Raw genomic sequence first — 144,179 nt, forward strand, 5'->3', positions numbered from 1 at the left:
TTCTGCTCTTCAGGCAGATCTTTAGCAAAGACAATTTTTGAGGCAAAGGACACAAGAGGGGTACAGCATTTTCTCTGAGTGGGTGAAAGGTTTGGAAACCTCTTATCACCGAGAAAAGTAGACATTGTGCAAGCCCAATCGGGCGGCTAAGTGCTTGCCCCCGAGACACGCACTGACACCGAACTTGACATGGACCTGTCCTGAGATACCTGGTATGATATTGTGAAGTTTCAGCTCATTCCACTCAGCGGTATGGCCTATAGAAGGTTCCCAATGTCTGGAGAAAAATCAGGCACGAAAGTGAGCTTGGCTCGCGCGCAACTGATCACATGCATTATAATTTACACCATCGTTGTCAGCTCGTTGTTCAGCGTCTTTGATGTATGGCACGTCGAAATCCGAAGGATCAAACGTGTACAGACACACAGACAACGCTTATTCGCATTATATTTTTGATATTGAATTACTTTCATAAGACAGAAAGTGAACATTGCACATAGCAGCTAAATGCGCAAATTAGCAACTGTCAATTTTCATATATAATTAAATAGTTACCTTTAATTACAAACTCATAGCCATTCACTGTGTATGTATAAAACTATTGTGCGAGCGTATACACACACACACACACACACACACACACACACACACACACACACACACACACACACACACACACACACACACACACACACACACACACACACACACACACACACTTCAGTGTTACCATATCATGATTGATATGTACTGGATTTTCTTCCCATGTTCACTTCTGTCTTGAATGTACTCATTTATTTTGACTGAGCACTTTTTTGCAAGTGCTTCATAGTTCATTGCAAGTCATTAATTGTGCCTTGATGATGTCTAAAAACAAACGAATATGTGTTTTAAACGTGCTTCTATAATTTTTATTAACATTTGTATGTTGCTCATGCACATAACTATATCGAACTACATTTTGTTGACAGTTGGGCTCAGTGGTAATTGGTGTAAATATCGGGGGCGGCGGCGGCTTCTGCTGCCAGTTTGTTGTAGGTCCTGAAGAAGTCATCCTTGGCGTCCGCGACCTCAGGGGCGTCAGTCACAGGAATGTTGGAGGCAACTGGTGCACTATATGAGAAGGCAAGAGAACTGTAGGAGACTGCTGGGGCACCGTAGGAGACTGCAGGGGTACCATGAGAAACGACAGGGGCACCGTAAGAGTTGTGGACAGGGGCAGCAGGGGCGGGGGCGGGGGCATAATAGTCGTCAGGGGCAGCGGCGGCTTCCGCTGCCTGCCTCTCGTAGGTCCTGAAAAAGTCGGCTTTAGCAGCTGCCACCTCAGGGGTGTCACTCACAGGAACATTAGGGGCAGCTGGTGCAGCGTAGGAGGCATAGGTAGGGGCAGGTGCCGGTACAGGAACATGGACAGAGGCGGCAGGAGCGTGGGCAGGTCCGCTAGAGCCGTAGGGGCGGCCGTAGTTACGGGTGCCGTAGCTGAGGGAGTTGATTTTGGACAGCTGGTCTTGATAAGCCCTGAAGAAGTTACTGCGAGCCGCCGCCACTTCCTGGGTGTCGGACACTTGGATGATCTTGCCTCCGACACCGGCGGGGATGGTAGCCGCCAAAGGACCGGTCCATCTGGGCTGGACGTAGTTATAAGAACCGGTGCGACCGTAGCTGCTGGCCTGATAGGAGGCCGAGCACACTCCTATCACTGCCAAAACAACCTGCAGGAAGAAAATGTAGTAAAAATTATTTAGATACTTTTAAGTTACCTGTATAAGAGAAATTATTTAACTGCTTTTTAATCATCAGGTTCAGTGGTCATGTTCCGTTTAGTTCTAGGAGGATTCATGTTTAATGATTATGGTGGCTTCTTTTTGCTCGATTCTTAATCACATCTGATGGTTAGGAATTCTGGATGGAGTGGCACAGTACTTTGGTCTCCTGATACATTATTAAGGAAGATGAACTACAGTTGTCAACCTCTGCTTGCTGTGGTAAAAATATAATACGCGCGAAGTATAACGTTGTAGATGTTTTGTTAGTATGCCTTGAGCATAAGACGATGATTTTCTGATGACTAGTTTCTTTCAAGCGTGGCAAAACATATTAGACCTCTCCCTTAAAGATCTACTGAGCATATTGTTATCGATTATATATTCTTCATCCCTTTGTTATCACCGTGTCTTTATCTTCCAAAAGGAATCAGAATGGGCGTTTATTTACCAGTGTCCTCATGATGGTGGAGTGTATGTGAGTGAGACAAGGCCCGAGCTGTGGTTACTGAGACTCTCCCTCGCTATATATACCCCATCACAACCCTGGATTCCCACCTCCTTAACTTCTCCCTTCTAGTTATGTCTTTACTTTCACCATTACCACTTCGTCATGCAGCTAAGCAGTCATGAAGAAAAAGTGGGTAATTATCGAGATTATACCTATGGAACATACTGAAATTTCCTTGACTCGTCTTTGGTATCTAATATGCACTGACATTCTGAAATATTGGTATTTTTGAGGTCAGCCACAGAGATCCTCACAGTGATCGGCCTTTTTAGTCTTGCAGTAGAAATGACGCGGGAAGAACTTGTAAGAAATATTTTGTACCGGATGAGTATGTGTGAGGCATTTTATTTTTCACTTAAGTGCTCACGTATTTGCGATACAGCATTAACCCCATCTACATTGCCGGTACTAACTGCCTTTTTGCACTGTATATAAACTGGGATTAGTCAGGGCCATATCCAACATTTGTGTCCGGGGAGGATACTGGTTTAAGATTACCCACACCATCGGACTGAGAAGGGGAGATGGAGATAAGAGACACTTAATTAATTCCTTGCTGTCCTTCTCTCTCCAAACTCTCCAAACTGTGTATGAAAGTATACGATTCTAGAATGGGAGAGTTGTTCCACCTGCAGTTCTTTAGAAAATAGGATCTTGATAAATTATGGACTACCATTATGGTTTCTTGTCTAAATTACATCTTGCAACACTTCCTGGGGGAAGGGTCGTCCCCATGATCTCCACTTACATAGAACTCCGGGGATGGTCTTGCCTTTTTAACGACATTTATAAATACTGTAATGGTGCTCAGGACAACAATATTTCTAGCTGTGGCTCTTTTAGAAGAAGGTAGTAAATGACTTACGGATAAATTTATAATAGATGTTTACTTGACTTCGAAACTTAATTAAAATTCCAACACAGAAATGGAAACCATGAAACCCAGCGGGAAGTTCAGCGGGGAAATGGAAACTATAATGACTGGATAGGTCACTGCTGTGGTCACTCATCACGTACAGAAGGCCACATACCGTCTGCTGCTGGTGAGACGTTGCAAGAATGGCAAAAAATGAAATATGTGACAAGTATCCTGACTTTCTTGTGAGGATCTTAGCACAACTTACTCCTCGTTTATTGAAGGAAGTTTGGGTAAATTTTCTTGGCTGTGATATATAATTCACAGATAAAAAAACACTAGGAGTATTGTTAAGGTAAACCACAACACCCATGAGGTCCATAATACTCGTAATCGCTTAACTTGCCGCAGTACTCAAGGCTCTCAGTACCTCCTTGTTCTCTGACTGATATAAAGTGTCTTGTAAGAAATTTAAGGTTTCAGTGAGAGATCTTTCACAACTTCCTTACCTTAATTAATTACGCTGTTAACACCAGTCCAATACCTTGTTTTTTTTATTTATTTATTTATTTATTCTTGTTACATTCAGACGATTTTGTTAATTTTAAGGAGAGAAATCGGGTTGCGAAGAGGTTGATCGAGACCGTGTTTAACCCTGTCTCTGCAAATGGTTTCTCCAATCTTAGCAGAATTATCAATTTGGAGGTAACAAAAAACGAAACAGTAAACACGTTATTGGATTGAAATGTTAACGATCCACTGTGAGTTCTTTTAGCTCTTCCTTACGTCAGCCACAGAGCATCATACGTATTGTGTTCCAGTGGCTCGAGAAGGATTAGATTTTCTCACTCTGGGTCAGTTTAGCGGTTAATCTATTCACTGCTCTGATATTTTCTCAAGTTGTTTCTTTTATCTTACTCTCTTCACTATAATGACACTTTAATTCATTCTTATTCTTTTTTCTATGTAAGGAAGAAGGAACCAAAGGTCAGAAGCCGGTAAAATTGTTCCCTCCCAGAAAACAAAAAACAAAAAGATGAGAGAGAGCCAAATTCAAGATCTGTTCATTTCGAGATGCCTGGACACACTTCGTTTTAAATATTGAAAGTCGTAGGCAGTGGGAAATACAGACAGGGGAAGACAGTTCCAGACTTGGCCTATACACGATAATGACGATTTCCATAATAATGTATTATTTTAACATTCACGCCCTGTTTTTCATTCCCGGAGAGACTTCTTGAATGGAGGGAGTAGATATAGCCTTCATTGCTGCGGTGTCCCCTTTTAGTTCGGTTGGAGTGCGAACCTGGGGATAAGCCATTATATTAACTTCTTGAGCCCGAGAACGCCTTTTTCAATTTACTTTTACTATAGTTCATTCCATGTTACTTCTATAGCCAAGTTCATTCACTATAACTTGGAGGACACTTTCGTTCTCTTACAACCCACTTCCCGTAGCTCAGTTTTAGAATACGACAGTACTATGGCTCGTCTTTCTTGCCATAACACCTTGACAACCAACACATTCTTGAGCTTATCTGTTGTTATAACTCACAGTACAAGATCAGCAATTTTATGCCTGGTTAAAGTGAGCTAACTATATTTCCAGACAAATTTATAAATCTACGAAGGATGGTATTAATCCCTGGACCCTAAAGACGTTCTTCTCAATTTCCACTTACTAAACCCAAATGATTTCTAGTTGAGAAGGAAAAAGTGAAGGAAATATCGAAGCCCTTCAGTCTCCCCTCAGGTGAATGAAATCGTGCATCCTAGGATGGGAGGGATCAGATCCAAGACAAGAGCTTTGCCAGTATACCTAACGCATTAACAGTTATGTATATGTAAGGCCTAATATACCTGGAAGTCTGCATTAAGAAAAACGAGAAATCAAAAAGCCCCTTGAGATTTTAATGTAAATAGTCACCTTGGAAATCCGCAGGCAACTTTAGCAGAGAGAGAGAGAGAGAGAGAGAGAGAGAGAGAGAGAGAGAGAGAGAGAGAGAGAGAGAGAGAGAGAGACCTTTCTTTCATTAGCTTAACAAACAACTATCTCTTTATACCAGTTTCCGCGCTGATCGCAACTCAAAATATTATCGCCAAGTTTTATCACATGGGTAAGATCTTCGGTGTGCCTCATAACTATAATTTGCAGTCCAGTTGTGGATACACCGGGCCATCTGCCTTGGTTCGTTTATAATTTTTTATCGTGAATCTCCGTCATCTTTGTGCTTGTAGCGATCTGGCAATTTTCTCTCAACATAAATCAGGCAGTGTTTATTCATGTGAAATTCTTTCTTCAGTTATCCCTATACTCGTACGTATATCTAACACTACGTAAATTATTTGACGTACGTTCAGCGTGTCAGTTATTTATCTTAGTTATGTAAATGTAAACAAACTTCTCACTCATGTTACAGTAATTTTACCATGAACAGTTTCAGTCTACACTCTACAGCCTTGAGCAAAAATTCCCCAACACTTCTCTGCCGGCTGTTGCAATGGAAGGGGTTATACTGAAGATTTTTATGTGGCGGCAATACGAAGCACAAAACAAAAGAGTAAATAAAAGAAAGATGCTCAGTCGTTTGGCGAGGAATGAGAAATATCGAAGGCGGGAGACAATGCTGGCTGAGAAATGTAGGAGAAACTAATGCTGGTGACTGTTTCTATGATGCAGTTGAGTATGGATCTTCGAGTCTGCTTCTTGATCTGAATTTGTGTAGCAGTCGATTTACGTAAAGAGGTCTGTAATTTACACCGAACACTAACCTTCCGTCAAACTTGCACAGAGGCTCGTGTCCTCCAGAGCATAGGCATACTGACTTGGATGTTTCTGGTCACGTAAAAATGTCATTGGGTGAGTATTTTGATGATAAAAGTTCATATTTTGCATTACTGGCGCTAAAATATGAATGAAACTTTAATTAAGACATGAGGGAGGGAGAAATGTGGCTTCATCTTCCCTCCACCCTCGCGCGCTCACACACACACACACACACACACACACACACACACACACACACACACACACACACACACACACACACACACACACACACACACACACACACACACAAACACACAAACACACACACACATTTGCACAACGTCATGAAATTGTCAGTGGATGTTCTGGAGCATATTAAGTAGGTAAGGCTGTTTGTTTACGTGTAGCGAGTGTGAGAGATTGTTAAGCAGACGTTATAGAATGGATAAGAACGAGGTTACTTAGGGGACATGACCGGTTCCTGATGTGGGAAACCATGACAGTCCGAACAGTTGGTGTTACAGGGCTGTGGTGTGCCAAAGGATGTGGTGTGGTAAGTGTTGTGGTGTGGCATGTGTTGTGATGTGGCAAGTGATGTGGTGTGGCAAGTGTTGTGGTGTGGCAAGTGTTGTGGTGCAGCAGGAGTTGCTGTGTGGCATGGACAATGGATTAGACTGAATTGTGAAGTAACAGTGATTGTGATCTAGCATTGCTTGTTAAGTGGCATGGATTATTGAGTGACAGGGATTGCAGAGTGGAGGGATTGTGATGTAGCAGGGGGTATGATGTGGCAGGGGTTGTGGTGTGGGTAGGTTATGTATTTAAATTTATTTTTACCCTTCTGGGTAAGTGTACTTTCCCGTAACGTTTTTCCTTATACGTATGCAATTTTTAGAAACATATTTTCCCTGTGTCAGTTTGGTCCTTGTTAGTTTATTGCCTCCCCTCACCCTCAAAGGTCTTCGATTGGGTGTGAATCTTTCGTTTCTTTCGTTTACTGTCTTGCAAAATGCCAGATGTCTAAGTTTGCCTTAATGTAACAGTTTTTCAACATTCTTTTCTCGTTTGCAGAAGTGTTCCTTTTCTACAAAATGTTTTTAATATTTCTAACACTTAAATAACCGGATATGAGAGATTCGCTGTATACTTCTCACCACCCACATGGCAGTGCTTTGAATGCGGTTGGAGTTTTAGTAGTTCAGATACCCAGTTTACTACACTTGTTCCACATAAGTGTAATACATAAATATACTGTATAAATAAATAAATAAATAAAGAAATATATATATATATATATATATATATATATATAATCATCATCAGGCGTTTGAGTATCCACTGCAGGAGCGGCCTATCCCGACCGAAGTCGGGACGATACAGCCAATGTATCTCTACCAAGTGGCTTAGGCTGACTAGCTAGATTGTATGTAGGGTGAGAAGTGCTTGTAAATGTAATTGTAATGGCTTTGGATGTGTGTGTAGTCTGTGAACCAGGTGTAATCGGCCCGCGCAAGCCGACTGGGTGCAAGCATACTCTATAGTAAGCGACACTTGTTCAACCACAGCACCCCTTGTGTCCGCCAATGTAGTACGTGGCCGGGTGAACACTCCCAAAGTTTATTACCCTGGCGGGGCGCGAACCCTGGTTCACCCGTGTACGAAACGCACACTCTACCACTGTACCACAGAAGCTCCATATATAGATAGATAGATAGATAGATATAGATATAAATTTATATAGGCTATTCGTATACGAACAGTTGTCAGTATATAAGAATGATTGTGTTGGCTTCATATTTTTATAATTGCAGTTCCAGTATTAATCCTGTTCTTTGACAAACCTAAGACTACTAAAGCAGCAGTTAGCAATAAGTTAGTTGAGTTTTGAGTTCACAGACACTGACAACTGGTGTCTTAAAGTGATTACTAGGCCATATGTCAAAGAATATCAGGATTACAGAAAAGCTACACCATGAAGTTTTGGAATACATCATAATTTAGTTACTCATATTTACGTACCAAATGTTATCTTTGTCCTGGTCATTCGTGAGAATCAATGGAAACAACAGAACCTAGAGAACAGGATCGATCTGACCTTCAAAAAGGAGGAGATGAAGAGACTGAGCTAAAGAGAAGGTCAGAAGAGGGGAGGGTGAGAGAAAGGAGGGGAGGGGATATGGGAAGTGTGGTGAGGAAGCAGCAGTAGGTTCAATGCAAAATGGTGGGTTAGTTACTCGAAGTGTGTGTGTGTGTGTGTGTGTGTGTGTGTGTGTGTGTGTGTGTGTGTGTGTGTGTGTGTGTGTGTGTGTGTGTGTGTGTGTGTGTGTGTGTGTGTGTGTGTACGTTGAAAAATACTCTTGATGCAGTATGGCAAAATCGTATGTGGAACGAGTTGTAGTACATTGATACTGTAAAAGCCTAATACTTGACAAACTGAAGCTTGACAGGTTAGCAAATGTTATGCAAAACTGTATTTATGCATTTTTTAACTGTACTTGATAATGAGTGGTTTCGACAAGTCATAGATCATGGTTTACAGAAGTTTTTTAGTCAGTATTTGATACTATACAATTCGTTTTGCTTACAGTAGGTAGCAGTTGCAATGAAGTAAGAACAAAGGGACAGTTTTACGGTCTGGACGACTGTGCCAATATCCCAGTTGAAACTTAAGTCTTACACGAAATTCTACCAAAGGCTTAGTGTAAAGGAGTTACTGACCCCAACAGCACTACATGTACAACAAAAGTCCAATCGCCTTCCCTGCTTCTAGGTGACAGGAATTTTGCTGTCGATGGTACAGCCTCCTTCACCTGACGCACTAACCTCATTTCATCAAACCAGGGACTGTAACTATAAAAATTTATGTCTTAGCCCACTCAGTAAAGGGATGCATATTTCACTGTATTCTTGCAGTCTCCTGACGATTTTATTCAACTTAGGATAGACATTTCGAAATGAAGGGGTTCGATGTGGACTCAATAAACGTTTTGGATGGAGAGGCCTTTCTCAAGTTTATTTAGGTGTGATAGCAGCAGTAGTAAACCTAAAAAGGACGTCACACGGATCCAAATGGGTTAAGTTGTGTATAAGGCTATTTGTTACACCCGTGTCTGGGAGGCGATAGCGAGTGTTATAATTTTGCGAGTGCTCGTGCTTTTGTATGTCTACATAGGTGTGCGCGCGCGTGCGTGTGTGTGTGTGTGTGTGTGTGTGTGTGTGTGTGTGTGTGGGTGGGTGGGTGTGTGTGTGTGTGAATAAAACAGCTCAAACAATTTTTATCCGATTTTGACTAAAATTCATTGAATGAAATGTTCAACATCAACCAAAGGGTTAACCTTTTGTTTTTAAGACCAATAGTTTAAAGGTCAATTTCGCAGGGCCATATCTATACATGACCTAGTAAGGTCGACGTAAACAGTAGTTTTTCCGATTAGACTGAACTTGGTAGAAGAGTTGGGGGTGCAGCAAGAACGTGGGGATCGATCTTGAGAATAATCATTCAAAGGTTAAGGTCACATGCAATGGTCAAAATTCGTCCCGTGTGTCTGCGAGTGAGCAAAATAACTAAAACAATTTTGATCTGATCTGAACCAGACTTGATGGAATGTTAGAGATCAGTGAAGAGGCTGACATTGTTGCTGAGAAGACCAGGTCAAAGGTCAGAGTTACATGGCAAGGCCAACTTAAAAAATGAATTCGATTTATACCAAACTTACAGTATGGGTTCAGGATAAGGCAAAGATAAAGGGATTTGATTTTGAGTACAATCAGAGGTCAAGATCTCAGGGAAAGATCAGAGGTCAGGTCACAGGCAAGGTCAGCTCTAAGAATTTTGATCCGATTTAAACCAAACTTGGCGGAAGGGTTAAGGGTTAGTCATGAACGCAGAATTCAATTTTAATAGCAATCAGTCCAAGGTAAAGGTCCCAGATGAAGGTCTAACGTAATTGGATCCATTGGTTGGTGTGGGTGTTGCATTCTATGAGTGCTCCATCTTGTAGTTATTTTGCTCACATTCAGACAAACGGGTCGAACTCTGACCTTGCCCTTTGATCATGACCTACAGCTGATCGTTCTCAAAATTAAACTCTTTCATCATTGCATTACCTTGAACCCTTCCACCTAGTTTGGTCTAAATCGGATAAAAACTGCTAAAGCTGACCTCGTAAGGTTAAACATTGACTCAGCCATGTGGCCTTGACCTTTGACCTGTTGTTCTTAAAAACAATAGGTCAACCCTTGACCGTCTGTCCATTCCTCCACCCATTGTGCTCTGAATCGGATGAACGCCTTGGCTGTACCTCTGCTCCTCCACCAAGTTTGGCAAAAATAGAATGAAACTATTTGAGTTAATTTGTTCACACATAAACAGACAGACAGACAGACACATACACACACATACTGTACACACATAGAGCAAAACATTACACCCACTATCGCTTCGCGAGTGTGGGTGTAATCGAGCGTGTTAGAATCTGGCTACATAGTTTGAAGCCCAGTTAGGATAAAGGAATCACTGTCCGTGACTGTATAATTACGGTCAGTAACACTCATACACATCCGGGGTTTTGAACTTAGAAGACGAGATTCCTGCTCTACCAGCCCACTTGAATATTAATGTTACATTGGCAAGATCTTAGGTTCCGAGATAACTTGAAAACGGTGTAAAATGCTATTAACTCCACTGTGTGGCCTGTGAGGTTGAATCAGGATGCCGAGGACTTAAATTTTGTGCACGAGAAAATGAGTGTTTGACTCCACAGGGCCTGCTGTTGATTCCTCTTTTTTTTTTTTTTTTTTTTTTTCGGACATTACCCTACTCCATCCTCTGGTGGGAAAAGTCATGATGATGAGAATGATGCAAAGGAATTTTTGATCACACCTTTACATGCCGCTGGGTGGTAACCATATAACCAAACCATACGTGCTCCCTACGTGTCAACAAGTGGGTTGGTGGAGGATTAATGCCCCTTCCCATAAAACAAATAACTCAAAGTCAAATGGCCACCCCTTACGGGATTGTGGCGTCTGGCAAGAGATAGATAGATAGATAGACCTTTACATGCATGGCCTGGGAGTGGCTATAGTCGTTGTAATCTTCAACGCTAGTAATTCGTATGTTAACCTTTTCACTCCGAGGATGTCATGTTTAATATGTTCTCGCTGCTGCCAGATGATTTTATCCAGCTTATCGGAGACATAGTGTAGTAAAGGGGTCAATGGAGGCTTTATCTAACTAAAAAGACCGAAAAATCTATCCTAAGCCGAATTTAATTACACATAGTAAGAATAAAATATAGAATGAGTCATCGGATTGAAGGAATTAACTATAATCCCTAGACCTCGAGGATATCTGTTTAAAATTTTATTTTTGGTGTCCACTGATGATTTTATTCATTTTAAGACAGACTCCTTGAAATGAAGAAGTTAAATGCAGCCTTCGTTACCCCTCTAACTACTAACGTGCTCCCTTAAGCTGAATATATTTGAAAAATTAAATACAGATGACGTCCTCAGGCTGAATGGGTTGTGGATAAATCGGTGATTCATATTGCCCAATCATTAATTAGATGAGGTTGATTTAGAAGGTATTTGAGGAAAAACATGAAAAAGAGTAACATTACTTCCATCTGAGAAGCAAGTATATGAAAAAATAATGCATGTGAGAGTAACTAGTGGTGAACTTAGCTAACCCTTTAACTACGATGACGTCTTGTATTTTGTTTTTTGCAGACATGTAATTCAGGTTACAAAAGACCTCTCATCGTGAAGGGCTTAATGTAGATTGTATTAAAGCTCTGCGCTACGACGGACCTCTCTAAAGCTAAGTAAAATCATCTGTCTTTTATAGCCTATGTCTGTGGGCCGTTGGGGTTAATGTCTGAATGTTTTGATTAATCACGAGCTGGAGACAACTCACCTACTGGACGAAATTAATTAAAGGTTGCATCGAAGACAAGGGTAAATCACGTGCACTTTGTCCATGCTTCAGATGTACACGTTTTTACTCAGTTAATTTACGCGTGGGATTACAAATTACTGACGGCTGAACAAATCTCACCTGATGGTACTTAGTGTTGGAGGTAAGCTCACACTGTCACGAGCCATTCCTAATATTCTGTATACGGCATCCTTCAGCACCTGGGAACCATTAGGCTGAACATTGAGTTGAAACATCATGAACACTCCAGCTACCAGCATCAGCAAATTTTAAATGTGGATGTTGATACAGCATTATTTATTTGAACATACTTACTGGGGAAACTGCTCGAGCGTGTGTATGATGTCAGTAATTATAGGCTTAATAGGTGAAATGTTAATCTCGGGCGCAAGACCTGCTCGTCAATAGCAGTAACGTTATAAATAGGCCAATGTGAGAAAGGAGTGGGAGTGGAACAGGGAAGAGAAAGGAGTCTGGGAAAAGAATACAGACTCTCTACACAATAATGCAGGATTTTTTTAGTTATTTAATACAGCACTTTGTAAAAGAAGAGATGAACTGAAACAAGAAAATTATGTTCATTTATATTATCAATCCTTTACAGTATTTGGTACAGTTCCTTTTTTTTTTTAATGAACAGTCTATATATACAATCGTTTCCATGGCTGGTGTTCAGGAGGGGTTGCGTTCAGTTGTAACCGGATTTGTCAGGGGCTGCGGCTGCTGCTGCTGCTGCCTTCTGATAGGCAGCGAAGAATGCACCTTTGGCGGATGCAACCTCGGGGGTGTCACGCACAGGCGCAGGGGCCCGAGGGGCGAAAGCTGGGGCAAAAGGGAAGCCAGAGCCTCCACCACCATAGCCAGTGAAAGAGGCACCAGCATTACCATAGACAGAGACGCCACCTCCGTAGCCGCGCTGACGGATGGCATTGATCTTAGCCACCTGCTCGTCGTAGGCCCTGAAGAAGGCATTACGAGCAGCTGCCACTTCGGGGGTGTCAGACACTTGGACGGGGAGGATGGAAACACCACCGCCATAGCCACCACCACCACCACCACCGTAACCGCCACCAGCACCACCACCGCCGCCGTAACCGCCACCAGCACCACCACCGCCGCCGTAACCGCCACCAGCACCACCACCGCCACCGTAACCGCCACCAGCACCACCACCGATACCGTAACCGCCACCGCCACCACCACCGCCGCCGTAACCGCCACCAGCACCACCACCGATGCCGTAACCGCCACCGCCACCGCCACCACCACCGCCGCTACCATAATCGCTGGCACCATCAAGGTAAATACTGTTATCCCCAACACCACCACCACCACTGCCAACGTCATATCCACCGCCGCCGCCGCCGCCTCCGCCGCTGCCATAACCACCGCCGCCACCACCTCCGCCTCCACCGTGGATGACAATACTGTTGCCACCTCCATACCCACCGCCACCGCCTCCGCCGCTGCCATAACCACCGCCGCCACCACCTCCGCCTCCACCGTGGATGACAATACTGTTGCCACCTCCATACCCACCGTCACCGCCTCCTCCTCCACCACCGTGGATGACGGCACTGTTACCGCCACCGTACCCACCACCTCCACCGTATCCACCGCCTCCACCGCCTCCACCACCGCCACTATGGATGACGACGCTGCTACTGCCGCCATACCCACCACCACCACCACCACCACCACCACCTCCACCACCATGGATGACAATTTCACCACCGTATCCACCACCGCCGCCACCGCCACCGCCATCGCCACCGCCGCCATACCCACCACCAACTGAGCCATGGGACACTATGCGGGTGACAGTGTGGCCATATCCACCAGGGCCACCCAAGCCATGGATGTTGGTCTGATGGGAGGCGGAAAACACTCCAATCACAGCCAACACAACCTGTAAAGAAAGAAAAGTGTTTGGGCTGTTATACTCTTACCAGTGTCAGTACAACCTACAGAAAGAAAGTGTATGGGTTATTACTTTACCTATCACTGCCTATACAACCTGCAAAAAGAAGAGTGTTTGGGCTATTACACGCCCACCACTGTCAAACACAGCCTGAAAAAGGGGAAGTGTTTGGGCTATTTCATGCTCATCACTACCAATACTACCTGCAAAAAAATAGTGTTTAGTATGTTATACGCCCATAACTGCCAACACAACCTGCAAAAAGAAAAGTGCTTGGAATACTACACGCCCATCACTGCCAAGACAACCCGTTAAAAAACAAAAAACAAAAAAAAAACAATGTTTGGGTTGATGCATGTCCATCACTGAGAACACAACGTGCAAAAAGGAAAACAAGGAAAAGAAAACCATTTGGGTTGTTACATGCCCATCACCTGCAAAGAAGGAAAATCACCTGCATTTGTAAAGCCATGGCTGCGTGTCGTAGTGTGGAGGAATGTTTGCTGTTTGTTTACTTGTCGGTCACGCATGTCATACAGAGGTGCGTAGATCTTAGGACCGTATTCTCGTGGGCCTGGGAGGTTCTCTAGCAACTCTTATTCTTGCCAGTTTTTCTATGTATGGTACTGCGATACTCCCTCGAGGGATGTTTTGGCAGACTGTTAGGTATTACGAGGTATGAACTCTGTTTGAGGGATAAAAGTTTAAGGTACAAAATTGATTGCTAGGGAAGAATTATTAGAGAGGCTCCTAAGCTGACGAGAATACGCATCTTATTATTTCTTTAAAGATGTAAGACAACACTGATTTCATTTTTATATAGTACATGATTTTTCAGACGAACTTGGCTTTCTCCCCATTGTAACTGGAATTTCTCTTGTTTGACTGTTTGCTGGCTGAAAGATATATGAAGGAAAAATGTGCATAACTTAATTATAAATGTATATTCGGGTACGGGTATTATCCTAAAATTTCATCCTACTTTTCACTTCCACCTGCTGGCTAAGATTCATAAGCTGAAGGAAGTCTGGCGTGTTTCGCTGTCCATGGATGATTCGCCTTGATATGATACATGAGGGTGGAATGTGATCGTTGTGTCCTAAGTATGACTGTACATAAGAAGCCTAAAGTGAGAACAGAATGAAGAGTAATTTTGCAAGTGCTTCTGGAGCCTGCTCCATCCCATCTCTCAAGAGGGAATAAGAGTTGACAATGATACTGATGATGACGACGATGATGATGTGGAAAAGAAAAAGAAAAAAAAAAGGTGTGAGTGTGACAGTGCTTGAAAAAAAAAGTTGTCTGGAGAACAGTATGGTCCCGATTTTTTTGTTTAAGAAGAAAAAAACAAAGCCTGAAAACAAAAGTTATGCCATGCAGAGAGGGTCAAACAAAAAGAGTCAAAACAAAGATCCATTCATTACAAAGAAAGGGTTTGAAAGACACGAGGTCATAAGCAAAAAAGAAAGGCAGACTGAGAAAGAGTGTTCCAGTGTTCACTTGTGTACTAAAAGAAATCAGGCCTGTCTCTCCGATGATTGACTTTTCGTACCGCTCTTACAACCTTCAGATGATTTTATTCAGTTGAGGAAAGACTTTCGGCACAGAGGAGGTAGTTGCAGCCTTCATAAGCCACTTTAATACGAGAAAACGCCTTTCCTAAGCTAACTAGAAATGTCTAGAACTATTGAAAATGAAACTGTGTCCACGGACTGAAGTGATCGTCTTCCTAAGCTCTGGTTAATATTGCGGAATAGTCGACCCATCTGAGACAAGCATTAGTCAAGTTAACCTCCTTGCTATTTACGGCGTGTAGATGACGAACGGAGAAGGATGTGAAAGGATTGAATAATGAAATTTGTAGAGTATTCAGAGGAAATGTTTACATATATATAAAAAGAGAAAGTGCTGTGAAATGCATGTAATGTTACAGAGCATAGATGAGTGCAAAAGTGGTGTGGAAAAAGAACTGTGATTGTATCCCTGAACAGGTGACCAGAATTCTCGCGTAATATATCCGCTGAGTGTTGTAGGTGAGATTTATGGAAGGATAGTGACTGAAGAGATATAACGGTTATCAAGGAGGTCAAGTGGGTGATAAATCGGGTGGTTTGTGGTGTGACAAATGATGCATGATTCAGCTGTTTGCATAGACGCAGATGGTGGAGACCCCATGTGAGAGATAACTAAAATATTCATGGCAATAACAAATTTGGAAGAACTGGTACTTTTTTTTTTTCTAACTTCTACACCAAACTCATGCCGGGAAGAAATCAACAGGCCTATATTTCGCGCCTGTAATTCTAAGCAATAATCGTTCTATAAATATCCCTCGGAAAGCATTTTGAATTCCCTGAAACTATTCGGGTTTGTTTACACTGGACTTGACGCCGTCCTACTTTCAGGGCGCCATTTCCCCGTGTCGCTGCCAGACAAAGTGGTGTTATGATTAGGTTAAGATTAAGTAAAGTGGGGTTAGATTGATTCAGAGCCCAAACACGGCTCTCCTAACGATTTTTCGTCTGATTAGTTGATTTTTTTATAGCCACCTCCGTTAAATATGGAGGCTGCCATACCGACCCTTTGTAAAGATGCTAGGTAAGCTGATATCTTAGAAATTGTTGATTTCCGATGGATGTTAATAAAAGAAAATGTGCCTAGAATAAGAAGCTCTATAATGCTGGCCTATTGGTTATCCGGTCATGAGTTTGGTATAAAAGTAAAAATTTGCCAAAGTGTGTGATGGGGTAAGCGCGGAGGGACTGTGGAAGGAAGTTGCTTTTAAGGTACATAGAGAAGACGAATGTGTTATGGGAAATAGGGAAATAACAGTTCCAAGAGAAAGATAGAGGGTGCTATGAAAACCTTTTGTAAGAACAGAATATTAGGGAGAGAGACTGCAAAGTAAGAATTAAGAAGGAATATCAATACCACAACATATTTGAGTTGTAAAGTAGGTATGGCTTGAATATGAAAAAGTTAAGAGTGAGAACAGTTATATATATCTATATCTATATATATATATATCTATATCTATCTATCTATCTATATATTTGAAGGTGAATATAAAGGAAGAAAGCAGTTTGGCTGGAAAACCTGAGTCTGGTGCTATAAATGAGTGTGTGAAACTATACCCCTGGCTTAGCTAGACTGTCGACGGGATGTGTCCATTCCATAGGGGTTCAAGGAGACAGAATCGAGGACAATATCTCCTTTACGCTCTTTCCACACGGTTAGAACCGAAAAAAGACTTTAACTTAAGTAACGAGCAAATATCACAAGAGATCGAGTCTTGTCTTCGGAGCCTTAGCAATGTACAAGAACTTTCAAGTGCGAATATATTTGTAGGTGATTTAACGTTTGTGGTGGTGTCAAGAATCTCGATGGCATGGGAGTGGCGTGAATGAATGCTTGCCACATTTCTCTGGACACTACAGACAACTTTTCTAATTTTCAGGGTTCCTTTTCTAGTTTTGGATTCTATCTGTCCCAAATGACTTGGAATGATGATGATGATGACTGTACATAACGTTGTTTTACTTGCATTGCTGACAGTATTTCTAGTTCTTTTGAAGCCACGTTCCAGTATGATGGAATCTTTTGATACACTAAAGAGTAGGATTTTCCAACATACCATCTACAACCAGACAGACGGAGATCTCATTTCGGGCACAGACGTGTAGCGGATCTAGTGAATTTCCTTGACCAGGAAACCATTCTTAAAGTTTCATTTTCTTTCTTACTTTATCTAACTGACATTCTCCAACTATTATGACCAACAGACCAGTCCCAGTTTTTTTCTTTACTTTGACCAGAAGACCGTTCTCAAAGCCTCATTTTTTCTTTGACCAGCAGGCCATTTTCAAAACTTAATATTTTTGACCAGCAAGTTGTATTGACGAAACATCATTTTTTTTTTTTTTACTTTGACCATCAGACCATTCTCAAAACTTCATTTTTTTCCTGCAGTGCAAAAGTGAGACAATATGTAAAGTAGTTACCAGTGTCCTCATGATGGCTGTGAGTGAGTGAGTGAGTGAGGCCGGAACTGAACTGTCATGAATATGTCCCCACGCTCGCTATATATACTCCATCACAACCCTGACTCCCCCACACTCCTTACTGCAGCCATGTGGAATCGCCAGGCTCGCCACTGAAGGCCATTGACTCTGAAAATGATATGTAATAAGGGAGTAAAAACAGAAACTGGCTCCCTCACCCTCCCTGGAACGTTTGGCTCGAAAAGGGAACTGTTCATTTGTCTCCTTCCACCTACTCATAAAGTCATCCCGAAAATTCCGATTCTCATCTCAGTCCGTTTCTCACCTAATCATAGCAAATCTAATCTGTGTTTCTCTTACCACTGCCGATGATTGCCTCATCCCCCCTCCCCTTCCCCCCACAGTAAAGGGGGTTCCAACTAAAGGATCTGCTGGCATATCTGTCAGTACTCAGTTAGGTCTCTGCCCATCACAAGCCAGCCTTTCTCGTCTACTTAAATGTTTACTTCCTGATCATCTAAGGGGTGGGTCCGATAAAAACACCTATAGGTATTCTTACCCCTACTCGATATCGATCAGTCTTCTCCTGACACACCGCCACTTCACACGTTTTGGGGATGTTATGAGAAGGGGGGTCGTCACTGAGTGGGGACAAAGGTACCTATAAATCTTTTTAGGACCACCCATTATAGGTCGCAAAAAAACACATGCATTTCTATTCATACCCATTAACAATCCCCACTCTCACAATACACCTCCCCTCCCCCCATCTGTCTGCTTACTGTCGTCTCATCCTGCAAGGCGTGGTCTCCATAAAAAGACCTCCAGGGGTAAGTGTCTCTACTCATTGACTATCCCATTTCCATATTCTCGAACTTTTTTACTGCATTACTCAGGTTCGGCATTTTTCAGGCGATAAATCCATTCAGCCTGAGGACGCCTTTCCTAGTCCACATGCAATCACTTAACTTTTATAAGAAACTTAAGGTCCTCTGGGTGAAGGGCCTGGCACAACTAAGATCCCATTAGAGGCAATAAAAAGGACTTAGTTCATTAAAATTTGATCTTCGACATCCTATGCACTAAACATTTTCCTAATCACATGCTAATCGCGTATTCATTTATGAGGTTGCAAAACAAGCTTAATAATTCCAGTCAGTGTGATCGACCTCTGTCCATTCCGTTAGGCTACCTCTTCCCATTCCGTCAATCTACCTCTGTCCATTCCGTTGATCTACCTCTGTCCAGTCTGTCAACCTACCTCTGTCCATTCCGTTACCCAGAACAAGGAGCCTTACTGCCTCTTTCCATGACGTTAGCAAAATTTAGGAGCGCGTTAGTGTACGGTATTGCTTCTTTCCGCTTCGTTACCAAATCTGAAGACATTGTTACTCTCCCAAGATATACTGTAAAAACGTTCCTGTATATTATATTTTCGTCACCCAAATGCAGAAGCTTTTTTTTTTTTTTTTTTTGTTACTCAGATCGACCATTATTACCGAGTCTGTTACCCCATCTTTAAGGGCTTTATTTGTCCCCCTCCATCCCATTACTCAAATCTAGGAGCCTTTGTCGTTACTCTTACCTACTACAAACGTTACTGATTCTGTTACCCTTACCTACAAGCGTTACTGATTCCATTACCCTTACCTACAAGCGTTACTGATTCCGTTACCCTACAAGCGTTACTGATTCTGTTACCCATCTCAAGGAGCGTTGTTGTCTCCCTCCCACACATCCCCCCAACATATCCGAACCGCCGTCACCTCAGGGTCGGCCTGTAACACCTCATCCCTGTCCACAGTGAACCAATGGTGTGGTGGCGGCAGTGAGAGTATGTTGTGAAGGTGAGAATATGGTGTCACAGTGGGATGAAAATGTGGCAGTGGGAAGACTGTGTAGCAGTGAGATGAAGCTGTGGGAGGTGAGCTTGGCAGTGATCTTAGAATGTGAGTGAACCCTAGAAACTCTCTTTCTTTCTCTCTCTCTCTCTTTCGATTCCCATTTATTATTATTGTAGTTAATGACAGACGATTTTATCAAATTCAAGCAGGATCTCTGGAACTATAGGGATTTGAAGTAGTCTTTGCCAACCTCTACACTGAAGATTGTCTTTATTCTACCTATTGGTGGACGATTTTCTTAGACTTATTCCCTCGGCCTGAAGACGTGATTTATAGCTACCAGACGATTTCATGCAGCTTAGGAAGGATGTCTATAGTGGTGACGGAAGTTGAATAATTAAATAGATAAATTAATATATAGATACAAACTACATCTAACCCTTCCAGCTCGAAAAGTTTCACATAAAATGGCCTGGAAGTAAAAAGAATAAATTATACTTCCTTGTCGGACAGGGATGAGGGATCTCTCGAGCTGAAGGGGTTGAGGTGTGACCATGAGCACAGTTTGTGACAATAAGGTGTGACGAGCAAATTATAGATGCTGAGAGAGAGAGAGAGAGAGAGAGAGAGAGAGAGAGAGAGAGAGAGAGAGAGAGAGAGAGAGAGAGAGAGAGAGAGAGAGAGAGAGAGAGAGAGATTTTTTCTTCTCATACCTAATTCAGCACTTATCGACCTCAGTTGCATGCTCTAAAACCCTTCAATATCTTCATGTAACAACTATACGAACAATATATTTTTCTCCAGCTAACCTCAAGCAGTTTATTTTTCCAGGCAGAACGGATTGAGAATTAAGAACACACAGTATCTGGTTCCATCTAACGCAAAGCCATTTTACTTAGAGAAACTACATTTGTTCTCACCTGGCCTACTCAGGTGTTCGTCTTATTTGTTTTTATTCGTTTCTTCATGTTAGCTTAATTCATTTTTACTTTCTATTATATGAATTTTAAGGTGATTATTTTCCCCCCTTATCTTCCCATTCTTTCTTTCTTTCTTTTAATTTTCTCTCTTATCTTCCCATTCTTTCATTTTCTTTCTTTCATTTTTGCTTGCTTGGTTTCTTTCCCTACACTTTTTCATTTTCAGTCTTTTCCGTAACTCATTTAATTTTTTTTTTTCTTCACAACACGTTTAATGGAGATGGTTTGCATGAATGTGTACCCTTCTTCCGGGCCTCAGACGATGTTTCTCTCTCTCTCTCTCTCTCTCTCTCTCTCTCTCACACACACACACACACACACACACACACACACACACACACACACACACACACACACACACACACACACACACACACACACACACACACACACCATGCACACTTTACATACCTCTCCCATTCACACTGACACACTTATCACTCACGTTCCTTCTAGAGCACACACACACACACACACACACACACACACACACACACACACACACACACACACACACACACACACACACACACACACACACACACACACAATTGATAGAATTCAGTTGCACACACACACATTTGATAGAATTCAGTTGCACACACTTAACTCTTATTCTCTTCGGAACTCTCACTCCCTCCTAATGCTCCATGTTGACTCTCACATTCTCCCATATTTCTTCTTTTCTTCTATAGCTTTCTTTTATCTGACAATGATTCTTTCACATAACTGTACTTTCTTCCCAAAACTCACACTCACATCACTAGCATCCTAGCCCCATTTCTTCTTGTCTTAAATGAGGTGGGTAGGCTCGAAAAACAGTCAAGAACCCAGTAAAACACAGAAACTAACTTCAGAGTACCGAGAAAAGTGGGCCACGCATGCACCCACAGTTTGTCCTTGAAATATTTGTATCCCATCCACGTACACTTTCCCAGAAGACACTTGCTTGCACAGCGCTGTGTACACCCTCAGATTACTCTTACTCTCATTCTCACTCTCACTTTCTCACCCCCACTCACTCTAACATAACTCTCACCGAAACCTTCACTTGGGTCGCGTATCCTTGCATTACTCTTACCATCACCGGCAACATGTTTCTAAACTTACGTAAGCTCTGTGTTGGGTAATCCAGAACTAGACGGTTTAATATCTTCCGGGACATTAACCACCGGCGTAAGGGTTTTCCAGGTACACTTCCCCCCTCCTCCCACATCCTTTGCTGTGTCGTAAGAACTACTGGGCTACTTGCAAACACGCTCAGGACACAGAGGTTGGCGTTAGAGATTAATCTCCCCTTCCATTCCTTTCACCCCCTATTCTCTCTCACTTCTGTCGCCCACTATGATATGCAGGAAATACGTGAGTAGTTTAACCTCCCCTGATACACACTTAACCTTGAGAGGACGGGAGGCAACTTCTCGGCTGAATAAAATAGCTTGCTGGGGATGAAAATAGGATGTCAGAGTTCTCACGTTCTGGAGGCATCTGAAAATATTAGTAAATACTTCCTTTGATATTTTGACGATAGGAAGCAACTCCAAAGCTGAATATAATCGTCTAGTGGTAGCAAGATTTACACAGATTCTATTCATATTCTACATTCATACTTACTTCACGTACTATTCCACGTACTGTACACCATGGCATAACTGTGACTACTTAATGCTTGCTTCTCCACACCCTGTGATTCACCTTCAGCTTCACATACCGTAACTTATCACTTATGGCCTCATTCTTGTCTACTTGGGAGACCTTCCAGCATCCTTTCATTACCGGTTTATTTTGCATTGTAAACGTAAACTTATTCATTGTAACAGGTCGTTCCAAAGACAAATAAAATCCTGCGGTGGTATATATATATATATATATAAGGTCTCAATGTTCAGAAGCGGTTTACGGAGATAGTTTGGAACTTTACAGTACAAGAGGTTTTCCGTTTTTTCGAGAACGATTGTCTGTTGGGGCCAGTGATAAAAATAAATAAATAAACTAGAATTCTGAAATTGCTAAGGCAATTTTCAAAGAACTCCACATTCCAGATGAAAATACTTTTGTTATCATTGTAGGCCTAATAGTATGGGAATTTTGGTATGAATAAAAATTTTTTACGGATTTTGATCTCCGACCTTGAGCCAAGGTCAAGGTCATTCATACTATGCAAATCATGTTCACTCATGACCCACTGCATTTCCACTGAGTTTAGTCAAACTCTGCTAAATACTTTCCGATTTAGCACTCTCAGGTATGAGGCGGCCATTTTGATTTTCCTCAATATCTCAAAAAATATTTGTTGGATCCAATATCAGTACCCAGGTGTACTTGAGTATGTTGACGACTACATACTGGAACATTCGCAAAGCAATCGATTCAATAGATTTTGCTGTGCAGGAGAGCAAAAATTGAAAAAAATAACATAGATGGCGCTGGTGCGGTGCTAGTACTAAGAAAAACAAAAATTTTATGCCAAAAGAAGCCTGGAACCAAGATACATCAATCCTGAAAATTTCGCCTCTATCTCTAACGGACTTGGAATGCCAGCCTTCTAGATCTCCCCTCCCCCCAAAAAAAAATATTTACAATATCAATAAGAACTCCAAAGAATGTGGAATTCTTAATAAAACAGGCTTATTGCATTGAGGGTCTTAACTTCTTGTATGTTCTGTGTATCAATTTCTACTTAGTTGACATGAAGATAATTAAAGGGAGTATCAATGCGCCATACACTGAGATAAATCGCTGAGGAAGAGGTGCAAGGGAGCCTCCTAAATACGGACCTTAAAAATGAGGCTCGTTTTCTCGTCGGTTAAAGATGCTTCCTAACACCTCTTCCTTAGCGATTTATTTTTGGATGTGGCTGGTAACTGTCCTTTTGTATGTTATTTATGCAGAATATGGCGGTATTGGAAGGATTTATATAACACAGAGGAGGGCAGTAAGGTGTAATAAACAAAATAAATCGCTCAGGAAAAGGTGTTAACTTGCTTCCCAAATTAGTACTGTTGATTGCAGAACACTTACGGCTTTCTAGGGCCCCCTTTTCTCCACGGTTGAGGAGACTCCCTAACACCTCTTCTCAAGCGATTTATTGGCCAGACCCATCCAAAAATAAATCGGTAAGGATGAGGCGTTAGGGAGCTTCTTTGGCTACGAGAGTACTGGCCTAGGACTGATCAGCATGCATCCCACATTTCAGAACCCAGTCAGCAACGACATAGGAAAGCTATATCTAACTTAAACTAACCTATCCTAACCTAAGCTAACATAAACTAATCTAACCAAAACTAATCTAACCTAACCTAACCCAAGCCACATACCTATCTCTCTCACGTGCTTCATGTATTTTTGTTAGGAATTGGAGGCTTGTCTTTCCTTTCCACATTAACCCCTTGATGTGCCAAGAGTTTGTTTTAGCTGAATAAAGCTGTGTGTAGTAAGCTGGAATACAGTACAAATGTTATTTTTTTATTACCACCACCACCACCACCACCACCACTACTACTACTACTACTACTACTACTACTATAATAATAATAATAATAATAATAATAATAATAATAATAATAATTATTATTATTATTATTATTATTATTATTATTATTATTTATTATTATTATTATTGTTGTTATTATCATCATCATCATTATTATTATTACTGTACTAGTAAAGTGCACTTTGTGAACGCGTTACGAGCGAGCGAGAGTTTGTACGTATGCCTATCATCATACTTTCATCTTGGTGTAAACTTTCAACATTTCTGGTGAGGTAGTTGAACAATAACAGAAGAATAACTGAACTAAAATATTTACTTTCTCATGTTTTCTATTTCTCTCACGTTTTCTCTCTGGATGTGCATATTGCAAGGCGCCGTAGCATTTATCACACGGCAATGTTCATTTCTCTGCTCCCGACTTGCCGTGTCAACTAAGTGAGTCGGTAAACGCTTGGCTATTGATCAAATGATAAAACCCCAAAATGGGGCGATTACCCTTGCTGATTTCACCCCGTAAACAAAGAAAAAACGTTTATGTAAAATTATGAGCGTAATATCCGATATTTAATTGTTAGAATTCATGCAAGAAAACATAATGCTACAACAGGAAGTCTTTTTTACTTCGACTTCATAGTGGAGCATCTCATTTGAAGTCCTCGGTACATTCCCTTGGAAGGCTGGGATTTCATTTTTTTTTTTTTTTTTTTGGTCTCATGGGTAAACACATAGCTAAAAACAAAAATTATTGAATGTATCTACTACCTGCTGAAAGAATCTCCTCTCTATCACACATCGTTGAAAAATTATTAGCCTTTGAAAACCATCGCTGTTGGGCCGTGTCCTGTTGGGCCGGGCCGGGTCGTGTCCGGCCGCTCATTTCTCAGCTGAACGTAAACATCACTTCGCTCGCTGCGCTCGCTCGCTCGTAATTATTAATGGAAACGTTGATCGTGATTGTTTTAAATATTTTTTGATGCCATGGGTTTCTCTTAAACACAGCAAAATTTGAATTGGCTAAAAAAAAAAAAAAATGCTAAGTAAGTAATCTGTAGCAAATGTAACGTTTTTTTTTATCATACGACCCTCATTTACTTAGCCTTGACATACGTTATATAAAACTCCCACACTTTTCGCTTCTCTCTCTCTCTCTCTCTCTGGTTTGCATTCAATACTGCCTTTTTATCTTCCATTCTCTTAAACTTTTTTATTTTTCCCACAAAACTCTCCTTTGTATCTCTCTAGTTGTCAAAATTTCCCCCGGTTGGAAATAAATGTCTGGTTTTAGCCTGAACATACTACTTGAGCGCGTGCATAAGGGCGGAAAGGTTATGGCGAATTCCTCTTCTTTAAAACCACACATTAAAAAATAAAAAATCATTCATTTTATATTTCTCTCTTGAACTCTCCATCTCTTCCTCTTATAAGTTTCTTCCGTATATTTATTTGTTCTATTTATTTCTGTCCGTCCAGTTTACTCTCGCTGTGTTAATTTTTTTTTTTTAGTTGTTTCTTGTTGTTACCAAGCGATTTTTTTTTTTCTGCTTAGAAAAGATGGCATAATAGGAAAAGGGCTTGAAATTGCCTCCATTATCCCTTCACAACTATGGATCTCAACAAAGCTGGATAATATTGCCTGTCATTAGAGAAGATTATTTAACCCACTCAGCACGATGACACATTATATATCTCAGTCTTCCTACCTCAAGATAATTTTAAAGACGATTTTATTTAGCGTAGGAAAGAGTATTCGAAGTGGGGGGATAGACATAGCCTTCATTAACCACTACACTTACAGAGGCGTCTATGATATTAAAAAAAAAAAAAAAAAAAAAAAAAACAGACGGAGAAAAGCAAAACACAACACCATCGGGCTGAAGGGGTAAAAAAGACAAACTGGGTCGGACGAGGTCAATTTGTATGATTTGCCTCACTTATCTGTCTTTCGCTCACCTTCCTCCTCCGTTTCTCAATCTTTCTCAATTGCACTGTCTCACATCCGGTTCACAAATCTCTCTGTTGTATTTATTTATTTTTTTTACCTGCCTGCTCATTATCTTTATTCTCTCTTTTTCATTCCCTACTTCACCTTTGTCTTATCGTTCGCATTTCTCTTCCTTGTCTATCTCTTTCAGTTATATGTCAGTTCATTTTCCCCTTCCTCTCATCTTGTTCTCTCTTTCCTTTCTCTCTCTTTCTTTTCCCTTTCTTACTTTTCATTACTTGCTCCCCCTAATTTCCAGGTTCACACAAATTTCTCACCCTCTCTTTCCCTCTCTACCATACTGCTGTCATTGCTACCTGTCAGAGTGTGCTGTTCTTTCTTTCACTTGTTTCCTTGCTACTCATGCTGCAAGCCATCTATAGCTTTACTTCACCCTCCTTACCAATTTCTTACTCTCACCTGGTTTGCCTTTACACCTGTTTCACTCTCTCTCTCTCTCTCTCTCTCTCTCTCGCCAGTTCGTCTTTTTGTTTCTCTTACTTGTTTCTCTACAAATTCTTTCATTCCCTCATAATCTGGTGCTCTCACTTTCTTTCCCCTCCGTATTCTCAGCTGTCTCTTGAGCCTTCCTGACTCACCTTTTCCACTCACCTTGTCTCCCTTTTATCTCTCTCGCTCTCTCTCACCCCTGCCTCGCCCTGACCCTCATTGCTCCCCATAATTTACGTTCATTTTTCCTCCTCATTCTCAGTCACCCTTGTTTTAGCATTGCGCTTCTTAATCTTTTAGAGTGCAAAGCTTCACTTAGCTCTTCCACAGTCACGTCTTTTCTTGGTCCATTTCAGCAAACGCCAGACGATTTTATCCAGCCGAGAGTGGGCCATACTAGCCTGAGTGTTAATTCTGTCACCATCAACCGTCTCAGTCGAAACAACTCTATAGACACTTTTTTTTTTTTTTTTTTTTTTTTTTTTTTTTTAGCGGAGAATGAGTTACAGGAACCACAGTGTTAAGTGCTTGATGCAGGCCACCATCAAAAGATTTTATCAAGGCTGAAAGCCCTTATCCATTACTGAATCAAAGGCAGTCTTAACTCCTTCATTACGAAGACACCTTCAATTTTTCCTACACCAAGGCGAGTTGATTCATCTTAGGAGAGGTGTCTGCTAGGCAAGAGGGGAAAAAAAAAAGACTCAATGAGCTCCTTTCGTGGCGGAGGTGTGGCCGACGCTGTAAAGAAAATCGTCTGAGGGCATCAGGACTAAGTAAATCTTTTGTCATCGTACTAAAGTGATGAATGACTCATTCTCCACTCCCCTTTTAAGGCACCCTCGAAAATATGATAGCAACATTTTTACTTGTACTGTCAGACAGCATGGGCCTCTGTGTTACTTTCATACTTACAACAAAATATTGATGGCATTTGTAAACTAGGGCCTACTCACACGATACTCGAGCACTCGTACAATTACAATATCGGTACTGAAATTTTTGCACCTCCTGGTTACCGATAACTTAAAGAAGCACCCAGTCTGAAGGACAAAGCTCACCTCAGGCTCAGCGTTCGAAGCGCTTGCTTTTCTTGTGTACGCGTCAATTTTTCACATGCCGGCAGGAGAAGAAGAAATTTTAGATATAAGGTCAACTGCATTTCCTTTATGAGCAGCACGTTAAATACGATTAATTATCTGAATTCTCGAACGGCTCTCCACATCTTTCCTTTGTATCCCTTCCTTTTCATTTTGTCCTGGACATTTACTTGAGTATAAGATCTGTCACATTAGTGACCATCATGGGATCATTATTGTCTGTACTAAAGAAAGTTTATGGTATTAGGAAATCGTCAGAATACGAGGCGACTCTGAACATGAATAAATGTTTGGCTATAGCAAGATAGTACATGAACTTTTCAATCACCAGAAAGGGTTCAATTCATCGGAAAGTCAGAGGGGATATCAGCTCAGACAACTAATTCCTAAACTGAAGGACGTTTTCTGTAGGAAGCATTACTGTGGCTTCTTGTAAGTCTACACTGTCATGATATAAGGACACAGCAACAAATACAAACTGCTTGTGCTTGGAAGTCTGGTGGGGGGACAGGAAGTTACGTTTGCCGGAATTACAGATCATCAGAACATCAGTGGCAGTGTGTGGAGTGGCAGTGAAAGGTTTGACAATATTAAAGGCGGAGATATGTGAGATGGCAGTGTGTGACGTGGAAGTGTGAGGTGTGACTTTGTGTTGCGGCACTGTGTGGCGTGAAAGTGCGAGGTGTGACATTGCGGTGTGGCATGGCAGTGTATAGTATGACAGTATATGGTAGTGTAAGGTGTTGGAGCGGGTCATGTGGCAGTGTGAGGCGTGGGGCAACGGTAAGTGCTGCACGGTGAGGTGTTGTAGTTATCCTATTGCACAGTCATTTCTAAAACCCTGCAGTATGACCTCATTTCAAAATTTTCAGGAAGAAGGAAGACATGATTGTATCCATGTCACCAGAAAAGGAAGACAATTGTTGATCCCATACACTGATTGATTGTCGCCTCTCAGACAGAAATAACAGCCCACCAGTGTTTCATGGCTCTTCCCACCATTACCTGGCCTGACGCAAGCAAGTCCCTGTTTCTCTTTCATGTCGCTGCTGTTTATTGTTTCATGCCACCCTACGATCACCACACGTCTCAACAATATTATTCATTGTCACAAATAAGAATTAGTATTTTTCTTAGTAATCGGTGGTAGGTGTCTCTTTTCTCTCCTTTTTTTAAGCCATTCAGTCCGAGGACGTCTTTGAAATATTCTAGCCATCACCAGACAATTTCTATTCAATTTAGAATAGACTCTTCAAACTGGAGGGGTCAGATGTAGCCTTCGTCATCACCTTCACTACCTCAAGGCTTTCCTAAACAAAATTAAATCGTCTGGTATCAGCAAGAATAACTACCTAAAAAAGCCATCGTATTGAAGGGGTTAAGTCGTGACCTCGTAATCAGGATACTGTGAATCACGACCGCTAAAATTCTGCTTGTAATATCATCATCAAACAAAGGTCTAGCTACACAAAGCAGTAAGAGCTAACCCTGTGACTGGCAGGGATTTCCCCATTGATGAATACAAATGTTTGTCTTTATTCACAGTGAAGTAACTAAGCGTGACGGTATCAGTGAGAAGAATAGTTGAAATTGTCACAAAATCGGTGAGAGGGATATCTTCATTAATTACGAGGACTTCATATGTAGTTTGGCCTTGCTAGAAAGAAAAGCTTTAACTTAGGAGGGATTTCAAAAACTGGAGAGGGTAAATGTAGATTACATTAGTCCCATCACAACCAAAGACCTTGCCGTAGCTGAATAGAATCGTGTCATGGTACGAAGAATAAAAGAGAAATTATGTTCTTGTATTGAAGGAGTTAATGGCAGGGAAATCTAGCTACTTTTATAGGCTGTGACTTCTGAATTGTTATTTTCCTTACTTATTTTTATCTTTGTAAGCGTCATGGATTCTCGTGGCTTATTTTTATTTTGTATACTAGTCAGATCTGTTTTAACCCATTTTGTTCTCGTTCAGACTCGCCCGTACTGGGGAGTTAGAGCTACCAAGGTCAACAAACTGTAACATAAAATTGCATTCGGCCTCTTAAACCGCGACCCCTCACACCCACATCAACACACCGACATACATACATACATACATTAATACATATATACAGCATATTCTCCCACACACGACCACACACATCCACCCTACCCCCCCCACACACACATCACCCACCTACACACTCACCCACTTCTCTGCTGAGTGCCTACATTCTCGATTAGTAAGCAAGTAAAATCAACAGTGTCTCTTGCTGATTGTCAAAGTCCATGAAAAAAGAAAGAGAATCAAGGGAGGCAACAGGAGGACTTTTGCTGACGATTGTACAGCTACCGCGAAGAGCAGATTAATGTGCCAGAGGTGGGAGAGCGGCGGGGTGTCGTCAAAGAGGGAAAAAAAAAAAAGTGGAATCCCCCTCACATCATTAGCCTCGCTGGAGTTGCGTACACACTGAGTTTTTCTTGTCTCTTTTTTTTACATGTGTTTTTATATGTAATTACCTCCGCCAGCGAAGATGAGAAGGTTATGTATTCACCTGTGTCTGTTTGTATTTCTGTCTGTGTACAAGAGATCTCTAAAAGCTCTTATCGGATTTTAATGGTATTTGGTGGAGAGGTGGCAGAGGGTCAAGGAAGAGTTGATTAGATTTTCATATAGATACGGATCCAGACGTAGGAAACCATATATATTATTGTTATTGGCGGAGGTATGCACTCTCGTTGCCCCTTCTAGTTTCTGCATGTTTTCATATGTAATTTTTCCGTGTGTTTATATGTAGGCTTTATGTGCCTTTCTTGCAATTTTCTATCTGTTCTTTTATGTCATTTTAGCGTATTTCTTAGTAAGATGTATGTGTGTATACTCTTGAGGGTTCGTATGCCATTACTGAATATGTTTATAAGTTTATACATTATGCGCGTCACACGGAGGTATGTGCTTGTGTGTAGGTGTGGCATGTACATAAAACTGACTGAATTTTGTAAAGTAAACCACAAATACGTCTGTAAAGTGTGTGTGTGTGTGTGTGTGTGTGTGTGTGTGTGTGTGTGTGTGTGTGTGTGTGTGTGTGTGTGTGTGTGTGTGTGTGTGTGTGTGTGTGTGTGTGTGTGTGTGTGTGTGTGTGTGTGTGTGTGTGTGTGTGTGTGTGTGTGTGTGTGTGTGTGTGTGTGTGTGTGTGTGTGTGTGTGTGTGTGTGTGTGTGTGAGAGACAAGAGATTTTTTATTTTCTATTTTGCTTTGTCGAATACCTCAAGCAACATATTTTCTGCATCGCCTTATACAAGAGTGACCAGCATGTGCCGTCTAATATTGCGGCCTTCAGCAGCTGTCAACACGCCTGCCTCACTCGGGATTGGTGTTGTGGCCGGGGTGGAAGTCAGGCAGGGAAGTCGGACTGATAGGAGGTAGATAATTTCTGAGGCAGTTAGGTAGGCAGAGAGATTGGAAGGGAAGCAGGAGATAAAATTGGAGGTAGAGAGATAAGAAGGATAGCAGGCGAACTGTTCACTTTAGAGGAAGAGGGATGGCAGAGAAACCAAGCAAGCAAGTTGGAGGCAGAGAGATGGGAGGGAAAGCAGGCTGGTAGTTTGGAGGCAGAAACATAGGAGGGAAAGCAGGTAAGAAACTTGGAGGTAGATAGGCAGCCAAGCAATCGCGGAAATAGGAGGCAAAACAGACAATGAGTAGATGCATAGAGCGTTAGATAACCAGAGACGTGATGAGAAAGTAGGCATATAGTTTGTAAGCAGAGACAAACAGGGATATCGATATAGGCAGAGATCAGTGGAGTCAAAAGGTCTTTTAACTTAATGGACTTAGGAAACTCCCTACCATTTCTTCCTTACCAGTTTATTTCTACACATGTTACAGATATATTGCCATTTTTTCTATTTATGTTGGCTATGTTGATAATAGAATGATAAATATGCAAGAGAATACTAAGTTGCAGTGTGTAAAATTTATCACTTAGGTAGAGTTGCTGGGAGGTTTCTTAGGCCACAAGAATGGGGCTCACGGATTAGCAGGCTAGGTAGAAAGACAGACGGATGTATATAAACAGGCAGGTACTCAAGGAAGCTGATAGGCAAATGGGCAGGCGTGTAGAAAAGTACAACTTATGGAAACTAGGTAGATTTTGAGCACAGGTAAATCTCCATGCTCCAGTATAATGGTGTTTTCTTTCTTGATTTCTCATTTTTGTCATACAGTTTTATTCAGTTAAGAGGGTACTTCTCAAAAACAAAGGACCTCTGGAAGTCATTCTCAATTGGTCTTTGTTCCTTCCTACGACCTCAAGTTTTTCAAACGCAGTGAATTCTGGTTTCACGAAATGATCCTATCTTGTTTACGATTCTCACCCGTTTTTATTTATTTCTTTATATATTTTTCGGCGAGGACGATCTTTGCCTATTCCTTGCCTTTACGTCCTTCTCTTTGCACATACTGTATGGCTATATCTGATGCTGAACATGGACAGGAGAACTAAAAGTGGAAAAGTGATGCAGGTCGGTGGTTGCCACCAGACAGACAGAAACACAGGAGAACAGAGAAAGAGTCACCTACTTCTGAAGTAAAACGAGAAACTGCAGTAAAATCAAAGAAAGGTCGAATGAGCAGGACATGCAAGCCTATGTTACCATTAGCAGAAGCAAAGTGGGTGAGTCAGAATAAAGCAGACCGGAGAGCAAAAAAAGACATAAAAAAAAGAAAAAAAAGAAAGAAAAAAAAGAATCAACAAATGAGATGAGTAAAATGCATTAATGAAAGTTCGAAGTGCAATCCGAAAGTAAAAGGAAAGCTAAAAATAACGTGAATAATACACAAGGCCAAAAAGACAGACAGTCAAGCAGACGCACAGCGAGAGAAATTCATGGTGATGGTAAAAAAAATCTGATATGATATACTCTGATATATATATATATATATATATATATATATATATATATATATATACACACACACACAGAGGCAATGAATCAGACAAACAGACAGTCACTGATGCTGACAAACAGACGGACAATGATGTTATGCTTTGAGAGAGAAAGAGAGAGAGAGAGAGAGAGAGAGAGAGAGAGAGAGAGAGAGAGAGAGAGAGAGAGAGAGAGAGAGGTGGCAGGAAGGAAGGTAAACAGAGGTGAGGTGGAGGTGGGAGAGCAGCCAAGGGTGAGGCGTCGCGAGCGTGAGATTGGTGGGAGGCAGGAAACACACATCCAGTTTACTGCGTGTGTGTGTGTGTGTGTGTGTGTGTGTGTGTGTGTGTGTGTGTGTGTGTGTGTGTGTATTTTGGGCAGCAGAAACTACACATTCAAATCGCACCAAAATTGGCACAAAAATCGCAGAAAAAATCGCTGATGTGAAAAAACTTGGTTCCATCACGACTGAAAAACTTTTGCTATGTTTAATGAGTGATCACATTTTGACCAAAACACGGAGCTCCCGGCGCCCTGCATAGGATCTCCGAAGAATTTTTTGCCCACAGTTATAACTAAAATATATTATAGCAGCGCGAGAGCCCTCCGCAGGAGCAAGTGCGAGGGGCCCGAAGGGCCCACGAGCACTTGTCGCCTGTATTGTTCTCACATTATCTGTCCTTGAGCTGTTTTCGTATAGCCGTAGCACTTCTTCCTCAGTAATTTATTTTCCACATTACCCCTCAAGATTTTCTTTTATGGCCTTTACAGTTGCTCAGTGTCGAATGAACTTACATCAATATCACTGTGGAAGATATTTTCTTATTTTCAAATGATTTAAGTTTGCCTAGGAATGATCTATGGTACTGAATTTGTTAGGAAATGAAATATCTAACTCCCTGGTTTAAAAGAGTCTTTCCTAAGCTTAATAAAATTGTATATATATTGAATGGAGGAAAATGAAAAAAAAAAAAAATGTCTCCTGATGATTTGGGTTAATATTCACCTGACATTTTTCTCTGTTTGCTTTGAATATCGACTTAGCCTGTATTAGTGACATACTAGAGGATATCAAGGTGTGCTGTACAGGACAGATCGCTAAGGAAGCTGTGTTACGACATCTTTTAAACGTACAAGGATACGACCGCATCTTGAGCAGCAGTAGTGGTAGTAGTAGCAGTAGTAGTAATTGCAACCCCAGGCTCATCTGAATGTGAACCCAGTGAATTGCAGTCTGACTATACCCTCGTGCAATTTACCATCCTGTCGAGGGATAGGGAGAAAAATGTTTGCATAACAGGGCATCAAAACAGCTCAGCCATAACTGTGCCACCAAGTGCAGGCGTCCCTCTCCAGCACCATACGTAGGAGTTATACCCACAGCTTGACATGGACCCTCTTTTGGCCACTGTAAATTCTAGTCGTAAATTCTGAAATTAGACATACATGTTCTCTGTTCGTTTTAACTCGGCGAAATATTACCCTCTCTCTTTCTTTAATGTAGAGCTGTAGCAAGAGATTTATACCAAAATGTAATGCTAATCACGAAGAAGTTTTGTTATATGGTGCAGAGCCGTTGCATTGTCTTATTCTTCCGTTGACCTACTGGAAATAATCTCCAAACATGTAGAGGTGTGCGGTACGTAGGAGGACTACTGGGCCTTGAAAGCAGGCTGTGAAGCCTATGCCCAGAGTCGGACAGATAAAAAAAAAAAAAAAAAAAAAAAAAAAAAAACGAATCTCTGCTAGTTGAATTGATTAAACCATACGAATGATCCAAGTTGGGCTGAAACCGCTGCATCTTCTAAATACACCCAGTTCCCATAAGTCTATCTATCTATCTATAGCCCAACGTCCTAATCCCGCAAAGGGTGGCCGAAGACAAAACGCCTCCAAGTCGCTCTGTCACCCACCATTTGACTACCCTCCCCTCAACTCACCCCCCCCCTCATAATACTCTCAACTCCATCCCTCCACCTCATCCTCGGTCTACCTCTCCCTCTCCCTCCCTCCACCTCACCTACATACACCCTCTTAGTCAGTCTTTCATTCTCCATTCTCTTCACATGTCCAAACCACCTCAGTGTATTTCTCCTAATCTTCTCAACCACATCCACATCCACCCCACAGCGTTCCTTCACTTCTTCATTTGTCAACCTGTCCCTCCACGTCACTCCACATGCTTCCACTGCTCTCACTCTTGACTTGTTCCCCTCTTGCAAGGTCCATGCCTCGCTTCCATACGTCAGGGTAGGGATCACAATACTATCATGCAGTGACTTCTTACCTTCCATACTCACCTCCCTATTTCTCATCACTGCTTTCAGTGTACCAACAACCTTCCTTCCCAGCTGTACCCTTTCACGCACTTCATCCCCCAAAGTTCCATCCTTACTCATCACACTACCCAAGTACTTGAATGCACTCACATTCTCCATATCCTCACCATCCAACCTCACTGCACACTCTGTGACTTCATTCCTCTCAAACACCATAACTTTACTTTTGTTTACATTAACTTTCAGCTTCCTCCTCCTACACACTGTCCCAAATTCATTCACCAAACCTTGCAACTCCCATTCGTCTTCACTCAACAGTACTGTGTCATCAGCAAACAGCAACACCCATAAGTAAGGGTATAAAATTCTATGCAAATAAGGGTATAAGAGTAAGGATAACAAGAACTATATGAAGGACCGGGAAGGAAAAAAAGGAAACTAAACACAAGAATGAATAAAAGCAGCCAAGTGTACAGTAGAACGAGAGAAGAGGGGAAATTTTATGAATGAGCGATATGCACCAGCATGTGTGTATAAAATCAGATATTAGCCTCAGATGCATGTAAGTTTTTTACAGAACGAGAGAACACGGATCTCAGAAGAAAGAGAAATTATGCACGAGTAATCTTACCAGGATGCATGTAAATGTTATAAAAGAAAAAGAGAACACAATAAGCTATAAGCAGGAGCGACTAGACACACGTAAGATTATAATACAACATGAGAAGAGAGAGAAATATAAGGAAATAAAATGCACGAGTATTTATAATGACCAAGATGAAAGTGTGTAGTAGGGTAGAAGAAGAAAAGGAACGATAAGAAAGAAATAATATGTATAAGTGTGTATATATAACAGTGGACAGCTGACCAAGGACACAGGGCAAGCTAGTGCATTCCTTTCATCGACCACCGTCACACTAGGAAAAATATTCATAAATGACCTTAACCAAATTCTACGATAAACAGGACCCTATGAAATGAGGCAAGGATCACAGAGTCACTCCTTGGCAAATCTGTTACTGATAATGGTTATCTGCCTTTTATTAACGCTTGTGAAGCTGATAGGCATAAATCTGTTTAAAATTAACTAACAGATTAACAAGTACAACGTTGCAGTTTAAGCTCATAGGCCATTTTATTTGGTCATATATTTTTTGTTCATTCTAACACTCACTCTGGTTGTGAACTGTTTGGTATATCTAGTAATGAATAGGAAAGTTTAAACAATCTTATACTCAGATTTAACTAAAAAAAAGGAATGCTTGGTTACTGCATGAGTAACAATAGAAGTATAAAAGGACTACCTGTGAACAGCCTTATCTTAGGAAGGAGTGTTTTGGCTGCTGTACGAGTGAACACAAACGTAGGAACAAATAAACAATGCCATACTCAAGATTCAGCTCAAGACCCATTATGAGTCCGACCCGTAGTGTCCAAGCAGCAGCAGGCGACGAGGACGACCTTCCCGCAGCCACTAAAGTCATTTGTGGAAGACGTGACTGAAGCCTCGACCACGCCCGCCTCGAGAACAGTAGCGCCGCGGTGGCCCTGAGTCACCCTGAGTCACCCACTGCTGCTGAGTCACCCCCGTCACCCCTCTATGCTGTCAGTTAGCCAGGGAAACAGCAGGTTCAGTAATAATACCCCCTTAATTCTTTCAGTATTCTAGCTCGCGTGAGAACCTTCTTAACACCTCTTCTTTGGTGATTTATTCTTGACATTACACTTTCTTTTGTTGGGTATTTATGTCGTTTTAATATCCATATAGTTTCCAGCAATACCATACACGAGAATACTGAGATGTAATGTGCAAGATAAATCGCAAATGAAGATGTGTTAGGGAACATCCAGATCCACTTAGAACGATCCTTATGTCATTTACCTGTACATGACTAACCAGGAAACCACTGGTTGATGAGATACTAGGTAAACAGAAACGCCTTGTTTATTTTCTTCGTCTTTTTCCACGACAAGGTTTCAATTAAAACCTTTGCGATGCCCATACTGGCAAACCCACAACGCCTCTCTATGCAGAGTGCACTTGTCCTGCCCTGTCCCATATCAGATTCGCTTTCCATCCCGTCCACTTCTCTCCGTCCACCTCACTTATTTTTGCTTGGATGTATCAAATACCATAACAGGTACTCATGTGGATGCAAGTCAACCAACAACGTACATCTTCATGGCGTATATACACTTTCCCTCTCGTGCTCCGCCAACCATCACCGTTCCACCCCGTCACGTCCGTCCCACAACCACACCATAAAGATCTAATTAGACCCCTCGTGGTCGGGACAACTCAAATGCTCTTCCAGTTAACACCAGACGACTTTATGCATTTTTGAGTGAACACAAGGGCCTCCAGAATGTTAATACTACCAACAGGAATGGACTTTCTAGGAGGGAAAGTAGTAGGCAGAATTATCTCGGAGGGAGAGTGGTGGGCTGAATTAATCCTTTATCATGCTGGCAAAGTACGAATGTAGAAGAGACTGATGCATGTGAAGCCGAAGTGTTGAGATGACTATGTCTGTGCGCGTCAGAGGCAATATATAACTTTAGTATGAACAGACAGGGTGCGAACATGGCAAGTGTGTGAAAGAAAGTACAGTAAAAACAGCACCCACTCTGAATGTCCACCATGGTTTGCGTTTCGAACCCCAGACTCGGGAGTTTGTAATCTACTGCGTGTTGTAACTAAGGTTTGGTTTTGCAGGGAAGACAAGGGAAGGTGACAGCAGAACCACCCAGTGACTCTTGTTCTTCCTGCAACAATTAATCCAAGTAACGAGAGGCAAGTTATAATGTTGCTTAGTGAATCTCGGCCCAAGGTAAATTTTACATCTTCATGATAAGAGAGAGCAGATAAAGTTCATTAATTCAGGTTTGATAATCGCCCTGGGCAGTGTACTGATTGATTCTGAACAGTCTTTTATATGCTCCCTATCTATCGTTCGGGCATAATCTTAAAAGTTACAGAGAATTTTGTTTATTTTGTTAAGTCGGTAACTCGACGGCTGGAATAAGGAGCAGTTTTATGTATGGACTATTGTGCTTGAGCAGTCTGTGAACAGGTCTCTGTTTATGCTGTCCTGTTCCAACGTTGCATCCTTTTCACATAATATAACATCTCGGTGCCGTCAATTGTTCAACGGGAAGAATTTTACCATCACGCAGAAATTATGTTTAATGAAAGGCATTACATTATCGGTCCGATGTGATCCCTCCTCAGTTGATTGGAAACTGTTGTATCTTCTCCCTGAACACAGCTACCATGTGTGGGTCTGACTCTTTCATTTCCTCGTCAGGAGTGTTTTTATGTTCCCATGCATCAGTCGGTCAAGAGACCCACGTTGCCAAGGTCTGGCACGTGGGGCACCGCCTGCCGCAGGTCGTCCACGGTGCAGCAGTAGGTGAAGCCGTGCGCCAGGTCGTTGATGTCGAAGTCGATCCAGGTGAGTTGGTCGCAGAGGTCTGAGCAGAGGGGGGCGGGGGGCGAGGTGATGTGGGGGTTGTTGACTCCTACGATGGCGGCGGCGCGACCAGTGCTCTCCTCGTGTACCACCTGACGGAGAGGCAGAGGAATGAAACACACTCGTATACTTAACCAGAAAGTACCAGTGCACATTCCACACGAACAGTCTGACACCACAGACGATGGGTACTGCATAATGCCCGTTGGTCCTACGCCACTTTAGTAGCCCTGCTTACAAGATAACGCACCATATGACTTGAGAGGGGATATTGTCTACCTCATTCATAGAGAGAATTATTACTATTATTATTATCGTGCACATAAAAATAGATTAATATTATTAGGACATCACGAGCCGTACTGACTATTTAGGACTCCTACTGCGAGATATTTTTCTGATCGTGTGGACATTACACACATGTCACCCTATAACCAAACTTGGACGTCGTGGTGCAGTGGTCAATTGCAGATCCAGTTCAGCCATGATGGGACGGAGACCATGGATTAAGGGCACTCACAAGCTCCCCTCTACCCTTCCCACGAGGTACATTGAACTGATTAATGAACGAAGATGGCCCAGCATTAGAAAAAGAACTGACGCGAAAACTATACCTGCTGACAAATTTATAATCAGTTAAGAATATCTAAGCTTTTTTTTATTTCATAGATTTTGCTTCCCACCACCATATACTAGTGGGAATGATGATGATAATGTTGATGATGACATGTAAGTTGCTCTCACTATATCTACTTTTGTTGCATCCTCAGCCACTGAGAACAAAGATAGCCTACTTGTCGTTTTCCTCTCCCCTCCTGCTGACTTACTGAGACTGAAGCATTGTGTGGGCATCATTGAGACGGCAGTGAGTGGAATGGTTGTAGAAGTCTCTATAATGGTCGTATAGGTCAAGGATGATACTGCCTTGTGAAAATATCTCTATTGTCTGCTGAACTGTCTGTCTGTCTATTCGTTTGTCTGCCTGTAGAGAGATAGATAAATAAATAGACAGACAGTGAGACAGAGAATGGATTGACCTATAAGCAAGACAAGTAGAAAGTGAAATAGAAAATGGAAAGACAGATTAAGAGCACAAATAAAATAAGTAAAAAAGAAAATGGATAGACGGGTAAACAAAATAAACAGAAAGTGAAAAAGAACATGGACAGACAGGTAAACAAGACAAATAGACAGGTAGATAGTGAGCTGAGACGATTAAATTTGTACGTAGTAAAGCGGGCAGTTGCAAAGATAACTAGACAGACACCTGGACACCGGCCCTACATGTGACTGCAGGAGCAAATACGAGTCATGCCTTCATCCAGTCCCCCCAAAATGTCCACTGGGTTGACACTGATAGATAGATAGAGACAGATAGATAGATAAACAAAAAGATAGATAGATTGATAGTTAGATAGATAGATGGGAAAAGACGGTAGATAGACAGCTAGACAGAAAGACAGATATACAGAAAGTGATATGTCTACAAAGAAACAGAAACTTAAATGGACGGGGCAGATAGATAAAGACCTTCAACGTGATTTCAGGGCCTTATCCACCGTCACTGTTGTATAGAAAAACACATACATGGGTAGAGAGATACACGTTAAAATGATGAATAGATACATTGATAGATACATGCAATGGATGGACAAGATCGACTTTCCACGTGATCTCCGGGGCAAGAACAAGCCATGCTCTGTACCAGCTTGAGAAAGATGTCCGTGGAGTTGTTAGTAACAGATAAGTGGCCAGACAGACAGACATTTAAATTGACAGACAGCTAGAGAGGCAGAAATGGATCTTCCACGTGATTTCAGGAGCAGGCCTAGACAGACGTCGACAGGGATTCCACTGAAGTCAGCCACCCACAGTAGATGGACAGACAGACGGACAGACAGGGACAGAGACAGTTAAAATATATATATATATATATATATATATATATATATATATATATATATATATATATATATATATATATATATATATATATATATATATATATATATATATATCTCCCTACGTGTGTGGGGTTGGTGGAGGATTAGTGCCCCTCCCTGTAAAACAATTAACTCTAAGCCCTTGGCCACCTCGTTTGGGATACAGGGCGTCTGGCAATGAATGAATTTATATATATATATATATATATATATATATATATATATATATATATATATATATATATATATATATATATATATATACTGTAGGCATTCAGGTATACAGACACTTAAACAGACGTAGACAGGTCCATAGACACTTAAACAGACATAGACAGGTAGAAAGACACTTAGACAAACAGGTACACAGACACTTAAACAGGACACACACAAACCTTCCACGTGACATCAGGGGCAGGCACGACTTCCTTTCCCTCGGCCAGGCCCAGGTAGATGTCCACAGGGTTGCTGTTGATGTCATCGAGGCTCAGCACACGATACCCACCAGAATACACCCGTAGGTCCCGCCCGTGAGCCTCGGCCAGGTCACGGGTCGCGTATTCCAGGTACTGAAAGAGAGTGTGTTGGTGTATTACAGGTACTGAAGGATGTGTGTGTGTGTGTGTGTGTGTGTGTGTGTGTGTGGAGGTGTATTCCAGGTACTGAAAGAGGTGTAGGTGTAGTCCATGTATCAAAAGTGGGTGTGTGTGTAGGTGTATTCCAGGTACTGAAAGAGGGTGTGTAGGCGTATTCCAAGTGTTGAAAGTGTAGTGTAGGTGTATTTCAGGTATCAAATTAGTGTCTAGGTGTATTCCAGGTACTGAAAGGGTGTGTGTGTAGGTGTATTCCAGGTATTCAAAGAGAGTGTGTAGGTGTACTCCAGGTATACTGATGGGCGGTGTGTAGGTGTTTTCCAGATTTCCAGGTATGAAAAAGAATGGGGTAGGTGTATTGCGGATGCTCAACCTCTTCAATCCGTTGACGTATTTTCTGCTGTTCTTACTATCCCATGAAAACTGTGCTTAGCATGGGAAAGTTTTTCTTTTCTTTTCTCATTTTATTTTAACTGTAAGGGATAGATGCAGCCTTCATTAAGCACATCATCAATACAGACTCTTCCTTAGATTATTAAAACAGCCTGGAGAACGGATGAGATATATTAAAAAACACGTTATCAGATTGGAGGCGTTAATGGGTGGTTTGGGTGGAGTTTATGATCGTAATTTTAACCCTACGTTCTATTGGCGTGTTATGATGCGATACAACCAGACGCTTTTATTCAGCTCAGGGACAGTCTTCTAGTCAGGAATAATCAACACATATTTTAACCCATGACTGCTACGACTTGTTCCAGCTGAGCAAAATCGTCCTGTGGTAGCATAGACAAAATGCCTAAACGAATCCATAGCAGCGACTGGGTTATAGGTGAGAAGGGCGAAGGTATAGGCAGACCCCTATCTTTACATAATCTGTGAAACACCTGATGAGAATAAGGCGTGCTTAATTTGTCTTCAACTGAATGTGCGGTACAACGTGGCATGTTGGATAACTACACCTAATGCTCACAACTGTTTCACCGATGATAGGCAGAAGTTTTGGGCGTATATAACTTTGTCCTCTAAGTCTATAATGAATTTGACTTACTGATCTCCCTTACCACCCACACACACTCGTTTACAATGAGGTGAATTAGCAGATCTTTGACTGAACGACTCTCCTTCCATTTGTAGGCAAAGTATGCGATACAGCAGGAGATATGACTAGAATTCAGTATCCTCAAAATATTCGGTATTCTAAAAAAAAAAAAAAAAAAAAAATCGAGAGGAATCATCTATCATATTTTGTTGTTGTCTCTGGTGGTCGTCTTTGGGTGTTCTGTTCAAGTTCTGCATGGCTTTATAATTCCATGACATTAATAGCCTGTTTTTTTTTTTTTTTTTTAATGTGTCCGACTCTGGGCATAGGCTTCACAGCCTGCTATCAAGGCCCAGCAGTCCTCCTACACACCATACACCTCTACATGTCACCACTTCGGCGCTAACACCCACCGTCCATATTGAATACATGCTAGGGCTGTCTCATACAGGACTGGTGTATTGGTATTAGCGGGGGTATTTTTACGACATGTCGGCGGGTCTTCTGGTAGATCAGTAAGCCTGATTTAATGAAATTCAAATCCTTAAACTGTTCCCTGCCCCAGCCGGGATTCGAACCTGGGTTCGTTAGGACTGCAGGCCACCTCTCTACCGATTGGTGCCGGTAACTTACTGAAGAAAAGCAAATACGAATTTCGGTTCTTTAGGGCAACGGTAATTCTTATCAACAAGTTGGCAGGTGGTAACATCGTCCAAAATACCTGTACTATAGGAACACCTAAGTCAAGAGATAATTATTGTAATTTTTTGATACTATACAATATATCTATGTTTTTTTTTCTCAGGTATGTTGGTTCGTATATCTGCAGATCGAAACGAGAATTTTCTACTTCCGCTGCTGTATTTCATAATGACTTGTTTCATGGTGTGGCCTCCCACCTTCACTTTTCAGATGAAATGCCCTTGGATCTGAAGTCATTGGGCGTAATGTGGGGTTTTCACCATTTATATATTAAAAAAAATCAAAATTCACCTCTCATCCCGTTATAATTGGCAGTAATAGAAAAAAATAATCTAATTGCACTTCACTGTGAACCCGCATCCAATTACTGTAGTTGAGGTCGCGCCCGTGTCGTTTTATACGTGAATATGCAGTTTTAAGACGGCAATTATCTTGGGTTCAGCCTTCATCGTGTGACGCCCTTCCTGCCCCGCCGCCACCCTGTTGTCTCTGTTGAAGGCCTGTCACTGAGGGAAGGCGCTGACGTAGGGTAGGGAAAGATGACGGTAACGGGGAAAGATAACGGTAATAGGAGAAGATGGCGATAGCAGGGAAAGATAACGGTAACAGGGAAAGATAACAGTAAGAGGGAAAGATGATAACGGAAAGATGACGGTAACAGGAAAAGATAACGTAATAGGGAAAGATAACTAACATGGGAAGATAACGGTAACAATGAAAGAAACGATAATAGGGACAAGATAAACGGTAAGAGGGAAGGATGGCGGTGGCAGCCGGTGACAGTAAAATGGTAATAGGTAAAACGGTCCCACAGTTCTTACCCTCATGCTAGGCGTAGGGTCCCGGGGCTAGGCTATCGCAGTGCAGTATATTTAAGGGTAGATGATCAGACTACTCCCCTTAGTGGCAGCCTGTGATCGAAAACTCTCCAGTCACCTCATGAGCAAACCTACGCACGGCCGTCATTCCGACCGGGGCGTCCTAACCCACTAGACCACCAGGCGCAGGTCCCATAACACCCTTTGTGGACTAATAAGGGCTAATCTTTCTTTGGTCTGGATTGGATAGACGGGAAAAGAGGTCTGGATGATAATGATGGTGATGATTGATGATGATGAGTGGGAAAAGAGGTCTGGATGATGATGATAATGATGAGTGAGAAAGAGGCGTGGATGGTGATGAAGATGATGATGATGATGATTGGGAAACGAGGTTTGGATGATGATGACGATGATGAATGGGAAAAGAGGTCTGGATGATGATGAGTAGAAAAATGGGTCTGGATGATGGTGATGATGATGATGATTATGAAGATGATGATGATGATGATGATTACTAAACTGCTGGTGGCAGTTCATAAAACATCTCCAACTATCTCTTGGGGATTCGAACCTGGCCGGGAAATATGACAAGTAGCCTAGCGCAGCTATACGCATTTCACTTAGACTTAACATAAACATGACGTATCTCATCTTGAATCCTGTACTGTAGCAAGAGATTAACGCGGGAATATGATGCTAGTCATGAAGATGTGCTATGGGAAGGATGCAGCGCCGCAAGTTCTCTGTCTGTCTGTCTGTCTCTGTCTCTCTCTCTCTCTCTCGCTGCCACAAAGCTACGTGAAATTAACTGCAAAAGAACGAAAAATCAAGGCCAAGGACAACAGTGCCCTCGACCACATGACCACGAGGCATGTATGGGTAAGGACAGGGACAGATAGCACCAGAGATAAAGATAACACCAGAGATAAAGCTTTATGAGTTCCTTTTAATATACAATAATACAATACTTCCTGATGGGTTGAGAATTAGCTACATGTCAATTACTTTAACTTGGCAAAACTGGACCACGCCCTCTGCTTGAATTCTGGTCCGTGATTGGGCCAACCTTGAAGGGTGATTAGGGCTGAAGTGTATAGCGTTTATTTTGTCGACTCTTATATTTTCTTCAATGACATTTTCAGTAACTCATTATTTTTGTACCCTGGGGTTATTGGATTATTTAAGATGGCGATGTGAAGGTGACAGTGCCGAGAGAGAGAGAGAGAGAGAGAGAGAGAGAGAGAGAGAGAGAGAGAGAGAGAGAGAGAGAGAGAGAGAGAGAGAGAGAGAGAGAGAGAGAGAATTAAATATACCACAATGCCTCTTAATGGCAATAAAGAAGAGCCGTATCATTACCGTTCCCATTAATTAAACAATAACCAGTCAATTGCACTGGGGTCAGGTCATATCGCCAGGGTCGGAAAATGTTCTGTTGATGTAATTCAGTTTGTAATTGCGACAGAGAAATTCGCAGTTTATTTTTGCTAATAACATCAATCTGATTGTACGGGAAGAACGAAAGACATGGGAATATTCTGCACTCTTCTATCCTTATGTACCCTGGAAACTTTAAATTGCGACATAGAATAAGTAGTAAGTGTGTCTGTGAATCAGCGTAAAGAATCTCATGCCAGGAAGGATGCAAATATTCTGCACCCTCCCTCCCTTACTCCCTTTGTATATCTAGAAACTCACGCCATACCTTCCAGTTGCCGTTGTTGAAGGCCTGCCACTGCGGCAGGGCGTTGATGTAGTAGTAGGTGGCGTCCTGCTCGGCCACTGTCACGAAGTCTGCGTCGGGGGACATGTGACCCTTGGCGAAGTACAGCTGGTGGTCGGGGTCAATGATGGTGTGAGCCAGATCCTGAGAGGGGGGAGATCAACATAACGTTTTAGCACATGGTATATCGCCGGCGTCGATATCGGAAAGTGTGATAAGTTGATATGTTGGTGGCTTATGACGCAATGAGGGTACGTTGACTAACAGCTTGAAACAAATATCCCATATGAAGACACGTGTTTTTCAAGTTTTGTTTCCACAGGCTTCCTCAAAAATGCCTCCTCGTGCTATTCAAAAAAGTCCCTGGGAGTCAAAAGGCATAAATGTGGATACCTCCTGTGCAATAGGCATTTCTGCTCCACTACCACTTCCCACACTGTTTCAAGTGCCTTTCTGAGCCTTATCTAATATGCTATAGGAATAGCCGTGTCTGTGTGTGTGTGTGTGTGTGTGTGTGTTTTAGGCAGCCAAAACTTCACATTCAAATTGCACCAACTTTGGCACATAAATCGCAAAAAATTCGCGATGTGAAAAAACTTGGTCTCATCGCGATTGAAAAACATTTACTATATTTAATGAGCGATCATATTTTGACCAAAAAACGCCTCTCCAGGCGCCCGGCATAGGATCTCCGTAGAATATTTTGCCCATAGGTACAACTAAAATAAACTACACCAGCGCGAGAGCCCTCCGCAGGAGCAAGTGCGAAGGGCCCGAAGGGCCCACGAGCACTTGTATCTTACTAGACTTACTGAGTCAGATTATATGAAGTATAGATTAGAAGCATATTTGCTGTCAAATATATACAGTAATTCCCTAATAACTACTGTCGTGAACTGCCGAAGCAAACAAGTCCCATTTCGTGGTGGCGTCGCTGAAGGGGATGTACAAAAAATATAAATTAATTCTATTAGTGTGATGACATTTTCACTTTCACTTTATTCCTGTTACCATCAGACGATTGTAAATGCTTTAATGAAGCTCTTTCATACTGAAGGGGGTAAGTAAAGTCGCACTTTTATTTCAATTATATAACCTTTGCAGCATGATGTCTCCTGTCTTTTTGCTTTTCTTTACCATCCGGCAATTTAATTTAGTATAAGGGACACTGGTCAAAGTATGTCAAAATATTCCCATTGGCTGGTTTGGCCTTGAGGTACCAATCAGTGAAATCAGCACCTGTGAGCGGTGGAATGCAGGGAAACGGACGTAAATCAGAGAGGCGGCCACATCGATACAAGAGGCGCTGACGTGGCAGTTTCTTTTACTTCGCTTCACCTCGTATTACTGGGGACTGATTATTTGTTCTTATTTTTTCTTCATTTAAGCGCTGTCTGTTCAATGTCATGCTTCATTTTTTATGCTCTTGCTTTATTGTCACACTCCACAGTACATTAAACGCAGTAGTAAAATGACTGGCAAGAACCAGATCAATTCTCCCACTCCCCCCAAAAAAAGATCTGGCAGTTACAGAGAAGAAAATAAGAAAAGGAAAAATGAAGGGATAAGTGAAGGAAGAGGGCAAAGAAAGGAGAGAAAGATCTTAGTATGTGTCAGCGGAGGGGATAAATTACTCGAAACGTTATAACCTTCTGTTAACTAGGAGTTTCTCTCAGGAAAACGAAATAATCCTGTGTTAACTTTTATAAGAGATCGAATTATTACTTTAGACACTTATTAATCTTATACCGTCTATAGATCTTTCATTCTAACTTGGTCCGGCTTTTCGTCCTTGACTCATTGCCAGAATAAGACAGTACTACCGCCCTACCTTCTTTCCATGACACTTCTTCGTAACTAACATAATTTCCAGTGCCTACATATTCTTACAACTCAGTATTCAAGATGGAGAGATGGCAATTTTAGGCCAAGTTAGAGTAAAAAGTGTTTGGTAGATTCACTAAAGCAAAATTCGTCTCTTTGTCAGTCTGAATGTAACAGCGAGGCGCATCCACGGTAGGAAAGGTTTGAACATAACAGCTTCACCTTCCATACGCACGAGTGAACAAGAGGAGAATTAGAATGGTAAAAACAGTTAAATATTTATCCTAGCCAGTGAACGCAACCTTAAACATCGCTCTTTTTTTTTTTTTTTTTTACCCTAAGCGGAACTATTAACCCTCAGTCTGAATAATAAAGACGATAATGTTACTACTAATGCCTCATCTAACTACAACAACAACAACAATAACACCATCACCATCACCACCACAACCACCACCACCTCCACCAAGAACAACAACAACAACAATAATAGTAATAATGATAATAATAATAATAATAATAATAATAATAATAATAATAATAATAATAATAATAATGATAATAATTAATAATAATAATAATAACAATACATTGAAATGGTTCCATAGCAACAAAAGAATTACATTCCTTTTCAACTTTATGTCTCCCAAGAATTTCCCTCGCGAGCTCAGATTCATGTATTAGTCTAAACAACGCCCTTTCATCAAGGAAAAAGACCAAACATTACAGACACCCTCCACACACGAGTGAATGCAAGGAGAATCACAACAATAAAAACATTTCAAACATTACAGACACCCTCCACACACGAGTGAATGCAAGGAGAATCACAACAATAAAAACATTTCAGTATTTACCCTCTCCAGTGAGTGGCGCTTCGAAAACATACATTCTTAAGTCCACAAACATACATTCATCACGCACGAACACCACTTCAGAAAACAGAATACGATGTTAAATATATGCTGGGAGATGATCCTGAAAGCGTCATTCTTATTTTCTTCTTGTTTTCCATCTGGCTATTGAGAGACCTGTTCATTTGGCTTGGGAAAGAATGTTTTAAGTGCCAGATGAATGGAGCATGGGTAAGGAGTATTATTTCATGATGTATTTTGTTCTCTCTCTCTCTCTCTCTTGCCCGGTACGAGGGTTTAAGATCGTCATGTTACAAGTCATGGGCGCGTATTCTCGTGGGTGTAGGAGGCTGTCTAAAAACTTTTCCTAAACAATTCATTTTCTGTACTTCTTTATTCTCTCGTATGCTGCCTGTATCTTTTGACTACCGACTTAGTTTGCATTAATAACAAACAAGGGACGTGGCGAGATTTCCTAAGGCATGAAGAGTACGGAGTATAAGAGAGGATATAGAGGTGAAATAAGCAAAATAAATCGCTAAGGAAGATGTGTTACAGCCTTAATCTCTTCCGGTCACTCAGCTCACCTTCCCCCTCCACCAACTCTCAGTTAATCTTCAGTGTTCCTCATGCCAATTACTTTTTTTTTTTTTTAGTATGTTTTCTCACGATTTTTTTCTTTTCATACAAGAGCGGAGCGTCTCAAGGTTAGGCTGAGTGGATCGCGGCTTTTGTTTCGCACCTCTCGCGGTCACCACACCTTCGTCACGGGGCGGGGCGGGACGGAAGGGGAGGGGGAAGGCAAGAGAAGGCAAGGAAGGTGAGAGAAGGAGGGAAGGTGAGAGGGAGACGGAAGGTGAGGCGAAGGGAAGGAAAGGGGAAAAGGAGAGAAGGAGAGAGTGGGTGGGGATTAGATGGAAGGCAAGAAGCGTGGGAAGAGAGGAAGATAGGAGGGAGGTGGATGACTATGAGAGGAGGAAAGAAAAGCGGAGGGAAGTAGACATGAGGAGGAAAAGGAAAGGGGAGGGTATGGAAGGTGGGGAAGAACAGAAGGGGAAGGGAAGGGAAGGAGAGTTGGGGAAGAGAGGGAGCGGGAGGTAGAGGTGGAGGGGAGGAGACATTGAGAGAGGAAGGGGAGATGGAAGACATAAGAGAGGTAAGAGAAGGGAAAGGGGAAGAGAAAGATAGAGAGAGAAAAGGAAGAAAAGCTACGGCGTGGGGACAGCAAAATAATAATAATAATAATAATAATAATAATAATAATAAAATCCATCCATCCATTCATCCATCTATCTATCCATCCATCTATACATAACAGGGTAAGGGAAAGACGGTAAGGATGAAGGTATGTGTGGATACTGGGTGGGGTGGAGAGAAAGAGAGAAAAAAAGGTTTAATTGAAGATTAGGAAAACTAAGGAGGAGAGGAGGGGAAAGGTAAGAGGGTAAGGAGAGAGGAGTGACAGGAGCATGGCGGAGGGTGGAGGAAGGGACGGAGAAAAGGTAGCATAAAACTGAATCGGGAAGAAATAATGGGAGGAAAGAAGGAGGAAACGCTGGTTGATGAGGGAGGGAGGAGCGATTTGGAGGCATGGAGGAGAAACTCGACTGGAAGAAGAAAGGATGGAGAGAAGAAGGAATAGGAGACAGATAAAAAAAACAGAAGAAAAGATAAAGAGGAAAGAATGGGCTGGGAAGAGGATATGAGGTGGGGAGTGTGAGGAATACAAAGGAATACAAAGAAGCTAAATAATAACTGACCTATTAGCTGTATAACATCATAGAGTATGTTATGACTATGATACCTGTTTTGTGAGTCTAGGGAAAGAAAGACAAAGCAAGAAACCTTCCCTATAGCCAGCCAGGATAACACACACACACACACACACACACACACACACACACACACACACACACACACGTATTAGTGACGTTAGTCAGCAGTGTAATTGAGGCTCATTTCGGAAGAGAGATGGACGCTTTGGAAGAAGGAAAGAGTTGGCCTGTAAGAAAGAGTGAAAGGGAAGTGTAGGCAGCAGAGCGAAACAGCCTTCATTATTATAGCGGTGTCTCATCCAGTCAGCCCCACGCTTATCTGTTTTCTCCTCTCAGCTTCCTGCTCTAACATCGCCTTCAACTGGTAGAAATGAATTACAAAGAAGAAACAACTGAAAAAATAGAATGGGAAAAAAATTGGCAGAGACAGATTATAGAGCTCGGTGAAGCAAGCTTAAAAAAAAAGCAAATGATAGAAGTAAAATAAAAATAAAGATACAGTAATAGCATCTGGACTACACAAATTGATAAAAAAAAAAAAAAAGAGCTAAAATGAACAACTGGCAGAGTCAGGCTGGAATAAAGCTGTCAGAAAAATTGCAGAATAAAAAAAACTGACATCAGCAGACTAGGAAGAAAAAACAAAATGCTGACACCCTCCTTGGCCCGTCCACTCACACGGTCTCCCAGCAGGCCCTCCATCATGGCCAGCTGAGAGAGAGAGAGAGAGAGAGAGAGAGAGAGAGAGAGACCGAAACCAGCTAAAGAGCAAGTGGCAGAAGCGGAGAAAAAAAAGGAAAAAAAAACTGGCAGAGCAGGTAAAAAGAATGACATATACAGAATTAAAAGATTGGCAAGAACTGAGCCGGAAAAAAAAAATAATGGGCAGAAGCAGTGTAAATGAAGCAACTGACAGAAGCAAATTAAGAAAAAGATAAAGGTGACAGAACGTTAAACAAAAAAAAAGAAAAAAAAAGAAAATCATCCCCGTCCTCTTTCTTTGCTCACCTAGTCCCCAAGCAAAAAGAAGAAAAATATAAAACAATTGGTCGGAGCACACACACACACACACACACACACTTCTCCCCCTGACACTCACACTATCCCCAAGCAAGTCCTCCATCAACGCCAGCTGGGAGTTCTGGCTGTAGACGGTGCTCATGGACACGCTGAAGAACCCGGTGGAGGTCTTGAAGGAGGGCCGGGACGTCTCGATGTCCTTAGCGGCGATGTTGGCGCCATGGAGGGTGTGCACGGTGTACAGGGTCGTCTCCGCTGTGGGCTCGAAGCACACTCCGATCTGGGAGAAGAAAAAAATAAAAACAAAGCAGAAGCAGGATATGATTGATACCTTTTGACCTCTAGGAAGTCATTAAAGAAGAAGAAGAAGAAGAAGAAGAAAGGGGATGAGGCTTTAAAAAATATCTATTGACTGCACAACTATCATTAGAAGAAGAAGAAGAAAAAAAAAAAAGAATGATGAAGACGAAGGCCTTGATCAATGCCAATTCACTGAGCAATGGTCATTAAGACAGAAAATAAAATTTTGCTAAACCACAACGTTCACCAAGCACACGACTGCGAAAGTTGAGGTTTACAGCCAGGTCCCTAACTGTACTAATACAGTATGTCCAGGAGTCTGTTCCGTCCTAAAACTAAAATTCAGTGGATAATCGAGAATCATGAGTTATTAGTGAGTGGATAAGGTTAGTGTGTAAAGGGATATCTCATGCATGGGTCAGAGGCACTGTCGACTCTGGACTATAAATAAATAAACAGATAAGTAAATAAATAATATGTAAAACCGATGTTAGCAAGTTTCTATTGGTGTGTGGATAAAGTATGTACATTGATGCAAAGTTGTGGTCCGTAGCTATACATTTACGAAGAATATAGTTGTTGTTGAATATTCTTCTTATTATAACATTAATAGGAGTAAGAGGAAAGTTAGGACGCACTGCACCAACGTGCCTAACAGGCTACGACGCAGGTAATAAACGGATAACGAGTTGCATTCTCTTGACATAAGGGACCTCGTAACACCTTTTCCTTAGTGGATTGTTCCGCATATTCCAGCTTGGCGTTTTCATGTATGCTTCTTATATCGTTTTAATATCGATATACTTTGCATCAGTAACATGCAAGGGGATACTGAGGTGTACTGTGCATAATATACCTCTCAGGAAAAAGTGTACCGAAATACTGGCCTAAATCTGCGTATGCGTGATTCCCTGCTGTAGTCGGTTTGCTTTCACCTAACGGAACTGGGCCACTTGGTATGAAGTAGGAACGAGTCTCCTTGGTTATTAGTCAAATCAACTTTTCAGTCTGACTCCACCTGGCCATGAACTGAGCTGAAAGGGGTGTGAGATCTTCGTCAGGTTAGAGCAAACACGCTGTACAGACCAGAGCAGGAAATCGCCTTAAGTATCTGTGGATGATGTAAAGGCTTGTCATGGTACCAGTAAATGGCAAACAGTTGACGGATATGCTTAAGAAACTATGTAAAACTGCTATTCGGTGTATTTGGTGACTTGCATGTAACAGACCACCAGACTCGTATCGTGGAGGGAAACTTAAAGCGAATTTCTGCTCTCGCCTCTCCCTGCTCTGCTTATGTCGTACAGAGAAACTTGAAGCGAATTTCTGCTCTCGTCTGTCTCTGCTTACCAGTTCATAGTAGAAGGTAGCGTCGTAGACCTCGAAGCCGATGCTGTGAAATTCCCCAATATTGTTATCCCCACAGGTGCCTAGAGAGCGGTGGATGGTCTCCTCCACACTGTCGCTGCAGCCTAAGGACATCAGCTCGAAGTCCTTGATAAACAGAACAGGATAAACAGAACGACAATAAAACGGAAGGCGACACAGAAACTGCTTCAGGATTTTAATTTCTGCTACATGGTAATTGAAAGATATAAAACTGTATAACACCAGTGAATTAATGAAGTGACAGAATGAGTCTAACAGTAAGATTTTCACAGTGCTTCGGTTCCCATTCTTTGATACACAGAAAAGGATGGAGTAGACTGTGACAGATTCATAGTTACAAGTGGATAAAATGATGAGAGGGACACTGGAAAGAATCAGTCGAATGCTAATTAACTGGGGAGGTGATGAATTGATTTTTATAGTTTTTTATAGCTCCTGCTCGTGGTTGCACACACAAATATAAAGGAGATTTAGTGATAATCGAAGGCTACAAAACGACTTGGTATTGCGACACTCCAGGATTGTTTTGTTTTTATTGTGCTTTAATAGTTATTCTGTACCCTCCTTAGGTTATTGGAGCTTTATTTTATACCTCTGTTATCCATCAGTGTTTTGTCCTGTTTGTACAAGTAGAATGTCTTTCCCTCTTCTTAGATGGGTTGTCAGATATACTGCGAAGCTCTGTTATAAAATATTGATGATAACGTCACGGAACATAATTTTTCTTCCATAGATGTTCCCTTTTGTACCGATTTTGTACTTTCCCTCTCCTCAGCCCTTTCATAGTCACGACAACTTTAACTCTTTGCTAACGTTAGATTATTTTAGTCAACTGAGAGTGAGTTACAGAAGCCTGAGAGTGTTAAGCCTCACCGTTCCGTCCACTTCAAGGATGCGACCCCCGACACACGTAGCCTCCACCGCTGTCAGACCCAGGTTAACCAGTTCTGTCCCCGAGCACGCCACCGTCAGCCTGCTGTCGGCAGGCACCCTGCAGGAGGCACATACCGATAGCTCCTACACATTGACGTTGCGGAGAATTTCCCATCTTGTTTTGTCAGACAGTCCACAAAACATCGATTGTTCAGACTATCTGCTTGGTTGGAATTATCACAACAGTCTAGGTGTTTTCTAGATGGAAAGATGATATTGCCTACTCATGTCCTACACAACGTCTCATGTAATAATGGGTTTACTGTTTAACTTGGAATTTTGGTCACATCAAGAGCATACTATGACTCTTGCCAGACAATCTTACTTGGTCTGGGAAGTCTTCGTTCTATAATTGGTCATTCATGGATTGCCTCTAGTTAACGCCTCTTGACTAGTGACAGTCGATATTATTCATCATTGCCTCATGCTCAGTGAAGGTCAGTAAACTGACTCCATTGTATGTTCTTAATACTTTGGCAAACTCTGTGTGAACTTACTCATTACAAGATACACGTTTGCCAATACAGGGTCAGAATTGGTCCGTTGGACTACATTTTGCAAGCCATACCTTTCCTCTTCATTTTTTCCAACATACACAGGCAGTGCCGTACACCCACAACTCTCACTTTCACTGACAAGTGAGTGGCAAAAACAAGAGAAAGGAGGGAAGGGATGAGAAAGGGGGAGGGAGGGAAGGAAGAAGCGAGGTTCAAGCTGGGGCGAAACTGTTGTATCTTCCCAGTAGCTATTATGTCCATGTGCGGCTATAATTCCTCCCTCCAAACAACCCGTGGGACTGTATTGTGAGGGCACAGTACCCGACAACCCTCGTGCAGTCGGCAGGCATTAACCTAAGGTATCTTCCTCTCGGCGAACTTTTTTTTTCTTTTTCACTATTTACCTGACAATCCTCTGGTCTCCCTCCATGACTGGCCTGACGAGCTCGAAGGAGGAGTCGAGGAGTAGGGGAGGGTTCTCAGGGAAGTCAGTATCCTTGTTCCATTCGCAGTCCTGACCTTTGTGGGGCGCCAAGGGTCAAACAAAAGCTCATTAGAGGTCAGGTGGGTGGGTGAGATAAGGTCATTAAAAGTCAGGTTGGTGGGTGACTGTAGGTGCTAAAGATAGGTCATTAGAGTTCAGGTGGATGGATGAGTGACGGTGATAAAAGGTAGGTTATTAGAGGTCAGGTAGATGGATGAGTGAAGTGACAATGGTAGGTCATTAGAGGTTAGGTGGATGGATGAATGAAGGTAATAAAAATATGAGTCAATAGAGGTCAGGTGGGTGGGTATAGGTGATAAAGGTAGGTCGTTACAGGTCAGGTGGGTGGGTGAAGGTGATAAAGGTAGGTCGTTTTAGGTCAAGTGGAGTGAGTGAGTTAGTGAAGCCGATAAAAGCAGATCAGCATAGGTCACTAGGATGGCAACTTTTACTTTATTTCCACTGATTCTTTCAACTGAGGGGAAATTCCTTCTAGGAAGAGGGTTAAGGAGTCATCGGACTGAAGTGGTTAAAACATAATGGCACTGAATGCAAAAGGACCAAAATACAAAGCAAAATTAAAAACAAGACTTCATAATACTGACTAGATAAATTTTTGGCACAAACTTTCCTAAATAATTAATACACACGCACACACACACACACACACACACACACACACACACACACACACACACACACACACACACACACACACAAAATCTATCACAAATCTAACACATTCTCTCCTAGCACATCTTTCTCGCTGTGTTGTGCTGTAACGAGCGTAGGGTTGCACTAGTCGCCTTTGAGGACCTCTTTTGTAGCAAGAAAGTTAACCCTTCGAATTCGGTGACTTATCCTGTAATTTATTTCTACTGAATTTCCGGGGATTTTATTCAGCGGAGGGGGAGGTTTTTGAAACTGGAGGGATTAGGTACTGATGTCATGAACCCCTTCGATACGAGAGACCATTCGAAAGCTAATTTGTTTAAAGAGAGAGAGAGAGAGAGAGAGAGAGAGAGAGAGAGAGAGAGAGAGAGAGAGAGAGAGAGAGAGAGAGAGAGAGAGAGAGAGAGAGAGAGAGAGAGAGTCCAAGAAGTAAGGGAATGAGCTTACCAAACGCTGACGAGACCAGTAGGATGGTTAAAACTCCTACACTCCTAATTACTCGACGTCCTTCCATTCTGGCTAAGTCTCTCACACCTTCCCTCGACCTCATAGCAGCGCCACCAGCATCTGTCACATTCCCCTTGGTCTTTATATATGATGTACTCTTATCTTTACCACCTGCTCTACTTCTACCCGCTCCCTTTACGGAGGACTCATCAATCATCATCATCATCATCATCATCATTATCATCATTATCATCGTCTTTAATATTATCATCATCATCATCATCATCTCGATCTTTATCCTTCATCCTCAACTCTGTCTGTCAATATATTCGTCCTTCATTTTAATCCCCATCTGCATATCAGTCTTCATATTCATCCTTTTCATCATCGTCTTACTGATCATCAACATTAATAATAATAATAATAATAATAATAATATAATAATAATAAAGAAAAAAATAACATGTTGCATCTTTATCTCTTTTCTGTCGTTACTTCAATGGTCATTGCTCCTCTGGACTCTCTGTTTGCATCCCTCCACCAGTACGACGGGCGCTTAGCACCCGTCTAGTAGCAAACTCTCATCCCATTTCTGTCCAGCTCTCTAATACAAGAGTTAACCGTTACTCCTAGTCCTTTATTTATGCAACAGGTCAGCTCTGGAACTGTCTCCCTTTGTCTGTATTTCCTGCTTCCTATTATCTCCAGTCTTTCAAACGCAGTGTGTCCAGGCATCTCGAAATGATCGGATCTTTTGTATTGTTTTTTTTTTTCTTGGAAGGAACAGTTTGCGTACTCCTTTCCTTTAGTTCCTTCTTCCTTGCATAAAAATAACAACAACAACAACAACAATAACAACAACAACAATAATGATAGTAATAATAATAATAATAATAATAATAATAATAATAATAACAATACAATAAAACAGCCACTAGGATCACCATTTGCAAGATACAGATTGAAACTTGAGGCGAGAATACCATAATTTATAACATTTACGGGCCTTTGATGGCTTTATGAGCTCATCAAGCCTCAAATCGCCCCTCAGGGATTCAAGCCCGTGCACAGCATTATTTTTCACATTGATTGGTGCTTTTGACCATTAGACCACCTAGATTTCGTAGACCAGAAAGTCGAGAAACTAAAAGCTGGGGTCAAAATTCGATGTACCTTAAATGCATGCAAATGAAGGTAGATGAACTGATATGTGAAGGTATAGCCCATTATATTGGATACTCTACTAACCCCTTCAGTCCGGTAACGTATTTGTGTTTATTCTTGCTACTTTCGGGCAATTCTATCCAACATAAGAAGGGCCTCCACGTAACAGAGGGACCAATGAATTCTGTAACCAGCTCCTTCATTTCGAAAAGTCTTTCATGCTTAAGTCTGAAAGCAGCAAGTATGAAACGCGTCATAGTGGTAAAGGCATAACTACTGTACTTCTCCTTCTTTAATGCTTTTTTTTTTTTCTTCTTCTTCTGAGTACTGCTTTTTTTTTTTTTTTTTTTTTCCCTTGCCGCATCCCATTGTGTGACCCTATCTGTTTCACTCACTCACTCACTTATTCACTAGTAGCTGTACCGTTTTGGAGGACGAAATTTGTCAAGTTGGAACCGTAAAATTTTATAAGGCTCACACTTTCCGGGTGTGTGTTGAGGGATGGGGTTATTGATGATTTATCTTATGTTTGGATGGGGCGTGTCTGGGGTGTGTGTGGTGTGTATCTGGTGTGTATCTGAAGGGTGTATCCAAAGACATATCCAAAGGATATGTTGGATAGGTGAATATGGTTGGAATGGGTGTGGTTATCAAAGAGGTTAGTGTGAAAATGAACTATGACGGTAAATGATGACTATGACGATGATGATGGTAGTGGTAGTGGTGGTGGTGGTGAGGGTGATGATGGTAATTATGATAATGTTGATATGCAGTAAAAGAATCAGCCAATGGAAAGCTTTGCTGAGAAAATATACACATACCAGTACTCCTAATACCGTTATAGCTGACCAAAGCAGCATGAATTACAATACTGTGTGTAGCCTCGAGAACAAGGTCGTTAGATGAATTTTGATTTCACGTAGCCAAGTATCTGAAGGGGAAATTTTTTACCCAAATATGGAAACTGTGTTGTTTGAGGAGGCACAGTAGTTTCGGCCCGAAGTGGAACCAGGTCGGATTGAAGCTTTTGTATATTCTAAATAAGCATAGTTTCGTAGACAAACTTCTTCTAAGGTCGTTAGATACTAGCACATCTTTTCTATCCTTAATGACCTAGAGCAGCTTGTACAGCACCCTACCCGTATCCCTGACCGCCTTGGAGAGAGCTCCAACATACTTGACCTCTTCCTCACAACTAATCCTTCTGCTTACTCTGTTAATCTTTTCTCTCCGTTGGGTTCCTCCGATCACAACCTTATTACCTTAACCTGTCCTATCACTCCGGTACGGCCTGTGGACCCTCCAGAGAAACGTCGTCTGTGGCATTTTGGAGCTGCGGACTGGGAGGCCCTCAGGCAGTACTTCTTTGATTTTCCCTGGAATGATTATTGCTTCCATGGCCGTGAGCCATCTGAGTGTGCCTTGCGCATTACGGAGGTTATTCTCTCGGGCATGGAAGCATACATTCCTTTCTCATATCCTTTGACTAACGCAAGAAAGCCTTGGTTTAATCACGCTTGTTCTAATGCTGTCCGCAACAAGGAGAAGGCCTACAAAAGGTACCGGAGCCAACCCACCCCTGAATCACATCATCTTTATGTTTCTGCCCGGAATCGTGCTAAGTCTGTTCTTCGCTCTACTAAAAATAATTTCATCCATACTAAATGCTCTCAACTCTCCAACTCGAATTCTTCCCGCTCCTTCTGGCACCTTGCCAAAAATCTTTCTAACAACTTTACCTCATCATCCTTCCCTCCTCTTTTCTACTCTGATGGTTCTGTAGCTATTTCTTCTACTGATAAAGCAGATCTCTTCGCACAGACTTTCTCCTCCAATTCCACCTTAGACGATTCTGGTGCTGTTCCTCCATCACTTCCCCCCTCTGACTTCCTCATGGCTGACATTAAAATTTCTTCAGTTGATGTATTTTCTGCCATCACTGGCCTCAGTACTAACAAGGCATATGGGCCTGATGGGGTCCCTCCTGTTGTTCTCAAGAACTGTGCTTCTGTGCTTACACCCTGCCTAGGCAAACTATTTCGCCTTTGTCTGTCAACTTGTACCTTTCCTTCTTGCTGGAAGTTTGCTCTCATTCAGCCAGTCCCAAAGAAGGGTGACCACTCCCAACCCTCCAACTATCGTCCAATTGCTTTAACGTCCTGTATTTCAAAAGTTTTCGAGTCAATTCTTAATAGAAAAATTTTAAGGCATCTTTCTTATCACAACCTTCTTTCCGATCGTCAGTATGGGTTCCGTCAGGGACGCTCCACTGGCGATCTTCTCACCTACCTTTCAGACTCCTGGTCATCCTCCTTTCGGGACTTTGGCGAAAGCTTTGCCATTGCACTTGACATCTCAAAGGCTTTCGATCGAGTCTGGCATAAATCTTTAATTTCCAAACTGCCCTCCTACGGTTTCTATCCTTCTATCTGTGCCTTCATCGCTAGCTTCCTTTCTGGTCGTTCTATAGCCGCTGTTGTAGACGGCCATCGTTCTTCTCCTAGATCTATCAACAGTGGTGTTCCTCAGGGCTCTGTCCTATCACCAACTCTCTTCCTTTTATTCATCAATGATCTTCTAAGCTGTACATCTAACCCTATCCACTCATACGCTGATGACTCCACCCTTCACCTTTCCATTCGGTTCCCCAACGCCCATCTCAACAGTTACTTCAAGAAACAAGGGATGAGGCTATGGCACACCTAATGTCTGACTTGGCTCATATCTCTGACTGGGGTAAAAATAATATGGTTGTCTTTAATGCATCTAAGACTCAGTTCTTACACCTATCAACCCGTCAAAATCTTCCACAGGTATACCCACTAATGTTTAATAATATTCAGCTTAATCCTGCATCATCCTTGAACATGCTTGGGGTTTCATTTACTCGGGACTTATCTTGGAAAGATCATATTACATCTCTTGTAAAATCTGCTTCCAAGAGATTGGGTGTGCTAAGCCGACTCCGCTCTTTCTTTACCCCTGCACAATTGTTGACTCTATACAGGGGGTTTTATCCGCCCCTGTGCGGAGTACAACTCTCATGTGTGGGGAGGCTCCCCACATACAGCTCTTCTCAATAGGGTGGAGTCAAAGGCTTTTCGTCTCATTAACTCTCCTCCTCTTACCGACTCCCTTCAACCTCTGTCTCTTCGCCGCACTGTTGCATCTTTATCTCTTTTCTATCGCTACTTTAATGGTCACTGCTCCTCTGAACTGTCTGCTTGCATTCCTCCACCTCTACGACGGGCACGTAGCACCCGTCTAGCAGCAAACTCTCATCCCTTTTCTGTCCAACTCTCTAATGCAAGAGTTAACCGTTACTCCCAGTCTTTCATATATGCAACAGGTCAGCTCTGGAACTGTCTCCCTCTGTCTGTATTTCCTGCTGCCTATGATCTCTAGTCTTTCAAACGTAGTGTGTCCAGGCATCTCAAAATGATCGGATCTTGAATTTGGCTCTCTATTGTATTTTGTTTTTCTCTTGGAGGGAACTGTTACTGCGGGCTCATGGCCTTTGGTTCCTTCTTCCTAGCATAGAAAAAAAAAAAAAAAAAAAAAAAAAAACAGTGTTAGATGTGGTGCTGGAGTGGGACACCTTCAACAGGTGGCACCGATATACCCCGATGGTGGAGCTATCCGGTTATACAAACGTCCCACAGTTCCCAACCTATTCCATACCAGGAGGATGGTGGACTGCAAAAGAAGGGTTGTTTTGGACTGAAGTCCACTGGGTTCACGTTCAGATGACACTAAGGTTGCAACTGTTAGCCTACTACTACAACTGCGTCAGGCGTGGGAATATGATGCATGATTTCCGTAAAATAAATACGAAAATGTACAGTAGGTGAAAAGTATATGCGAGCGTCATGCTGTTAAAAGTTCTAGTACATCTCAAACTCCCTCATGGTTGGAAAACTAGTATATTGTGTTTCAGCTGACGCTAGACGAGCTTATTCACAGAACATGGAAATATGCGTCATTGCATAGACGAAGGCTGTCAGAGAACACATCATATGGACAAATTATGTATATATTTTGAAGCTGTAATTATTGTGAAGATTTGACAGCTTCTGTTCGATATTGTGTGTATATAATTCTTTCATTTCAGTATTTCACGGCACTTTGTCGTTAAGACACATCACATTATCTTATGCTCATCTATACCCTTAACATCCTCAGACTCCTATGGCCCACTTTCAGCTACATGAAATCGACTAATTCTAGCTGGAATACATTGTTGCATTATTATTTTCAGTCTACAAATTGACTATGGAATGCTACAGTTGCTACACAGAGAAAAAAGAATTCACAATGGACAAACTAAGCTTCTCCGTGTATTATTCATATTCACTTCGGATACCCAAGACTGACGACATCGCCTTGGCAGACAGGAGGCAAAGGTGCATTCATAACTTCCTCAGATTATGGGCCTCGTATCACTGAGGTTGGAACTGGACATCCTGTGACGCAAAATGTTTGGTCAGAGTACAATGTATGATAAGAACACCCTGTTTCATTGGGCCACGTTCTCAGCGGAAGATATATCGCAGGTGACAGTAAAGGCCCTGACACACCTGCCACTGAACATGTGATCGCCAAGAGGAAACAATTCTCAGAGGTCCATACAACGTTCAGACTCGAATACTACGGCAGCTCTAACCCGGTGCTTCGTTTCATCTCGTCGATCACATGTTTCGAGCAAGTGTGGCTGCACCCCAAGAAACAGAAAGTCCAGAACGTGGTCCACTAAAACGGGATGTTGTTGTTACAGCCTTTACTGCCACCTAAACACTCTGATATTTTGGGTAAAACTATGTCCGATTTCGACCTCAATATAGCGAGACGTACGATATACACTGACTTTCCATATTACTTGAATTCCTTAATGGGTCATGAGTACTAGTTCTGAATTATCAGTAGCCGCAGAGTGAGGGTAAGATAGGTAATATTAACCAAGTAATTAAGGAGAGAATCATTTTGTTATCTACAGGTGGCTGTACCCACGAGATAAGCCTCCCCGACTCGCTCTCTCTCTCCCTTCTCCATCTTACCTTCACGTGTTTGGGAAACTGTTGTTATGCCTCGTTTTTGTCCCTAATGTGGACTGTGCTATTAGGCTGAGTATAATATCAAGCTACAGTGTTTATGAAGCACTGTAGTTTATTTATATCTATACCTGTGTCCATTTATCTACCTATCTGTCTATCTATCTATCTACACACACACTTTTCCATCCACAGTGCACGTATTCTCGTGGTCCTAGGAGGATCCTTTACACCTGTGTGAGTTTTACGCCAGGTACCCCTTTTTTGGATAAGGGCTAAGGCGTTGCCCCTGGGTAGGGGACTTTGGTTTGGAGCGTGTAGCATTTTATGACCGGATGCCCTTCCTGATGTCTACCAATGACCCTTGGGTGGATTCGATCCTCCTGTGTCTTGGAGATAAATTTTTGCCTGTCTCACAATAACATTCTCCAATGTGCTTTTTGTGTATATCTTTAAATTCGACGTAACTGGCATTCACGAGTAAAATTTTGTGCCGTCTTAACCCCTATGGTCCAGTGACGTCATTATTTTATTCTGGCTATTCCAAGGCGATTTTTGCACAGCTTAGAGTTAACTTTTGAATTTGATGGGTTATCAAAAGAGCCCTCATGAATTCTTCTCTGCAAGGAGACCCATCTCAAGTAAAGGAATTAAAAGGACATATTCTCAGCAAGTGGGCCCATCTAAACTAAGAGGAAGTAAAATAACAGTATACTATATAATAAATATATAATAAAGAAAAACGTCTCGAAGCATAAAAATAAAAACTGATAAAAAGTCACCGTATTGAAGAGGTTAACCATCTCACCTCGATAGCGTACTTTTGAATTTTGCTTCTGCTACCGACTGATGATTCTCTTCAGGTTTTGGAGAGACTTTTCGAATTGGAGGGGTCGGAGAGAATAAGAGCCATCATTAACGTCCTCTCTAATGAGATGCTGTTCTAAACTGAGTAAGATCGTTAGGTAGCAGCACAAATAAACTTAAGAAAAATAACGTCATCGACTGAAGGGGTTTACCAAAATAAACTTAAGAAAAATAACGTCATCGGACTGAAGGGGTTTACCAAGGTGAATACAGACCGGGGTGTGATAAAAACGATATCCCAGCAAATCTGTGAAGGTCGCAATAAAGCAGTTTCGAAATTAAACTATTCTTGTGTTGTTGTTAATACTGGCGATGCTGATGCAGGGCCGGCAATCAAAGGTAATATTTCACCTCTGCTACTTCTCATTTTCCTCTGTACCTAATATTCCTGAGCTGAGGGAAGACTCGTATAATTCTCTTTGACATGATGCGTCAGAGAGGGCAATGACGGTCATGCTTTTAGTGCGAAGTAGACGCAGTGGGATAGTAGGTGAACTTTTATCCTTGACGAAACAGTAAAAAATTATTGTTTCTACTAGGTTTAGTGAAACTATATCAAACTGCTGTCACTTCAGTTGAATAGGTGTTTTTCATTATTCTAAGCAATTAAGCAATTTGGCTGATGTACAGTATATACTATTTCAACGAAAAGTGACAGATCAAAACATAAAATGTACCGTATGACTATTGGAACATTACAGGCACATTTCTACAAAACACTTCATCCGGTTTCAGTATTTAAAACATCAAAGTAATAATACTTTCTTTTTACTGACTGTACATCAAAAGTGTGCTTTATCGGTTTTCAGGAACATCAGTTCATTTTCTTGCAAATATTTAACCCTATGTGAAGTGATATTGCCTAGAATTTATAGACATTAATATTTAAAGGAAAAACAATCTGTCTAGAATACATCTATATCTATCTATATCTCTGTCTATCTATCTGTCTATCTATCTGTCTATATAGATATATAGATATACAGATATATAGATACGTAGATAGATAGATAGATAGATAGACAGATATTTATTAATCATGTAGGGTAGAGAAAAATACACTCTGACTACTAAGTTCCAGTCTGAACGGTCAAAACAATTAGATGGGAAGGATAATACCGTCCACCATGTCGGTACGTATGCAGTGTTTTCGTGACTTGTGAGCAACGTTCACAGTATTTTGTATGGCAAGACTGTAACAGCTGGTGTTTTCAGTGACCTGTGTCTCCCACCCTAAGACCCAGTCATCAGCAACGGTGGGAACTACCACCATGAGTACTTTAGCTTACACATGATCCTATCCAGCATCGTAGGCAAAATAATTTGACACTGTATACATCATACTTTTTTTTTTGCTTCGTAAAATAATATTCTGCTCTTAAAAATACACATGGTCCAAGTTGTAGTAACAAATCTGAAAAAGACCGTCTGAATTTGTCCAGGCTTGATGGGGACGATGATGCTGATAATACAGCACTTTATCATAAAATCAGCTGCTGGTTTCTCTGCTGGGAAGGTTTATCAATAGCCCCTTGATTACTGGAATAAACGGTCACTGCCATGCTTTTTTAACAGTTCCAGTTGCGTAAGCTATATCTGATTATCTTTTCTTTAATTAGATGCTGCAAACTATATTCTGTTTAATTTCTTTTTTATTTCCTAATGCATGACTGACCATGATCGATGTTACAAATGAGCTTCAGCAGTTTGGCATACGGCAACAACAGTTACTGCTACTACTACTACTACTACTACTACTACTACTACTACTACTACTACTACTACTACTACTACTACCACCAGTACTACTACTACTAGAACTACTACTACTACTACTACTTTTTTTTTTTTTTCCAAAATCACCTCCATCCATTGGTGAGTTATATTGTGAATATCAAAACCAACCTTCCTGATACAGTTCACCATTTGGAGTTGTAATGTGAAGGTTAACACTAACCCTCACATTACAATCCGTTGGCCCCAAGCACGCCAACGGCTGTGGTTACCAACCATCTACAGTACTATTACTATTATTATTTTATTTTATTTTTTATTGATATTACAGTGTAAATAAAGACATTAAACTATTGGAGTCGCTGGTCTATGCGACTCTCGACCACTGTAGCTTCGTAATCCATACCCGCCAGAGAGACAGGCCTGAGGGCTGATGATCTTGTGTCTCTGAGACATAGCAGAGCAGACCTCACGACATCTCATCCAGGCCATAACAGAACTCTGCGGTTGACGTTTCTTCTCAGAAAGAACCTCTGCCAGTCTCGAATAGAATCTCACTGCCTCTGGACCCATCCCACCTGATGTCGTGAACACAAGGGGAGTGAATCGACCGCGGTCCACATGTTGGATCCTTTCTTGATAATTTCTATTTTTTTCTTGATCATTCCTCTTGTGTGCAGCTTCGAGAGACAGTTCACGATGACATGCTGCCATGGGATCGAATATCCTGATGTCGAAGAACGCCCTCTGCCCACGTGTCCAGAAACCTCGAGCACTGACATCCACTCTTGCATCTACTACTACTACTACTACTACTACCAGTACTACTACTACTAGTACTACTACTACTACTACTAGCCTACGATTACTACTACTACTAGTTCTACCACTATCCCATGCTGAACATAGTTCTGACTCGCTTCACAATGTACATATTACAACAACACTCACTACGTTCAGTAATATGGCGACGTTTCTGATTCCCTCGCTGCTGATGTCCACCATTTTTCTGAGTAACAAAATTAGCTATAAGGGGAAGGATATCACATGCAATCCATTTTACATCATATGTCGAGAAGGTACTTTTGCGTTCGCTGGCTGAGGGAGTCCTTATATTAATTTTGCTCATTAGTAATTGACATTTTACTCATATATGATACCCTGATGTAGACTCTAAAGCCCTACTCTCGTCGGTTATGGAAGCTCCCTAAAACCTTTTCCTCAACGATTCATTTTATTTTTTTTATTACAGCTAACTTTATTCTTCTGTTTTACATAAGTCCTTCGAACATGGCCGTATTCTGCATCTGCATACGAGTAAATAACATACAAAAAGGATACTAACAAGACATATCAAGGAATAAGTCGCTAATGGATAAGTGTTAAGAATCTTTCTTACCTACGGAAATACGAGCCTAAGGGTTTTGTTCAGCAGTTTTTGCCCCTCCTTCCCTCAACACCAACTTGTCACTGATTTTCACCTTTTCACGGATGTACACAAAAACCGGGATATTTGTAAGAAAAACATAACCGTCATATACTCTGCAAGGCAAAGAGCTCAGTAATGATCTATCACATTTTTTTTTTTTATGCGAGGAAGAAGGAACCAAAGGCCATGAGCCTGCAATAAGAGTTCCCTCCAAGAGAAAAACAAAATACAAGAGAGAGCCAAATTCAAGATCCTTTCATTTCGAGATGCCTGGACACTGCGTTTGAAAGACTGGAGATCATAGGCAGCAGGAAATACAGACAGAGGGAGACAGTTCCAGAGTTAACTTGTTGCATAAATGAAGGACTGGGAGTAACGATTAACTCTTGCATTAGAGAGTTGGACAGAAAAGGGATGAGAGTTTGCTGCTAGACGGGTGCTACGCGCCCGTCGTAGAGGTGGAGGAATGCATGCAGACAGTTCAGAGGAGCAGTGACCATTAAAGTAGCGATAGAAAAGAGATAAAGATGCAACAGTGCGGCGAAGCGACAGAGGTTGAAGGGAGTCAGTAAGAGGAGGAGAGTTAATGAGACGAAAAGCCTTTGACTCCACCCTATTGAGAAGAGCTGTGTGTGGGGAGCCTCCCCACACATGAGAGTTGTACTCCACACAGGGGCGGATAAAACCTCTGTATAGAGTCAACAATTGTGCAGGGGTAAAGAAAGAGCGGACTCGGCTTAGCACACCCAATCTCTTGGAAGCAGATTTTACAAGAGATGTAATATGATCTTTCCAAGATAAGTCCCGAGTAAATGAAACCCCAAGCATGTTCAAGGATGATGCAGGATTAAGCTGAATATTATTAAACATTAGTGGGTATACCTGTGGAAGATTTTGACGGGTTGATAGGTGTAAGAACTGAGTCTTTGCTGCATTAAAAACAACCATATTATTTTTACCCCAGTCAGAGATACGAGCCAAGTCAGACATTAGGTGTGCCATAGCCTCATCCCTTGTTTGTTGAAATAACTGCTGAGATGGGCGTTGCGGGAACCGAATGGAAAGGTGAAGGATGGAGTCATCAGCGTATGAGTGGATAGGGTTAGATGTACAGCGTAGAAGGTCATTGACGAATAGAAGGAAGAGAGTTGGTGATAGGACAGAGCCCTGAGGAACACCACTGTTGATAGATCTAGGAGAAGAACCAAAGTGTCTTCTGTGATAAACATCCATCATGCAAGACACATTCTCAACTGTTCCATTCCTTTCGGATGTGACGCAGCTCATCCATGCATGATGGTAAGGTCTTTAGTCGCCTCTTGATACTTCGAACCGTTGCGCAGAACACATGACCATCAAAGCTATTAGCGTTACAGACCACTAAAATCACGCAGGAAGTACAGTAATAAGGCTTTGTCATCTAGTGCATTCCTCTCCCACGCTAGTACGTATGATCCTTGAAGACAGGCGTGTGGTGAGGTATGAGTGAAGTTATTTATTGCCAGACGTGATGTACGTCAAGACCACGCCCGCACCCGGCACAGTACAGTACCACCCTTTGGCCTTCATATCAGCAGCTCCTCACCAAATCTCACAGTCCCTATTTACATGTTCCGTTGGTTTCGTGACTCCGTAGCACAAACACATACCCTGTAACAGCTTAAGTATGCATATCTTATTTACGAATAACTAATAACAACCAAAGCCTGGATGCAGCCCCCTAAATTCGTCGTTTCCAAACAAAGCACTGGAGGTTCCCCTAAAGCTGAATAAAATCAACTGGCGGTAGGAAGAACAAAATGTAAAGTATATCGTTTTACTGGACTGATCAGGGGAACTTCTTTAAAACTCTTCGCCACAAGATGGCTCCCGTAAAAGGCATAAAATCGTCTTGCGGTAGGAAGCACTGGAGAAAACGTCATCGCACTGAAGGGATGAAAAGAGGTTCAGTGCAGTATAATATTCTTGAAAGCTAGAGCGTCAGGGAAACTAGTTTTATGTCCCATTTCAGTAGGTGCTTTGATGATAGTTTCTTCCGTATTTCTTTTTTTTTTTCCCCTATTTGTGATTCCTACCCTCCCGGTCTACAGAATAATAATGGGAGGTAAGTCATGGATGATGATGATGATGAAAATGATGACGATGATGACTTCAAATCGGATGATGATGATGATGATGATGATGGTGATACTGATGATGATGATATGATGGTGCTTATAACTGTCAGTGAACTTTTTAAAGGCAATTTTATGCTTTATTAATCATGCATGAAAAATAGATGAGAAAAGGCTGACGTATGTTCCTTAGTCCGTCAGCAGCCCAACTTGACCCAGGTCTGGCACGTGGGGCACCGCCTGTCGCAGGTCATCCACGGTGCAGCAGTAGGTGAAGCCGTGCGCCAGGTCGTTGATGTCAAAGTCGATCCAGGTAAGTTGGTCGCAGAGGTCTGAGCAAAGGGGGACTGGAGGCGAGGTGATATGAGGGTTGTTGACTCCTACGATGGCGGCGGCGCGACCAGTGCTCTCCTCGTGTACCACCTGACGGAGAATCAGAGGAATGAAACACACACACACACACACACACACACACACACACACACACACACACACACACACACACACACACACACACACACACACACACACACACACACACGCGCGCACACACACACACACACACACACACACACACACACACACACACACACACACACACACACACACACACACACACACACACACTCGGGCACCGTACACGGTTACCTACACGCAACCGCTCTTACGTCAAAAGTAGTCTGACTGATTTCTTACAATATACTTTATGTAAGTATTGTCATGCTGCTGATTAATATTTGAAATTCATAGATCTAATTAGATTTTTTACAGCTTGATTCGCATTCTCTCCCTCTCTGTCTGTCTGTCTGTCTGTCTGTCTCTGTCTCTGTCTGTCTGTCTGTCTGTCTGTCTGTCTGTCTCTAATATATAAACCCATACCTTCCACATGATGGCCGGGGCGGGAACAACAGCCTTGCCCTCCGTCAGTCCCAGGTAAATGTCCACAATGTTGTTGTTGATGTCCAGGAGCTGCAGGATGTCCCACCCCCCGTTGTACACCCGCAGGTCGCCGTTGTGTGCCTCCGCCAGGTCCCGGGTCGCGTATTCCAGGTGCTGCCAGAGTGAAGAAGGATGTTTTGGGAGAGTGAAAGCGGTTTTGGATGAGTGAATACAGTTTGGGAAGAGTGAAGCAGTTTTTGGAGAGTGAAAGCAATTTTTGGAGGAGCGAAAGAAGTTTGGAAGAAGATGAAGCAAGTTTTGAAGAGTGAAAGCAGTTTTGGAGGAATGGAAGCAGTTATGGAAGAGTGAAAACAGTTTGAGAGAAGTTGAAGCAATCTGAGAAGAGTAAAAACAGTTTTGGGAAGTGTGAAAACCGTTTCGGAGGAGTGCTGGCAGTTCTGGGAGAGTAAATGCAGTCTTGGGAGAGTGAAAGCAGTTTTGGGAGAGTGAAAGCAGTTTTGGGAGAGTGAAAGCAGTTTTGGGAGAGTGAAAGCAGTTTTGGAAGAGTGAAAGCAGTTTTGGAGGAGTGAAAGCAATTTTGGGAGAGTGCAAGCAGATTTGGAAGAGTGAGAGCAGTTTTGCGAATGAAAGCTGTTTTGGAAGAGTGAAATCAGTTTTGGGAGAGTGACAGCAGTTTTTGAGGAGTGAAAGCAATTTTGGAGGAGTGAGGCAGTTTGGGAAGAGTGAAAACAATTCTCTAGCAGTGAAAACAGTTTTAGGAGAGCGAAACCAGTTTTTGAAAGCGTCAGGAGTTTGCAAAGGGTACGGTCGGGAACAAAAGTTCGCCTAATATTTCACCTGTTCTTCTCCCCAGTTTCCACCGGTGGCAAATATTCCTAAGCTGAGAGAGGCTTGGCATGTAGCTCTACCCATTGAGGATAGTCTTTAAATATTTTTTGTAAGGGAGTAGAGGGACAAACATGCCCCGAGTGTGAAATTGACGTGCTGGAATAAAGGCCTAACATTCGTCTGCGATTGTAGACCCACAAGCTACTGCCATTAGCCTTAGCCAGGGTTTTGGGTCTGTTGCAAGAATGAAAGAAATCTGGAAAGTGTTAGGGGTGCACAATGGGGTACACTTGCCTACACATCTTGCTGGTATAGTGAGTGTTTTCAGGTCACGCTCTACGTGAAACTAAAAATATGCTGTAATCTCACGAGCCCGAAACATTGTCTCTTTTTCGTGTGAGAGGGCATGGATGTCAGTGTGTGGAGAAGCAAGGCTGAGAAACCAAGAAATGAAGGGATGGGAGAGGAATAAGATGATACGAATTAAACATTTTCTAACGAAACGGAGATATAAGTAATTATTGCATATTAGAGGGTTGTTTCTGTACTTGGGCTGCGTGTGTGACTCACTCTAGGCGTATGTGAGGTATTAACCGTTTATAGGGGTGGAGATTTCTTTCAGCTGAATCGATTCATGTGGCACAGCCTTGATAAAATACCTAAGTGCGAACCTACATTCAAAAGGGTTAACTGCGATAGGGTCGAGTAAAGTTTACTCATTACAGCTTTAATAATTTCTCTTTGCTCTCCATTAGACGGTGAAGGTGTGGTGAGGCGATAAAGTTATGACTTCAAGAGAAGAGGGGGAGGGGGAAGTGGGGTGACAACACCCCACCTGTACTGACAGTATCCCTTGATATGTGACTGAAGAATCTATTAACTTTATCGATATCTATGTGTGTGTGTGTGTGTGTGTGTGTGTAAAAATGTATACTGTATATATATATATATATATATATATATATATATATATATATATATATGGGGAGGACAAGAGACATGGAAAGATTCTACACACATCTTTCCTTCTCCTTCTTGCAATAACAGATATATTTGCAACAGGGAACTTGATCTGCATTCTTGTTTAACTGGGAGACTTTCTAGCACCTGTTCTTTAATGATTTGCATTCCACACTACACCTTAATTTTGTCTTATATGTTTTTGGTTACTTTTAATGGGAATCTAGACGGTACTTCTGCAAACATCTAAGACTTCATTGTAACTCTTCTTTATCGGTGCAATTTGCATATCATATCTTATAACGTATCTGTTTATGAGTCAGTGTCTCTAGCCTCCAGTTAGCTTTGTTCAAGACCTGCCGCTGCGGTAGTAGTAGGTGGCGTCATTGCTGCTCCTTTCCACAGAGTCCTTTTGCTAACGAAGTATATTGGATACAAGGAGAGCAAGAAACATGACTGATTTTGCATCCTCCATCTCTTCATCATGCTGCAGAGTCTCACGCCCTACCTTCCAGTTGCCGTTGTTGAAGCCCTGCCACTGCGGGAGGGCGTCGATATAGTAGTAGGTGGCCTCCTGTTCCACCTCCGTCACAAAATCTGCCACGGGGGATAGGTGGCCCTTGGCGAGGTACAGCTGCTGCCCTGGGTCGATGATGGTGGCGGCTAGGTCTTGTGTAGAGTCGGTGAGTGATTAACCAGTTTAGCAACGAAGATACATTATTACTGTTTTTTCGTTATTCATACAGACGACTTAGTACAGTGATGGATAGTATATCGTCCGCAAGTGGTTACCGAAGGCTTCACTGTTCCTCCAGCCTCAGTAATCACTCAGAGCTTATATAAATTCATCTAGAGCTCTTGTTATGAAACGGAAAGCACGTCACTGCATCGTATATAGCTAAATCACATACAGTATAGCTTGTTACTCTAGTGGTTCCTTATATTACACGACCGTATTCTTAGGAGCAATGTCTCTGAACCCCTTTAGGCCGGGGACGTGCTTTGTGCTTCTCATTCCGGCTAACACAAGACGATTTTGTTCAGCTTAGAGACCTCTCGGGTTGAATAAAATAGAACCTATATCGCAAAGAGAAAACCAGGCCTAAAGATTTGACGATTACTTGATTGCATATGACTCAGGGAACGCTCATCTGGTCACTATCGTCACTGCCTCGGTTCCGTAGAATGGATATAGGCTGCTCACATAATCCTCCGCATTAGTCAACATGTCCGTCAGTCCGCACCCTTTCATCTACCATCCGAATCTCATGGAACGTTACCGAGAAATTTACGAATAATTATGAACATACCGTGTTGCTTAGATCACCAGGTTATCAGCAAGAAAAGAAATTGCCTTAGCCAAATAGAAATTGCTGCTCGAAGGTGTGAATTTAAGGAAAAGTTGGCAACAGGTAAAATTTTGAACCTGTTTAACACCTTTCCGATTTCAGTTTTAACCATGTCGATGAAGAGATGCTCATGGATATTATATTTAGGTTAACATCGGAGGATATTGTTCAGGTGAGGGAAAACCTAGCTGTCAAAGGCCTCACGAAATCTACCTTGACTAACCCTTTCAACCATTTCTACGCCACGGGTACACCTAAGAAGTATATTTAAGCTAATTACAGACGATTTGGTGTAGTTGAGTGAAATCCCGGTCATCAGAGGGTTGAGAACACAGCTGACTGACACACCCACAAGGAGAAAAAGGTGTGTGGTGATAAACTTGGCAGGGTGTCGTCATCGCGCAACCATCAACTTTTGTCGCCTGTATCACGCCATCATCTTTATCGTGTCATCTCAGTCACCACTCAGTCACCTTTATCACGTTATGAGTCTTATCGTTCCATCACCCTCACAATACTGTCATCATATCATCACATTCATCACCCCATCACAACCATACAGACACATCATATCGTCCCTTTCATCATAACCTTCATCTTCTTTACGCCATCGACATCACCATACTATCACCTTCACCATACCATCAACTCCATGATAACATAACTTTTATCATGGCATTAGTCTTTAGTTACGTTCATCATGCCATAACACAGGATAGAAAATAGTAGAACATCTGAGTGGAGAATTTCTAGAATGAAGAAAAGACTGAAGAAGTGTTTTATAAATTTGTTATGATTATGGGCATCCTTGTAAAATAGCTTCATTAATGCAATTTTCACCAGCTTTTACGAATCAAAATCAGTGTGTAGGTGAGTATCAATGGCGAGTCAGCTGTATCCAGTGCCTATGTGTCAGTCTTGCCTGTCTCTCTCTCTCTCTCTCTCTCTCACACACACACACACACACACACACACACACACAGGCACACGTGTATAAGTATAACAAGAAATACGAAGATGTAGTCATATGTGTGTACCCAGTAACATATACAGGTGGATGGCCAGGCTTGTGTCACCAGTAATATACACATGTACAAAGTCATATGTGTGTAACTAAAATAAACATTAAAAAAAACTGTGCAGTCAAGAATATGTTCCAAGCCATGTGTGCCTAACTTCTAATATGCAAATGTTCAGCCATATCTGTATCACCAAAAATATACAGATGTTCAGAATCAGATGTGTGTAACAAATCATAGCTTACATGAGAGACTTTACATTTGTATCTAACATCATACAAGTGCACAGAGCCATTCATATGCAAAAAATGATTACACTGGCCTTTGAGAGCACCTAGGCAAAGAGTGATGAGACATTTTCGACTACTTAAGCGTTTGGTAGTGACCCTGAACTTTTTTTTCTTGTTACAGGCAAACGATTTTATTCAGCTTTGGAGAGATCTTTCGTAATAGATGGGCTATACCTGTTTCGCCTTAACTTTGCTCAGATTTTCATTCTTTTGCAGCTTATTTACTTAGCTCAGTGGCAGATAAAGACAGTGCTACGGCTCTGCATCCATCCCATCACACTTCTTCGTGACTAGCATCATATTCTTGTATTAATCCTTTACCACAACTGAGCATTCAAGGAGGAGAGATGGCAATTTTAGGCCACGTTAGAGTAAAAGGAATATAGATCCCTAACAGTAATCAAGACATTTAACCTAACACAGTGAATAATGAGTGGCTTAGTTAGGGAGTGAATGGGACGCGTGTTGGCACAGGTGATGATGGGTTTGATGTCGCCAATGGGAAAGTGTGGGCATTAAGGGTTGGCACGGAGGTTGGCGCAAATAGTTGGCAAACACGAAATATTCCGCTACGTGTTAATAATTTCTGTCCGAGAATGTCTTTTTCATAATTTTTTCAATATTTCAGATGTTTTCGTTCACGTTAGGAGAAAGTGTTCGAACTGAGGGGTTAGATAAAGCCTTCATTAACCCCTTTATGTGTCTGATGGTCTCAAGGGCTGGATAGAATGGTCTGAAAATAGCAATAATTAAACAGAGAATATTACAGAAAACATAATAAAAGAGGTACAAGGTAGGGTAGTGGATGTTGGAGTGGCCCTGGTGAGAGAGGATAGTGTTTGGAAACTCCCTGTACTGTTGTTTGCAGATGATACTGTGTTGTTGAGTGAAGACGAAGGGGAGCTGCAAGGCTTGGTGGATGAGTTTGAGAGAGTGTGTAAGAAACGGAATCTAAAGGTGAATGTAGGGAAGAGTAAAGTGATGGTCTTTGAGAGAGGCGAAGTTAATGAATGTACAGCGAGGTTGGATGGTGAGGAATTGGAAAATGTGAGTACGTTTAAGTACTTGGGTAGTGTGATGAGTAAGGATGGAGGTTTGGAGGGTGAAGTGCTTGAAAGGGTACAGCAGGGAAGAAAGGTTGCTGGTTCTTTGAAAGCAATGATAAGAAACAGGGAAGTGAGCATGGAAGTGAAAAAGTTACTACATGACAGTATTGTGATACCAACTCTAATGTACGGAAGTGAAGCTTGGACATTGTTGGAAGGACACAAGTCAAGAGTGAGAGCAGTGGAAATTAGTTATTTAAGAGGAGCCTGTGGAGTCACGTGGAGAGACAGGCTGACGAATGAGGATATAAAGGAGCGTTGTGGTGTGGATGTGGATGTGATAGGAAGCGTTATGAGGAACACACTGAGGTGGTTTGGCCATGTGGAGAGGATGGAGGGTGAAAGACTGACGAAGAGAGTGTATGTGAGTGAGGTGGAGGGGGGAAGAGGGAGGGGGAGGCCAAGGATGAGATGGAGGGATGGGGTGGAGAGGTATATGAGAGAGGGGGGTGTGAGTTGGGAGCAGGGCAGTGAAATGGCGGGGGACAGGGCGACTTGGAGGCGATTTGTTTGTGGCCACCCCAAACGGGATTGAGGCGTCTGGCAATAGATAGATAGATAGATTAAGCAGCGGAATGAATGGGTTATGGAATTAGCCTCTCAAATCCGATGATCTATATTTACTTTATTCTCACTGCTTTCAGACCATTTTATTCTCACTGCTCTCAGACGATTTTATTCAACTGAGAGAGAGAGAGAGAGAGAGAGAGAGAGAGAGAGAGAGAGAGAGAGAGAGAGAATCAGGTTGTCAAATGGTTAATGACGATTCTCTAACCTCTTCACTACAAATGGCCTTTCCACAGCTTAAGAAAATCGTCCGGAGGCAGCAAAAATAATAAAAAGGGTCACCAAATTAAGGGGCCATTCCATGAAGTTTTCTGAAACATTAATAATCTGTGTTAGTCTGTGCTGTGTTGGATGGATTTTCTTCACTCGCTCAATACGGTGATTTTTTTATTTTTTTGTTTCGGCTGTCTCCATACGAGTTTATTTAGTTTAAGAGATGCATTTTGGACTGGATGGGTTAATAATACAGCCTTAATCAGCTCATCATACTTAAGTTTACAGAATTGTTTAATAAAATCTTCTGGTGGTAAAGTGATTAAAGTGGGAAAAAACACCCCCGTACTGAAGTAGCTAACACCTGTCCTGCGAGTACGATTTATCAGTCTTTATGTTCGTAAATGTAAGATAATATTATTCAGCCTAAGATGACGGGAGCAAACTTGAAAATTTCGGGTCTGATCACCAAAGAGAAATTGTTAAGAGAGACACCGGAGGGACGAAAAGTAGACATTCCATTCCTTTCTACATCATTCAGTTTTCCCTAATGAAATACCGTAGTTACCATTCACCTTTGAAGTACACCACAATTGTAATAACCCGTACGATATTAAGCCTCTTTAAGAACTTTGCCTTTGATTTCACCTCTTTTTCCCTGTCAACACTGCCCTTATCCTAATTTCTCTTACAGAATTTTTCCTTAAACATTTATCTGTGGGAAAAGGAAGTTGGTTTCGCTGCTAAATAAACTCCTTCGCATTACACTCCCCCAGTCTTAAGGTACATCTGTTGCCTGGGAAAACATTAAGCAAAAATATGTTGAACTATTTATCTACTATGGATTTCCCTCTGCAAAACAAAATCGTCTGATGCTAGTCAGAACAATCCCTTATATGCATCCGTTGTCTGGGAATGTTTTATGTCTTATTCCACGTCGTCATGCTGGATATTAACCTTCTCTTTCCAATTTTATCATTCGCTCCTCTCAGCTCTGCGATTTTCGTTGTTTTGCGGAGTATTTCCAGCAGCTCAGTGGCAGAACTGGATAACACTTTGGCCCCTCATCCAGTCCATAGTTCTTCTTTATGGCTAACTTCATATTCTAGTATTCGTCTCTTGCAGCTTATCGTTCAATGTTAATTTTAGGCCAGGTTGAGGTAAATAAATTGATTCTAAAACTCACAGGATCGCCCAGCAGGTTCTCCATCAACGCCAGCTGCGAGGCCTGCGTGTAGATGGTGCTCATGGAAACAGTAAAGAACCCAGTGGACTGCTTGTGGGATGCCGAGGCCCCTGAGTCCTTGGCGGCGATGTGGGCCCCGCGGAGGATGTGGTCCGTGTACAGGGTCGTTTCGTTGGTGGGTTCGAAACAGACACGGATCTTTGGACAGAGAGGGTTAGAGAGAGATGCAGGTTAGAGAAGGGGTGGAGGAAGATGCGGGTGAGATATTTTCAGAGGCGGACGCTAAATATGCATTAAGTAACATTTTAAACTATTGCTATTTGGGTGAGTCCTAAATATATATCGTGATGCTTTAGCCTCTTCGGCCCGAGGATATCATCATTTTGCTGTTCTTCCTGTTACCAGACGATTTTATTAAAGTTCAGGAAAGATGTCTCCTTTTGATATGGTGGGAAACTGTCTACATTAATCCGTTAAGCTACATAAAATAATCTAATGACAGCAGGAATAACATGAAAAATACGTACCCGGGGTGAAGATACTAAAAGCCATAATTCACCTTAACCTTTAAAAGACGTGAACCAATATAACTATAATTCCCTTGTCGCTATCAATAGATTTCATTGAGATTTGGAGTTGTTCTCGACTTGAAGAATACTAATATTCTTACAAGGACGTCCCTTTTAAGTTGTTCTGGTTAAGAAATAAGGCACCTCGTGGACTAATGGTGTTAATACAAATATACAAAATGATTCATTGTGCTTTGTTCACATTATTGCATCACATCAGGCTAGACTGAAGTTGCTAGTCATCTGATGTGGTTGTGTTTCCTGTACCCTCTAATGTACTGCAAGTGTACTGTATGATCCAAAATCATGAAATCCCCCTGGTTGGGAGTAAGTCTAAATCAGGGTTTAAGTAATGTTGCAATGAGCAACTACGACGATTTAGTTCATATTCCACAATCAAAACTCAGTCAAAGCACACAAGGAAAATGTGGAAATTTATAGCACTCTTCGACTTGATATGTACAGTACCAGGGAAGTTCCTAGCATTTGGATAGCGGGTGTACTGGTATTTCTAATCTGAACCTAATGAAAAGCAAGCAGCCCCTAAATATAGAAGTATGTCTGTGGCGTGGAGGCGAGAATATTATGCTTATAATGCTCACGGTGCGAGGTGTTCTGTTCACAGATTTCTCAGTTTTATGCTTTCCTTTATGTATTTCTGAAGACTATCTTCTTCTGTTAGTGGGAAGTGACGGTAATGAAAGTGATAATGGTGATAATGATGAAACTAATAATAATAATAAAAACGATAATGATAAGAATGATGATGATGATAATGATAACATGCTAATGCCGATGGTGGTAATAACAAGAACGATGAAGATGATAATAATGATGATGATGAGTACGAGACATCTTCCCAACAACACACCAGTTCGTAGAAGCTGTCAGGGCCATACACCTCAAAGCCGATACTGTGCCTTTCCCCTATATCCCCGTCCCCACAGGTCCCCAGGCTGCGGTGTATGGTCTCCTCCGCCTCCTTGGTGCAACCCAGGCTAAACAGGTCCGATGCCTGCAAAAGGGAATGTCAACAGTAAGAGAGAAATAGTTATTATTTTTTTTGCCTTAACGTGGCCCAGGTTTTCGTCCCTTTGTAGCTTATTTCCAGTACTACAAGTCTTTCACCTTAACTTGGCTTAGGCTTTTGTCCACTGGCCACTATTTCATGTACTATAGGACATTCACAGCAACTTGACACATTAGTCCTTTTTGCAACTAATTTCATCTATTATAGGTCTTGTCTTAGCTTGGTTCTAGTTCTCGTTATTTTGCAGCTTATATCACGTCCTATAGATCCATCACCATAACTTGGCCCAATTTTCATCGTTTTGCAGCTTATTTGACACAGCTCAGTGTTAAAAGGGACAGTACTACCTCATCATATTTTTTCCATAGCACTTCTTCGTGACTATCATCATTTTCTATCGCTAAACTATTGTAACAAATCAGCATTCAAGATGAAGAGATGGGAATTCTAGGCCAGGCTAGAGTAACAAGAGTATTATACGGAAGAATATTCTGTGCGTTGCTGTAAGAGGTATCATCGCTCAGTCACTCAACATTTAACCTCCACACTCAGCTGCCGTGTATGTTAAATTGTTCTTGCTACATTCAGACCGTTTTATTCAGATTATGGAAATTAACCTGTTTGTAAAAGGGGTCAGTGGAAATTGTTTTTAACCTCGTCGCCACAAAAATGGTTACTCCTAATTAACAAAATCGTCTGGAGGTAACAAGGCTAAAAAAAAAAAAAAAATCAGATTCATGTGCTAAAGCAAGTCTTAAGTAGTTTTGTTGTCCAAAGTGACATCTGGTCTTAGAATTTTGGTTGATTTTCTGTGCGGTTCTGTACTCAGTGAACCGTTTATGATTTTATATATCGTTACTCTTCTCTACCATAGTACCAACACAAAATGCAACTCACAAGCAGTGAACATTGCAATCCAGCCCTCTGTCGCAACACATTCACACACCTCATCCACCGCATTATCATAACACTGATACTCCTCCAACATAACCTCAAGGAAAAAACCTCTGGGAGTGATCGATTGAAGTGGCCTATTTCCCGCGGTCCGGGTTCACGTTCAGGTGAGCTGGGGCTACAACAACAACGAACAAACAAAAACAATGCGTTGTCTATGCCTTTCTTCGCCGTCTACATCATACTGTTCACTCGTTATGACATTTTATGTAGAAATTACTGTTAACATTTCCATATCTTCTGGGTTGTCTACTGATATGTTTAGCAGTGTTATCTATGCTTCAGTTGTCTTTTCCTTTGTGTGTTATTTTCGTTCAGCGTAAAGAAAAAATATCGTGTTCTTTAGCGCGGGAATCTAATTTTGATTCTGTTGTTATTACGTTAAGATTGTTCTGTTCACTCTGGCGGAGATGTTTTTGGGGAAAAGGGGGGAGTTAGATACAGCCTTCATTAAAACCTTTCCCCACACACGATCTCCTTTAGCTAAAAATAAATAACCTTAAGGCAACAAAGCTAAAATGAAAATCACGTGATCGGATGGAAGGGAATAAAATAGAGATCGTCAAGGTGCAATCAAACCCAAATTTTCTGACGTCCACGATACCCCTGATGAGAGAAAAGCGTCTCGCCCATTTCTTATTAGCTTCTTAACGCATTTTGTAACGTGGCAAACAGACTGATCACATCTTGGTTAGTGATGGCAAAATTTCCGTACTATAAATGACTTTCCGTTGATTGCAAATTGTTCCGTACGATAAATAACCTTCAGACACATGGGGCAGCTATACATCATCGTCCTCGTAGTTTTAACCTGCCCAATAAAAAAAAAGATGAATTATTTTAGGCGTATTCTTTCTCTCTGCACCGCATTCTTGATCTTTGAAATTATTATTATTATTTTTTTTTGTAAGGTTTGGTGATGGCTAGATCTATCCCCTACATTTAATGATGATAAGAAGGATAATAATAATAATAATAATAATAATAATAATAATAATAATAATAATAATAATAATAATAGTAATAATAATAATGATGATGATGATGATGATGATGATGATGATGATGATGATGATGATCATCATCATCATCATCATCATCATCATCATCAACATAGTAATAATAGTAAGATAAAAAGTACTAATATTAATGATAATTATAAAAACAACTACTTATTCCATGACTGGATAGAATAGCGGGGTAGTAACAAGAATAAAATATAAAAAAGACGTCATCGTAGTGAAGCGGTTGAAAATACGACCGTAAGACTCACCACTCCGTGCAGGTCGAGAGTTTGGCCTCCGACACACTTGGCCTCGACCACCGCCAGACCAAGGTTGACCAGCTCTGATCCAGGGCACGCCAGGATTATATGGGTGCCGCTCTCCACTCTGGGAGATGTGTTTTAATGTGACAGCATTAGATAGCACTGACCCCACCCAATATGGCTATCTGTCTATCCATCTATCTATCTATCTATCTATCTATCTGTCTTTCTGTTTCTGAATATGTATCTGTCTGTCTATCTGCCTTTCTCTGTTTTTCTGTTTATCTGTGCCAAACACGCCAACCCGACGCTCTGGGAGACGTGTAGTAATGCATCACAACTCTGGATACCACAGACTTCATCCATGCTTATATCCGTTTATCAGCCCAGTTATCTGTCTTTTTTTTTTTTTTTATCTTTCTGTTTATCTATACGGAGCATCCGAAGTGCCAGTCTAGAGATTTTTTTTTTTTAATTGGTCGTATAACACCACCAGGGGCGTAGGACAATCGCTTTCTCATAAATGGTCTGGATTATGGTAGCCTCGTTTTGTGTCTCTACATCTTAAGGGAGTTGATTTGGTGCTGACGGAGGCAGTATCTTTATAACCGATAATGAGATAGGAAAGACTAGCTCCGAAGTTTTTTACGATTATTTCTGAAACAGATGAAGAAGATGAAACTATGTCTGATCTTCCTATGCCTTTGCTAAGTAGGCCCACACTCTGTAATGTGGGACGTAGGCTGATCAAGTTTTCATGTCCATAAGCTTTCTAGTGAGTGATATGCTTTATCCATGTTTATCTGATTATTTTCATTTGCATGGTTATCTGATATATGTTGTACCTGTATGTTTATATCTATCTATTGCCAGACGCCTCAATCCCGTTTGGGGTGGCCACAAACAAATCGCCTCCAAGTCGCCCTGTCCCCCGCCATTTCACTGCCCTGCTCCCAACTCACACACCCCTCTCTCATATACCTCTCCACCCCATCCCTCCATCTCATCCTCGGCCTCCCCCTCCCTCTTCCCCCCTCCACCTCACTCACATACACTCTCTTCGTCAGACTTTCACCCTCCATCCTCTCCACATGGCCAAACCACCTCAGTGTGTTCCTCATAACGCTTCCTATCACATCCACATCAACACCACAACGCTCCTTTATATCCTCATTCGTCAGCCTGTCTCTCCACGTGACTCCACAGGCTCCTCTTAAGTAACTCATTTCCACTGCTCTCACTCTTGACTTGTGTCCTTCCAACAACGTCCAAGCTTCACTTCCATACGTTAGAGTTGGTATCACAATACTGTCATGTAGTAACTTTTTCACTTCCGTGCTCACTTCCCTGTTTCTTATCACTGCTTTCAAAGAACCAGCAACCTTTCTTTCCTGCTGTACCCTTTCAAGCACTTCACCCTCCAAACCTCCATCCTTACTCATCACACTACCCAAGTACTTAAACGTACTCACATTTTCCAATTCCTTACCATCCAACCTCGCTGTACATTCACTGACTTCACCTCTCTCAAAGACCATCACTTTACTCTTCCCTACATTCACCTTTAGATTCCGTTTCTTACAGACTCTCTCAAACTCATCCACCAAGCCTTGCAGCTCCCCTTCGTCTTCACTCAACAACACAGTATCATCTGCAAACAACAGTACAGGGAGTTTCCAAATACTATCCTCTCTCACCAGGGCCACTCCAACATCCACTACCCTACCTTGTACCTCTTTTATTACCCCATCCATGTACAGATTGAACATCCATGGAGACATGACACATCCCTGTTTCAAACCAACTTTCAAAGAGAAAAATTCACTTAGTTCACCATCCACACGCACTGCAGCCTTCGCACCATCGTACATACTCTTCACAGCATTCATCAACTTCCCATCTACTCCATATATTCTTAACACTTTCCACAATCCTTGTCTATCCACCATGTCATATGCTTTCTCCAAATCCATGAAAGCCGCATACAACTTCTTTCCCTTCTCTAGAAAAACTTTTCCACTAAGATCTAAGAATGAATATCTGATCTACACAACCTCTTCCCTTCCTAAAACCTCCCTGTTCTTCTCCAACTAATTTCTCTGTTCTTTCTCTAACTCTGTCTATAAGTATCCTACCATACACTTTTCCTATTATACTAAGAAGACAAATGCCCCTATGATTACCACACACTTCTTTTTCCCCTTTTCCTTTGTACAAGGGAATAATTATACCTGACTTCCAATCCTCCGGGACTCTACCTTCTTCCCAGGCCAATCTGCACATCTTCGACATCCATTCTACTACAATCTCTCCCCCATGCTTCAGCATTTCACCACACACTCCATCAATTCCTGGGTCTTTCGCCGATTTAACTTTCTTCATTGCTTCCACAACTTCTATCCTACTGATTTCTTCCTGTCTTCTCACCTCCCTCCTTCTCCCAGCCATTCCCCAGCCACTTATACTCGCATTATTTCCATCCTCTACGTTCAACAATTCCTTAAAGTGTTCTCTCCATCTGCTCACTTTTTCTCCCTTCTCCACTAGTAATCTACCATTTTTATCTTTCACTCCCCTGCTAACTTCACTTCCACCCTGTCTTACTCTTTTCACCTCTCTCCAGAACATTTTCTTACAGTCCCTCCACTTTACACTCAAATTCCTTCCAAATTCCTCATTCTTACTCTCTCTTACTAATCTTTTCGCCTCTCTCTTTCTTTCTACATATAACTCTCTCTTCCGCCTCTCAACTTCTTCCACGCCCCTATTTCTCATCCATTCATTGTATGCTTTCTTCTTTTGTGCCACAGCCTGTTTCACCTCTTCAGTCCACCTCGCTGTTCCTTGCACCCCCCTCCGTCTTCTCTTCCTTCCACACACCACATCACATGCTGCACATATTTCTTCTGTAAATATCTTACACACACCTTCCACGTCTCCCATCTGCTCCAATTCATATTTGCCCAATCGTTCCTCCACTTCTCTCTTATACTCTGCCTTTTTCTCATCCTCTTGTAACCTTTCCACTCTCCTTGCAACTACTCCTTCCTCTCGTCTTTCCCTTCTTCTATTCCTCCATCTTACTTGCATTCTAATTCTGGCCAACACCAAGTAGTGGTCAGAAAGTCCACTCCCCCAACCTCTATACACTCTTGCATCCTTTACACATCTTCGCATCCTTTCATCCACACACACATAATCAATCATTGCCTTCCTTTCATTCAGTTCACCACCCACCCTTCTCATCACTCGCCATGTATACCTGTGGATCATTTTATGCCTGAAGAGGGTATTGGCTATCACCAACCCCCTCCCAGCACAAATGTCCACTGACGCACTCCCATTCTCATCTATCTCAGCAGGCACACCTCACTCACCAACTATTCCATCCACCTTCACATTCCCAACTTTACCATTCATATCACCAATCAAAAACACTCTCTCATTCCTTCCAAACTTTTCCATGCACACTTCTACATTTGTCCAGAACTCTTCTCTCACTCTTCTAGCACGATCTTGCGTTGGCGCATACACACACACAATCGCCCACATTTGTATTCCAACTTTCAACTTTACCCACACAATCCTTGACCCAACTGATCCATACTGTCTTATGCTCCTCTTCCATCTTTTACTCACAACTATACATACTCCTTCCTTTGCCCTCTCATTCTCACCTACTCCTGCACATATACCCCATCCATACTCCCATTCTCTCACACTTTCTCCTCCCCATTTTGTTTCAGTTATTCCACATACATGCACTTTCGCACCCTCAAGCACCTGGACAATCTCTCTCTCTTTTACCTCATCATTCGCTCCCCTTACATTCCAAGTTTATATGATTGTGCTTTATCCATAGTTTTTGTGTGTGTGTCTGCCTTATACATCCATCATTAGGCTCAGCATCCTACCTGACGATCCTCAAGTCCCCCTCCATCACTGGCAGGATCGGTTGCAAGTTGGCGTCAAACAAGAGTGGAGGGTATTCGGGGAAGTCCACATCCTTGTTCCACACACAGTCCTCACCTGTGGATGATAAGTATAAGATTAGGTGGGTGGATAAAGGTACACTCGCAAAATCAAGCCCTCTCATTTGACCTGTATGAACTCTATGCAGCAGCCGAGTGAAGCTTCAGACGCCATAAATCTTCCATTATCGCATCTACAAATGAGCTAACCTAATCTAAATTAACCAAACCTAACTTAACCCCACCTATCCCAGCTGACCCTAACCTAGCCTAGCCTAACATAATCTTAATGTAGATATGATTTATTGCAAACGGCCAGGAGCTGGAGAAGTAAGCCTTCATCACCCCTCCCAAAGTTCTGATTGAAGCACTTGAGACGGAAAAGAAAAGGAGAAACCTAACACAGATTTGGTCAAATGTGTCAGACAACATTAAGAAAGTAGACCTGATCATGGGCAAAATGTGAACTAGTAGTAGAAAAAACCCCAAGAACAAATGATCTTACACAGCACAGATGCCACCAGTAGGATGAGTACCAGTCCTACGCTCATGATTTCCACCCTGCACTTCATCCTGACTAGCACGCAGCTCCTCTCACTCTGCTCTCCCCCAAAACACACACAGCGGCGAACACACACACCCACCCAACACCCTCTTATCGTTTTGATAACAGAAGCCCCATTCGACCTAACACGTGAACCAAGAAAATATATATACCGTAATCTTTCTATCGCGTGAGTCAGTTGTAGTCTGCCTCTCTGTGTCTCCCACGTCCATAAGCACTTCAATGCAATGACGATTTTCTTTTTTTAATTAGTCTTCAACCAGACGATTCGATTCAGCGTAGGAGAGGAACCTTGTGTTGAAGGGCTGAATGCAAGCAGTCTTAGAAATGGTTGTTCTAAGCTTCATATAATCGTCTGGAGATAAAGAGAATTAACAGAAAAAAAGAGACGTCATTGTAGAAATTGGAATAATCAGCCTTCCTAAAGAGTTCCTAGCAATGATGTTGTCTACAGTTCATTGCCTAAATAATTGGTTTATTGGCATCATACATTGCTGAGAAATAGGGTTACTATGATGACAATGATGATGATGATGGTGGTGGTGGTAGTGGTGGTGGTGGTAGAGGTGGAAGTGGTGGTGGTGGTTGTGATGGTGGTAATGGTGGCGGTTGGTGGTGTTACTCGTCTGTACCTCTTCATTCTGGTGCATAAAATTAACCCTCATATGATGGGAAATATTCTGGTGGTCTATTCCAGTAAATGCCAGTCGATTTTATTCAGCTGAGAGTCGTACAGGAGACCCAGAGTGTTAATACTGAAACATGAACCCTCTCATAGCCGTGATAAATTCCTCATAGGAGCCTGAGAATATTAACAGACTAATATGGCTTGAAAAAATCCCCACTAAAGGAAAAAAATGCTGAGAAATAGAAATCTGTATGATGCATTGGTGGGAATGCAAGGATGGGAAGTTTTGATGGCTGCTCTGGAGATAAGGAAGATTGGGCAGGACTTTAAAATTCTCAGGTCCCTTTATGACTCACCCAGCTGAATAAAATCGTCTTGGGTTATCTGGAAAAGAATAGAGTTGGCCCGACTAGGAGAGGATTTATGGTAGCAGTATTTATTCTCTCAGGTGCTTGTGATTTACTCTTTGGTGGTATCGTCAGTATAATCGAAAAATCTTATCCATAGGTTTAAGGAAGGATGCTTTAGATCCCCCTAGTCAGAGAGATCCTTCTTCTGGTAAACTGTTATATGGACTGAAGTTAACGAGAATAAAGTATAAAAAGGGCGACTAATATTAGAGGTGTAATATGCAAAATAAATCACTAGGCAAAAGATGTGATGATGATGATGATGATGATGATGATGATTGTTACTATTACTACTACTACTACTGCTACTACTACTACTACTACTACTACAGTTATTTGCTATAGCTTAACCTCTCATGATGAAAGAATTAATAATGCCTTGATTTTTTAATGACACATGAGAGTATAAGTGAGGTGTAATATATAGCATAACTCGTTCAGATGATGATAATAAACGAATAGCTTAAAGGAGAATATCGATAATGAGTAAAATAAATCGCTAAAATAAAACGGAGCGTCCTTAGCCCCCGAGCATACATCCTGGGAACACATATGCCTGCTTCCCTAAAGATAACCGCTTGAGAGAGATAACAGAGATATGTCAAGGATATTAACCAATTTCTATCCCTAGCCATTCGCTTCAATTCCAGAGGCGGAGGCAATGATACACCTCTATATCACCCCGTCCTCTGCCATTAAGCTGCCCTACCTCTAACTCACACCTCATTCATAGACCTCCCCACCCCATCCCTTCACCTTATCGTCGGTCTCCCCCTCGCCTAATCATTGCGAAGTTAAAACGAAAGAGAGAGGTGCGAGGGAACAGCGACACCTCACCTGACCTTTGACCTTGACCCCTGACCCGTGACGCATGCACTCCTCACCACTCACATATGCACACACATAAATACAGCACCTCACACATCCACACAAAATTCTACTACACCGCCTCACACCCACCCATGTGTAGACTATTCTCTCTCTCTCTCTCTCTCTCTCTCTCTCTCTCTCTCTCTCTCTCTCTCTCTCTCTCTCACACACACACACACACACACACACACACACACACACACACACACACACACACACACACAATCATCCCGTGTTCGTGAACCTGATTACATATGTGTAAGGACACGTGTGGGTGTGCACGTGGAAGTGCATGGGTATACACATGGGTTTGTTCTGTTTTGTGAGTATGTGTGTGTGTGTGTGTGTGTGTGTGTGTGTGTGTGTGTGTGTGTGTGTGTGTGTGTGTGTGTGTGTGTGTGTGTGTGTGTGTGTGTGTGTGTAGGTCGTTGTCTATGTTTTTCTATAACCTTTTTTTTTTATCTTCATCCAACTCTGAACATAAGCTACGAAGCCCATTCTCAAGGTAAAGTAATCCATCCACTAAACACAAAGAGCTGGTCACCTGCAGCCCTCAGGGGTCACCTTGCATTTGGGCACTCACACTCACCATCACTGTTCAGGTACAATTAGGACATGACATTGAGACCTGGTGTTATGATGTTAGCGAGGATGTTATCTTGCCTTGTTACTAAGATCATACGGAGGAACAGTGAAGTTAGTGTTTCATTTTCAATTTCTGGGTTAGATCAAGTGAACACATTTTCTCCAACCCACTGCCCTGTCCACTCCACCAGCACCTTTCTTGTATCTCCTAGTAAGTCATGAGTCTCTGTGTGAGTATCTATGACTCAATGCAAGTTTTTATGTTTATGTGCAAATATGTGTCTGTGTGCAAGTCTGTTTGTATGCCAGTCTGTGTGTCTGTGTGTAAAACTGTGTCTGTGTGAAAGGCTATGTCTATGTGTAAGTCTTTGTGTATGTAGGGTGTTGTTTTGCTTAGTCTGTGCATTCAGTCTTGTCACACACACACACACACACACACACACACACACACACACACACACACACACACACACACACACACACACATACATACACACACACACACACACATATCATCATAATTAGAGATTGGCAGAGACCGAGATGATACAGGTTACAGGGAAGCATTTTCTGTGTCACTGAACTTCATCTACACACACACACACACACACACACACACACACACACACACACACACACACACACACACACACACACATCACCATAATCAAAGGCCGTGTTGACTCAGCGTACAGAGACACCGTTTCCCCCTCACTAAATCTCACCCTCTCTATGAAGGTATGTTTGCTAGCTTGGCACCTTGAAAATTTATGGTGATAAGAATTTATAATGAATAAGTGTCAGTGAACGTAACTCTGATTTTTCTTTTCATTATTATTATTATTATTTATTATTTTTTTTTTGAGCTTGTGTATCCTAATGTTTACCCTTTCGCTACAGAGAAGAGGGAGGTCAACTGTCAGCTAAATGAAAGCGTTTGAATGAGCTGAATGAACGCAAGTGTTTGTGTTCTATAGCGTTGAGTGCTAGAGATTTTTTTTTTTTTTGATGATGGATGGATGGATGAATTTTTTGTTGTAGGAGGAACATTCTGTATGGTGTAGATTTTTTTATATATACATATATCTCATTGTTGAGCAGTTAACGGTGCTCATCTCACATTCATTGAATGCAGCTACTTTTGCTTTGTGGTGAAGGTGATCTGAACACTGGCTCTTTCTACATCCTGATAACAAAAGACTTTTCTGTGACTGTAGATGATATTGTGGGGGAGCGGTTTAGGGTCGTATTATTTGCTGTTGCACCACAGTTCTGGCATGGGCTTACAAATAATAAATAAAAAAGAATGTCAGTAAATATATCAAAATAATCGTTTTTTTAATATTTAATTCACTGTGTCAAAATGTAAGTAAATATGAAGCAACGATATTATTATTATCATTTTTTTTTTTTGGGGGGGGAGGAATTATACATCAGCATGGCTGCCGAGAGCTAATTTCATGCTAATCAATAACAGGAGTGTGGCTTGAAAGTGCCGACATCAAATAATGTGTGATATTCAGAACACTGAAGTTCATTCGTCACCTCTTTTCAAAGGTTAATGATTTTGGCGTATCGTGCTGGTGTATGAAGTATTAGTTTGTGTGTGTGTGTGTGTGTGTGTGTGTGTGTGTGTGTGTGTGTGTGTGTGTGTGTGTGTGTGTGTGTGTGTGTGATTTTTTTTTTTTATGTATGTTCGGGTTGGTATTTTGATTGTTTGTATATGCATGTATGTACTCGTGTATATATATATTTATTTTTTTATGTGTCCGACTCCGGGCATAGGCTTCACAGCCTGCTCCCAAGGCCCAGTAGTCCTCCTGCATACTATACACCTCTACATGTCACCGCTGCGGCGCTAACACCCACCGTCCATTCTGAATACATTCTAGGGCTGGTCCATATAGGACTGATTCATTGGTATTAGCGGGGGTACATTTGCGACATGTTGACGGGTCTTTTGGTAGATCAGTAAAGTATGTTTTTATTAAATTCAAATCCTTAAACTGTTCACTGCCCAAGTAGGAATTCGAACCTGTGTGTGTGTGTTTGTATATGCGACCGGACACATGTGTACCATTCCACAGCAGGTGTGTATGCTGTGTAATATTTGTCTCCTAAACACCTGTGTACTCGTTTTTAGGTGCTAGTGTAGGCAGTATGGTGTATGGTGGCTATATAACTGGCGTGAGCGGTGCCAGTGGTGGAACAGGTGTAGGCAGCGTAGGTGCGGAAACAGAGCGACCGTGTGTCTTCATCTTACCTCCACCATGCATCGTCTTGGCGTCTGGATCTTACTTGGCCTTGTCATCATGGTCTCCGGTGAGGGATCTGTGTAGAACCTGGCAAAGTAAGAGTATTTACGGAGGACGATTAATGTTTTATAAATGAAACCCCTTCTCCTTTGAAAGTTCTGAAAGATGTGGTTCAGACATGACTTGTAATAATTATTCCCTAGCAACACCTTGCATGGTAACGGACTGCATTATGACGCAAACACACTTTTATAGATGTATATCCTTTCACACGCATAACTAAGGATATGGATAGGCCTTCGAAATGCGCTCCATAATAAGTGTAGGGAAATTCATTCTTTTGATTGCATAATTGAAACGAGTGCAACTTTGTCATGTACACACACTCAAAAAAGTACCGTTATAGGGAGGTCCGATGAGTTTCGTACTGAACAATCCAGCTGTCTCGGTAGGGTTGGAGGAAGGTAGTTATCAAACGTTTCATTCGTGGTGTCAGTTTGTATCGTGCAGTAGGTGTAGCGATACTTTTTTGAGTGTGTGTACATTTCCATACATCATTAATCCATCCAAATTGATGATTCGCTCGATGCTTTACTCCCTCATCCTTATTTCATTTATTCCCACATTCACATACCATATCCATCCATATTCTAGGCCTCCCACGCCGTCTCTTACTCCCAAACTCACCTACAGTATACCAACCCTTTTCACAACCCTATTAATTTCCATCGTTTCACTGTGATCCTTCCACCACAGCACACTCTCCTTTACCCTCCGACTACTTTGATCAGCAGACTTCTTCACTCCACATCATTCATGAATCTATTTCTTACCTAATCCACCTTCCGCACAGCACATGCATTCCTCTATAGTTTAATTTCTACCTCCCTCACTCTTGAAATTTTATGCCTATGAAACTCTACGGTCATTTGAACTAAACAGGCTAAACTTACCTCAACCTCCACTGCAGTACTAAGCTTAAAAGATCTAATTCCATTTTAGAACACCCGTTTATGCAGCTTAGAAATATCTCATGGACTGAAGAGGTAAAAAATTTCTTCGATGTGAATAATCTCCGACTTTCAAAAAATATATTTACTTTATTATCATTATTCCAGACACACTGTATCATGCATAATAAAGAAAGTGCCAGCATTTTTTTATTTATTACACTCAACAAGGCTACCGAATTATCACATGAAATAATACCGTCAGGGTGATGACCTATTTCTTGGCACACGGTTACAAAGAGAAGCCTCTCATGACGAAGGGGTTAATAGCCACGTATATATTATTTTCATATCATTCTGGTGTGTTGTGAGGAACACACACACACACACACACACACACACACACACACACACACACACACACACACACACACACACACACACACACACACAGTAAAATTTTAATTCTTCAGTCGTTACACATCCATCACACTGACTACCTGTTTATTCCTACCTCCCTGCTAGGAAAGGACTGCGTGTGGGACAAGGCCAAGTCATTCCCTGATAACCCTCCTCTTATATTCGACTCCACTGGGCAGCTGGTCCTTCCCGTGGTGGAGGGGGACAAGACGATCGTCAGGTGAGGCTTCTTTTACATACTTTAGTTCTTTCATCTTAATTTGGCTCAGATTTTCGTTCTTTTGCAGCTTATTTCACTTAGCTCAGTAGCAGAATAAAACAATACTACTACTCTACATCCTTCCTACAGCACTTCTTCGTGACTGGCTTCATATTCTAGCGTGAATCTGTTTTTACCAGTCAGCATTCAAAATTGAAAGATGACAAGTTTAGCCCAAGTTAGGGTAAAAACAGCATAGTACAGGGTTGGCGTAGTAACCCTCTGAATGTGACGGGATCCTCTGAGATGAGAATCCCCTTCAGAAACGAATAATAGTTAACTACAAGTCGTGTGAGCTTACGATAAAACAGCGAAAATAGGAAGATAACAGTATCCTCTTTGATGGGGGACGGGAAGTGTTGTGTCTGATCAGGTATTGCACAGGACTGTCCTACCCCGGGATGCATGCTTGCTTACATACGTCTTTGTTTATTTTGTATTTAACCATTAGGCAGAATCCGTTATATGAAATTTTCTCTCAAAGATGTTATTCTGGTTAATTCCAAATAATTTTCTGGAGTCGGCTACGAATCCAAAAACTCAATGGTCGATTCCTTAATAGGGTCTTATTTTGCTATCCTTATCTTTAGCTCATGGAATTAAGTATCATAGTAACAGCCTTATTAGTAACAAACAGCCCCGAAAGGACCATTAAGTCTGTCGATGCTTGCTTTCCTTTGTACTCATTTGTAACAAGACGGTGACTTATGTTTAGTTATTCCTCCTTATGAAGTACTGTTTCTATTTTGCTCCTGGTAATGTTAGATACAAAATTCATTTACATGTACTACCTCTCTCTCTCTCTCTCTCTCTCTCTCTCTCTCTCCCATCAGTCTATCTTTCTGTTTATCTATCTATCTATCTCCACCATTTTAGCCCCTTCACCACCCTCCTCTTCGCCAGGGTGCGCAAGGGAACCAAGCTGACCATTGCCTGTCCAGGGAGCTCCGTGGGCACAGTGAAGGGCGAGTTGCAGTCGGTGCAGGCAAAGTGCATTGGCAACACTAGGCTCCTCGTTAAGGGCAGGGTGAGAGAAGCAGTAGTAATAGAAGTAGTAGTAGTGGTAGTAATAGCAGTAGTTATAACCTTAAGATCATCTGAACGTGAACTCATTGGATTGCAGACTGAATTTGCCCTTCTTCTGCAGTCCACTATCCTTCTTTCGCGGGATGGGAAAGGGATTGAGGGACATTTGGGGAAGTACAAGAACAGTTATTAGTTACAGCTGTGATTTGTTCTCTCTCTCTCTCTCTCTCTCTCTCTCTCTCTCTCAAATTGCCATAACCTGGTGGGTTAGGAGGCTCACCAACTCCTCTTCCTTACTAATTTATCTCAGACGGTTTTATTTAACAGTGACAAGGCTAGAACAATCGCATTAACCATCATTATTTTTTATGGTGCTTTTACTTCCAGACGATTTTATTCAGCTTGGGACTTTCATAATAAAGGTAATAGTATTTTCTTGTATCTTTTTATAATGTAGACTGTGTTGGCATAATTAACATGCAAGAGAATACAGGTAACGAATAGATTAAAAAACAAAAAGATAAAATAAATACATAAAATAAATTCGATGTGGAAGAAATGCTAAGGAGTTTTCTATGTCCAACACACACACACACACACACACACACACACACACACACACACACACACACACACACACACACACACACACACACACGGGAACGGAAGTCTGGCGAGTCATGTCTGATTTACGAGCTGTTTGCCCTATAAAATCATTTGTGTTGTAGTCCAGTTTTTATCGAATTTTTAATGATGGGGGGACTACCTCCCTCTCTTCCCCTCCCTTCTCTCTCTCTCTCTCTCTCTCTCTCTCTCTCTCTCTCTCTCCCTCTCTCTCTCTCTGCAAATGTAAGGTTATAGTCAAGCTTATTTTTGGTACTACAATAAAAAAAAGAAACTACAGTATTTCCTTTGAGTTATATCTGTCTCTCTCTTGGAAGGACTATTTTTTAACTTGACCCCTTCAGTTCGATGACCGGTTTCACATTTTATTCCTGCTGCCTCCAGACGATTTTACTCACCTTAAGGGGAGAGAGGGGTTAGAGATAGCTTTCACCGACCCCCTTCACTACGAAAGGTCTTCCCTGAGATCAATAAAATCGTCTGGAGATAGTAGGAATAAAGGCAAGATAACACATCAGTGGATCCTGGGGTTGAGAGAGAGAGAGAGAGAGAGAGAGAGAGAGGAGAAAACTTGCATTAACTCTCCTTTTCCCTCCCCCATTCTTCATCCTCCACCCTCAGAAATACTCCCTGATGAGGCTTGGATGCACAGATGCGGCGAAGTCGTCGATCCTGAGTGACCTGGGATCCTGTGCAGGGGGCGTGGGAGAGCTGGAAGCCATAGGGTTCAACGTCAGCGCCTCCTTCTTCTATCAGCTGGTCAGTGAGGAGGAATGTGTGAATATTTGTCCTTTTTTTCGTATAATATTCAACGTATATTCTCTTTCTTTCTTTTTTTCTTAATTTTTGCTTTCGTTTACTACATTGGTTTTATATATATTTTCTTAATTTTGACTTCTTTTTTTTTCCGACTCCTACTCCGGTCAGTGAGGAGTAATATATGACTTATTTTTTCATATAAGCTTTCATGAATATTCTCTTTTTTTCTGTTTCTTGCTTTTTTTTTTATTTAGTTTTCTACATAACTTTACATATTATTTCTTAGATCTGATTATTTTTTTCGGCTCCCACTTCAATCAGGTTGTTAGTGAAGAGTAATATAAGGATTTTTGTTTTCACATGTTTAATGTATATTCTGTTTATTCTGTTTTTATTTATGGTTTAGTTTCTCTTTTAGATTTACATATTTCTTCTTGACTTCTATTTTGATTATTTTTTACTCGTTTTTCTGTCAGTTGGTCAGAGTGGATTAATAAGAAATTGTCTTCATACACACGTTTAATATAAATTCTCTTTACTCTGTTTCTATTTATGATTTAGTTGTCAGTGTAGTTTTCAATATTTTTTCGTATTTTTTCACTTACTTTTTTGTTTTTTTTATTTTTTTACTTATTATTTCTGGTTTGGTTTTCTGTAGGGTTCATAATTTTTTGATATTTTTTCTTTATTTTCCTTTCCTTTTTTTACTTTGCTTACTTTCTGCCTTGTGTACCCTTATTTTTCGATTTATTTGTATTTACATTTTCTTCCGTTTCTCTTTCATTTTGTTGACAGGCGCCTGGCTGTTTGGTGGTCTGAGGCGCCGGTAGAAGTGAAGGTATTTTGGTGTGAGAATGAGTTTATTTTATTTTTTTTAATCTTTAGCATAGATATTGATGTCAAGTTTTCAGTCGTTTTTCATTCCAATCTCTCTCTCTCTCTCTCTCTCTCTCTCTCTCTCTCTCTCTCTCTCTCTCATACAACCAGTGTAGATATGTATTCATTTATCAGTCCATCTGCCTATCTGTTTATCTATCTATCTATCTATAATTCTATATGTATATCCATGTCTCTATCCATCTATCTATTATATGTATATCTATGCATCCATCTAATTACAATCAATATCCATCTTCCTAAATTTATTCACCCATCCGACCATCAACCTATCTATCTATCCATCTATCTATCTATCTATCTATTTATTTATCTCCCCCTCCTCCTATAGATCCGAGTCTGCTTTGATCCAGCGGCAGAGACGACCCTGTACACGGACCACGTCATCCACGGCGCCCATCTACCCGCCAAGGACATCAACCCCTCCAGGCCCTCCTTTAAGACGTCCACGGGCTTCTTCAGCGTCAGTATGAACAATGTCTACACGAAGGCGGCTCAGCTGGCGTTGATGGAGGTCCTGCTGGGGAGTGAAGTAAGATGGGGTGGAGGTTTTTATTGTTTTACCTATTTATTTATTTGTCTGTGATGATGGTAGATCTTTCACCCTTATATTTTCTCTCCCTATTGCTGGATATTATCTCATGTCATCTTTAAGCTGGAGAAAAGGACAGTATGATGATGATGATGATGATAATGATGGTGATAATGATGATGCTGATGCTGTACGATGCAATCCAGGTAAGGGAGCTCCAAATGACCCCCAAATTAGGTATTAAATGGCAAAAACATTCACGAATATTTTAGGAATATCACAACGCTAACTGACGCCACTTCACTCATATAATTATCTGTCCTTCCCATCAGTCCCTGGCCAGCACTATCATCAACTCCGGCAAGCAGCTGTACCTCGCCAGGGGCCATATGTCTCCAGATGCTGACTTCGTGACGGTGGCCGAGCAGGACGCCACCTATTACTACATCAACGCCCTCCCGCAGTGGCAGGCCTTCAACAACGGCGACTGGAAGGTAAGGCGTGAGATGTCCACAACTTATCCTCCAAAGTTTGCGTTATTACCTGTAGCCTGACACTTCATTCCGTCTTTATATAGCGTGTTTGTTTTGCTTTGTTTTATTTTGTTTTGTTTTCTATTTACTGTCGTCCGTAACGCGAAGGCTTTTCTCTGATGACAGGGTAGAAATAATACCTTTTTCGTTTTTCTTGCATCTGATAAAAGCCGACTACAAGGAGAGCGGGGAACTGGATATCCATTCTCTGCCCTGGTATATGGGAGTGTAGTGACCTATCGGTCAATGCATGTAGTACAAGCAGTCTCGCAACTCCTACGGCACAGGAGGGAGAAACTGGAACCGATATTTCTTCTTATTCTGAGCATACTTTGAAAGAGTCGGAGAGCTATACTCCAGATCCCGCACCTCATGTGAACATGGGAAACAGGGTCAGGATAAGGACAATGATTACGACGTACTGCATAATGTTGGATGATCTTTTTCTTCTATCCCGGAGAGTAAGTTGATTCTGGATTTTCGACAAACTTCATATACCTACCTTTCTTCCTGCGTGATCAGAGCATCGTGTTGTTGAAAAAGGTACAGTAAATTGTTGATGGCACTGAGTATACTGTATATATATTTAAAGCACCGAAGCTTTGCAGTGTCCATATGGTAACAAACTTCCTTCCCTGCCTCCTAGTCTTTTCCACTCCTCCCAGACCCCTGCCTCCTCTCCTCCTCTCTGCTCTTCACATCCTTCTGTTTGCTCGCACATATCCGTCTCCATTCACACCGCACATAGATGCCCATCTGTGGGTATCCCTCCATCATTCAATCCTAGTTTGACCCTGGGATTGGCTCCTCAGTCCAAACACTAAAGGCGAGCGTGACTAGAAGCCTTTTCCTGAATGTCATTATATAAGCAATAAATCCCACCCAACCCTTGGATTTAACCCATTCAGTCCGATGAAATATCTTTTATTCTTGATATCTCCAGAACACTTTATTCATTTAAGGATAAGTTTCAGTACTAGAAGTCTTTCCAGAGGTGAATAAATTATGTGCAGGTAGGAAGAATAAAAACTACTTCATCACAGCGTGGGTTAAATCCTGACATATCACGCCCGGTTAGAGAGACTTAACTTACTAGACCACCAGGCGTAATTATGTGGGTGTAACTCATTCCAACTTCACCTCTCCGTGCAGCAATTGGAGTATGCGACGCGTGCCCTGGCTGAGTCGCAACAAGGGGACCTGCGAGTGTACAGTGGCGGGTTTGGCGTCCTGCAGCTGGCAGATATAAACAACAACTCAGTGGACATCTACCTGGGACTGGTGGAGGAAAAGAAAGTTGTGCCCGTTCCAGCTGTCACTTGGAAGGTGGGGCAGATGTGAATTCCATTATAATTTACCATTGGACCGTACTCAGGTGGCATAGGAGGTTTCGTGGCATCTCTTTCCAAGCGATTTATTGTTGCCCATTAGACTACATATCAACATTCTCTTCTGTGATTTTCATATCGTTTTTTTTTAACATATAATGCATCAGCAGCACAGAGCAGGATATTGAGACGTAACGTGAAGAACAAATCGCTAAGAAAGAAGCATTATGGACTATCCAAAGTCACGGATACACAAGGATAACAGCCTAGTCGATATCTATCTGGGTCTGAGTGAGGGAAGAAAGTCGGACTCACTCCAGTAGTTACTTGGAGAGTGGGACAAACTCTGTCTATCTGTCTGTCTATCTATCAATCTGTCTGTCTCAGCCAGTCAGTCAGTCTGTCTGTCTGTCAATCAATAATTAGTCTATCTATAGCCAGACACCTTATTTCCGTAAGGGATGACCACTAACAAATCGCTTCCATGTCATGCTATCCACTGTCATTTGGCTGTTCTCCCCCTAACTCACACGTCCTCTCTCTTATACAGTATGTCTCTCTTCCCTCCATCCCTCCATTTCTTTTCGGTCTCCCTCTAACCCTCTCCCCCTCCACCTCACTCACATACACTCTTCTAGCTAGTCTCTCATTCTCCATCCTCTCCACTCACTCTGGGAATTATTAAGCCCTTCAGACATAGCACTTTTTTTTTCTATTCTTGCTGTCCCAAAGCGTCTGTATTCATTTCAGGATAGACTTTCGAACTGAAGAGGTTAAATATATCCCTCATTATATCCCTTCACTACGAGGGTGCTCTCCTAAACCAAGTAAAATCGTCTTGTAAACAACAAGAATACAATGCAAAATTCTTTCTTGAGCTGGAGGAATTGGATGATCAAAAAATTCTATGTCGATCAGAAAGAGACCTGATACGACTCAATCCCCCCCTCCTTTCTCTTAGGTGGTGCACGACGAGAAAAACAACCGCGCCGCCGCCATCGTAGGAGTGAACAACCCCCATCTCACCACCACCCCCGTCCCCCTCTGCTCCGGCTCCTGCGACGCCTTGGGATGGATAGACTTCGAAGCGACCGACCTTGATGACGGCTACACTTACTGCTGCACCGTGGCCGACCTCCGCGCCGCCGTTCCCTACGTTCCCGACCTGGGCGACGTGGATCTGCTCTCTACTGAAGGATGTGGCGTATAAGTAACATGGATTAGTCGACAGATTCACTTTCCATGCCGTATGAGCCTTCCTCCTCCCCATCCCCCCCCTCCTGCCTCCTTCTTCTGTCCCCTCCCCCCCTCCGTCATTTCGTTACTGGAGGATGTGACGTATAAGTAACATGGATTAGTCGACAGATTCATTTCCTAACCCTCTGACTTCCTCTGTCTTCCTCCTAACTTCCCACGTGAAGTATCGTCTGCGGCAAAGAAAGCGCCATGAATAGTTGATAAATTTACTGCTTTACCATCTAATTCTTCCTTTGTCTCCCTCCTTCCTTCCGAGGGCACTGGCTTCAGCAATTAAAAGAAGTGTGGATAGTCAACAAATTCACTTCCTCACCAGTTAAATCTTTCACCGTCTCCGTTTCCTGCTTTCGGAGAGCACAGGCTGCTGCAAAGAAATGTGGATAATTGACAGGTCCACTTCCTCACCATCTGATTCTTCCTTTGTCCTCTCCTTTCTTTTGACTTGCTGGAAAGCCTTGTCCGACCACCACAAATTGTACAGTCGTGGTGTTATACACTTGCATCTCCTGGACACGCCGAAGTCATCATACGATCCATTTCCTTTTATTTTATATAGTATTTAAATTCTGTGTTTATCAATTTCTGGGGAACGATACCACTAAAGACCAAGCAGTAATTAAAACAAGAATATGATAAACATAAATTTTACCCGTGTTCTATGCTTGTTAAGTTCTCTATTAATATAAGCTAGGGAGACAGCCCTCCCCCCTTTTAGTTTCCGACAACCAACCACCTTCTCACTGCTGGAGTTAAGTTGCAGAAAGAGTTCCCTATCTTCGTTTTTACCTTCGGCGATAACCAGCAGGTCAGCGAGTAGCCAAAGTTCTTCTTCTTCTTCTGGCGGATTTGTTAAAATGAGGCCTTTGGAGACATAAGAGTGGTACCTTCTTATGTAATTTGACATGGAGAATTCAAATCTGCCATCAGCTGACACCTGAGGTGGTGCCATCTAGCGACAACTTTTGTAAACGTGCTTAATTTATGCCTATTGAGACATAAAAGTGGTTCCATATTAGAGTATTCTTCATGGTGAAACCAAATTTGCTGTCACCTGACACCTGTGGTGGCGCAAACCTCCAGAATCTGGGAAGTGGATCTCTGTTCAGGCTAGTTACATGTTACAGCAAACTGTTTGAAACAAGAGTCTCACCGCAAGTCCCAGAGCAACTTTTTTTTTTTTTTTTACGTCTCCCTGTATAACAAATTAAGGCATCAGTCATTAGTTTCTGCGTCTCATTTGTTGCTCCTCTGTAGGTGTGATAACGAAGACTGAATAATTTTGTTTTTCAGTATTATTTGTTATCAGTATTTCTTATTCGCTGTCCTTAGTGCTCCTTGATATATTGCTTTTATGATATTCTTCGACAGTGGCAAACAACTTTCAATGGGAAGAGTTTCGAACGAATGGTGACCATGCACAGGTTACATGGGAATTAACTAATCTGTTAACAAGGTACCCAACAAAATAATAAGTTACCCTGGAATATTCGTTTTTTTTTTAATGGTAATATGATAGAAAACGAAAGTAAATGGGAAACTCAAGTAAAAACATAGATCTTCAAGAAGTCTGGCATTATGTCCTTGTTGAGAAAGGGATGCTTAAGTTTATTATACTGTAGTTCTTTCGCCTTAACTTTGCCCAGATCTTCATCCCTTGTGACTTTATTTCAAGTAGCTCAGTGGCAGAAAAAGAGTGCTGCTACGGAGAGATGGCAGTTTTAGCCCAAGTCAACGCGAAAAGAATATAGTGACACTATATAGGACGATGCCAAAGATTAATCAAATATGGAGGTATGTAAAGTGAAACTGAGAGAGAGAGAGAGAGAGAGAGAGAGAGAGAGAGAGAGAGAGAGAGAGAGAGAGAGAGAGAGAGAGAGAAGGGGATAAGAGGATTAGGTGGAGTGATGCAATAAATATGGAAAACTTTTGATGTAAGCGTCACTTCTTGATTAGTTGTAAGTGCCCAAAACTGTGGAGCACTGTGGAATCCATAAAAAGTGTTTGAATAAAATGTTGAACGTGTGTGTGTGTGTGTGTGTGTGTGTGTGTTCCAAGATTGTGAGTTAGCAAGAAGGAACTGGTACGGTGGGATATTAAGGTGGAAATACAAGTTAATAACATCGGTATTAGAAGTTATATTCATGCATACTGTATATCACTCCATCACTGATGTCAAGTACGGAGCATTGCGTGGAAGAGTTGTTCCATGTGTTTAGTTTGTCGGGGGATACTCTCCCAGTTGGTTTTTCACAGAGGCCGATTCATGACGTTAAAAAAATAAAAATAAAAATAAATAAAAGTTTGTAGTAGGGATAAAGCGGAGAGATGGAGCAGAAAGATGTACACGAGATGAGATTAATGAGAATTGGTGAGTTGGTGACATTTAGGGCGATTCGTCTGTGGCAACCCTATCCGGAATTAAGGCGTCTGGATGTATTTAGGTAGAGGAAGAGCTTATCACTACAGTACTACAAGAAGGATTAAGCTATGCAATATAAGAATTTAGCTGGGTGTGTGGTATACGTAGAGTTATCTTTGCTTAATGATACACGTCAGAGTATGTAATTATGTGTTTATTGATTAATCACTCCTGAAATTGTTTTTCTTGGTACTCCAGATCAGCTTGTGGGTATATGTCATTAGTTTAGGTAATTCCTGAGCAAGACACACTGGGAGCTGAGATACCAGAACATCTAAATTACTGTTTTTCGACCCATTCAGTACAATAGGGATTTATCCTTCGCTCCTGTTACTTCCATACGGTATCATTCGGTTTGGGATGGACCTCTCGTTGCAAAGGGGCACTGTAAGGAGCATCTCTTGGCGTGAATAAGGTCGATTGGTGAGAACTTGAATAGAGCAGAACCATCGTCACCTCACTGAATGGGTTAAAATAATATAGTCGCCAAGTAATGAATGACCGAAAACAGCTCTACCTCATGTTTAGTATATATTACTGATATGCGTTTTTTCTGTCAAACGTATGGTCTTCTCGCTGTTTCTTCTCTTCCTCTTCTCGCTTCCTCCTCTCTTTTTCCTCTCGCTCCCTCTTCTCTTCTTCCATTCGCTTCCTCCTCTCTTCTTCCATTCGCTTCCTCCACTCCTCTTCCTTGCTCTCCTCCGCCCTCCTCTTTGCGTCAGCCTCCACCTCCGCCATCCATCGCTCTGAAAGTTTACAGTACCGTGACCTCTATCAAAACCTGACACACATAAAGAAAGAGTAAAGAGGAGTGCAGAAGAAAACAAACAGCAACATGGCTATGGGTCTCCTCGGAGTTAATTACTTTTTCTATAATATGGTAACTATGACTATGATATCTGTTCTGTGAGTCTATGGTAAGGGTAACAAAGTAGGAATATTTTAACTCTACCAATCTCACCAACTGAAACCGGCCGGAAAAAGTAAGGACCACCATGCACTATACAAGAACCTTCATGAAAGATTCAAAGCAATTGATGAGTGGAAAATATGTTCTAATCGATATGACATTAATCTTTCAGAGACGGTATATCAAATTCATAACTATATTTCAGTGTGGTTTGTCCTGCGTGGCCCGAATTGGGGAATAAACAATTGTTATGCAAGATCAATCACACAAAACAAATAAATAAATAACCAATTAAATGAATCAAATGTATAGTTAGTTTCATTTGTTCTTATAAAGACTGAGGTTGAAGCAATGTAACACTGACTGGTAAAGTATTTTTTTACACCATCATCCCAAAGCTGAAGAGATGCCTATTGAAAAAATAGCACCACTCAGATGAACAGAAGGTACGCACATACAGAAAGATAAGAAAGATATTCAGTAAATTAGAAAGCAAATAATACAGAATTGGTAAGCAGACATAATTCATAGATAAAAAGATAGACAGACACAGATAGATACAGAGTCAGACAGATTAAGTACAAGTCTGATAAAACAGACTGCCGTTTTAGAATCCAGACAGATTTTAGTTCATACCGATCAAGAACTCACCTTGTGGAGTCATCTCTTTCGTGTTAATAAGCGTCCTGTTCCATTTCGTCACACACCCAGCCGTCTTATCAAACCTCAGGCCTTCGGATTGGTCGTCTGCCACTGTGACTTCATCGTTTGTTATGGTTCTTGCCGGGCACTCATTGGTTACGAGATTATGGTAGCTTTGGGGGGATGACTTGGAATTATTTTGATTTTCCTGTAACTGTTTAGCATCATTCCCGTTTTCCAGAGGTGATTTAACGTTATTTTCTTTCTTTTGTTTGGTATGATGATTTATTTTGGGACCAACTTGCTCCCTGGCTTTCTGAGGTGGGCTGAGGGTGTGTAAGGGTGGACTGTGCTCTGGGCTGTGTTGGTGGATTCCCAGAATATGATTGGCTGTTTTGAGGGCGGCCATGGAGGTGTCCGGATCCTTGCTGGTGAGTCCCTTGATTACGGAGGCTGGAAAGAGAGGGAGAGAATCAGTGTGTGTGACTTGGTGCAGACAGAAAAAGAGAGAAAAGAGAGGGAAGAGGGAAAAGTAGTGAGAAGCTGATTAGTACTCTCGTTAGCTAAGGAAGCTTTCTGACTTCACTTCCTAATCGATAGATTTTACTCATTACACCTTACTGTCTTCTTATTTAGTATGTATGCCTATGTAATACCGATACATTGTACATCAAATACAAACATGAGATCATTAACATGTCATAATGCAGAAATAGACTGGTAAGGATGAAACGTTAGCAAGATTTATAAACGTGCCAGAAAACATGCCGTAGAGGAGCATAGAAAAATATAATTAGGACTGGCGGTATAAAAGATTTGATACTGAGCAATGTCCTGAATACAGAGGCTAAAATAATATTAAGGTTTTAAAGGAAGATTACTGGAAGTGAGACTGTTAAGGGATATGTGTGGGTTGAGAACAAAAGCATGTTAATATAAAGGTTCAACAAAACCTTAATGTAAGACAGTCTATTGATTAAATCGTATGAAAAATATGTGGTTAAATGGTACGGTCACATAGAACCAATGGATAAACTTATGGCTGGGAAATGGTTGTAGTCAAGTGGATCTAATGGTAAGTGGAGGCGTGGGAGGTACTGATATAAAGGGTGACGCTAAGGAAGCGAGATACGGAAGTTGAAGAGGCAAAGGAACTGACGAAATACGCACGTAAATGTATGAGGTTTGGCAGTCGACGGAATGGCTCTACGTCAGTGAGTTGGCGAGAGTGATTTAATCCCTCCAATCTCATTAACATATACCCAGTTTACTCCTGGTACGTACAGACCATTTTACGGGAGATGTTAGTGTCTTTATTTATCCCTTCAGTGCAAGATGTCTTTCTTAAAAATAAATCCGTCTGACAGTATCTATAGATAAAAATATACTATCAGATTAAAGGCTTAGTAAGTTGCAATAATTTAGTGTTGAAAGCTTTGCTAGGAGATGGAACCAAGAAATTCGAAACCTTGAATGAAAAATGAAGTAGGTGTAAAGAGCTTCACTCTGTACTCTGATGATAGTTCTCGTAAGTTCGTGTTATGATTTTCCTGTTTTTCTGTCTTACCCATCCAATTTATAATAGTGGAAAGCAGCATTAAAATGATGATGATGGTGATGATGGTGATGATGGCGATGATGCTGTATAGTCTCCCTACACGATCCTCTGTACAGTCTAATGCTTCCTACTTTAGTATACAGTCAGCGTATATATTTTTTTGTTCATGCTGGAATAATCTCTCAAAACTGGCTTGGCAAAACGTAAAGAAGAAATATTTACTCACTGATATCGTCGATTTTATCCAGGAAATCCTCGAACTCGTCGTCAAGAGGCAACTCAGCCATGATTGTTTACATCGTCGTCATGGCAACCGACGGTAAGCAGGCGGACGGGCCGGCTGCCTGGATGTTTATTATGTCAGATCTTCACTCTCCTGTGGTCGGGACAACTCTAGTAGTCTATTCCAGCTAAGGGGAACCTATCTCATTCAACAGAGTGATTCATAGGAACCTCAGGATGTTAACCAGTCATCAGATGAAGAAATCTTAAAAGTTCACTATTATCATGTGTGTGTGTGTGTGTGTGTGTGTGTGTGTGTGTGTGTGTGTGTTTTCCTCTATAATATTTACGCTAGTCGCCTGTGAAGTGTTTTGGTGACCGAGTGAAGACTGTAGGATCAACAAATTATCATGCACACAACTTAAATTCAAGAAAATTTGTAAATGTGGGCCCTGGCACTTACATATCGCCTCCAGGGTTGCCAATTTTTCGTTACATTTTGAGGTTGTGGCAATCATTTATTTGAAAATTTTTCGCGTTTAACAACAAGAAAATTGCCATAAGTGCAGATTTTTTCTTTAACAGTTTTAGCAACACTGAGCACTTATACTAACGACTTTTTTTTTTCTTTTAAACAAGCAAGATTATAACGCTTACTAAGGGCAAGTTTACCGAATATTGCGGGATGGAATTTGGCAACGCTGACAACCTTGGTATATATTTTTCATATTTCCATTTTTGAGTCGTTCGCGGCGGAGAGAGAGCAACTAACTGCAAAAATCCAGTTACCAATTAAACTTCCACAGAAAGAGCAGGAGATCAAAGTTATATACCAGGAAGACGGTGAGTGGTTGGAAAATACGCGAGGAAAATTTTGCAGTAACGACTTTTAATCCCCAGACTGCCCACGGTATTCTTTTAAAACGTTGTCTGGTGCTACCGAGAATTTCTTTACCCAATTCATAATCAATCTCAGTGAAAAGATAATTGGAAGATTAGAAGACATGACGCTGGATTAAACTCTCGTTATGCGCAGATGATTTTATTCAGCTGATTAAAAATAAAAAATCAGACCTTAAATCCTTCAGACCGATGACATTTTTTATTCTAGGTAGTTTCAGACGATTTCATTAATCATAGGAAAAGTTTTATTGAGCATCGAACTCACACACACACACACACACACACACACACACACACACACACACACACCTCTACAAGATAAAATCGTCTGGAGGTAGGAAGCATTAAAAAGTCGTCAGATTGAGAGGGTAAAGCAAAAACTTTTATAAAAAAAAAAGTTAACGGCAAGAACAAAGGGGAGGTAATTAAATGAAGAGAGAGAGAGAGAGAGAGAGAGAGAGAGAGAGAGAGAGAGAGAGAGAGAGAGAGAGAGAGAGGAAACAATTAATCACACCAGTGAAGTAAGAATCTTGCAGCTGCCCTAAATCATCATCATCATCATCTGATCCTGTGTTATCCCACGACGAGCATAGGAACTCTGGCCTAGGGAAGTTGGTCCTGATTTTTAAGATGAGAGTGACCAGCCTCACTCATCCCTGAGTGGCATTATGTGTAGCAATAAACCCCAACCACCCCTTGGATACAAACCTGCACTCGCTTAATCCGACTGGAGCGCCTTAACTACCCAGAAACTACCAGGCGCCATAATCTGGTTATATGGTTACCATCCAGCGGAGTAAATGGCTTCCTTATATACAGGAAACAGTTTGGCTTGTCACTCAGAGTCACTCGTAGACAGAAGGAAGGAAAGAAAGGCAGAAGAGGAAGGAACGAAAGAAGGAAAGAAAGAGAGGAAAGGGCAATCATCTGAGAGCAGCTCTACATCGAGTGAGTGGATGGTGAGCGCCCCCACCTACCACTAAATAACCTTGAGAATAACGAAGCCCTTCTTTACGATGACACTATTTATTCAGTGTGGGAAAGATGCCAAACGGTTCACCACTCCACTACATTGTCGATATTGCTGTTGTATTCTGGCTACTACCTGACTAATTTTGTTTGACCTAGATAAGTTTCCCTGTAGCAGTAGTAGCAGTTGTAGTTGTAGCCTCTGGTTCATCTGAGACGTGAACCCGGTGGACTGCAGGATTAAGCTACCCGCCTCCTGCCGTCCACCATCCTCCTTGCTGGGGATGGGGAGGTAGAGACGTTCGTGTAACCAGACAATAGATCCTCCCAGTCGTATCGGTACCACCACATGCAAGCGTCCCTCACCAGCTTCTCCCTGTGTAGTGAAAGGGTTAGGTACGATTCCCTTTAACCCTTTCAGTGCGAGGACGACTTCTGTAATCCTGCTCTCGCCACACGATATCACTGAGCTTCGGAAAGACCTCTCGTATGGAATGGGTTAGTCTTATCGAAATCTATAGTGTATTTATTTTCAGCTGGTAAAATTGGACCTCACCCGCAAACTGGGACTCCCTCTATAGCGCTTATTTATATCGGCAAAAATATTGAATCATCAGCATAATAATATTCTCAGTATTGTTTGTTCCGTGGGAGTATGGATTTCAGACTATTTTTTCACATTGACGCAAACAAACATATCGTGGAATGTGAAATATATATATATATATATATATATATATATATATATATATATATATATATATATATATATATAAATAATAAATAAATAAATAAATAAATAACATGACGTACCACAGTAAATCACCCAATCACCTGGAGTGGAGGGTGATGGGGGAACAGCGCATCTTCTCCCGCAAATTTTAAACTCACTATAGAAAGCAAGAAAAGGAGGAAGACCGTATCTAGAAATGCGAAGGAAAGGGTGAGAAGAAGTGCCATTAAAGACAAGAGAGAGAGACAGAGTGTTGGAGGGAGGAGAGGGTAGGATTGGGGTCGGCATGAGGGGTGTGGGGGTATGCTGAGAGAGAGAGAGAGAGAGAGAGAGAGAGAGAGAGAGAGAGAGAGAGAGAGAGAGAGAGAGAGAGGTTTATATACACTTGTCTTCATTAGTGTGTGTCTAGGTAATAGCTGTTAATGAAAGGTAATCACCTCGCTAACTACATAACCACCTTCTCTAATTGTCATGCCTAATTTAGCTCCTCTGATGGCCAAGGTATCATACGTTCATGAAGGCTGTATAGAATGGATATAACGGTGATGATGGTGATAATGAGATTCCCGGAAAGAAAGTATCAGGGAAAAAAGTAACAGTAAAAAACGTAAGGGAAAGAGCTAATCTAACCTAACCTAACCTAATCTAACCTAACCTAACCTGACCTAATCTAACCTAACCTAACCTGACCTAATCTAACCTGACCTAACCTAGGAAAAGTTGTTACTTTTTTACTGTTACTTTTTTTCCTGATTCTTTCCGATTCCCTGATAATGATGATGAAAACGATAATGTTCAACCAGCAGCAAACAAGGAACCAGTATAGAAACATCGAATACTGGAAGTCGTGTCCTGGTGGAAGCTTGTAGTCTTAGCAAATACAGATAAGGTGGTGACCCTCGTATGATCAAACTTTAATACCAAACTTTCGTCATCTCGATAATGGGGTCAACTGCTTCGATATTATCATTTGTGTGGCCGGAAGGTAAGGATTCCACTGTTTTATTTCATGTCGATCATTTAATCCCCGATCAGTCATCAGCTAGTAGAGCATGAACAATATACAGAATATACAGAAGAGTTAAGCCGAGTGTAATGGCAATATGATCAAAGTATTAAAGATGGTGTCGACACAGCGAAGGAGTCGATTGTTTCGGTGGGTCGTCCTTGCGGTCGACAGAGAGAGAGCAAAAAAGATAAGACTATGCTCTTTTCACCTTTATTTAGCTCAAACTTTCTTCCTTTAGCAGCTTTACTTCAAGTAGCTCAGTGGCTAAGTAAAGACAATATTATAGCTCTACATCACTTCAATAGCACTTCTTCGTGACTGACATCTTACTTTAGCTTTACCGTTTCAACAACTCAGCAATCAAGATGTAGAGATGTAAATTTTAGGTCTAGTTAATGTAGAAAGAATGAAATTAATTCCGTTTCGAGTATTTCATCCTTCATCGCCAAGATCCGGCCAAGGTGTGATTTTTCAACACTGCATTAAAAAACCATTCTGTTTGACGACATACATTATTTATCTAGTCTTGCTGTCTCTAGACGATTTAGGAGAGATTTTTATTTTTTTTTCCAGACTGGAGGAGTAAGATATAGGCTTCAATAAACCTTTTAATACTAGTCTGTTTTCCTACGCTGAATAAATGGTCTGGCAACAGCAAGAGCAAAATATATATACATAGTATGTCATCTTAGTGAAGAGTTTGAGCAAAGCCACCTTGGAGAGTCTACTGCTTCGGTGTCTCGTTAGTGTGGTCGGAAGAAGAGTCTGTTATTTCATCTTGCTTCGACTTTTTCATCTCCCAAATTAACACGAATCCACGAGTCCACGGACCACGACCTGGCGGGATGCACTTTTCTCCGCGATGTGTATGGTGGTCGTGCTCATGTGCTCTTGTGAACTCTGACTGCTGTATATTTCGTTGCAGACGTAAGCTTTGTATATGTGTGCTCTTGGAACGTTTATGTTGTGTTCGTGGGGGACATTGGTAAAAGTGAGGGATGTAGCTATCTCTGAGACTGATAATAATAGTAAACCATCTCCCACCATCAAGAATCAAGAGCTACAATGATGTCGTGTGCCATTATAAATGTTGACCTACATGCGTGCGTTATCGAAATGTGTATAGTGTGCTCGTGAAAAAGCAGAGGATGTGGCGATCTCTCAGATTGTGGATAGTGTAGCAGACCTTCTCCCAACACCAATAACAAGGAACTGGGAAATTTAGGATTTTTTTTTTTTCGTGCTCTCCTGAACGTTGACTTGTCTATTTGTTTTACGTTTGTGTTGTGTTCAAGGGAATCTGTGTGTGGGTGCAAGGGTTGTTATCTCTGACTGTGAACTAAAGCAGCCCTTCTAGCAACATCACTAACAATAACCAAGCACATTAATGAGGCTCTTGGCTTTCCTGAGCGTTGACTATATCTGCGTGTTGTCAGGACATGAGTTGTGTTCGTGAGAGTCGGTATATATGTGATCTCGCAAAGTGTGAACTATATGCCTTCTTTTAAAACCAGGGAACAAGAATAATGAACTTTAGAATTTTTTGTGCTCTCTTACACTTTGACTTTTGTGTTATTCGGGATGTCTTCACGACAGTCAGGATGAGCACGCAAGGTGAGAACAGTATTTTGTTGTTTGTGCAATTGCGTTCTGTTCGTTTATGCTTATGAGCATCTCTGCTTTGTCAACATTTGACAGTGTATACATATCTTTCTATCTTTATGTATGTATGTATATATGTGTATAGACGAGTGGGTATGTGCATGTATGCAAGTGTCTATGTCTATATATGCAAGTGTGTATGTATGTGTGTATGTACGTAAGAATATGCATGTATGGATATGTTTCACATATGCATGCATGTATAAATGTATTTTCAGTACATTATGTGTAGCCTATATGCATGCATATATTTAACTATGAAAGCAGGTGTGCTTGCAAGCTATTGACAACATGAGAACACGTGAAGGTATATCAATATTTGGTGCACATCACCACCACACCAAGATCATCTCAACGGGGGCCTGTGCTAACCAGATAGAGCCTGCAAGCTAACCCAGGGGTAACTCATTAAAAAAAAAAAAATCACGAAGCTAAGTGGGAAGCCGGTAATGAGGTGGGGTTTAATGGCAGATTTTGGGGTTAATGGGAAAGCAGGCGTGGAGATTAATTGGTAAAAAAAGAAGCTAATTGGAGGGTAGACAGAAGAGATTAAAGGGATGTGGTTAGAGAGAGAGAGAGAGAGAGAGAGAGAGAGAGATGCTAGTATAAGCAGATATATAATTGATAGAGAAATAGATGGAGATGGATCCAAATGCATAGATAAATAGAGATAAATAGCTATGATCATACTGAATCTCTTTCTCTCTCTCTCACACACACACACACACACACACACACACACACACACACACACACACACACACACACACACACACACACACACACACACACACACACACACACACACACACACACACACACACACACACACACACACACACACACACACACACACACACACACACACACACACACACACACACACACACACACACACACACACACACACACACACACACACACACACACACACACACACACACACACACACACACACACACACACACACACACACACACACACACACACACACACACACACACACACACACACACACACACACACACACACACACACACACACACACACACACACACACACACACACACACACACACACACACACACACACACACACACACACACACACACACACACACTTTTTTTTTTTTTTTTCCACAGCCTTTTTCTCAAGCAGGCGGGCTCGTGACACCGCCTAAGAGTGACGGATCCCGCAAATCCTCATGCTTATGCGGACGCTTTCCCGATCAACACTAGCACCGAACTCTTACCTTCTGTATTTTTGCGCTGTTTTTCTCACATAGCCTATTCGTCTACTCTCTCTCTCTCTCTCTCTCTCTCTCTCTCTCTCTCTCTCTCTCTGTCTTCAGCAACCCTGAAGCACAACGTCTTATCCACGGAATCACTCATGCAAGAAAAAAGGCGAGAGAGAGAGAGAGAGAGAGAGAGAGAGAGAGAGAGAGAACACGCAACTCACTTCTTGTTTGCAGCATTCGTTAGTCCCTTAATATATTTAGTTTTTAGTCTGCTAATTACCTGTCCCCTCTTCAGAGGGGCTTGGGGACGGGTATCGTTTTCACTGTTTGTTTGTCTGTCTGTCTGTCTGTCTGTCTGTTAACAACTTTACTCGAAACTGCTGGTACGATTTTTACTATAAGTACAGGGATGATGGTCTACGACCTTCTGATCACCTGATTAGATTTTGGGACAGACTGGGCCAAAGCCCAGGCTGTATGCCCGAAAAAAAAAAATAAATAAAAAGTCGCTTTTTTTTTTTTTTTGCCATAACTCGTTTCAGATTCGTCATATCGACGTGAAACCAAAACCTAAAGATGCACCTTTCAAATCTGCATCCTATAACGTGTCTCATTACATCAGGGGGGGCACCCGCCAGTTAGCGGTAGGGGGGTCAATGTCAGGTGGGTCGGGACTAAAATTTCAAGTGTGCACAATATCGTCAGTTTTCACCCATTAACTCCAAATATGATATGTCACATCTTTAACTAGATATTCTGTTGTGTTTATATGTCAGCACCAAAATGACTGCAGGGGACGGGTTTGCTGTGCCTTGGCACCGCTTCTTGTACTTGATTTGGTTCTTTTTCGTACTTACGGGTACTGCACACGTAGATTAGTACAGCTAATTATAATTTTTTTTTTTTCTCTCTCTCTCTCTATGTAACAGAGAGGAGGAATCTCTCTCTCTCTCTCTCTCTCTCTCTCTCTCTCTCGCTCTATGTAACAGAGAGGAGGAATTCCCTATATTTTGCCCTCTCTCTCTCTTCATTCCTTCAGTCGACGAAAGTAAATATATTCCAGCCTTGTATTTGCAATTCTTCTGATGGATTTGGCGGTCGACGGGCTCCATTTCTGCCTGTCTGTTTGTCTGTCTGCCTCAGTGTCTGTCTCTGTATTTTTGACTGCCTGTCTGTCTGCCTGTCTGTCTCAGTGTCTAGGTTTCTGTCTGTCTGTCCGTCTATCTAGGTCTGCTTGTGCTGTCCTGTCTGTCTGTTTGTATGGTTGGCTCTTTGTTTCTCTGTGTTTTATATTTGCCTGTCCGTCTTTCTCCGCTTTCTTTTTTGTCTGCCTGTCTGTATGTCTGTGTTGTCCTTTGTCTTTCTGTTGGCTTTTATGGTTGCCTTTGTCTCTACTTCTCTTATTTTCGTGCCTGTTTCATTTTCGTTGCATTTGAGTCCGTCTATCTCTCTGTCTGCGCCTGTTTATCTCTCTGGGTCTGTCTGCCTTCCCTCTGTCTAATTGTTTGTCTGGCTTTCTCTGTCTCTGCCCCTCTCTTATCTCCAGTTATGTTTCTGTGCAATTTTCTCTCTATCTTACATGTTTCTTTGTCTGTTGTGTCCGTTTCCTTATCTGACGCTGTCTGCGTTATCTTTTGTCTGTTTATCTATCAGTTTGGCTCTGTTGCTTGTTTTTTGTCTGTGCTGTTCGTTTAATTGTTTCTCCTTACCTCTATTCGCAGTCGTGTTCCACTGTTCCTCTGTTATTTTACATATATATATATATATATATATATATATATATATATATATATATATATATAATGTCTATCTATATACCTAGGCTGCTTCCCCTAAGGAAAGGGAGGTAGCCGAGACAGGACGACACACTCCCCATTTACTCATCCATTCAAACACGTTCATTCGCATCTTAGCACCAAAGGGGAGAACGGACAGATCCTCACCGCACCACACCGCACAAGGGTCAACTGCGCAATGCAATCAGTGACATCCGCAGCAGGGCCCGACAGCAGAACTGGTTTATCCCTGCCACATCATAACAGACCCATCCCCTTACCCGCACCTGACCTGACTAGCTGATCAGACCAAATGCGGGAGAACATCCCCTCAGGGCTGCGTCATCATTTATTCATTCATAATTTCTTTCCATTTATTTCTGTCACTCACAGCCACTCTTCCTTGCTCAACAGACATCCCTCTCGCATCCAGCGCTCTCTTCACACTGTCCATCCATCCTATTCGTGGTCTTCCTCTCAGCCTTACACCTCTCACATCAGATCTATAGTAGGACTCGCGCGCGCTCGCGGCCGTGGCGCGGCCCGCACCTGTGTACAGTGTTGCCACGTTTTCTATACCGTTATCTCTCTCTCTCTCTCTCTCTCTCTCTCTCTCTCTCTCTCTCCTGGCGGGAAATGTGAGCCACCTTGAGTACTTTTGATTCTTTTATAAGTTATTTATAATTGTGCTTTCATTTGTTAATTTGGTTTTGTCATATTTAGTAGTAGATGGAGTGTCAAAGTTACTGTCTGCTGAGAGGTTTGTTACGTTACTGATTCATACACCCCGACGTAGTGGTCCAGGGGGGAGGGGAAGTGTGAAGGGGGAGTTGACCTGAGACACCCAGGAGGGATTAAGAAGGGAGGAGAGGGGATGGCGGGGCTGGATTCACCTACCACGTGGTCAGTATTAGAAGAGAGAGAGAGAGAGAGAGAGAGAGAGAGAGAGAGAGAGAGAGAGAAATTACGTGTATAGGTATATGTGCATCAATAGGAACAATGTATATCAGTGTGTGCAGTATGTACAAAGGAACAAATGAATACAAAGAAGGCAGTGACAGACCTCTCTCTCTCTCTCTCCCCCCACCCCCCCCACGCGCTCTCTCTCTCCTGGCGGGAAATGTGAGCCACCCTGAGTACTTTTGATTCTTTTATAAGTTATTTATAATTGTGCTTTCATTTGTTAATTTGGTTTTGTTATATTAAGTGATGCCGACAATGCATTCAATGCATGCCTCTCTCTCTCTCTCCCTCTCCCTCTCTCTCTCTCTCTCTTGGGACATTGAATCTCCTCATTCTCCCTTGGGACATTTATTTTAGGCCAGATGGATGTGTAAGTATTGCCACTCACAAGAATTACATGAATTATTTCTTTTACTTTGGATATTGGCATATTTCTTCTTTTTTCAGGCTCATTATCTTATATCCATAACTGTGATATTATTACCCACCCTAAAACTACGCTAAAAATCAATAAAAGTGACTACAATATCTTTTAGCAACACTGTACAATATGTGTGCCATGTTTCTGTGTTACTGTATAAATATTTTATGCATAATAAGATTACTGTTGATTCATCCATCAAAATACACAAGTGTAAGTTTTATTCATCTGAATTTATCGAATTTGTGATGCCTTGTACATAAATAGCTTCCGTTTCACATCGCAAGTTGGGGAAACGTGGCACCATTGCCCACAGGTGCTGGCCACACCCCCGCCGCAAACAGGCGGGAATCCGACTATAGTTATCTCTTTTTCACCAATCGCTCATTATCCATTCTCTCCATATGCCCTATATATATATATATATATATATATATATATATATATATATATATATATATATATATATATATATATTACCTAGTAAAGTAGTTGCTGCCTCTTCCATTGAGAGTTTCAAGCATAGGCTAGATAAGCATATGACAAATAAGGGGTGGATATAGAATAAAGAAAATCTTATAACCAATACTAATTCAAAAAATTTTCTTTTCAGGTTACACTATGATAGTCTCTATTCTCCTTTCACACTTTCCTGTAAAATGTCCACGCCAGTTTTTCTATACGGCGTGGTGTTCTTTCTGACTTTTTCCTGCCGGCTTCGGCTGGAGGGTTTGGAGGGCGGGGGAGAGCCTTCTTCTTTGCTGTCCTTATCTCATTCTAGTAGTTCAGTTACTCTTCTAGGAGCTGCCTAGCATGGGCCAACCGGCCTACTGCAGTTATCCTCTCTTCTTATGTTCTTATGTTCTTATGTACACGTATGTTTCGTTCAGTCAGCTTGTCTGTCTTCCTGTTCGTTTATGCTGTGCAATATATATATATATATATATATATATATATATATATATATATATATATATATATATATATATATATATATATATATATATATATATATTACTTAGACGTATGTTTCTTTCAGTCAGCCTGTCTGTCTTCTTGTTCGTTTATGCTGTGTGTGTGTGTGTGTGTGTGTGTGTGTGTGCTCTGGGGTAGAGGGATTGCTGGATGAACATTATTTGTTGGCTTTACACCTTGCAGGAAAATTTGGGCATTTGGTCAGATCCACTTTTTTTTTTTTTTTCTTTGAGGAGGGTTGTAAATAATGGTGCTGCGTGGAGGAGGAGGAATAATCGTGCGTGTGTGTGAGTGTGTGTGTGTGTGATCGCGCTAGTGCTGGCCTTCCGGGATGCCGTCATCACTGTTTCTTCATATGTTTACTATTTTTCTTTCTCTGTTTCCTTCGTCATTTGTTGTTGTCAATTTTTTCTCTTCTTAATCTCTCTCTCTCTCTCTCTCTCTCTCTCTCTCTCTCTCTCTCTCTCTCGTGGCCATATAGACAGATGCAACCACTGAGATATTCACTGTTTTTCATTTGACACCTCTTACCTCGGAGATCATTTACTTCCCCATCTCAATATCACGGTCAGCACGCCATAAGCCTGATTCTCCTTCCCACCATCCTCTCTCTCTCTCTCTCTCTCTCTCTCTCTCTCTCTCTCTCTCTCTCTCCTATATTCCCGTCTTTTCTCTCTCTTTGCCCTCATTATTTTTTACTGTCTCGTTTTTTTTTGTTTTCTTTGTGGGTTCTTTCATTTTCTTTTGGTTTATTATCATCTTGTCTTTTGTTGTAAATCATCTTTGCTTTTCAATCGCTCTTTCCCAAGTAGTCTCTTCAATCATTTCCTTCACCATCTCTCTCTCTCTCTCTCTCTCTCTCTCTCTCTCTCTCTCACCTGCCTATTCCATCTTACTTTTTATTCCTCATTCTTCATTTAACTCCCTTATTACTCATTAATTTTCGACGCCTAATAGAAGTTATTTTTTATTGCTCTTTTTTTAATGAGGAAAAAAAAAATGCTTGAACACATACGCGGGAACGAGATTTTTTTTTTATGCGAGGAAGAAGGAACCAAAGGCCATGAGCCCGCAATAAGAGTTTCCTCCAAGAGAAAAACAAAATACAAGAGAAAGCCAAATTCAAGATCCATTCATTTCGATGATTAATAACCCTTGTAAGAAGATCCTTTAAGCCGATCGAATTGTGTTTTCTCCTAGCTGAAGATAAAATTAAAAGTTGTAATTTTTGTCTAGATAAAATAAGAAATGTAAGATAATCTATTTCACTTCAGTCTCGTCTCATTAACTTTCACCAAAATTCATCCTGCGTCATTCAGAATTAAGATCAAAATTTTACCTCAGTTACTAAAAGTTATTTCAAATGAATTATAATACTTTCACCGAGAGAGGTTTCCCCCGACTGAAAAAAAATCGTCTGATAGCCAAAGCAATATCCCTAAAGTGTGTCTCATTTAACTTTCCATAATATTCCCCTGAGTTACTTCTTCATCTCTTTTAGTGTCCTTTTCTTGTCAGTCCTTTCTTTCAGTTGCTGCTCCCTTCTTTTTCCTCTCCCTTTTTTCTTTCAACAAACGTTTCTCCATTTTCAGGACTTCTTTCTCTTCCACTGTGTCTTCATATTCATTTCTATATCCCTCGACAATTTTCGCAGCTCGTGCACGTGAAAGATGAAAGAACTCATTTTTCAGTTACCCCCAAAGCACTTCCGTTTTTCGAATCCTCTTTTCCCTCCTCTTCCTTTTGAATCTTCATTTCTCTCTGTTTCCCTTGGCCATTAATATTTTCCTTCCCTCAACAAATTTCCTTTCTCTTTAGTGGTATTTCTTCCTTTATCATCCCTTCGTATCCTTTGATCTGTTTTCTTGCCCATTGTCCACTATTTATTCAGCTTGTATATGGGAAAGTGATAACTCATTCTCTCTTCCCTCACCATTTTTTTTTTTTTACTCTTTCAAACTTTTCCTCATCCTCTCATATCTTGTCTTTTTCATTCCTCATCCATTTCGTTACTTTGAACACAGGAAAAATAAGAAAACCTCATTCTCCCGTCAAACCAACTCGCTTTTCTTGCCATGTAATTATTCTCTTTTCTGCAACCCTGATTTATATCTTTTTATGCAAGCCTGAATTAAAATGAAGCATGGGCCGGAGTCGAGTCGTACACCGATGTCATTAAGAGGAGATGAGGCAGGAGGGATTTTATTGTCACTAGTTAATGAGAGAGAGAGAGAGAGAGAGACAGAGAGAGAGAGAGGAATAAGATGACAGGAAATTATGTGGAACTGGAAAATAAAAAATAAAAATAGGGAAACGATCTGAGCTTGAATTTCTATCCTCGGACAAAAAAAAAAATGTCTACCAAAACAAATACCGCAACGCTCATTGGTTGAGCCTCCTCTGACGTCACAAAGGAGACAGCCAATCAGAATGCAGGGGCGCATTTATGAACTTTCTCGTGGTTATGTTGCTTTTGTTTTTATTCTGACATTGCCTCATACAAACACCACAAATTGGAGTGTTTTGTAACATACAGAACACGAGAAAAGCAACCTGTTTACAGTAATAGTTGTGACATTTATGAATAATTGTTAATGGTAGAAAGCGGCTAAGATTTTTTGTGAATGAGACCACAAGAAACATTGGCGCATAAAGAAAAGCATGAGAGAGAGAGAGAGAGAGAGAGAGAGAGAGAGAGAGAGAGGAATTGCGAGTGTGTGGAGAGAAAGTGAAGCAGATAAAAGATAAAAATTTAATGCTAAACTAGAGTACGTAGACGGAGACTGATAAGTAAAAGAAATAAAGCAAAAACAAGAAGGCGAAATATAGAGGTGACAGAGAGACTGAGAGTGTGTAAGGGGTGTCAGTAGCAACGAAGGGGAAGAATGAAGATAATGCCTGAAAATTCATGAGTGTGTCGATGAATAAGAGGGATATAGAGAGACGTATTAGGGATATAAGCAAGAGAGAGAGAGAGAGAGAGAGAGAGAGAGAGAGAGAGAGAGAGAGAGAGAGAGAGAGAGAAAGAGAGAGAGAGAGAGAGAGAGAAAGAAAGAGAGAGAGAGAGAGAGAGAGAGAGAATGACAAAAAGACTGAGAGTGTGTGTGCAAGGAGACTGATGAATATGTAAATAAATCAGTGCTCAAGACTGAATAGAGAGAAACCACCAAACATAGATAAAATAGGGGAATGACTGAATGTGAGTATGTAAGAGGGCGCTGATAACAATAAACAGAGAGGATAAGAACATTACAAAAACGATGAAGACCGGGAAGGGAATGATACGAGTGAAAAAATAATGACTGTGTCCATGAATAAGAGGGATATGCAGAAGCACATGAAGGATCGTGCAAGAAAGCGAAACGGAGAGACAGGGAGAAGAGAAGGGAAGAATAAAGAGATGACAGAGAGATTGCGAGGGAGACTGATAAATTACTGAGGTACCATCTATTTTGCTGGCTACAATATTTCAAACCTCGCGCCAGAAGCATTGCCGTTGTTGCATTATTTTCTTTTACCCTTTGTGTGTTGCAATAAATCACTTGTATTTTCTTTACACCTGCTCACAAATCTCAAAATCCCTCTCCGAAATATAGGTCTCTCTCTCTCTCTCTCTCTCTCTCTCTCTCTCTCTCTCTCTCTCTCTCTCTCTCTTAAGCTTTCGGTCTAGTAGTACAGGATGTTAAAAATATTCTGTGTAGTAAGAGACAGAGGAGTGGCAGTGGGAGGTGTATTGTGTAGTGTCTCAGGTGTAACAATGTAGTGGGGGAGTGATGTGTGGTGTGGCAGTGTGTAAGACGTGGAAGTGTTAGGCGTGGCTGTGTAAGGCGTGACAGTGTGAGGAGTAGGATGATGAGGTGTGACTGTGTGAGGTGTGCAAGCACATGGTGAAGTAGTGTGTTGTGTAGAAGTGTGGGGTATGGCAGTGTAAGGTGTGACTGTGCAGCATTATAGTGTGAGGTGTGAAAGTGTCAGGTGTAACGGTGTATGGGTTTGTAATTTGAGGCATGGTATAGTGTGAGGCATGGTATAGTGTGAGGCATGGTATAGTGTGAGGCATGGCAGTGTGAGGCATGGCAGTGTGAGCCATGGCAGTGTGAGCCATGGCAGAGTTAAGCATGGGGGTATGAGCCATGGCAGTGTGAGGCATGGTAGTTTGATGCATGGTAGTGTTAGGTTTGAGGGTCATGCATATGAGATAAGGCAGTATGAGATGTGTAAGGTGTGACTTTCTTCTGCTACACAGCACTTTCTTTAACGCTCCGTATACCTATAACATAGAGTCCCTTTTCCTCCTTTATACGAAGCTCTCCTATAAACTGAGCAGAACCAATGGCACCATAAACTGACAGACAATAGCATCCAGGCCCGACTTCCAGAATTCACATCACTGCCCTTGTTTCTATTTCACCGTGGCCACAAAAGAAAACAAGACGAGTGGAGAGTCGTTTTCCTTGGGTTCTCTAGGACGCGGTGTTGAAAGGCTGAATGGGTTGGGGCTGAAATTCATCCTCTCCTCCACCTTTCTCTGTGCCCTTCTCTCTTTCTCCCAGCTTCCTCTCCCTCTACATTTTCCTCTCCCTTCTCCCTCTCCTTCCCTCTTGTTTCCCAGTCCTCTCTTCTTTTTCTTCTACCATTTCATCTCCCATTGTATCTCCTACCGATTTCCTTTACCCTTTATCCTCTCCCCTTTCTCTCATCCTGTTTCCCTTCTCCATTTCGACCATTGCCCTCGCTTCCTCGCTTCCATTTTCCCTCTTCCTCTCCCTTTCCCCCTTACTTATCCTATCCTCCTTCACTACTTCCCCTCTCCCTCTATCTCCCATTCCCCCTACCACTATAGATGACCAAGGGGAGACATTACTCACGAGGTGCTGAAGGTATCGTTATGAGATCTGTGGCCGCCTGAGTGATAGTCGCGCCTACTCAGCTGTTTAGAATGGGCGGGTGAGCGGTGGGGGAGATTTCTGCTGACTCGAATTTTATTTCTGTTTCATTTTTCTTCTAGTTCCTGCTTTCTGACATCTACTTCTACTTCCACAATTGTTTTTTCTTACAGCTTCTTTTATTTCCCCCTCCCATTTCTGCATATTATGGCTTCTCCATCTTCTCCCTTCTGTTTGTATCTGTATTTCCTTTTGCTGTATTAGCTAACCCTGCAGTATTTTGGCATAGGACATATCCGCAGAGTTTTGTATTGATGGATCATCATAATTTGCACTTAGTGTGAACTGCCGCATAAACTACATGAATTAATTTGCTTTCCCACCCTCCCCTTTGGACTCGCCAACCCCCATGAATTAACCAAATTTTGCATAGAAGTTTATAAACGAAGAAGAATAACCTGGAGAAAGTTTGGGCTCCAAGACTTTAAAAGGTGGGTCACCAGTCGAAGAAAAACATTCTCTTAAATTTATTCATATTGAGGATATTAAATATGTGAATCCTTCTTTATAAGCTTAAGACAGTGGTGGAGAAAGGGGAGGCATGGATAACACTGATAATAGGGTCACTTTCTACATTCTCTGTTTACTTAAAGCTGTTTATCATGGAGAAAAGGAAGAAACCTGGTAATTCTCTACAGGCCTTTTTATGAATTTATAAGTAAAGGAAGTAATGGGAAAAACTGGATACGTGTATGGTAGATCTTTTTTCTATGGGCCTAAGACAGCGTATGACAGTAAGTCCAATATAACATGCTTTATGTTTGTGGTGCTGGCAACAGATACAGAACACACAACGGCAGCACAAATACCAGACACGCTGAGAAGGGGCCATGTCTAGAACCGAATTTATCAACTCTGTTAGACGTATGCAGTATAGTAGACTATTTGTATATATTCTTACTCTTGTCACACATAAAGCTACCAGATACTACACAGCTAGAGTCAATCGAATGTTAAAGTGACAAAATGCGTAAACCAAAACAATCTGTGATAAGTTAACTGATAGGGACACTTACTGATCCTGTAAAAATGATTAGAATACTGCGTGAATGCAGTTCCCCCGGCCTTCCTTACTGTACGTCCATTGCCCTGTTTTTCCTTACTGTACGTCCACTGCCTGGCCTTGTTTTGATAGGCCATTCATTTCTGCCCTTCCATGTATTGCATCATCTTGTCTTATATTGTAATCTCAAAATCCATGTCTGTCATATATGGCCCTACCTTTAATCATGCTTTGACTTCCTTTACCCTACCTTGTCATTACCTCTTCTGCCCAGCCTTGTCCTACGTTATCTTGTATTGTCCTGTTCCGTTCTTTCCAGCCCTATCTTACTTTATCATGCCCGGTGTTGTCCTGCCCTGCCCAACTTTAAGAATTTCAAATCTCGTCATATTCTGTCTTACTCTACTGTGCCATTTTCTACCCTCTTATGCCCTGTCTTCTGATACGTTATGCTGAGGCACTCTTACTTAATCCCTTGTTCCGTCCAATCATTTCCTGCTTTGTCCTTCATCCCCTTTTAATTGGCGTTCCTCTAATGTGCCCTTCCAATAACATGACTGATTTGATCTTCCAAAAGCTACCCTGCCGCTCCTTGTCCTGCACCAATCGACCCTACATGTCCAGCCTTTTCCTATCTTGTCCTGCCGTGCCTTACTGCTACTTCCACGTGTAAAGTAATATCCTAACTAGTGCATTTTTTAATGTTCCGTTGCATTCAGAAGACAGGTGTACAAAGAAGTGGACTATCCGACTTTGCAATTATAGAGGAACCGTTCGAGTAATGAAATGGTCCGACCAATGTTATGAGATTGCTTTAGGTCATTCAAAAACACAATATGCAAACCCACTGTACCAGGAAGCAATGAATTCAGCAGCACAATCCACCAGAAAGATGCATCGTTACCCGTAATTTTGATGGAGGTGTGCTTGAGCGACAGCCTGTGAGATACGTCTGGTTATTCTGACTTAAAAAAAAAAAAAGAAAAAAAAGACTGATTCTGTGTATTTCAAAGTTGCAGAGAGAGACAAAGTAATACATGGGTAGTGAAACAGGACGTACAGAATATTGCATGAAAATTCTCGCGCCGTTTATCACAATGTTTATCGAGAAGGAGCAACGATATTTTATTTTTTCCTGTACTCTTCGTACTACCCATCATCACCGCATCGTCCCATAATTCGTCTTCATTTGTCGGTCTGTGCTTTAACCCCCTAGTTCTGTATATTAGGATGTTGAGAAAGGAAGAGGAACAGAATATATTCCATTCTCTCTCTCTCTCTCTCTCTCTCTCTCTCTCTCAATTTTTTTAATATACCATCTTTTCTACCCATCAGCACTGCATCGTCTCGAACTCCATTTTCTTTTTCTTCTTATTTATTTATTTATTTTTTTTTTTTTGGGGGGGGAGGACAAATATTGAAACAACTGAATCAGGGAAAATGCGACGAGAGTAAAACGGGCAGATCCACGGAAGCCGAAATGCCAATCTAGAATTTTACGCATCGAGCCGAAAAACGCGACTGGGCGGATAATCGTGAAAACTGCAAACAGAACCCCGAGCGCACTGGCAATACGAGGAGGGATAGATTGAGGTCGCAAGCGGCTAAATCGTGTCGCAAATTCAGGTCGCATTGCCGCACGACGCTGTTTTTTGGCGACGGATGCTGAGAGAGAGTGAGAGAGGGAGAGAGAGAGAGAGAGAGAGAGAGAGAGAGAGAGGTTAGGGGGAGTGAGGTCATCGGGACTGAGATTTACAGCCAAATTTACAGTGAATATCTCTCTCTCTCTCTCTCTCTCTCTCTCTCTCTCTCTCATATTTTTAGGGAGGACATGGAGATCACCTGTGTTTGGAAGAGGCGCCCACCATTCACTCATTAGATGTAATGCGACTTTCAGGCGACATTGCACTTAGTGACAAGCAAAATGGGTTATTGTAGGACAGGAAATCATTGACTACACTGGGTGGTAACCATATAACCGGATGGATGCTAGTTGGTTCAGTGGGTTAAGGCGCTCCGGCCGGGTGTGTCTCTTGAGGGTTTATATTCGGGGGATGGTTGAGGTTTACAGTTTACATAATACTCCAAAGGCCAGCAATTACAACTCTCGCTTTGAATGTCAGAATTTAGTTGCCTCGTCCTGGACCTCTGTGCTTCTGATAAGGGAGTAAAAGACTGGATAGCCTAATAGACTGAATAAATAAGGAGGCTGTAGAAACTTCCCATGTTTCTTGTTCTCTCTGCAAAAGTCAGATTCTATATATGCAGGGAAATTGTCAGGAGATATTTTCTTGTTTGTACAGCAGGGACAAGGTAAGAAGTGTGCAGAATCTTTTCATGACTGTCGTTCTTCCTGTAAAGAGAATCATGAGTTACGGGAGGGATTTAATCATATGTGTGTTTGTGAATCTGGCCCTCCCTTTCAAAGGCGACCATGGCATCCCTCCGTCTTTAACAAACGAAGAGAAGACTCGAATAAGAGTGAACGACCACTAAATTAGTCAGTCTGTAATGAATTAAGAAAAGATTTACACTAAAGCGAAGGGAAGGGGTGTGCACTCGCTATGTTCGTCAGTATGTAGTAGGTGAAGGAATTCTGAACAAGAGAAAGGAGAAGAGAGAGGGACCGCCTAATTCATCAGTAAGTAGTCGATAGAGAAGACTTAAAACCGAGAGGAGGAAATGAGTTTACCACCGCCAGATTTGTCCGCGCGTATTACATGAAGGACAGTATTACACGAGAGAGGAGGAAAAAGGAGACTGACCGCCAGATGCGTCCGTGTGCACCGAAAGCTAACTGCGAACATCGACTCCCAAAGGTGGCCACTCTTCGGTCATTACGATTTGTCCTGCCGAATAGCGTCCATTACCATTCATTTCAAAATCGATATTAGCATTCGGTCTCCAAAGCTAGCGTGACCATCCACTCAGTCCGCCATCATAACCTTCCATCCCAGAGCCCTCCCATGACCATCCATCCTTAACCCTTTGAGTGCTCGCGTGTCTCTTGGTTGTATAAATGTCGTGTGATGTACACACAGCAAAAAAACTATCGTTACAGGGGGGTCCGATGTGTTTCATACTGAACAACCTGACTGTCTCGCTAGGGTTGGTAAGCCTGACAGTGGGTGAGTTGCCAAATAGGATGAGGTAGAAATATGCATGGGAGAAGCAATGGATATAACTTACAGTAAATATGCAACAAACACACGCAGGGATACCAATGGAGGAGGCTGTTATCAAAAACCTTCATTCGTGTGTCATTTTATATCGTGCAGAAGGTGTAACGATAGTTTTTTTGTTGTGTGTACAGTTATTTTGAAATATAGGTCTGGTGAAGAGTAGTGAGAGAGATGACTTTTCTATTCAGACAGGCCCCTTCTAAACCGAAAAAAAAAAAAAAAAGTCGAATGGCACTGATTATTATTAGATTTAAAAACGGAAAAACAAAAGCATCCATCCGCATCTTAAAACCACCATCCATCCCTGTAACAACCATCATAACCATTCATTCATTTCATTAGCGGTAATCTCACATTCTGATATTATGTCCACACACACACACACACACACACACACACACACACACACACACACACACACACACACACACACACACACACACACACACACACATCCCCCTACCGGCAGCGAAATAAACGAGGCAGCTTGTGTGGCGGCCTTCTGTCACAGATAACGTGCTGTGGACGGAGTGAGAAAGAGACCTCCATTATCCTTTCTCCTTCTCTCACTTATCCCAGTATCTATTTTTCTTTAGTCACCCATTTATCCTTTTTTTCTTTATTGATGGCACTTTTTCTTTACTTCGCGTATTGCATTATTGTCTGTGATTCAGAATTGTTACATTACTGACTACTTAAACCTACAGGAAACAGCCACGAGATGAATAAATCTCTTACCTTCTGCTTTAATTTTTACTCATTTATCGCTGTACATTTTTCTTGTGTGTTTCTCCTCGGCTATTTTTTTTTTATCTCTCTACCTGTTTCCCCTTTACTGATGGCGCCTTTCCCTCCTTTACTTATTGTTAGTTTCAATGTCTTGGTGTTTTAAAAGAAGGGTACCAGGCCTGCAGACTGCCTTATCACTGGGGGAACGGTTCTCATCCCCGAGGTGACTAGTGGTTTTTCTCTTATGTGAAATGTGGCAAAGAAAATCAAAATATGAATTCGGCTATACTTTCATCATTCTCTCTCTTTCTTTCTCTCTTTCTCTCTCTCTCTCTCTCTCTCTCTCTCTCTGTCGTAATGGATCGAGAAAACGGCCTAAGTTACCTTAATGGCATTCCACACCCACCAGGCTCTCCGTTCTTTTATCAACTCCTCCCCTCATTTTCCTTTTGTTTCTCCTTAATGCCACGTCTAGTCCCTCCCCCATTTTCTTTTCTCTCTCATTTTCACCAACATTATTCCTTTCCACTGCCTCTTTGACCCTCTTCTTCACTGTCTCTTTGTCCTTTGTCATGGGTTTTGCTTATTTTTCTCGTGGATGATATAGTCTTGTTACGCTTTCCTCTTATTTTCCTTCTTCACACACCATCCACTCATTTGATTTAATTCCTGTAAAACCATGACGTCTTCTTTCATTTATTCCTAATGCTGTATTATCAGACTACTTTTTTCTGCATAGATGAGGCGTCGCATTGTGAAAAGGTAAATTTGCTCGTTCTCCTTTGCACAGTTTTTTCCCCTTTCTTCTTTCCCACTTCATTCTCTCTCTCTCTCTCTCTCTCTCTCTCTCTCTCTCTCTCTCTCTCTCTCTCCAGCGCTATCATTTTCACCTCACTCCCCACCCATTTGCTTGAAGTGTCCCCTCCTTCGTCCACGTTCTCTGTCACAGTCAACACAGCCACCATCACCGTTTTCTATACCGACAAATGGCGCTGTGGTGGGATCACTTAAACATTATCCTCATGTCGAGAGTTTCATACGCATTTTTAGATTTGGGCGTCACGGGAGAATGACAGGTCTTGTGAGGAGACATGCAGAGAAACGAGAAAGAAATGAGTAAAGGAGGAATGGAGGGAGGAGGAATGAAGTGTAAGGAGGTGAAATATGGAGAGGTTACGATTGTTTTATGGGTTGCTTATCGTAACACCCTTTCCTAAACGATTTATTCAGTACTTTGCATCTCAGTATCTTTTATGTTATTAATGGAAACTGTCACCGTGATGAAGTGATATAAGTAAGGTACAAGAGCAAACACTGATGGGGGGGGGCGTAGGCGGCGTATACCCCCCCCCCACCCGTTTTCGGCAGGCCAGTGATTACTTGTAACAATAGAACGTATGCCGTAAATATCGCATTACATCTGCATTTGTCTATATTATTGTACTTCTGTGACTGAAATGGGTAAAGCAAAGGGTATTGATTTTTTTTTTTTTTTTGTATAAATGCATTAGGAAGTAATTTTGCTAGGAATCACGCCTTCCGTTTTCCAAGGTGCTGAGGCCATGCAAAAGAATGTTAAAGTGTAATATGCAGTCTAAAATGCTAATTATGAGGTGCTATGAAACCTCCTATTGCACAAAATTAAGGATCTGAAAGGATATATTTCACGAGTAGAGAGAACTGGGTGGCATATCAGGAGACATCGTATACTGGGAGACATCGTATATTGGGAAACATCGTGTATTGGGAGAATCGCATACTGGGAAACATCGTGTACTGGGAGACATCCCATACTGGGAAACATCGTGTATTGGGAGACATCGTATATTGGGAGACATCGTATTTTGGGAGACATTGCATTTTGGGAGACATCGCATATTGGGAGACATCGTATATTAGGAGACATTATAAATTAGGAGACATCATAACACCCTTTTCTTATCGACTTATTATGCTTATTTCTCTTTAATTTTCTCTTCTGTCATTTATTATATTTCTAGCATCATAGATTGCATCAGTGAGGTACAAGAGGATGGAAAGACATACTAAAGAAAATAAATCGCTAAGGAAGAGGCATTATGAATCACCGAAAAGACCAGAAATACTGCCCAAAGATTCCTCCTCTAAATTATCGTAACTCACACACTTTGTTGATTTGTGGAGAAGGCGGCCATTATCCCTCCAAGGATTAATCTTACGAGTATGAGGAAAAGATGGGACTTACCCCAGCCGAGAAAACAAAAGCCAGAGAACTTCTTCGGCCAAAATGATAGTAATTTATGAAAAGATCATATTCATAGTCTCATGGTCGGTCGGGATATTTCAAGCAAAATATTTTAATTTACCTAATTTTAGACGATGAAATGCAGGTGGGATGAGGAACTGTTTTCTTTGATCGGCCATATCTAGCATTTTGTAAACTCGGCCCATTTATCTGTATGCAAAGCTTGATACTGAGTTTGTATATATAGAATGTAAAGATGGAACTGACTTTAGCTGTGCATAGCTGAAACAATTAAGTGGACATTTTTTTTCCAGTATATCAATATTTACGATTTTGTAAGTAAATTCCATCATAATAATAAATCCACTTGACAAAGGAGTCGCAGGCAGGTGTCACGAGTGTTTGTAGTGCCTTCCCGTTGCCACACAGATACGACGTACTCGTAAGTAAAATTGATCCCCTCTGCAGAATTTGCTACCCTGCAGAATTTGCCACTCTATCTTGACGCTAATGCTGGACAACTTATTAATCATTTGCTATACCGGGAAGGCTCGCTGGCAGTATGCTGCCCACTCACGGAATGTACTTGTGGAAAAAGAAACAAACAAACAATTACAATGCAAAGTTCTGGTATTGGTTTCATCACACACACACACACACACGCTCCATTCCATAACTTCTGTGATAATAGGAATTATCAGTCTGCAGATTTGAGTTTAAAAGCAGTAACTTAGAGCTTCTGGTAATTTAACGCGGCCAAGTTCTCGTGCTTGGTGTTCTGGTGAGACTCTGAAATTCTGGTAAAAGGAAGGATATCTAAACTGTCAGGTGTACAGTAGTTAACCGTTACTTTTTATTTTATTTATTTATTTATTTTTATTGTAATTTCATGCCTGCCCCTCCCAGACGACTATTCAACTTAGGAAATCCACTCATAAAAAAATTGTTAAAGAGAAGGCTATATCTAACTCCCCTAGTTCGAAAAGCCTCTCTTGAGCTGAATAAAATCGTCTGAAAATTGCAAGGAAAAACAAGCGACGTCATCATAGAGAAAGGATTAAATGTTAGAAAATACATCTTTTAAAATACCGGTACCAATTTTCTGAGCTAGGACACTGCTTGAGAATTAAATGCTCTTATGGACTCCTGCCAAACGAAGAATGGAGATGTGATGCGTGGGAGTCGGGGGAGATTGGGCGGAGAGGCTGGGAGAAAAAAAATCGTGAGTGGGGAAGAGAAAATGATTGAGACCGAAAAACGAAGCTAATGTATACTTTCTCCTTTACATTCATTTCATATTTTTTCTGACTGCTAGTTGTAAACCTAGATATCAGTGTAACGTCACATTATGATTCCAGACTAATGAATAAGACAAAAAGATAACTAAGCAGAAAATACATGTGAATATTGGAGGAGCTTAAAAACTATACAAGTAACAAAAATACGTTAACGAACCAAAAATAGTGTGAAGGAAACTGGAAATGAATTTATGAGAAGACAGCCAAAAAAAGAAAAAAGAAATTTATTAGTGTACGGTATTTGGAGGGGGAAGAAAAAAAAAGTGTCAAAAGGATGAAGTGAGGGAAAATGCAAGTTGAGCAGGAAACTAACCGAGAAATGTTCATACTTTAATCAGGAGGAGGAGGAGGAGGAGGAGGCTGAGGAAGGCGAGGCTAAATGAAGAGAATATTTACATCCAGGTGCTTTGGGACGTAGGGAGAATCATCATCATCATCATCATCATCATCGTTGTAATCCTCTTTCTAGTACTGGTGTCATGAATGGCGTGGACAAGAAACAGAAACACAGAAGAAAGATATGCACAAAAACAGGAGAAACTACTGCATTATTAAAGCATCCAAACGCCATACATCCTTTTAATCATCATCCGTGCCTTCGAAGACCAGAATGTGTGTGTGTGTGTGTGTGTGTGTGTGTGAGAGAGAGAGAGAGAGAGAGAGAGAGAGAGAGAGAGAGAGAGAGAGAGAGAGAGAGAGAGAGAGAGCACGTGACCTCAAATTCCTTCGAAGAAAAGTATGGTTTACTAGTATAAAATTAATGAGAAGCTGGATGTATGGCGGGAAGGGGCTCAAATATTTAAAGCAATAGAATAGCGAAAAAAAGGCAGCAAACAATGAAGCAAACGACGAGAAGGACGTAAAACACACACACACACACACACACACACACACACACACACACACACACACACACACACACACACACACACACACACACACACACACACACACACACACACACACACACACACACACACACACACACACACACACACACACACACACACACACACACACACACAGTCAGTCTCTCCCTCTCTCTCTCTCTCTCTCTCTCTCTCTGACAAACTGTATCTTCTTCCATAAAACTCACTTGGGAAGGAGTGAGAGGGGAGGGGGAGAAGAGGGAAAGAGTAATAAAAAGAGAGTGAAAGAAGGGACGAAGAAGGAAGGGAGGGAGGTGAGAGGATGAGGGAGAGGGAGTGGGGAGAGAGAAGGAGCGATGGAGGAAAGAGGAAAGAAGGAAAAGGCTAAGAACGAAAGATAAAATAAAAGAAAAGATAAAGAACGGAATGAAAGATATAAAGAAGGAAAATGGAAAATGAAGAGGGTAAAGAAATGAAAAGGAGGAGAAAAAGGAAGAAAAAAGTGAGGAGGACAGAAAGGAAGAAATGAAGGGGGAGAGGAGGAAGGAGGGAAGGAAGGAATGAAAGATGGAAGGAGAGAGAACGGAAGAAAGGATAAAGGAGGGAATGAAGAGAGAAAAGTGAAAAAGGAAGAAGGTGGCAGGGAGGATGGAAGGAGGAAACGAAGAAAAGAGAGAGAGAGAGAGAGAGAGAGAGAGAGAGAGAGAGAGAGAGAGAGAGAGAGAGAGGGAGAGGGAGAGGGAGAGGGAGAGGGAGAGGGGGTGGGGGCGGGAGGGGGAGGAAGTGAGTAAGGAAAGAGGCAAAGGATGTGAAAACCAGGAGAGAAGAGGGAGAGGTCAGGTGGTACGGGTCGGGAAGTTATCTTAATTACAGAGAGAGAGAGAGAGAGAGAGAGAGAGAGAGAGAGCGAGAGAGAGAGCTGGGGAGGGGGAGAAAGTTACACAGAGTTACTGACCATGCCAACCTTATGATCCTTTCCAGGCGCCAGAACTTAAACTTACTAATAAAAACTCTCACTAGGAGCAAAAGTTGAAGAATGACAGGAGTTGAAGAATAAGATGATGTAGCAAAAGACCCCCTTCCCTCCATAAGCCATCCAGCAATGAGTCATGCAGGGATATACGTAAATGGAGCACCGTGCAGGTTTAGAATGCCAGATGGAAAGTTAACAGAAAAGGTAGAAATTTGCACTAAAATGAAGCCACTGTACTAGACTATTGCTACCAGGCACGCACTTTTAAAATACATAATTACACATGTATGTACATAAATAAGTATACAATATTTAGGTACAGAGCTCCATTCGTAGCAATAAAAGTAAATGAGAAACTTTTTTTTTTTCTTAATCTGTATGCTATGGTTCGTTTACCCTAACTTGATCTTAATTTTCGACTCTTTGCAGCTCATTTCACGTACATCACCGGCAGAATGAGATAATGCTACGACCCTAGGTCCTTTCCATAGCACTTCTTTATGACTAACAGCATCTTTTAAGGATAATCTTGTTACAATATAATATTCAAGATGGATAGAAGGCAATTTTAGTTCAAGTTTGAGTATGGAATGTTTCTCAGCTGAGTCTTATCGGATGCTGTCGTCTAGTATTATCATTTGTGTGTGTGTGTGTGTGTGTGTGTGTGTGTGTGTGTGTGTGTGTGTGTGTGTGTGTGTAATTCACCCGGTCGGTCAGGATCACTTGATGGTCATGATCGTCAGCTTTTACCCTCCCGGAAGGGAGCTGAGAGCTCATATTGTCCGATCTAGGGGCAAGGATGTGACCTTCACACACACACACACACACACACACACACACACACACACACACACACACACACACACACACACACACACACACACCCGTCCCCTTGCTCCAGGGGGACAGTAACCACCCACTTCGTCAGTGAAACTTTTCGCAACCTGAGCGAGGCGCGAACTCCCGTCCACCAGTTGGCAAGCGAGAACGTTACCACTGAACCAGTGTGTGTGTGTGTGTGTGTGTGTGTGTGTGTGTGTGTGTGTGTGTGGGTGTGGGTGTGCAGGTATGTGTGTGTGTACGTACTCAAGTCATAGGTTAGATTACCCGTTCCCTAAGACTCGTCAGTCTTCCTTCACTCCATACACTTTTACTTGTTACCATATCGACACTAATACATAACGTTCGTATTGTATAAATGCTAAGGCAGTCTCTTTCAGAACTGGTGTGAGGGTATGAACGGGGGCATTTTTATAAGATTTCGTTGGGTCTTGTGGAAGGTAAACAAATTCTACTTTTAACAGTATTCGAATAACGAAGCTAATACTTGCCTCAACCTGAAACTGAACTCGCGTCCATTCGAACAGCGGATGACTTCTCTACCCACTCAGCCACCATCCCACCCCCCTTCTGTTATTCAGCTCCCACCCTCACAGACATTCTTTCAGTCCCAGAAAGGTCTTGTTACCCTCAGGCGACGTTATGCAGCCCTCTAAGGACCTCGGTTCTCTTAATGAAGGAGTATCTATTTCTCCCTGTTCGATGTGATGCCATAGCTGAATAATAGCCTCTGGAGATAGCATGAGTAAAAGGTAAGACATATCCTCTGTGTGAAAGGATATTAAAAAATCTGCAAATAATTAGGCCTTATATATATATATATATATATATATATATATATATATATATATATATATATATATATATATATATGTAAGAGAGAGAGAGAGAGAGAGAGAGAGAGAGAGTCGCGGTCGACCCTTGCACAACGACTCGAAACTGTCTCAAAACCTAGTGAGATCTTACCAAGGAATCGAACTAACCAGTCTGATTTTACAAGCTAAATAATGGGTTGAAATTTCGCTTTTTTAGGTCGAAGCCATAGAAATGTAAAGGAATCTTTGTCTGGAACTGTACATCACTGGAGTTAGGGGAGAAAATTATCACTGGTAAGAAAAAAATATACAGTATAGCAGTTCTCGGTTCCTGCGGCTCTTACGAAATGAAAAAAAATGAGGAAAGAGGGCGGTAGGAGGAGAAATAAATGAGATGAGGTGGTCACGGAAGGAAGGAAAGGAGAAGAAAATGAATGAAAGGAGGAAATGAGAGGGAGGTATAGGACAAGGCTGGGAAGGGAAAGAGAGGAGGGGGAGGGAAGAGACTGGGGAGAAGGAAGGGAGGGAACAAGAAGAGACAAGGAAGAACATGATGGAGATGGCGAGAGGGAAGTATGACGATGAAGAAGAAGCAGGCTGTGGAAAGTAATGAGGCAACTATAAGAAAAGAATACGTGGCGAGGAAAGAAGGGCAAATGGGAGAGGAAAATAAAGTGATGAGAGGAAAAGAGTTAAGAGTAGATGAAACAAGGAAATGGAGACAACTCAGAAAGAAGGGGGAGAGAGAGAGAGAGAGAGAGAGAGAGAGAAAGGGGGGGAAGGGGAGAGAAAAGAGGTGAGTGGGTATACCTGGGAGGGAGAAGGTTAAAAATAAAAAGAGGGCAGGAGAAGGAGAAAACACAAATAAAAACAAACAGCATCATACGTACTAGTCCTTCGGGGACTAGTAATGCATAAAGACACCCTCCCCTCCACCAATCATTCCCTCCAGGTAAAGCACTCCAAGATAAAGCCAGAAGGACCATTGTGTAGGATATAAAAATTGTCAAAGAAAACTAATAGTAGATGAATGGCAGTGTAGTCTACAGTAACTTAATCTTCCAGGAAACATTAAGTGCGTAAAAATTTAGTTTTGTTGCTATTTCTCCGCATTCTAGATTAGCTTCTGGATTACTTTTTATCACGTTATGCAAGAATTTGTTACATATGTTTATAACTCTAACGAAGAAATGTTTTATTTTATCTGACTGCTTGCATGTTCTGATAAAGTTGTAGCCATTGCTGTTTCATAAATCGACCCTTTGATTGTGAAATATTGACTGTGACGTATTATCATGTTATTTGAAAATATTCTCTACTTAAACAATATCCACCCATGGTTTGCTTTGAGATATGGTAGGTAGACTGAGCTTTTTCTAAGCTGTACTTACGTAGTTCCTTTCTTAAATCTAGTTATCACTACTGCCAGCCTTCAATATACTTCGTTTCTAAATAGCAATTTTGAAATATGGTTTATAAATAGAGAAAGAGAATAATAGGAAGAAGGAGGAAGGAGAAGGAAGAGAGAGGAAGATGGAGGGGGAGAGGAGGAAGGAGAGGGAAAGAAGGAGAGGGAAGGATGAGGGTGAGTGAACAGGGAGGTGAGCAATGGACAAGACAAGCAAAGACTCCATATAGGCTAGCGAGGGGTCACTGTCCTCTCTCACCTCTCTCACAGCCCCACCTTCCACCTGATGAACACACTCCCTAACCTCTTTATTTCCCCTCAGCAGAGTTCCTCCTGACCTCTCTCCCCTTCTTTCTCTTCCTAACCCCTTCGTAACTCTTCACCTTTTCTAGTTCCTCCCTTAATACCCGTCCCTCCCATACCCTCCTCCTTGAGGTCCTCTCGCCATCTCCATCTCCTGCCTTAATCCTCCTCGCCCCCTCAGCTAAGCCCTGTAACCTCTTCATTGCCTTCTCCTCTTTCAAAACCCACCTCATCAATTGCCCCTCCAACCCCACCTCAATCTCTTCCTTCTTCAGCCTCCACCCAAACCACTTCCCCTCCTCCCTCAACCTCCTGAACGAACTATATAACTCCTTCAATTCTCTCCACCCCACATTCCTTCTACCTAAGCTTTCTTCCTTTTGCCTCTCCTCAATCTCCCTTCAACCTCGGCCTCCCTTCTCCAAAAAACCCTAACACTCCTTCTCAAACTCTCACACGAACCCTTGAACCCCTTTAATTCCTTCCAACCCCCTTCCCCACCCCCTCAAAGAGTCCACGATCCCATTAATTGGCAGGACGTGTTTGTGGCTCTCGTCCCCGCCGTCTGTTACCTCGCCCTGTCTCCGTCTCCCTCGTTTTGCTCCTCTCTTGCAACATCTTAATTGGGGGGCAGAATTATAACTCTTAGAATTTTCCCCACTCTTTCTTTCTTCCTCCCCCCCCTCCCCACTCTCCTTGAACGAGTTGAGGAAGTTTGTGGATGGTTGTGTATGTGGATAGTTGTTAGGTGGATGGCTGTATGGGTGGATAGTTGAATGTGCGGATGTTTGGGAATGGTTTTTGTGGATGAGACTGTTTGGGATGTGGATGGTTGGGACGTGCATGGCTCTGTGGGTAGATGGTTGTAGGATGGATAGTTTGTGGAATGAATGGATATAAGGTTGTCGAGAATGATACCTGGATTGGTGGCTTTGGATAGGTGGATGTTCATTGTAAGGAGGATGGTTGAAACGTGGATGGCTTTGGAGAGGGATGATTGGTGGTGTGGACGGTTGATTCGTGGATGGTTGAAAGCTGGAACCCCTGGAGTGGTTTTACGTTCTTCCTCCTCAGTAACTTCTAAATCTTTGTCCTTATTATAGTCTTCAGAATTACTCTCACTCTTTCTTTTCCCCCGGACTAGCTGAGTCAGTCTCTGGATGTTGAGTGTGTAGGTGGATGGTCAAGTGGATGGTGGCACGGAGGTTGGATGGTTTTGGTGGTGGATGGTTGTTGGTGGTGGAAGGTTTTGTGGTTGGAAGGTGGGTGGGGTTGAAAATAGTTTGTTAGTAGCCATTTTTTTTTTTTCGCGGAACAAGGAAAATCCGTTTAAGAATAGACTTTGGTTTTATTTTTGAAAGTAGCTAGTAGGATTGCCATTCAAGTGGTGGCATTAGCTTTATTTTGCTCCCTCCTGCAGGACCTTCCTGTGCGGGGAAAATTATAAAGGCTTGTTTCATGGGAGGATGCCGCATTTGCGTCTCGACCCAGTTAACAGGGACATCAAAGTAGGCTCCACTTAGCCTCGAAATATGGTTATATGGTTGCCATCCAGCATCGTAACTCAGTGTTGAGTCACCTGAAGTGGAAAGAAGAGTACGGTACTAAAAAGTGACAAGTATGAAAAGGAGTAGGAAGAGAGGAGGGCAGACACAAAAATAGAATTATAGAAGTGAGGGGAGAAGTAAGCAGCACTGTATCAAGTGAGTCGATGATGGTCGCGACCATCTACCACTAAAATGGTAGTGGAAATGATGATGGAGGAAGTGATGATGATGGATATATTGGTGGTAATGATGATGACGCTGGTGATGTTGAAATGGTGGTGGTGGTGATGGTGATACTAGAAATGGCTGTGGAAATGATGATGACAATGATGCTGGTGGTGATGGTGATAACGATTGTGATGTTGGAAGTGAAGGTGAGAGAGGGCAGGTCACAACTCCCCGGAAACGTTTCGAGAAATTAGGTTGGAAATTTTCGTTGACCTTTGGCTTAACCCAGTTGCCTCTTGCTGGCAATACGGAGGAGGAAAAATGAACTAATGATTCAAACAACACGGACTGTGATTATTTATAAAGGAATATCGTTCACGCTATTGTTACTTTTATCACTGCTTAAAATAAACTATCGGTGTGTGTGTGTGTGTGTGTGTGTGTGTGTGTGTGTGTGTGTGTGTGTGTGTGTGTGTGTGTCTGTGCGTGTATCTGTGTGTGTGTCTGTGTCTGTGTCTCTGTGCATTGTGTGTGTGTGTGTGTGTGTGTATGTGTGTGTGTGTGTGTGTGTGTGTATGTGCATTCATGTTTGTAGACCGGGAAATAGTTAGTGGCTACAAAGCATGGTGGTGTACACAATACAAGCCGCTGGAGAGACAATGGGGGAAGTCGAGACAAGAGCCAGGAGCTTCAACCATCGCCCCTGGATTAGAGTACAGAGGCCCAGGTTGCCCCATCCACTGCAGGATTAATGGAAGGAATACCACCAGCAAAGCATCAGTACAGGCATTAATTTATTCTTGTTATCTCCAGGCCATTTTGTCAAACTTAGAAGAGAATATGCATTGAAAATATTTGGAGAGGGTTGTCACTTGCTGCAGGGATGTTGTTGTTGCTGTAGATTTTCCTCCCGTAGGAGGACCGGGCCAGATATGGGCCCACCAGATCGGATCTTGAAAATAGCAGGGATATATATATATATATATATATATATATATATATATATATATATATATATATATATATATATATATATATATATATTATACGGTATATGTACGCATATCCTACACATACGGTACTGCACATACACACACACAAACATTCTTCACATACTCATACACATACTATACATACTTACACACATAGCCGGTACATATACGTAACATACTGATACACACACACACACACACACACACACACACACACACACACACACGTGTATATACTGTATATATATACATATACAGTTGTAAGTGTTGATATTTACAAGGATAAGGATGGACGAAAATGTCTCGAGCGCTTTCGTTTAATCACATCTCGGAGAACAAAGTTCTCCCCAGATGATGTGATAACACGAAAGTGCTCGAGACAACTTCGTCTTTCCTTTTCCTTGTGAAAATCAGCATATCTGTCGTCGTCGTTTATTTTTTGTATCATTTATAAAGGCACCAACATGCTTGCTTGCGTCAGCCTTTGTCATCGAATGGCTGCTCTATCTATGAATCACGTGTAACCAAGTGATTTATCTGCCTGCTTATGCATGTACATGTACAGTACATACACATATACTTACGCATATACGCACACCTATACACACATATAAACACACCTACACGCATTCATACATACACACATACAAACACATACATACACATATACATATGTATAAACACACACGCATGCACGCACGCACGTGTGCACTCACACAGAATTTTGATGCGGAAACTGTAGGCTAAACTAATGGTTAGGGTGGTAGTTTTCGGGAACAAGGGTGTAAATGTAACTGAGAAACAAAGTTAAGAATGCATGTACCTTGTATGTGTGTGTGTGTGTGTGTGTGTGTGTGTGTGTGTGTGTGTGTGTGTGTGTGTGTGTGTGTGTGTGTGTGTGTGTGTGTGTGTGTGTGTGTGTGTGTGTGTGTGTGTGTGTGTGTGTGTGTGTGTGTGTGTGTGTGTGTGTGTGTGTGTGTGTGTGTGTGTGTGTGTGTGTGTGTGTGTGTGTGTGTGTGTGTGTGTGTGTGTGTGTGTGTGTGTGTGTGTGTGTGTGTGTGTGTGTGTGTGTGTGTGTGTGTGTGTGTGTGTGTGTGTGTGTGTGTGTGTGTGTGTGTGTGTGTGTGTGTGTGTGTGTGTGTGTGTGTGTGTGTGTGTGTGTGTGTGTGTGTGTGTGTGTGTGTGTGTGTGTGTGTGTGTGTGTGTGTGTGTGTGTGTGTGTGTGTGTGTGTGTGTGTGTGTGTGTGTGTGTGTGTGTGTGTGTGTGTGTGTGTGTGTGTGTGTGTGTGTGTGTGTGTGTGTGTGTGTGTGTGTGTGTGTGTGTGTGTGTGTGTGTGTGTGTGTGTGTGTGTGTGTGTGTGTGTGTGTGTGTGTGTGTGTGTGTGTGTGTGTGTGTGTGTGTGTGTGTGTGTGTGTGTGTGTGTGTGTGTGTGTGTGTGTGTGTGTGTGTGTGTGTGTGTGTGTGTGTGTGTGTGTGTGTGTGTGTGTGTGTGTGTGTGTGTGTGTGTGTGTGTGTGTGTGTGTGTGTGTGTGTGTGTGTGTGTGTGTGTGTGTGTGTGTGTGTGTGTGTGTGTGTGTGTGTGTGTGTGTGTGTGTGTGTGTGTGTGTGTGTGTGTGTGTGTGTGTGTGTGTGTGTGTGTGTGTGTGTGTGTGTGTGTGTGTGTGTGTGTGTGTGTGTGTGTGTGTGTGTGTGTGTGTGTGTGTGTGTGTGTGTGTGTGTGTGTGTGTGTGTGTGTGTGTGTGTGTGTGTGTGTGTGTGTGTGTGTGTGTGTGTGTGTGTGTGTGTGTGTGTGTGTGTGTGTGTGTGTGTGTGTGTGTGTGTGTGTGTGTGTGTGTGTGTGTGTGTGTGTGTGTGTGTGTGTGTGTGTGTGTGTGTGTGTGTGTGTGTGTGTGTGTGTGTGTGTGTGTGTGTGTGTGTGTGTGTGTGTGTGTGTGTGTGTGTGTGTGTGTGTGTGTGTGTGTGTGTGTGTGTGTGTGTGTGTGTGTGTGTGTGTGTGTGTGTGTGTGTGTGTGTGTGTGTGTGTGTGTGTGTGTGTGTGTGTGTGTGTGTGTGTGTGTGTGTGTGTGTGTGTGTGTGTGTGTGTGTGTGTGTGTGTGTGTGTGTGTGTGTGTGTGTGTGTGTGTGTGTGTGTGTGTGTGTGTGTGTGTGTGTGTGTGTGTGTGTGTGTGTGTGTGTGTGTGTGTGTGTGTGTGTGTGTGTGTGTGTGTGTGTGTGTGTGTGTGTGTGTGTGTGTGTGTGTGTGTGTGTGTGTGTGTGTGTGTGTGTGTGTGTGTGTGTGTGTGTGTGTGTGTGTGTGTGTGTGTGTGTGTGTGTGTGTGTGTGTGTGTTTGGGTACGAGTATAATCATTACCTAAGCACTCGTTCATCTCATACTTTATAATCCCCAAAGGTCTGCTCTTGTCTCCCAGTGAATACGGTACAGTGATGGAGTCTAGTCTGTTGCACCTGACCAGGTGAGGCGAGATGATATGGGATGCGTTGAAGTGAGGGTGGGGTAAGATAAAATGAGACTTCGTGAGATGAGGTGAGGTGAAGCAAGATAATGTGACGTTGCATGAGATGAGGTGAAGTGGAATGGATTGGAGTGCGGTGGAGTGGCTTTGGGTATGCTAAGTGGAGAGGGAGGGGATGAAAAGAAGGCAAGTAAAGTAAAGTAACGTGAAATGAGGTGGAAACAAGTGCAATGAAGTCAGGCAGAGAGGAAGGGAAAGGAAGTGAGGAGAAACCGAGATGAAGTGACATGAGGTAAGATATGAAGTGACTAATTTGGAGTAAGATGGGATCGAGTGAGTTGAGATGAACTAAGGTGACTGAACTCATAAACACATATCTATTCAAGATGCTCTGAAGCGTAAGTTTGTTTTATTTTCTTGCTTTTAATTGCAGGTACACAAGCAGGACACAAACAGGCTCAGGCATTGTCAAAGAAAATGGATCATGGGGAACCTTTGTGTAGCGTCTGTTACTGTATTGAGAGGATGCGGACAGAGGTGAGATCAAGCGAAACAGTTTAGTTGAATTACTAGGCACTTTGTTCATTGTTCCTGCTTTGTACTCTCCTGTTCCTGAGAGCTGTCCGCCTTCTCTATTATGCAGGGTGGCCGCAAATAGCGCTCCACCAGAAACTCACAGGGCAGTAACGTATGTGTTATGGGGAAGGCTCAGTCGGCTAGTGTGGGCGTGGCTGCGGCAGTGGGAGAAGGAAGGAGTGAATGATGGAGGGTAGATACTAATGACACTGACTAAGTCGTCCCCACAGTACACAAGGAATCGCTCGGGGGAATAAAGTGGAGCATTATATAAGGATCACCGTGTAATAATTCTGCTATATCAAAATTTTATTCAACTATATCAATCAACTATAGTGGTTGGAGGATTAAGAGTACAGTATAACCCCTTCAGTTCGCAAAAGGCTTTATAAACTAAATGAAAAAGTTTATTGATACTAAAACAATAAAAAAAAATCCTCAACTGAAGGGGTTAAAGAGGTAGAGGAGAGAAGATAGAGTTGTGAAATGTAAGAAGTAAGAGAGAAAAGAGTGGTGAATGAGGAAGACAGGGGAATAATATAATGAGTCTTAGTGGAAGAGTAAGTTTAGATGATGGGACATGGGTAGAGGATAAGAAGGAAGGGCAGAGAATGACAATGCGAAGACAAAGAATTTCTAGCCTATAAGAGGAGAATTGTCATCAAAAACATTAGACAGAGTACAGTACACTAAGTAGAAGGATGAAAGAAGTACGAATAACAGAAGATAAAAAGTACAAGAAGCATTAGGGAAAGAAGAGTAGCAGATAAAAAAGGGGAAGGGAATAAAAAAGAAAATGAGACTAAGAATAAGATGCGATGTGTGTCCAGATGATGTGTTGCTTGTGCCTAGTGTCTGTATATCTGCTCTTAGTGGGGGAGACAGAGGGCGTGGAGGGCTTGGGGTGGCGTAGTTATGTGGGAAGGCGGAGGATGGGGGCGTGGGTCAGAGAGGAGGGTGTGGGGATGGGAGGGCGTGCTTAAATGGGGCGGGAAGGGGGGTGTGGGGTAGGGGGACGTATTTGTATGTGGTGGGGGCAACATTTTCTCAGTTGTGTCTCTTGCCTCACTCACACGCCACCAACCAGATGTTTCTCCTCACGCACCTGTTTTAACTCTCTGAGCCCCTCCCTCCCCACAGGCATTCCCCACCACAACTTGTCTCCCCCCCTCCCTTCCACCCCTTCCACCGTCGCTTGTCACATTCCTAACCCTCCCTCCCCCTAATTCTTACATCAGTACTCTGCCTCTTACCTTTCCGATTAGGTTAGTTCCAATTAGGTTAAGTTAGGTCAGGTAAAATAAGGTTAGTTATTCTTGGTTAGGTCAGATTGATCGTCTTCCCTCCCTCCCCTTGTCCCACCCCTCCTTAACCCTGCTATCACTCCAGCCTTTACCTATCACCCTCCCTGTTTACCTTCCACTCATCCCACCTCCCCCACCTGCCCTCTCCCCCAGTCACACCTCTTCCCCAGTCACACCTCTCCCCCAGTCACACCTCTCCCTCCTTGTCTACATCCCCCTTTACCTCTTCCCCTCACCGCCCTGTCCAACCTGTCTGACCCAGCCCTCACCTCCTACCACCCTCGTTTTTAAACCTTTCTCCTCTGCCCCTACCACCCTCCTCGTTCCTGTCACAGGCCTGTTTTTTCCTTGTTGTTTTTCTTCCTTTCCTCTTTCTTCTTCTGCTATCCTTGTCTTATTCATATAGTCTAGTCACCTTCTCTCTCACAAACTGCCTTGCTAGGACCAGTCAGGCTACTTCGGCTTTCTTCATTTGTTGTCCCTCTGCCTCTAGCCTGACCACCCCGTCCCTCCCTCTCACGCTCCAGTTTTCTCCTTCTTCACCTTCATTTTTCCCCGTTTTCTTGCCTCTGCTGCGCTCCCCTTCCCACCTGCCCCCCCCCCCATCTCACCTTTCTTCTCAGTGTGTGCCTCCAGCCCATTGTCATCCTCCTGCCTCCCTCTTTCACGGATCAAGACATGTGTATTTTCCTGTGGCCTTCACGACACATGGAATGTCTAGCCGTTTCAGAGTTTGCTCACAAGACATCCGATAACATGAAAGAAATGCTTAAAAATAGGAGTCAATAGATTATGATACAATCAGAATTTTTATTTAAAAAGGCATATTTCTTTACTGCCAGAGACACAAGAAAGCTGTCAAATATGTGGAAGCAGTTGTATTTTTGTTTTCCTGCACAGTCGGAGATAAAAGTCCCGTCGCCTCTCCTGCTTTTCTTTCCATGGACTCTGGAAATCAGTGTGGTGCATCTGCAGCCGCCGCCACTGATATCATTGATCTGTGACTGCAGAAAGTCATCACTGTCGGCTGAAAAATAACCAAACACTTTAAAAATCCATGAAAAAAAAAATACAGAAGAGGTGACAAGACTTTCTGTCCCCGACTGTACCTTCAACAGTTTCATAGATGGATGGCTTTCAGTGTCTACTTAAATTATGCTTACTTGAGAGTGAGAAATACAAGAAAATACAACGGAACGGAATGTAATAATTGCCATTTATCATGTACAAGTAATTCTGTACGTGATGTGCACTGCTGTGAGCTATGTAATTTATCTGCCTCATTTATATATATTCCAGTACTTTGGTGGATAATCTTGTTGCACTGTGCTAAATGTGTTCTGAATGAAGTTATTGAAGGATATATTTTTTCCCCTGCTTCCTTCAAGGTTTCTTCTCTTTCAAAAACTTGCATCTCCTTTCTCACCTTTGCGGCTCAACTCACCAGTCCTTTAATATACCGAGAACTGTACCTTTTCCAGTTTTATTTATTTATTTTCTTAACTTGCATCCTTTCCTCCAACTACGAGTACACGTGTCTTGAACGTTCCTTCCCCCTTCCCACTCTCACATCATACTTAATTCATCAGCTATCTTGCACCCAGTCCTCCTATATTATTTGTTATTATTATTATGATGATGATGATGATGATTATATTATCATTATTATCATTATTACTATTAATATTATTATTAAAATTATTATTATTATTATTATTATTATTATCATCATCATCATCATCATTATTGTTATTTTAATCATACATATCTTTCCTTGAGCTGCATTTTTTCTTCACAATTCTCTTCTCACCCTCACTGAAATAGTTAACACTGTCTTTCTTCTCGTCCTGCATACTTCCTTTCCCTCTCTTTACTGTCAGGCACTTGTCAGCTTCATCCTGCTCCCTTTCTCCTCTTTTCTTGTGTCAGCCTCTCGTCTTCCCCCCTTCTCTTCTTCATCAGGTACGTCATCCTGTTTCATACATTTTCATTTTTCCTTTCCTCGTTTCATGTTTTACCTTTGTCTTCTCTCAGCTCACCTTTCCTTTATAAATCTTATATTTTTTTTTCTCTCTCTCTCCCTCTGTCTGTCTGCCTCTGTCTCTCTCTCCCTCTCTCTCTCTCTCTCCCTCTCTCTCTCTCTCTCTCTCTCTCTCTCTCTCTCTCTCTCTCTCTCTTTCTGTCACTCACTAGTCTTTCTGCCTTTTTTGTCTTTACCCGAATCAGCCCCAAGTCACCACTGTCTCTCTCCCTGTCACTTTCCTGTCCCACCCCCATTCTCTCAATTTCCACCTTCTTCCTCTACAGTCACGTGAACATATAAGTCAAGAAGCGTTTCCTTTGTGTGATTTATTATTATCCTACTATTTTTTATTTTGCTACCGAGTATTTCTGAGGCTTTCTTGGCTGAGTAGATGAAGGTGTGGCCCATTTTTGCTGAACACATTGATGGTGCTCTCTCTCTCTCTCTCTCTCTCTCTCTCTCTCTCACACACACACACACACACACACACACACATACTTTCTTCTCGGTTTTAAGTGCCCTCTTCCTCTCCACCCCATTTATTGCAGCGGGAAAGAGGGCGATGATGATGATGATGATGATGATGATACGTTATTTCTTCAGACATTTAATTCAGTTCCTGCCTCTTCAGTATATCACACCCTGTTAGATTTCGTGCCTCTGCTCCCTTCCCCATAACACTGTGGCCGTTTGCATAATCCTCCCTTTTGGATCTGTGTATCTCCCGTCTTCTCCCATGCTTCCTTATCCAATATTAACTTGATGAGATTTTCACCCCTTACGATCGAGATAGATAGATAGATAGATAGAGATACGGATAGATAGATAGATAGAGATACGGATAGATAGATAGATAGATAGAGATACGGGTAGATAGATAGATAGATAGAGATACGGATAGATAGATAGATAGATAGATAGAGAGAGAGAGGGGGGGAGGCAATATCTAATCAAATGCTCCATTCCTGTAACTTATAGTCCTTTCCATTTCTTCCAATATTTAAATCCCAGTTTAATCGGGTCACTTATTCCATCCAATACACTATACTTCCCTCTGTATCATCCCTCAACCACAGTTTTAGTCTCTCACCCTTTTTATCCTTCCATCATTCCTCTCCCTTCCATCTTTCCTTCCCGGGCTCACTGTTGCCATCTTTTTCTCTCGAAGTCTCTGTTCTTTTCCTTCCACCTTCCTGTTTACCTTTCTCCTTCCACGCTCCTGTCTACCTTTCTCCCTCTACTTACTCTCCTTCCCTCTACCCTACCCTCTGTCCCCTGCCGTTCTCTTTTATATGCCCATCAACCCCTCTTGGTGTCTATCATTCTCCCCAATTTCCCCTTCCCTACATTGTCTATCCCTGACCCTTCCCTTGCCACTCACTGCCACCACCCCTCCTGGCGGCCCTCCTTCTTTACCCTCCTGTCCTTGTCTCCACCTCCACCTACCCCCAGTGCTTCCCTTTCCCCCTCTCTTCCGTCTAGCTGCCTACCCGTACGCCCGTCAACCATCCCTCCTCCCCCTCCTTTCCATTCTCTCATCCCATCCCCTTCCACTTTTGACCTCTCACTTCTGCCTCTCTGCCTGCCTCAAACCTGTCAGCCCACCACCTTCTCCCTCCTGTCTTCTCACATCTACCCCTTCCTTCCCCCTTCTGTCTATTTTCTCCCCAGTTCTTTTCCTTCCACTCATCCGCTCCATCCACTGCCCCTATCGGCCTTTCTCTCTCCTCTCCTCCCATCCCCATTTCCTTCACCCTTCCCTTCCCCTTTCTATCTATCCACCTCCTCATTTCCTCGTTCCCTGCCCTGTATATCCTTTCACCCTCACCCCCACTCTCCTGTCTCGCCGTCTGCCCCACACCTGTCAGCCTCACCTGTCACAACAAATGGTGATCCCGTCCTCTCTTGGCTCAGCCGCGATAAAACACAAGCTTACTTTTCCCCTGGCTTTTGCTTGCTGTTTTATTTCCTCGTGCTGTTTTATATTCACGTGGTCTATGGCTTGGTGTTTTATTTTTTCTTGGCCTTGGCTTGGTGTTCTATATTCTCATGGTCTTTTGCTAGGTGTTTTATCTCGTGGTCTCTTTTTCTCTTGGTTTATGGTTTGTGCTTTTTTCTCGTGGTTTTTGCTTGGTGATTTTTCTCGCTGTTTAAGCAAGATGTTTCAGTTTTTTAATATCTTTTGCTTGTTGTCGTATTTTCTCATGGTACTTATTTCGTGCTTTATTTTCTCGCGATATTGATTTCGCGCTTCATTTTCTCATGGTATTTATTTTGTGTTTTATTTTTTCGTATTTATTTCGCGCTGTATTTTTTCGTGATCCTTGCATGATGTATTTTTTTCAGGTGGTATTCACACTGTGTCTCCTGTCAG

At 41.9% G+C, this 144,179-nt stretch overlaps 4 protein-coding genes across 4 annotated transcripts; 1 reads left to right on the forward strand and 3 right to left on the reverse strand.

Annotated features, from left to right (window-relative positions):
• Window positions 1–977: 977 nt before the first annotated feature.
• On the reverse strand, window positions 978–2,226 carry LOC145414854 (cuticle protein CP1499-like). The gene is made up of 3 exons (XM_080284274.1): window positions 2,215–2,226; window positions 1,426–1,712; window positions 978–1,200 (listed from the first exon to the last, which is right to left on the reverse strand). Exons 1-3 carry the CDS (start codon window positions 2,224–2,226, stop codon window positions 978–980), a joined length of 522 nt encoding a protein of 173 aa, XP_080140400.1.
• A 35,906-nt stretch (window positions 2,227–38,132) lies between these two features.
• Window positions 38,133–62,824, reverse strand: LOC145414927 (salivary endonuclease-like). The gene is made up of 8 exons (XM_080284341.1): window positions 62,749–62,824; window positions 54,092–54,206; window positions 53,131–53,248; window positions 52,219–52,362; window positions 50,648–50,848; window positions 45,078–45,239; window positions 40,613–40,786; window positions 38,133–38,366 (listed from the first exon to the last, which is right to left on the reverse strand). Exons 1-8 carry the CDS (start codon window positions 62,822–62,824, stop codon window positions 38,133–38,135), a joined length of 1,224 nt encoding a protein of 407 aa, XP_080140467.1.
• Window positions 62,825–67,835: 5,011 nt separating this feature from the next.
• On the reverse strand, window positions 67,836–84,406 carry LOC145414928 (salivary endonuclease-like). The gene is made up of 9 exons (XM_080284342.1): window positions 84,361–84,406; window positions 83,799–83,913; window positions 79,891–80,008; window positions 77,505–77,648; window positions 76,065–76,262; window positions 72,721–72,796; window positions 70,843–71,003; window positions 68,526–68,699; window positions 67,836–68,054 (listed from the first exon to the last, which is right to left on the reverse strand). The coding sequence occupies exons 1-9, from the start codon at window positions 84,404–84,406 to the stop codon at window positions 67,836–67,838; spliced, it is 1,251 nt and encodes a 416-aa protein (XP_080140468.1).
• A 4,777-nt stretch (window positions 84,407–89,183) lies between these two features.
• On the forward strand, window positions 89,184–97,706 carry LOC145414929 (salivary endonuclease-like). The gene is made up of 8 exons (XM_080284344.1): window positions 89,184–89,235; window positions 90,644–90,758; window positions 91,701–91,824; window positions 93,069–93,206; window positions 94,435–94,635; window positions 94,968–95,129; window positions 96,321–96,494; window positions 97,458–97,706. The coding sequence occupies exons 1-8, from the start codon at window positions 89,184–89,186 to the stop codon at window positions 97,704–97,706; spliced, it is 1,215 nt and encodes a 404-aa protein (XP_080140470.1).
• The last annotated feature ends 46,473 nt before the right edge of the window (window positions 97,707–144,179 follow it).

This window comes from Coenobita brevimanus, chromosome 101, assembly GCF_032717465.1.
Source record: "Coenobita brevimanus isolate Jiangsu-jjx chromosome 101, ASM3271746v2, whole genome shotgun sequence".
NCBI lineage: Eukaryota > Metazoa > Arthropoda > Malacostraca > Decapoda > Coenobitidae > Coenobita > Coenobita brevimanus.

Coding starts and splice junctions, on each gene's coding strand:
- LOC145414854 (XM_080284274.1), bottom strand. Junction 1,201..1,425: donor TCTAGCGGACCTGCCCACGC/TCCTGCCGCCTC, acceptor CCACAACTCTTA/CGGTGCCCCTGTCGTTTCTC.
- LOC145414927 (XM_080284341.1), bottom strand. CDS start 62,824: ATGACCGTCATTGCCCTCTCTGACGCATCATGTCAAAGAGAATTATAC. Junction 54,207..62,748: donor CCTCAGCTCAGGAATATTAG/GTACAGAGGAAA, acceptor CGCCCCACAAAG/GTCAGGACTGCGAATGGAAC. Junction 38,367..40,612: donor CCCCTGATGTCACGTGGAAG/GTTTGTGTGTGT, acceptor CCTCTCCGTCAG/GTGGTACACGAGGAGAGCAC.
- LOC145414928 (XM_080284342.1), bottom strand. CDS start 84,406: ATGAGCGTAGGACTGGTACTCATCCTACTGGTGGCATCTGTGCTGT. Junction 72,797..76,064: donor AGAACCTGCTGGGCGATCCT/GTGAGTTTTAGA, acceptor TGTTTATTTTAG/TTACACACATATGACTTTGT. Junction 68,055..68,525: donor CCCCGGCCATCATGTGGAAG/GTATGGGTTTAT, acceptor GTACACGAGGAG/AGCACTGGTCGCGCCGCCGC.
- LOC145414929 (XM_080284344.1), top strand. CDS start 89,184: ATGCATCGTCTTGGCGTCTGGATCTTACTTGGCCTTGTCATCATGGTC. Junction 95,130..96,320: donor TCAACAACGGCGACTGGAAG/GTAAGGCGTGAG, acceptor CTCTCCGTGCAG/CAATTGGAGTATGCGACGCG. Junction 96,495..97,457: donor TTCCAGCTGTCACTTGGAAG/GTGGGGCAGATG, acceptor CCTTTCTCTTAG/GTGGTGCACGACGAGAAAAA.